This window comes from Nomascus leucogenys, chromosome 5, assembly GCF_006542625.1.
Source record: "Nomascus leucogenys isolate Asia chromosome 5, Asia_NLE_v1, whole genome shotgun sequence".
Classification (NCBI taxonomy): domain Eukaryota; kingdom Metazoa; phylum Chordata; class Mammalia; order Primates; family Hylobatidae; genus Nomascus; species Nomascus leucogenys.
Window position 1 is genome coordinate 65,952,170 of NC_044385.1, and position 144,179 is coordinate 66,096,348.

The following is a 144,179-nucleotide window of genomic DNA, read 5'->3' on the forward strand; positions in this document are numbered from 1 at the left end:
AACTGGGGAGGATGCTACTGGCATTTAGTAGATAGAGGCCAGCAATGCTGCTACACATCCTACAGTGAACAGAATAGTTCCCAACAACAACAACAAAATATGCAGCCCCAAATGTCAATGGTGCCAAAGTTACGAAATCCTGAATCCTAGAATAACTTAAATAACATTAGAATCAGTTTTTTTTTTTTTTAAATAAGGTCTCACTCTGTCAACCAGGCTGGTGTGCAGTGGCATGATCTCGGATCACTGCACCCTCCGCCTCCCAGGCTCAAGCAATCCTCCCACCTCAACCTCCTGAGTAGCTGAGACTACAAGAGCAAGTGATACCACGCTGGGCTAAATTTTTGTATTTTCATAGTGACAACTCCGTCTTGCCTAGGCTATTCTCAAACTCCTGGGCTCAAGCTATCTGCCTGCCTCAGCCTCCAAAAGTACTAGGATTAGAGGTGTGAGCCACCATGCCCAGCCCAAATATTTTCTTTCTTTTCTTCTCCTTTTCTTTCCTTCTTTTTTCTCTCCTGCTTTCTTTTTTCTTTTCTTTTCTTTTTTCTTTTCTTTTCTCCACACCCCACTCCAGCCCTCCCTCTCTTTCTTTCTTCTTGTTTTTTGGTGACAGATTCTCACTCTGTTACCCAGGCTGGAGTGCACTGGTGCAATCACAGCTCACTGCAGCCTCAACCTTCTGAGATCAAGTGATCCTCCCACTTTAGCCTCCCAAGTAGCTGGGATACAAACATGCACCATCACAACTGGCTAATTTTTAAAATTTTCTGTAGAGGTGGGATCTCTTGATGTTGCCCAGGCTAGTCTCATATTCCTGGGCTCAAGTGGTCCTCCTGCCCCTATCTCCCAAAGTGCTGGGATTACAGGTATAAACCACTGTGCCCAGCCTCTATATCTTTATCTTTTCTTCTTCTCTTTTTTTTTTTTTTAAAGAAGGGGTCTTGCTCTACCATCCAGGCTGGAGTGCGGTGGTGCAATCTTGGCTTACTGCAACCTCTGCCTCCCAGGTTCAAGCGATTCTCCTGCCTCAGCCTCCTGAGTAGCTGGGATTACAGGCATGAGCCACTGCACCTGGCTCCATATCTTTTTTAATTTTGGATTTTTAATCACCTTTACAGGCACTTCAATGGTAACTGATGAAGCAAGTCCTGACCAATGTAAAAACATATTTTTGCAATGAGGTGCTAAAGAGTCACACAACCTCTTTTGCAAGCTAGTTGAATTCCAAGATTCTGTCCTTTTTGGAGTTTTGGAAAACAATATGTGAAATAGGTTATTATTTTAATTCTAACACTTTTTCTATAGATCCTTCTGGATTATATAGGGACACAATTGCATCACCTATTAAAAAGTGTAAATTTTTAAAATTCTCTCTATTCTTTATGACTTTTTTCTTAGTTTATTATTCTGGTTTGAGCCTCTAGTGAAATATTGAATAGCAGTGATAGTGGATAGTTTTTATCTCATTCTTGATGTCAAGAAGAAAGTTTTAAATATTTCCTTAGGTGTGATGTTTGTCATAGGGTTTTTTTTTTTTTGTATATACTCTTAATCCAATTAAGGAAATCCCTTTCTATTCAAATTGCTAAGAGTTTGCTTGTTTCTTTAATCATGAATGGAAATTGGATTTTATCATCTGCTTTTTCTCAATCTATAGAAAAGCTCACATGGGAGAAAGAATAGTTGCAGCAAATGGTGTGGGAGACAACTGAATATCCATGTTTAAGACAATAAAACTGGATCCCTACCTAACATCCATACACAAAAATTAGCTCAAGGTACAAGATAGGCTTTAATAAAATAAGTGCTGAAACTATAAAATTTTATTAGGCCTGTGCAAAAGTAATTGCAATTTTTGCCATTACTTTCAATGGCAAAAACTGCAATTACTTTTGTGCCAATGTAATAGAAGAAAACACAGGAATAAATTTTTGTGATCTAGGTTGGGTAATAATTTCTTGAATAAGGCACCAAAAGCACAAATAATAAAAAAGGAAATTGGTAAGCTGTATCTCATCAAATTAAGATCAACTGTGCTTCAAAGGATGCCATTGAGAAAGTGAAAAGACAAGCAAATTAGGAAAAAATATTTTGCAATAAATTGTTAGGACTAGTATCCAGAATATATAAAGAATTCTTACAACTCAGTATCATTAGTCACTAGGAAATGGAAAGCCAAATCTCAATGAGATATCACATCACACTGAGTAGGATGGATAAGATAAAAAAGACAGACCATAACAAGTGCTATTCAGGTTGTGGAGAATACTGGAGCCCCTCATACAGTGCTGGTGGGAATGAAAAATGGGGCAGTCACTTCGGAAAACTATTTGACAGTTTCACAAAACATTAAACGTAGAGTTAACCATAAGAACAATCTACTCCTAGGTATCTTCCTAAGGAAAGTGAAAAAATATATCCACACAAAAACTCTCACATGAAAATTCATAGAGGCATTTTTCATAAAAGCCAAAAATTTGAAACTATCTAAATAGCCATCTGACAAATGAATGAATAAAATATGGGAGATCCATATAATGGATTATTATTTGGCAATAATAGGGAATGAATCACTGATACAAGCTACAAAATAGATGAACCTTGAAAAATTATGCTAAGTGAAAGAAGTCAGGCATGAAATGTTACATATTGTACAATTCTGTTTATATGAAATGTCCCAAACTGGCATATCTATAGAGACAGAGAGCAGATTTGTGGTTTCCTCGGGTGGTAGAGAGGGGAAAATGGGGAGTGCTAGTGGGTACAGTTTTCTTTTTAAAGTAATGAAAATCTCTTAAAATTAGATGATGGTGATATTTGCCAACTCTGTAAATGAACTAAAAGCTGTCATATTTTATACTTTTAACAGGTGAAGTTTATGGCCTGTAAATTATATCTCAATAAAGTTTTTAAAAACTAATATAAATTTGTATTTTTTATTACTTAAACATTTGGTCTATTTATCTCCAATTTACTTTTTAAAATAAACAGCTTTATTTTTTTTTTTTTCAATTTTAAGATAGGGCCTTGCTCTGTCACCCAGGCTAGAGTAGAGGGCAGTGGCATGATTATGACTTACCACAAGCTTGAGCTCAAGTGATACTCCCACCTCAACCTTCCAAGTAGCTGGGACCACAGGCATGCCACCACACTCGACTAGTTTTCGTATTTTTTTTTTTTTTTTTGTAGAGACAGGGTCTCGCTATGTTGCCCAGGCTGGTCTTTAACTCCTGAACTCAAGCGATCCCCCTGCCTAAGCCTCCCAAAGTGCTGGGAATACAGGTGTGAGCCACCACACCTGGCCTAAAAAACAGCTTTGAGATGAAACTTGCATGCCATCCAATTCATTCATTTAAAGTGTACAGTTCAGTGGTTTTTAGTATGTTTACAGAGTTGTGCAACCATCACCACAATTTAGCTTTAGAGTATTATCATCTCCCCAAAAACTAACCTGTACCATAAACTGATACTCCCCATTCCCTCTTCCCAACACTCCTCTTCCCAGAACCACTCATCTACTTTCTATCTCTATTGATTTACCTATTTGAGAGATTTCACATAAAGAAGTCATATAATATGTGGTATTTCATGACCACTCCTTACTTGGCATGTTATCATTGTCATTCCTTTTAATTGCACATATTTGCAAACTCTACATTATATTATTGCTTTGTATATATACAAATTCATTTGGATATATACACCTTAGGTAAACCTTTGATATTTTAATTTTGGTTACACTGAACTTAAATTTATCTGTGAGAGAGAAAAGACATCTTACAATATTGAGTCTTCCTGTTGAAGAGAACAATATATTTTTTCATTGATTTAACTTTTATGTTCTCCCAGTAGCACTTTAAAGTTTCTTCATCTAGGTTCTCTGTATTTTTTGTTGAATTCATCCCTAGATATTGTTGCTTTTGTATATTTTTTTCTTTTGGATAGTTGAGCCTTCTCTTCTTCATTAGAGTAGAGAAGAGTGGTTTTGTCAGTGCTTTATGTGACTTGTGTAACAGGTAATTTTCCCTTAAGTCTGATATACAATATAACTATGTACATAGACATATATGAAACAAGGAAAATTTATGACAAGAGCCAAATAGTGTTTCTGACAAATAATTCACAGAAGCCCAGCGATTTTATTTTGATCCAACTTTTAAAAACTGAGAAAAGGGTCGGGCGCGGTGGCTCACGCTTGTAATCCCAGCACTTTGGGAGGCTGAGGCGGGCGGATTACGAGGTCAGGAGATCGAGACCACGGTGAAACCCCGTCTTTACTAAAAATACAAAAAATTAGCCGGGCATGGTGGCGGGCGCCTGTAGTCCCAGCTACTCGGAGAGGCTGAGGCAGGAGAATGGCGTGAACCCGGGAGGCAGAGCTTGCAATGAGCCGAGATTGCGCCACTGCACTCCAGCCTGGGCGACAGAGCAAGACTTCGTCTCAAAAAAAAAATAAAAAAATAAAAAAAAAATAAAAAAAGCCAATGACATTTGTTTTCCAGAGTTTCCTGGGAAGTTTTCTCAACTTGTTAATTTCTTATCCATTACTTTACAGCTACATGGGCTCTGGTCCCTTTGTGTTGGGCCAAGTTCATCTTGTTTTGAGGCCTGTACACTTACACACTTTCTTCTGCCTGGGAATGATTTCTCCTCACATTCTGATTCTCCTTCAAATCTCAGTTTAAGTGTCAACTCCTCTCCAAACCTCCCTGAGTGAAGTGGGCCTTTTCCTCCATTTTCTTTCACTGTGCTACTTCAAGCCCTGAGCACTCATCACAACCTAATAACATCTGTACAGCTTTGTCTGTTTCAGACACACAATGTAGATTCTCCAGTGCCTACCAGAGTACCTGGCACATACTATGCCTTCAATAAATAATTTTCAAAAAAATGAATTCAGATAAGGCAAATTTAATTTAAACTTTCATTTAACTTACATTGAATGTATATGCCAGGCACAAGTCTTGGTATATTTTACATATTACATTTGATTGTCATCTAATTAGCTCAGAAGGTCGCAGATTCATAATTCCAAAGTCCTCTCTAATCCTATAAATTTTCTCCTCCTACCTGAGGGTCTCGTCCCGCCCCCCACATCTTCTCCACCCCTCACGCTTCTGGAAGCCCAAGCAGGGTTACCCGGCGGAGACTTCCGGGGCCGATACGCATGCGCGGCTGATCTGCACATGCGCAATACTCACGCTGCCGCCGCCGTCGCTGCCAGGCTGAGGTGGCAGCAGGGGGCAGGACGCGCAGCGCTATGGCCGAGGGCAGCGGGGAAGTGGTCGCAGTGTCTGCGGCCGGGGCTGCCAACGGCCTCAACAATGGGGCAGGCGGGATCTCGGCGACGACCAGCAACCCGCTGTCGCGCAAGCTGCATAAGATCCTGGAGACGCGACTGGACAACGATAAGGTAACCGGGGCTGGTGGGGCCGGAGTCACAGGTTCCCGCGGGGCAGAGCCGGGCCAGGGGCTGCGTCTGTCAGGGACCCACCGCGGTCTCCCTCGTCCCGGCAGCAGAAGGACCGCGAGTGACCCCAGACCTGCGGGTTCCGCTGCTCTGCGGGCGCCGGCGAGGGTGAGAAGGGGGAGCCCCAGCAACCTCCGGAAAAGCAAAGGGGTTTCCAGGGCGTTCTCTCCACCTGAAAAGGTGCCTTCAAGGCTCTCTGGATGGGATTGGTGAACGGTGGCGCCTCGAGAAGTGTCCTCCAAACACCCCCGGAGGCATTTGGCTGTGTGAGCTGGGAGAGAGGAGGAGAGCATAAGACTGGATAGGAAATAGATGCAGAAGAGCAGATTCCAAGATAAGGCAGCGCGAATGGGGGTCGGGAGACCAAGAGAGCAGTGGTAGGTAGGGATAAGGATGCGTTTCCACCGACAAGTGACAACAATTGCAATAATTTGCAGCGCGAAAAAACTACCTTTGCCCGTGGCTGAAATGAACTCATATGTACTAGTTTTTGTTATGAGCCAAGCGCTAAGATTTGTGGGCTCAGGCTGTATTTCTTTAGAAGATAAACTGACCGCATGCTCTCCCAAGTACCTCCTGAAACTTAAGTTGGACTTTACAGCTCCTCACATACCCAGCCATCTCTTCTGTCTCTGTGAGTCGCTAGGTAAATTGGTCATGGCAGTGTAACATAAAGAAGAACATATGTCAAAATTAGAGAGTTTTATAGGTGAATATGTAGGTAATTGAAAATAAGCTGTCGATAACAATTTGACTCCGATATGTAAAAAAATAACATTGCAATGTAATGAATAAGAAATTAGGGCTCTGGGGGCTACCACTTATTAGATAGAACCACTAAATGTGTGCATTATTATTTAAGTTCCTTCACTAATCTCAGCTTCTGTTTAGGAATTAGGAATACTGCTAGTAACTTTCTCATGGTTGTTATTTGAGGACTCAGTGAGAGACTCCAGGTAAAGTCCTTTGCAAAGAGCCTGGCACTTACTGTTTCTTAACAAATATTAATTTTATCATAAAATTTATGAAGTGTTTAATGTTTCTCATATTGATATTTATTGTATCATTTAAGACTGCTACTTGCTCTGATATAGATAACATGGCTTTTTTTTTTTTTTTTTTTTTTTTTTTTTTAGACAGAGTTTTGCTGTTGTTGCCCAGGCTGGAGTGCAATGGCGCAATCTCGGCTCACCGCAACCTCTGCCTCCCGGGTTCAAGCGATTCACCTGCCTCAGCCTCCCGAGTAGCTGGGATTACAGGCATGTGTCACCACGCCCGGCTAATTTTGTATGTTTAGTAGAGACGGGGTTTCTCCATGTTGGTCATGCTGGTCTCGAACTCCTGACCTCAGGTGATCTGCCCACCTCAGCCTCCCAAAGTGTTGCGGTTACAAGGCGTGAGCCACTGCGCCCGGCCACATGACCTTCTTTTTACCGTGAGGAAAATAAAGCATGGAGAGAGTGCAGCTAGGTTGTCATATAACTAGTAACTGGTGGAACTGTAATTTGCATCTGAGTCTGTGATTTTGTTTATTCAGCATTACTGATTACTTCTTTGAACCAGACCTTAGGACATTTCAAGGCTATAGTCAAAAGAAACTGCTTCACTTTATGGGTTTTTTTTTTTCTGTACGGTAAGTAAGTATTTATAGTTGTAAACATATTTTTGCTTCCTCCGAAATACTAAATTGAATTTATATAAATAGCTTTACTATTTTTGTCAATCCAGCCAATATTTCAAAATAACAAACAGAAACATGAAAGGGTAAGCCTACTAGAATATACAGTAGTGGAGGTGTAGAAATGTATGTCTGCAGAATTTAGGGTACTATGGGGATGTCCTGGGCTTGGTTCTCTGCTCTGTCTTCCATTCATGTTCTCTCTGTAAGAAAAATCATGTACTTTCATGGTTTTAAGTAGCAAAAAGCGTGATTACTCTCAAATTTATAACTCTGTTTCTGACATCTACTGAGCTCCAGATTTTAGTTGTCTATACTATACCTTCAGTTGGATACTGATTGATGTCATGGAACTTAACATGGGCGGAACTCTTGATTTTTCCCTAAACTGGTTCCACTCTCACTAAAGAACATCACCATTTACCCAGTCAAGCAAGAAGCATATGAATAATTTTGGATTCTTGTCAACTTTTTTTTTTTTTTTTTGCATCTCCTATCAAATCCACAAACATATCCTATAGGTTCTACTTTGAAAAATATTTTTGGAATATCTTTTTTTTTTTTTTTTTGAGACCAAGTCTTACTCTGTCGCCCAGGCTAGAGTCCAATGGAGAGAACACGGCCTTACTGTAGCCTTGATCTTGCTGGCTCAAGCGATCCTTCTGCCACAGCCTCCCAGGTAGCTGGGTCCGCAGGCACATGCCACCATACCTGGCTAATTTTTTAACTTTTTTGTAGAGATAGGGGTCTCACTATGTTACGCAGGTTGGTCTTGAACTGGCATCAAACTCTCCTCCCAACTTGACCTCCCAAACTGCTGGGATTACAGGTGTAAGCCACCGTGCCATGTTTTGGAATATCTCTTTTTCATTTTTGCTACTGCCATCTTGATCTAAGCCACTATCAAACCATACTTGGATTATTTTAGTTTTTTCTCTTACCTACCTCCTTTCTTGTATCCCTCTACCATTCATTTTCCTTACAAAGTTGGAATAAACTTTTATAAATATAAATCGTATTACATTACTCCCCTGCCTAAAATCGTAATGATTTCTCATAACTTCAGTCATAGTGGCCTTCCTTCTACCACTTTAGGGTCTTTGTACTCATTGTTTGCTCTGTCTGTGGAAGGCTTTGTCCCCATGACTGGCTGTTGCCTACCACTGAGGCCTCAGTTCAAAGTCACCTCAGAGAGGCCTTCCCCTTTAAGTTTCTCCAAGTTCTACTTCCAGTTATTCAGTTTCTAGCCTGGAGGATTCCAGTACTTATTCTTAAATAGATTGTCCCAGAGATAGTTAATGTGTACATTATATATGTGTCAACTAGGTATACACAAGTAAGTATGCATGTATATATTCCTTTTAAGTTTTTAACTGTTGGTATTATAACTGTTTCTATGCCTTGATGTTTCACTTAACATATCTCAAAGCTTATACTACGTAAGTGCATAAAGATTTTTTTTTGTAAATGGGTATATCATAATTTATTTAACCAATCCCTTTTAGATGGACATTTATATTATTTCTAGTCTTTGCAATTCCAAACAATTCTGCAGTGAATAATCTTGTATATATAACACTATACACAAGTAAGTATACCCTTATTGTGTTCTGGAAATAAGCATGCTTCAGTAATTTGAAGGTCATTCAATATTTTTTGGATTGTTTAATGAAAAATAATTTGAAAATTATTTCATTACATTTTGTCTTGAGATTAGGAAACCATTTAAAAATTAGTTCCAGTAACTGTCTTCTGTTACCAATTGTATAGGAGATGTTAGAAGCTCTCAAGGCACTTTCAACCTTTTTTGTTGAAAATAGTCTGCGGACTCGAAGAAATTTACGTGGAGATATTGAACGTAGAAGTTTAGCCATCAATGAAGAATTTGTAAGCATTTTCAAGGAAGTGAAGGAGGTATGTAAACTCTTTTCATTTAGCATATATTGAAAACTTACTATTATGCCTGGCTCTGTGCTAAGTATTTTTTTGAATTAGGTTGATATATTTGCTATTTGTATACTATGCCCAAATAGAAAGCTAATTTCTCTTGCTGCATCTGGGTCTTTATTTGTATTAATGTGATTTATGAATCTGTGACTTCCACAAATATTAATTCTTAGAAAGTTAACATTGTTCTAGAAGATTATCTTAGGAATTTTAGCTTTTTTAACAAAAAAATTAACATTTCCCTGAATGGCTTTCCAATAGAAATATCCCCTCATTGCATAAACCTCTCTTGGATAGCAACTTCTCTACTGGAGATTAATTAGAATTGAGTTACTTTTACTATATCCTAAAATATGAAAATTTCAGATTAAGATCAGTAACTTCAATGTATTAATAATGATTCATCATACTTGAGAGTGTAGTCCACTCTCCATAGAGTGAAAATAAATTTTATTTATATTATATCTTTATTATGTAATATTTTATTAACTGTTTTAATACATTGTAATATTAATATATTTCTATGTGAGTTATGGAAGTGTTGTACATGGTTTCAATGAATGTTCAATAAAAATAGGTTGTTTTTAACACCTTGATAGGTTTTTATTGACTGAAGACTAATAATTTGGAAAGGAATTAAAAAAAAAATTACATTACAGACGGAATCTTGCTATGTTGCCTAGGCTGGAGTGTAGTGGCTGTTCCCAGGCTTGATCATAGTACACTACAGCATCGAACTCCTGGGCTCATGCAATTCTCCCACCTCAGTCTCCCAAGTAACTGGGACTACAGGTGCGTGCCACCATGCCTGGCTCTTTTAAACAACATTTCCTACTAAAAGTAACAATCTTACCAGTATCAGAAAGCAAAGATGCTATCTGAGACTATTGGATACATGTCAAAAGGACTTTGGAGCTAATGTGAAGAGGATTCTTCTACTGGCCAAACATAGGACTATTTGAACATCAATAAGAATAACTGCAATTGAATAACACTAGCAATAAAGGGATACTCAGTTTTATAAAGCATTTGCCGTTTTCCTGCGGTCATATTCTCTAAAAGGAATGGACTATTTTCTTTACATTTTTTCTAACACTAGATATTATTCTTTTTAATCATTTCCAATTTTAAATATGGGATCTCTTGTCATGCCTTGACCAAAAAAATAAAAAATGATGTAACTAAAATAAGGATTTAGCTAAGAGAAGAGAATCTTCTTCTTACTGTATATATGATGTTTGATGTTACTTTTCTCCTTTTCAGGAACTTGAAAGCATAAGCGAAGATGTTCAAGCAATGAGCAACTGTTGTCAAGATATGACAAGTCGCCTACAGGTATTATATAATGGCTAGATTTTGGCATAGTTCCTGCTATAAACTTTCAAAAATTATTAGGTCAACAAAATGTGTAGATATCTAATCCATAATGCCCTGTAGGAAATTTGAGTATAAATATAATCCTTATTTTTAAAAATTGTAGCTATCTTTGTGTTTCTTTGGATATGATTTATTAATATTGTTCAATTAACTTCAGAGCGTTTATGTTTTGGTCTAGCCAATACAGAGCTAACTACGTAGAATTTTGATAAATCTTTCAATTCCGTAATATTCTAGAAATCTAGGAGTAATGATTTTTTTTAGTAAGAAGCCTTAGGAATAATTTCACACTAAAGCTGTGCCTGATAAAGACCCAGCTTAATTCTGATTTATGCATAACCTTAAAAAAATTCTGGGAAAATATGTATACTTTTAGGTCTTTGAATGAAAGCAATCCTAAACTTATAATTTGGCAGCAGAATCAGCATTTGACTTAATTACCCTCATTCATCTAATTTTGGAATAGTACATAGAACAGTTTCCTCCTAAGGGCCAATCATGATTATATCTACTACCTTCACATTTTAACAGCGAGCTTGTATCTCTAAGTGTCTCTTGGAACGATTGACATCAACAGTGATTCTAGGAAGAATCATTAATGGATATTCTACAGATTAATCACAGGCTACTTGCATCATCAGTTTGCAGGACTAGTTAATTTCTTGTTTCTCTAAAATTTTATCTTTTCTGGTCTTGTCTAAATTTTGATATTCTTACTAATCTATCAGATATTATTGGCATGTTTATTGTCTCTTAGTCCAATATTTAGATATTTGTTAATTTGACAATATTTAAATAATTATATAATATATACTAATTATTAATGGCCATTTCACATTTTTGGCATATATTTACTTTATTCCTTAGTGGTTGATTTTGTTTGACCCTTCTTTTTCTTTAACTTTATTTCTTTTTCTCCTCTTTTAACTTCCATGATGTAAGGGCTTTTCTCAAATTATACTTTATAAGGTTTTCTATATTGTACTTTTGTGTTTTTTAAGTAACATTATGCTTTGTTATATTGGACTACTGAGTTTCTGATTTTTAGTGGTAGTATCTCTTATTTTTTAATTTGTATCCTTAATTATGTTTTTATACTTTTCATCATAGAGAGTTTTAAATATAAAAAGATCATAGTATTTCTATTTGTGCTATTTTTCAAACAGTTTATAAATATTTTAAATTACAACCAAAGTGTCTCTTTCTGTTTTGTCCTTTGTATTTTTTTTTTTTTTTTTTTTTTGAGACAGAGTCTCGCTCTATCCTCAGTGGTGTGATCTCGGCTCACAGCAACTTCCACCTTCTGAGTTCAAGCAATTATGCCTCAGCCTCCCAAGTAGCTGGGATTACAGGCGCCTGACACTGTGCTGGCTAATTTTTGTGTTTTTAGTAGAGACAGGATTTCGCCATGTTGTCCAGGGTGGTCTGGAACTCCTGACCTCAAGTGATCCGCCTGCCTTGGCCTTCCGAAGTGCTGGGATTACAGACGTGAGCCACCATGCCCGGCCAGTCCTTTATATTTTCTTTGTACCCACCTCACATCCTATTTTTTCTTCTACAGTGGCATGGGCCTATTTTCTTTCTTTATTCAGATCAACTTTATTGAGGAATAATTTATGAACGGTAATAAACTGCATTCATTCAAAGTGTTCAAATTGATAGGCGTGACAGTTTTATATGCCTATGAAACAACAACTATAATCAAGATACAGAACATTTTTATCACATATAAAAGATTCCCTCATAGCTTTGTGATTGAATATTTAAAAATATTTGATACTGCCTGTTGTTTACATTTGTTTTTGATCCACATATCATTTCTAATAGTAGGAGGTCCATGATTTTGAAAGTTTTGTTTATTCCTTAAAATTTTGCTTAAAGCTAATTTATTTGGATATATCGCTATTGGAATTCTAATAGTATACATTCATAATATCAACTCTAATGCTTTTAAGTTATTCATAAAGAAAAGTGTTTCTTAGAGTATCCTCACTCTCCCATTTTCTTATAGAATGTTGTTATAATGATTCATTTAATTATTTAATATTTTCTGAAATGCTTTGACTATGTTACCTTTTAGAAATTATTAGAAAACATTTAAAAATGTAATCAGTCATTTTATATATGTTAATGTTTATTCCTTTGTGGTTTTCCTTGGATAAATTACATTTAGATGCATATGTGTATTAATTCAAAAATAGTCATCTTTAACATTTAAGAGGAATGGAGATTGAGGTTAGTCTTCATTAATATTATTAAATATTACTTTGGAATTCTTATCATAGTTTATAAATGAAAAAATCAGGAAATATGCAAAAAAATTTGCAAATTCTTATTATATAACATTGTGCTAAAGTATCATATTTCATTGATTAATAAATGGTGTTGATTGTAAGGTGCACCCTCAATAATGACTAGACTAAAAAGCTAGTAAATGTTTTTTGATGTTGATTTTGTGAAGCATTCTTTTTTTCAGAAATATTAAAATGTAAATATATCTTTGACTTGAGGGACATTATATTTTAAAAATTGCATAAGGCAAGACTGTACAAGGGTGGAAATGGAACTTTAGCATTTAAGAAGTATGAGCATTTGAAGAACTTATTGGCAGTCTAATAATTCTAAAAGAGTACCTTGGGAGCTATCATGTTGAGCTCCATTCCTTAAAAGTCAGTGAAATGGCTGGGCGTGGTGGCTCACACCTGTAATCTCAGCATTTTGGGAGGCCGAGGCAGAAGGATCCTTTGTGACCAGCCTGGGCAACATAGCAAGACCCCATGTCTACCAAAAACTTTTAATAAGTTAGCCAGGCGTGGTGGCACATGCCTATAGTCCCAGCTATTCTAGAGGCTTAGATGGGAGGATTGCTTGGGCCTAGGAGGTCAAGGCTGCAGTGACTCAGGATTGCACCACCATACTCCAGGCTGGGTGACAGAGTGAGACCCTGTGTCTTTAAAAAAATAAATAAATAAATAAGGGATATGCAGAATTATCTAGGTTCAAATCGTTTTCTTAAAAAATCTATTTCCTGCAAATCAAAACCACAATGAGATACCATCTTACACCAGTTAGAATGGCCATCATTAAAAAGTCAGGAAACAACAGGTGCTGGAGAGGATGTGGAGAAATAGGAACACTTTTACACTGTTGGTGGGACTGTAAACTAGTTCAACCATTGTGGAAGTCAGTGTGGCGATTCCTCAGGGATCTAGAACTAGAAATACCATTTGACCCAGCCATCCCATTACTGGGTATATACCCAAAGGACTATGAATCATGCTGCTATAAAGACACATGCACACATATGTTTATTGGCGGCACTATTCACAATAGCAAAGACTTGGAACCAACCCAAATGTCAGACAATGATAGACTGGATTAAGAAAATGTGGCACATATACACCATGGAATACTATGCAGCCATAAAAAATGATGAGTTCATGTCCTTTGTAGGGACATGGATGAAACTGGAAATCATCATTCTCAGTAAACTATCGCAAGGTCAAAAAACCAAACACCGCATGTTCTCACTCATAGGTGGGAATTGAACAATGAGAACACATGGACACAGGAAGGGGAACATCACCCTCCAGGGACTGTTGTGGGGTGTGGGGAGGGGGGAGGGATAGCATTAGGAGATACACCTAATGCTAAATGGCGAGTTAATGGGAGCAGCACAACAACATGGCACATGGATACATGTGTAACAAACCTGCACATTGTGCACATGTACCCTAAAACTTAAAGTACAATAATAAAAAAATAAAATAAAAAATAAAAACTACTAAGTGAGGCAGGACGACAATAATGTTCAAATCTTAAACTGATAAATCTCAGAGGACCCTCAGATATTATTTAACTGCTATTACAAACTTGATTAAATGTAGTTAAATGCATTAAAATTATTTGTCCTCCATTATGTGGCAGAAACTTATTAGGTGAATTCAGAAATCTAGCTTAGACATTATTAGCTATGTAATCTTGAGTTAGTCATTTATCTGTTCTAAAACTCTTTCACCATTAATAAACAATGTGAACAATGTCAAAAAAAATCTATTTCCTGGTAACATACACTCAAAATAGCTTCATTTGAGGTGGCAATCAGGCTCTGTTATTGACAGCATACTTGGAAAGCAGTAAGACAGAGAATTTCCCTCACAGTCTGAAAACTGAGTTTGTAGAGGATTAGGCCTCTAAGAACCCAGAACTGGAGGTGTCTAGGTCTAAGGCAGCTCTAGAAAGAAACCTCAGCAGCAGAAGCTTGACTCTTTATTGTGGTATTCCAACATGAAAATGACCCAGTGTCTTCAGGTGTTTGCTCTGGTATTTTCTCTTTAACAGACTGACTCACCTTTTATTTTATGTGTTTTTCTCTAGTTTACTAATGACTTAATTTATGCATCTTTCTGGCTCATTTAATATTTCTTCAAGGCACAGAGCCTATTTCTCTACGTGCCTCATGACTACTTGCTTCTCTTCTTATTGTTTATTGCCTTATTTTTGTAAATATTCCCTAGTTCAGATATTTGAGAGAGAATCTCATTGTCTTTTGTTTAAAGCCACTTCATGAATGTTTTCTAATCTTGGATAAAATGCTTTTTTAATTGACTTTTCACTCTTGATCCTTTCAACTCTGGCTTAGGGAAGGGAGAATTGCTTAGAATGAAAGTTGGTTAGGAACAGCCTTGTGTCCTTTAGATGGGGCTAGCTCTGATCCTCACCAAAAACTTATATGGCAGGTAGTTTGTATATTACAACTTTCAAACTTTTACTTCCATCTTATACATTTCTATTGAGCTCCGCACTAGCATTTCAGTGACTTAGTTAACAACCCCATGTAAAGGTCACATGGTATCTCACTTCAACATGTCCATACCTGAAGTCGTGTTCTTCGTTCTTAACTTGTTCTTCCAGTGCTTCTGTTGTACTGAAAAGCATCATGAACTATTAAGTTCCTTAGTCAGTATCTGGATACCTTTTTCTTTCTTGTAAGCCTTAGCATTATGTGTATATTAAGAACTGAATGTGTTCCTCCAGTGGATGAGCCTTGAAACATCTACGTATTTCATTTATTTGAGTTCCATAGAGTGATCTCATTTGTTTTAAGTCTAAATTTCAGTAAGTGGTAGTATTTGTTTTCTGAAATATAATAAAAGTGGAATTTACTTATGTTAGATATGTTTGTAATTTTAGGCAGCAAAGGAACAGACTCAAGATTTAATAGTAAAAACCACTAAGCTTCAATCTGAAAGGTAAGTTTTTCTTCATACAAGCACCTTTTCAATAATTTGGAGATTGGAGTCAAAGAAAATTAAATATAACTCCAAATCAAAATTAAAGCAGAATAATAAAAAACATGGTTCATAAGGTCCTAAACTATTATATTACCCAATAGTAACTTAAGCATAAAGACAGTAGTTTAGGAGCATTAAACTTGATATTGAGGTTGAGAGATTATTCCTTCTTTGGAAGAGAGGTGATGATGTATCATTATTGTTTGCTGTGGAGTTCAGGAATGATTGCTTTTTAAAATGTAAATGTTTTCAGATTTTTAATAGTTTTATTACTTTTTTTTTCCACAATCATTGTCTTTTATTTTTAAGCTATGATATATCCTCTCTGGTATAATTAAGAGTTAATTGTATAAATTCTCCTTGTAGTTTATACAATAGGTACACTATTGGTTGATTGAATGAATGAGTGAGTGAGTGAGTGAATAAAGGTGAATACAGTATGGATTTGTGTAATGTGTTGTGTTCAGTATTGCTAAAACTCATAGCAATTATGCTAAAACTCATTAACAATGCATTGCTCATGTGTGGAGTAGTACAGAGGGGGAGAAGCATTATATTATGATGCAGTATACTTGTCTCCTGCTCAGTAGTTGGGTACACACTTAAACCTTTTAGTATTCTAGGTATTTCATCAGTAATATGGAGATATTACCGCTTTAACTGCTGATTTTGGGGTAGGTCGGTGTACTATACTATAGACCACAGGTCATCAAACTACAGCCACAGGCCAAATCCAGCTCACCACCTGCTTTTGTAAATGCAGCTTTATTGGAACACAGCTATGGTTGTGTTTACATACTGTCTATGGCTGCTTTTACGCTACTGCAATAGTGTCGTGTGGTTACAACAGAGACCATGTGTGGCCTACAAAGCCTAAAATATGTACTATCAAGATTTTTACAGAAAAAGTGTGTGACTCCTGATCCAACTAGTATTTTTTTGTAGCTCAGGTCAAGATCAATGGGTTGTAAATTATGATTTATCAATCATTACTACTATTTAAGTTGATCATAGCTAGCCTTAAAAATAAATTAGAATAAAATAAAATAGAAAATAGTTTGGGTAGCTGGGCATGGTGGTGCACACCTGAAGTCCCAGCTATTCTGGAGGTTGAGATGGGAAGATCATTTGAGCCCAGGAGTTAAAGGTTGCAGTGAGCTATGATAGTGCCACTGCACTCCAGCCTGAGTGGACAGAAGGAGACCCTGTCTCTAAAAAATAAATAAGTAAAAATAGTTTGAGTGAATATTATTTTGTGAAGCCTTTCTTTCAGTTTCGGTAATGGTTTTAAGTGGTTTAATATTATGGGTCATAGTCAAGAGTTTGAAAAACACTGCCCTAGACCAAAAATGGCAAGTACATGACCCCCAACTCCTTAGTTTTACATCCACTGATCTTGATATTCTTTTATCTTGAGCCCTTAATCCTTCTTAACACGATTCTCTTCAGACTAAGATTGATGAATGGGAAATTATAAAGAGTGCAGAGGTGTAAAGTTACTAGTGTAAAAGGATATCATGGGTCTTAGGGCTACAAAGGACTCAGATCAACTGGAATGATCCGTTGCAGTTAAAATGGTAACCAATGTAACTTTTCTGTCTTACAAAAACGTGGAGAAAATGTGACAAAATTAGCAAAATAAAATATATGTACCAATATCATCTAAAAAATACTATCTTTAATAGCACAAAACAAAACATTTTCTTTACGCATGTAGGAAGTACATTATTGGATATTGGAACATGTACCTTATCTTAGACCTGTGGCTTTCAAACCATAGTTCATTGAACCTCAGGGTTTCTTTGCAAGATGTAGAAGGATAATGGAGTTTTAGTGGTCAGATTCTCTCACCATAATTTTAGTGAGAGCAATTTCACTTTTACTTGTTTAATATATTAGGATTCCATGTAAGATTTTATTTGAAAAAAGAGTTTGACAGCAGGAAAATATAAAAATATTGCACAATTTTAAGACTAGTTGAAAGGTAGAATACTATATAAAATAGTCTCTTGATTTTATTCCTCATGCTGGATAAAAATCTTAAAAAATACTAAGTATCACAGCTTTATAAAAGCTTAATCATAATTTCATGCATTTAATCCCCATTTTGTTTACTACCTTCTCTTTCACTAAAATCCACTTTTACCCATTTTGTGATTTCTACAAGCCAAAATGAGAGCAAGTTGATGTTGTCCTCAGATTTATAGAATTGCAAATTGCCTGTATAGAAATTAAATTTAGGAAGTCTGGCCTTAAATTCCCTTTTATCTTGTTGATATTGTCATTCTGTATTTTATAGCTGGATAAACGGTCATACCCCCCGCAGTGGTGGTTAATTACTTGATGTTGACCTATAAGTCAGTTTCTAGTACTTTTCAGAGCACCTTCAATCCAATCCTTTTGTGTTTAACATTTAATCAAAGACTTTAGTATATATATAGACAATTTACTTGGAAAATTGTGAATGACACAAAGTATGGAATGTTAAGTGTAAGGTATCAACAGAATCAAGTTTTTAAGAAAAAGTGAGGTTGGGCAAGAGGTGAATAGGATGATAAAGGGTCTCAAAAAATGATGGAGGGTTGAAAAAAACAGAATTGTTTATTTAGAAATATAAGTCTAAGAGGGACATGATGGCTGTCTTCAAATATTTGATGATCTTTTCTGTTTTAAAAAAGGCTAAATTTTATTATGTATTGCTGCTGAGTTTGGAACTGAGTTTTAAAGGAGAAATTTAGGCAAATTTTGACTTATGATAAGCAATAATTTTCTATCCCTTACAGTTTGAACAATGAATTCTTTAAAGCTTTTTTTTTAAATCACTGGGAATATTTAGTTTGATGTTAGGTGTCATTGGAGCCGTCTTTTATTTCAGTTTTCCTTTCTGGTCTTTTACATTATGATTCATGTATCCACACCTTATCACAGTAAACATAAGAACCACCAAGGAGCTTGATAAAATGGCAAGTTTAGGCCTCCATCCTCAGAGAATCTGACTGAAAAAAGTAAACAACTGTGTTTTTTTTTATTAATGACTCAGTCAATCTTGATTTGGGCTCAGGATTCGGCCCTTTTAACAATATCCCAGGTATTTTTATGGAGTGGTCCAAAGACTATAATTTGAAAGACTTGGCCTTAGACAAAATATTACTCATATTTTTAATTTTTTGTGGAATGTCCCTCTTCCCTACCTTAATTCTCTCATCTCCTAACTGGTAAACTTTGAAAAAACATTTTAACTTTTTAAATGTTAAACTTTATATTTTGAGATAATTACAGATTCACATGCAGTTGTAAGAAACAAGGCCGGGCGCGGTGGTTCACGCCTGTAATCCCAGCACTTTGAGAGGCTGAGGCGGGCGGATCACAAGGTCAGGAGATCGAGACCATCCTGGCTAATGGGGTGAAACCCCGTCTCTACTAAAAATACAAAAAAATTAGCCAGGCGTGGTGGCGGGTGCCTGTAGTCCCAGCTACTCAGGAGGCTGAGGCAGGAGAATGGCGTGAACCCAGGAGGCAGAGGTTGCAGTGAGCTGAGATTGCGCCACTGCACTCCAGCCTGGGTGACAGAGCGAGACTCCATCTCAAAAAAAAAAAAAAAAAAAAAGGAAAAGAAACAATACAGTGATCCAAGGTAGACCTTTACCTTGTCTCTGCCAAAGGTAACATTTTACAGAACTATAGTATGGTACCACAACTAGGATAATGACCTTGGTACTATCTACCTGTCTTATTCAGATTTTGCAGTTTTACTCATTGGTGTATTTATTTTTATACATTTTATCATTTGTAGATTCCTGAATGCGCCACCATAGTCACGATATAGTACAGTTCCATCACCACAAATAGTCTCCTATTGGTGGGTGGACAGTGGTGAGAAAAGTTGCAGACTAAGCCCATGTGAGAGATGGTTGACTCTGCAAAGCAGCCAGCTCTGTGAGGAAAGGCAGTGTTAAATTTCTTTATCAGAATTAAGCCTGTGCCTTCACCATAAAATTAGATTGCATTTTATAACAGTTCTTTTGAAAGAAAAGTTTCCTAGAAAAACACATTCCCTGTTAGAGACCTTGACGTTAATTTTTCTCTAAGTTAATGCTGAACACAAAAACAAGCATTACTTTAATTGAAAATTGTGACTAAAACTAAGAGGATAATAGATCGGTAATCCTGTATGCAAAGCCTATTTAAACTTTTCCTGTTCTCAGTTAAATCTTTTTGTTTTAATTTTTAGTGTAATATGTATTACAGTTGTTTGCAATTAATTGTTGATTTGATTGTCTCTTTTTCTCCTAAACTATGAGCTCCTTGAGAACAATGACAATTTCTTATTCTCCTTTTTGTATTTGCAGTGCCTGGTATTTTACAGATTCAATAAATAATTTTTGAGTAAATGAATATGGAAAGCAACTGTAATGTTAGGAAAGGAACATAAAGTGAAAACTGAAAAATAAGCATTGTATTGGAGCTTGTAATATGGGGCTCTAAATAATGTATATAGGAGACAATATTAGAACATTGTGCTTCTGTTCATGTATTCTCAAAACTATTTAAGCAAGGTTTATGTTTATTATTTTAGTAAGCCTATGGAAGTGTTTTGGCCTGATATGCTTTTGGGAAGTGAAAATTCATGACATTCTGGTATCCCAAGAGCTATAGGTATGATGTGCCAAGTGAACATTTGTGTGAATATATTTTAGGAAAATTGCAAGGCAGAAATTATGATAACGGGTCTCTGGGGGCTGGCAGGGAGTTGTTTTTTCATTTTAAAATATCTTTTTAACAAGAAACTTCATTAAATAAGCAGTTAGCTTTAGAAATAGAAATAATGTGGGATTATTTGAATAATATGATACTCTTATTCAGACAAATGTATAAATGATTTGAATATTTTTCCAAGTGAGTGAGAAGGAAGTCAGTCATCAGGACAGCTGAGATGCTCTAATAGATAAAGCTTAACGTAGAATTTTCTTCACAGGACTGCAGGTTAGCATTTTGCCTTAATACTTCATTGGTAGTCAGACGATGGGCTTCACTGGTAATCAGGAAAGACTATATGTACATGAACATACCTTTGTATTTTTTAAATACTACTGAAATCACTATTATATTTGTATTATCTCTTTAAAGGCCCACCAGCCAGATTTCTCTCTGGACTCAGAAAAATAATCTCTGAAGAATGTTTATGTGTGTGTATTTTTTTAAGTTCAGTATGTTAAAATGGAAAGAATATAGGATTTAAGACAAAAACCTGAATTTTAATCGAAACCTTGGGTGAGAGATTATTAGATTTTTGATTTTGTACAGTTATTTCTTAACCTCCCTTAACCTAAGTTTCTATGTCTGAAAGAAGGAAGGGAATAATATCTGTGTCATGGGGTATTTGAGATAACTAAATGATTTACGTAAGTTGCTGAACACACTGCATGACATACATTAAAGACTGTAGCCCCTCCCTACTCCTCGTCTTTTATTGGACAAAGAAATCTATGTCACGCATCTTATTTCTATTTTTGCTCTGGCATCTAGGAAGCGTAGAGTTATTTTGTGCTTAATTGCAATAGCTTTCCTCAGATGTATTATTTACTTTCTCAGCCTTTCCCTTTATTTCTTACTATTTTAGTTTTTAATAGTTTTAATTTATTTTTATTGCATTGTAAACTACTTTAACTCAGGTTTTGAAATTGGTAGCATAAAAATATAAAACTTTATCTTGCATAAATGGTTTTATATTGCATGTAAAAATATATTACAGAAGCATATGTGGCACATTTTCTCCTCATTACCTAATAAAAGGTTAGGGGAAAGCGGGGGAGCATCACATCTCCTTTCTTCTTTCTTCCTGTCTCATTTGTACATAGTAGCAACTATCCAAAAGAAAATATTGCCAGTGACATGCAGGGGCCTGACTCAGATAAGCTATAACAACTTTATTTCAGTCACACATATTGGACTGGAAATGAAAATTTGGGAGTAAGGCACAGTATGGCTTATCCATTTCTTGTGATTATGATGATCATGCTCTAAGGGAAATAGTATGAGGAAAAATTTGGAAATAATCTTTGGTTTAAGTATTTTAAAAGTTGGGTTTGGAGATGGTGTGGATTTTTTTAAATGAAAATTTTGTCTGATCAAATTTTCCCGACCAATAAAAAAGAGCTTTTTTCCCTAACATTTTTCCCCACCAATACAAAAGAGCTTTTTTTTTCTTCCTTTTTTTTTTGTGGGCATGCTTCATTTAAAGTGGCTATTGCTGTTTATTTCCTGATTTAACTACATTTATCAACCAGGTAGACTTTTTCTACATTCTTATTCATTCTACCTGGAATTCCGTTTCCCAAAATTAATTTGTTGAAAACTCATTTGTCCTTTGAGGTTCCCTGTTGTTTATGCCCATCATATATTTCAAAATATTTTACAAAACTTAAGAATTTTAGGCTATCGTGTGTATGTGTGTGTCACACATGCATGTACATGTTCCTTGAGAATGTATATATGTATGTACATATATATGTTTCAAAGAAAGTCTTGCTTACTTTAAAAAACTCTTCGGCTTATAGGAAATTTATTTCACCTTTGTACTTTACAGTTTTATTATATATTTTCCATGTTCAGCCAGGAACCTTTACTCAGTCACCAGAAAAAAAATTAATTAGTTCCTTCTTTGTATTCCCACAACACATTATTCTTCTAGCACTTATTTTCTGCCCTATAATTTCTAAACAGTTGCTGGACGTTGTGGTCTTTTGACTATTGTAACCAGATAGCAAAGGCAGTGTATTAATGCTCTTTGTACCCACTCCTTTCCACACAGAAAACTTATCAACTGAATATATCTACATGGTTACTTTAACATTTTAAATAGTTACTGCTGACATTGCCTGTTAATATTTGAGACTCTTATTTTATAAGAGTAATAGCAATTGTGCATATATACTTAACTAAATGTTATTAAGGAGTGGAAAGTATCAAGCTGGAAGAATGTATTAGATGCCTTTTAAGCTGTATTTTGTACAGTTATAATAATACATGTAATTGTAATTCAAAAGGTAGAATCTTTTTTGTTGTAAAAACATCTTTGTTGAGATATAATTCACATATCATAAAATTAAAGTATATAGTTTATTGGTTTTAGTATATTCAGAGTTGTGCAATCATCATTATGATCTGAGTTACAACATTTTCACCATCCCAGAAAGAAAACTCGTGACTATTAGTAGTCATCTAGCCTTAGTGAACCATTAATCTACTTTCTGCCTCTCTAGATTTGCCTATTCTGAATCTTTCATGCAAATAAGATCATACAATATGTGGCCCTTTTTGACTAGCTTTTTCCACGTAGCATAAATGCTTTTAAGATTCATCCATGTTACTTTAACTTTTTTTTATGGCTGAATAGTATTCCATTGTATAGCAACACCACATTTTGTTCACCCGCTCACGAGTTGATAGACATTTGGGTTATTTCCACTATTTGACTATTGCGAATAATGCTGGCTGTAAATATTTGTTTACAAGTTTTTGTGTGGGCATGTTTTATTCCTCTTAGGTATATATTTAGAGGTAGAATTGCTGAATCATATATAATAACTCTTTAAGTGTTTGAGGAACTGCCACACTGTTTTCCAAAGAAGCTGCACAGTTTTACATTTCCAAAAGCAACATATGAAGATTCCAATTTCTGTACATCTTTGTTTTTAATCTGTCATTTTGATGATAGCCATGCTACTGGGTGTGAAGTACTACTCATTGTGGTTTAGATTTGCATTTTCCTAATGACTAATGATGTCAAGCATCTTTTTATTGCTTATTGGTATTTGCGTATTTTCTTTGGAGAAATGTCTACGTCCTTTACCCATTTTTTATTTAGGTTATCTGTGTTTTTATTTATTGGTTGTAAAAGTTCTTTATATGTTCTGGATATAGGTTTGTTAGCAGATACATTATTTGCAACCATTTTCTCTCATTTTGTGGGTTATCTTCACTTTCATGATATCATTTATAGCACATTTTAAATTTTGATGTAGCTCAGTTTTATCTTTTTTGTCATTTGTATGTGCTTTATTTTTCAATATATTTTTGTATTGAAGTTATTTTATCTATTTGTTTTAAAATACTAAGATAAAAATTTAGAAATTTATCAGGTTTTAAAATCATGGCATGATACTGGAAATGCTGACAGGAAAACAACTTCATTACAGGATTTTATCTCTATTGAGTTTTAACCAGTCTTTCAAAAATGTTTAACTTTCAGTTTGATACTTTATAAAAACTTAAAGTGAAAAGTTTCTTCTTTTTTTCTATTTTAGAACCAAGAAAAATATTGTAGAAATACTTTTTCTTAAGGATTGTAATTGATGACCAGATTCTTTAAGATCCTGTCAAACAGGTTATTTCACTTATCTTTCCATCATATGAATTAGGTAAAAGGAATCTTTTAAGTGTAAAAAACTGCCTTTTCTTTCTTAAATTTTTTTGACATAATGTTAATATAAATCTATTGTATAAAATTTAAGGAAAACTAAAATCAGATATAACTCTACCACTCAGATAGAACCACAATTAATGTTTTGAAATATTTCCTTCCAGAGTGAGTACGTGTGTATGTTGTTAATATTTTACTTTTTTTGCTTAATATTTTATGTTCATTTTCCTATGATTTTTTATTTCAAGAGGATCATTTTTGGAAGTGTCCTGAAATATAATGCCTAAATTTTTCTCGAAAAAGGTTATAACAATTTCTACTTCCATTCTGCCTATTTTGTTAAACCCTTATCAGCATTAGATATCATCTTTAAAAACTTTGCCAATATAGATGAAAAATATTATCACACCGTTTTATTTTTTATTTTTATTTTTAATTTATTTTTTAAATTATACTTTAAGTTCTAGGCTACATGTGTACAACGTGCAGGTTTGTTACATATGTATACATGTGCCATGTTGGTGTGCTGCACCCATTAACTCGTCATTTACATTAGGTATATCTCCAAATGCTATCCCTCCCTCCTCCCCCTACCCCACGACAGGCCCCGGTATCACACCATTTTAATTTACATGTCATCAAATAGTGATGAATCGACATATTTCTCATTTTGTTTTGCCATTTATATTTCTTTACTTTTTTTATTTTGTTTATATCTTATGTCCATTTAAAAAATTATTTTGAAATTATTTGGTGTAAGTGAACCTAGAAGTAGAATTAAGATATGAGAGAGAGAAGTTTTCAAGAAAAAGAAAAGTACCCCAAGATTCATAAATCATGTTCTGGGCTGATTTGAAGGAATCATAAAAATTAAGTAGTCTGTTTATTTTAAATACTTAGGCAATATACGACTGGACATACTGAAAATTGATGTACATGTGTTTATATACAATAATTCCCAACCTTGTCTATGGTTTTGCTTTGTCTGGTTTCCATTACTCATGGTCAACTGCAGTCTGAAAGTAATAAATGGAAAATTTCAGAAATAAACAATTTGTAAGCTTTAAATTATGTACCATTTTGAGTAGCATGATGAAATCTCAAGTGGTTGGCTCCCACTTTGGTGAGACATGAATCATCCCTTTTTCTAGTGTGTGATGCTATATACACCACCACTCAGTAGTCACTTAGTAGCCGTCTCAGTTATCAGATTGAAAAACAGTACGTGTAGGGTTTGGTACCATCAGCAGTTTCAGGCATCCACTGGAGGGTCTTGGACTATATCCCCGGAGGATAAGGGGGGACAAATGTAATTACTTCTTAAAAATAAATGGGGATTCCTATAAATACTTTCTCGCAATTTTTTATACCTATAAAATGCCTTATGGATCATTTTATGTTAGTACGTATAGATCTACCTCAGTATTTTTCCATAGTATATATTTCACATATTATTTAACTTATTTATATAATATACAGTGATTGTACAAACATAATCCTATACTCTAGAAGTTATAATTTATATGTTTTATGTTAATATTTATCTCCTGTACTTTTTACTTAGACATTAAAAGCCCTCTAAAAGTTCCATATGTTGATGTAAAGTAAGGACAAGATCTGTGTCATAAGTGCCTTTTGTCATACTTGTCTCTGGCATAGGCCTTATACACTGTAAGTCTCCAATAATGTTATTTGAATGAGTGAATATTCCCAAACCAAATCACTGGACCATCTGACAATAACTTCCTGTCAGAGTGGTTGTGAAAATTTACCTGGAAAGAATACATGTGGTAAAACTAGAGTAATATGATAATAAAAAATATATTAGAATTTATTGTCACTACTTTTGTTTTTGAGAGAGTCTCACTTTGTCACCCAGGCTGGAGTGCAGTGGCTTGATCTCGGCCCACTGCAAGCTCCGCCTCCTGGGTTCACGCCATTCTCCTGCCTCAGCCTCCCAAGTAGCTGGGACTACAGGCGCCTGCCACCACACCTGGCTAATTTTTTGTATTTTTAGTAGAGACAGGGTTTCACCATGTTAGCCAGGATGGTCTCGATCTTCTGACCTCGTGATCCGCCCGCCTCGGCCTCCCAGAGTGCTGGGATTACAGGCGTGAGCCACCGCACCCGGCCTTATTGTCACTACTTTTAAGGTTGCCATTTTGATATATTAAACTCTTGTTTTAGTACTGTGCCCATTATAAAAATATTTTTTGCACCATCTCTTTTGTAGCTATATATAGAGCCTGTGTTTCAGTCTTTATCTCATGATCGATTTTTAGATCCACATTATTTGGAATGAATTGTAATGATTAAGGGGTATGATCAAGGTGGGTAACACTTGTTTTGGTTACAACAAAATGAAACTATAAACTAAAGAGACAAATTTTCCTTTGTGCCTAATAAATTGATTCTAAAGATAGATCCAAAAAAGCTCCCAAAAACATTTTATTTCACATGGTTAATTTGCATAGTCTCAAGGAATTTGATGAAATTTTATAATTACTTTAAATTCTTAATGGCAATGACTGGAACTTTTAAAAGTATAAAACAAAACCTGTTAAGGTAACTCTTTAAGCTTTTAAAAATTCATTTTTAATTTATAATTGACATATAATGATTATATATATTTATGGGGTACAATGTAATGTTTCAAGGTAATTACCATATCTATCACTTTAAACATTTATCATTTCTTTGTGGTGACAATATTCAAACTCTTCGCTATCTTGAAATACCACTGCATTGTTATTTGCTGTAGTCACGCTAGTTTGTAATAGAGCAGTAGAACTTACTCTTCCTAACTGTAACTTTGTACTCATTGACCAATCTCTTCCTATCCCCTTCTCCCCACTATCTTCCCCAACCTCTGATAACCATGATTGTACTCTCTACTTCTATGAAGTCAACTTTTTTAGGTTCCACATGTGATATGAGTAACTTTGTCTTTCTGTGCCTGGCTTACTTCACTTAACATGATGTCCTCCAGATTCATCCATGTTGCCACGGATGACAGGATTTCATTCTGTTTTATGGCAGTAAAATAGTATTCAGTTGTATGTGTACACACACACACGCACACACACACACACACACACACGTTCTTTATCCATTCTTCTGTACATGGGCATCTAGGTTGATTTCATATCTTGGCTATTGTGAATAGCACTGCTATAAACATGGAAGTGCAGATGTTTCTTCGACATACTGATATTATTCCCTTGCGTATATACCCAATAATGGTATTGCTGGATCATATGATAGGTTTTAGTTTTTTGAGGAACCCCCACACTGTTTTCCATAATGGCCGTACTAATTTATATTCCCACCAACAGTGTATAAGATTTCTTTTTTCTCTGCATTTTTGCCAGCATTTGTTGTTTTTTTGTCTTTCTGGTAAGTAATAGCCATTCTAATTGGGGAGAGGTGATACTGTGGTTTGATTTGCATTTCCCTGGTGATTAGTGATGTTGAGATTTTTTTCACATAACCATTGTCAATTGTATGTCTTCTTTTGAGAAATGTTTATTTAGGTCTTTTGCCCATTTTTAAATCAGATTTTTTTTGTTGTTATTGAGTTGAGTTTCTTATATATTCTGGATATTAGCTTCTTGCCAGATGCATAGTTTGCAAGTACTTCCCGTTTTGTAGGTTGTTTCATATATTTAAAATCCTAAAGACTCCACCGAAAATTTGTGCAACTGTATAAATATTAAAGGAATTTAGTAAAGTTGCAGGAAACAATATCGACATACAAAAGCAAGTAGTGTTTTCATACACCAACGGCAAATTATCTGAAAAAGAAATGAAGAAAGCAATTCCATTTATAATAACTACAAAAAATGATAAAATACTTAGGAATAAATTTAGGGGGTGAAAGATCTCTACCATGAAAATTATGAGAGTGATGAAAGAAATTGAAAAGGACACAAATAAATCGGCAGATAATCCTGTGTTCATGGATTAGAAGAATTAATGTGGTTAAAATGTCCTTAGTACCCAAAGCAATCTACAGATTCTATGCAATCCCTATTAAAATATTAGTGACATTCTTTACAGAAATAGAAAAAAAATCTTAAAATTCATATGGAAATGAAAAAGAACCTGGATAGTCAAAGCAAAAAGAAGAAAGCTGGAGGCATTATATACTACCTGACTTCAAAATATACTACAAAACAGCATGGTTCTGGTGTAAAAACACATAGACCAATGGAACAGACTAGAGAACCCAGAAATAAATTCATGCATTTTCAGCCAACTGATTTTCAACAAAGGCACCAAGAACACACGTTGGGGAAGAGACAGTGTCTTCAGTAAGTGGTGTTGGAAAAATTAGGTAGCTACATACAGAAGAATGAAACTAGACCCTTATCTCTCACCATATATAAAAATAAACTCTAAATGGATTAAAGAGTAAACTATACGACCACAAGTTATATAACTACCAGAAAAAAAATAGAATTGTTTCATGAAATTGGACTGGGCAAGGATTTTTTGAATAAGACCTCAAAAGCACAGGCAACAAAGCAAAAATAAGATAAATATTAAGATAACTTTTAGATATCAATAATAAGATGATTAAGAACATGACATTTAAATCTGTGTATACTCAATTAGGTGATTTATCATTTGAAATAAACAGATCTTTGCTGCCACCTGGAGGATTTTTGCTTGTAAATTTCTTTATTCAGTAGGAGTATTAGCATTCAACTTTGAATTTAAAACCTCCATCCCACAGGTCCAAATAAAACAGAGATGGCAGATGCATTGTACCATCTATACAAATAGTGTTTATGTTTATCTTTGTTCATTCTTATTTGAATTTTGTTTAATTGTGGAATATTACTATTCTCTGAATATTGCTAGTGAAATACTTTTATAACTTTATTTATATATTTTCAGTTCTGAGATACAGAAACCAGGAATGTTGAGTGTCTGTTCAAGTAGTTTCTGTTCCTAACTTGCCTGTGGGTATTGATTCTACTCAGTCCCATAGGTCCTTGAGTGTGCCTTTTTCCAACAGCTAGTTTAGATAGGTTGCATTCATATAATATAATTTAAAAGGTTGTTTTTATGACTATATTTTGTAGAAAAAGTGGAGAAGACCAAAGTGGATAAGTGACTAGCAATTTATGGAGAATTAATAAAGGAGTTCTCCTCTAACATAAAATAAACTAATAAATTTGATTTTTGATAGGTATGTCATGTGAAAACTTAAAAGGCTTAGGAATTGTTTTAGTGACTGAAAAGAAATTGGTTGAAAACAGGTACATATTTCTCTCTTATAAAATCATCTAGCAAACTGCAAGGTGAACTATTTAAGTACTTGTAAGTGGCTGCAAATTTGTAATGCAGGGACCATGCATGGACTTATTTTTTCTTTTGTGTAATGATCAACTCCATTTATTGTGTGCAAGTATCTGAAATAGAACAATATTAGCTAATTTTATCACCTACATGTCTGATAAAATTCTAATATTTGAGGCAGGAACAAGACCTTTGAAAATGTTGAGAACTTTTCATACCTTTGTTTTAAAAATTTATTATGTCTGAGATAGAACTTGTTTTAAAGCTATGCAACTGTATAAGATGCTTGATTTTTATTGCTTGTTTTGAAAATTACAGCCAAAAATTAGAGATAAGAGCACAAGTTGCAGATGCCTTCTTATCCAAGTTCCAACTAACTTCTGGTGAAATGAATCTTCTCCGAGGTACAAGAGAAGGACCCATTACTGAGGTATCCTGGCTTTCTGTTATAATCATTTAAAGTTTAGTAGTTAGAGATATTAGAGAGAAATTGCTTTTTTGAAGCTTTATTTTCCCATTAAAAAAAGTTTCATCTGGGAATACTTTTATGTTTGGAAATTTAAGATGTGTATTTTAATTATATTTTTCAAAGTAATACATGTACTTTTTAAAAAGTCAGAGTCAATAAAGTTATAAAAAGAAAATCTATGTCACCTATTTTACTCTTCCTCACCTTTAGGTCTTTTGTCAACCATTTTCAATGTTATTAATTGCTTCTTTTGTAAATTCTATATTCTAGATGTATAGTTAAAAAGAATATGCTTTGATTATCTATGTTAACTATTTTCTATTGATTCTCTATTGTGAAATGTGAGGATTTAGCCTTCTACCCACTCTGTCTCCTCCCCCAATACAGATAGTACACACATATGTTCTCTTTATCTCCTTCATATATCATAGTACAGTTAGACCACATTTTCTATTTTCTTTTCCTTTTGTTTTTGAGACAGGGTCTCGCTCTGTCGCCCTGGCTGGAGTGCAGTAGCACAAACACAGCTCACTGCAGCCTCAACCTCCCAGGCTCAAGTGATCCTCCCATCTCAGCCTCCCAGGTAGCTAGGGTATCCAAGCATGCACCACCACTCCTGTCTGATTTTTTAATTTTAATTTTTAGTAGAGATAGTGTCTCACTGTGTTGCCCAGGCTGGTCTTAAACTCCTGAGCTCAAGCGGTGTGCCTACCTCGGCCTCCCAAAGTGCTGGGACTACAGGTCTGAGCCATAGTACCTACCCACACATTTTTCATTTTCATTACAGTGACATTACAGTGATTGCGTGTTCTTTCTTTTATAACTTTGTGTCTTTCCATGGGTTAGAAATCACTTGTTTTTTCATCTAATTAATTTTTTAAGCTATTCCATTCTTTCCAAACTGGCTGACAGAATTATAAAACCTCTCAAAATGTTAAATAACAAGAAAAAGTTTCATTTCTTTTTTTTTCCTTAAAGACATTCAATTTTTCCAGAAAGGAATCTTTTGGTCTTCTAGCTGGGAAGAACTGTAAACTTAAGCCTATCGTCATCATTGTGGAATCAGAGGGCAAGAAGGGTTCTTGAGGTGGGGAAGGATTCTCGCTGAGTGTCTCTGAGTAGTTATCACTTTTACTGGCTTGGCTAAAATCGAACCAGTCATTTGGGTGTAGAGAGGTAAACAGGTGAGAGAATTAATAGAGATATTATGTATTAGTATGTACTGCCCTCATGTTTGGAGGAACTTTGCGCATTTGAAATATTTGACATATTATTTTTTCTCCCCTTGGTAGAAATTAGAAAATGAAGGTTATTATTATTATTATTTTAAGTTTTATTCATCAAAGAAAAATAACACATCCATTATTTTTCATGGGCGGAACACTATTTGTGGCACTCTGAAACCTGAGCCTCTAGTACATTTAAATATCAGTCAACAGTTTGGCATCTGTCACCTCCTATTTATTTAACTTTGCATTCTACTCTTGGACGAGGGAGCAAGAATGCGTATACAACAGATACATAAAACATCATCTTCAGCAATAAGAATGCCAGGCTTAAGTAATAAGATGTGTAATACACAGTACTTTTTTTAATGTAATTTTTAGTTTTGCATTTCTCACTAGACTACGTACACTTCTTGAGGACAGGGATTTTTGTCTTTATAAATTTTGTATTCCCGGCAACTGTCAACACTATTTGGCACATAGTAGGAACTGAATTAATATATTAATATGTCTTAAAATGTGAATAAATAACAGTTACACCGTCTATGAAAACTTAGAGAGAGTTGAGATCAGTATAGGAAGGCTTCATTAAAATAGGTGAAAGAGTTTGTTTGCCCTTGGTAGTGACCTTTCAGTTTTAAATAATGTAATTTTGCCTCAAGCATGGACATAAAGTCACATTCTTAATTTTAAAGGATTTTTTCAAGGCACTGGGAAGAGTAAAACAGATTCATAATGATGTCAAAGTTCTCTTGCGTACAAATCAACAAACGGCAGGGTGAGTAACTGCTCATTGAACTAATTGCATTGCTGCTTATGTTTCCAAAATTTTAAAGATATTCTAGATTGTTTGTGAAACTATATAGCATTTTGTGAAATAGAAGTTTAACCTTTATTTATCTTTAGAGAATGGTGAAGTTATACCCTGACAGGTTTAGGCTAAAATAGCAGTTGATAAATAAGTGATGGTTAAAATGTGACATTTATTTAATTGTAGAAAATTATTGAAAAATCATCCCATAAAATGATAAAAAGTTAATATGCTATAATATGTAATATGCAAACAAAATAATTAGGTGCTTAGATGTATCTGTTGACTAAAATTTAAATTATAATCATTAATTTCTTTTTTAGTTTAGAAATTATGGAACAGATGGCCTTACTTCAGGAAACGGCTTATGAAAGACTTTACCGATGGGCCCAAAGTAAGTGATTTCTTTTATGTTGTCTAGATTCATGAACATTTGTAGTTGTTTTTTAAAAGTTTACTTGGTCTTTATTTGATATATTTTGATTTTAGTAATCAAACTTTTTTTTAAATAAAAATAGTATTTGTATTTGATTTTTAAATTTTTACTTGGTCATTGATGCATTTTGATTTAGTAATCAAAAATATTTTAAAAAAGAAAAACAAACTTCACATTTGAGCACTCTGTTTTTGTGTTTGTATCATGAGCACCGGCTGTCAGCCAAGCAGTATGCTTAAATATGAGAATAAAACAATGAAGACAGTTTCTGCCCTAGATTATCTTAAAGCAGATTAGGTGTCTCTTGTTGTTTACATAACTGTAAAGTTGTAAGTGGTAAACTGATTTTCTGCTGTTGCTGTAACAAATTATTACAAACTGAGTGCCTTAAAACAACACATATTTGTTGCCTTACACCTCTGTGGGTCAGAAATCAGACCTGGTTCTCACTATGCTAAAATCTAAATGTTGGTAGACCTGCATTTGTTTCTGTAGGCTCTAAGGGATAATCTGTTTCCTTGCTCATTCAGTTAGTTGGCAGAATTCAGTTCCTTGTGTTTGCAGGACTGAGGTCTGTGTTTCCTTGCTGGCTGTCACTGAGGGTTTTTCCCAGTTTCTAGAGGCTGCCTGCATTCTTTGGCTTGCAGCCCCTTCCTCAATCTTCCAAGCCAGCAATGTCAGGTCATTTTCTCGTGTTGATTCTCCCCTGCCTCATCTTCCATCTCATATCTCTAACTTTTCTGCCAGCCACTTCCGTTGTGAGGCCTGTGTGATTACCTTGGACCCACTTGGGTAATCTGAGAAAATCTCTCCATTTTAAGGTCTACTACCTTAATTTCATTTACAAAGTCCCTTTTGCCATGTAAGGTAACATATTCACAGATTCCAGGGATTAGGATGTGGACATCTTTGGAGGGCCATTATTTTGCCTACCAGGAATGCTTTATTTGCTTTAGTTTTGTTTGAAAATGTTTCAATAGATATTTTGCAAAATAGCCTGTTAAAACCAGAGAAGATATTTAAAACAAGCAAGCATGGAACAGGAGCACATATTTTAATAGGTGTTACCAACCGACTATTGGAAGGGGTTGGAATTAAATTTGGTTAACCAGCTACTCCTGTACTATGCTGTGCAAATGGAATTCTCTGGTCTGGTTGGTTAAGTCTTTATCTCTAAAACATATTTGTTTTTCTACCTCTCTCCTTCTTTACATTGTTTGCTTCCATCTGGAGTGTTGTCTGCCTTTCTCTCATTGCATCTCAACGTATTTTTTTCATGCATGTCTTATCTCACTAGTTTTCTACTTCCTCAAAGGCATGGACATTGACTCAAATTTCTTTGTGCTTCCACAACATCTTACATAGAGGTTCCCTACCGTGGGCTCGGTCTTGTGGAGACTATGAAGTCATTTTAAGATGTCTTCAATTCTCTATGCATATTTTGTTTTCAGTCAGTGCATGCTAGAAAGTATACTGCTAGTGTGAAGTCCTTGTGTACCAAAGGTTGGGAATTTCTGAGAAGTTCTAAATTCTTTGAATGTTCTAGGCACTTGTGAGCATTTTATAGATAAAATTAGAATAATAAAAGTTGGTGTAGAAATTTTTAAGAGTTTAAAATTCAAACTCTTTTGAAATTATAATTGTATCACTATATATTAGTTAACCACATTAACAATTTTAGCAAACCGTTTAAAGATTGCTTCCCAGCGAAGGAACTGATCATATCTTTTTAGTACTCCTCCCTGCTTCCCTAATACTGTCATGTATATGGCAGTTATTAGGAAATACTTGTTCACTGGTTGGTTTCTTCAGGACTCTAGTGTTTTATAATAATAAAATACAGCTTTGGGGCATACCTGATAGCATATGTGGTCATTTAAAGTTATATAACTACTTAAGCTTAACTTTTTAGTTTGGTTGACAGCATAAATTCATTTTTGATTCGTGTATTCTCTAGGTTTTTCTGAGGATTTTTTTTATGGGGTGTTCGCCATGGAATTTAGACTCCTGGAATGCAACAGACATAATAAACATCTAAGCTGAATTTAACAAAAGTTATAATGTTAATTATTTTTCAGGTGAATGCAGAACATTGACACAAGAATCATGTGACGTATCTCCAGTATTGACACAGGCAATGGAAGCCCTGCAGGACAGACCTGTCTTATATAAGTTGGTGACTTTTTCTTAATTAAAAATGAAAGCCTACTTTTCTTTTGATAATTTACTTTAAATTTTAATATTATCAAAAGCATATATAATAGTTTGAGTAAAATTTATAATAATTTACAACAATATTGTTCACCTTAACTTGAATTTGTTTCATGAGGTATCAGCTTATTTGAATTTTACATACTACAGAATACAATATGGAAAGAGAAATCAAAGTGTCTCTGTATCTAGACTACCTCTTACTTATATAGAGGTTCAGTGACTTTTCCCCTGTTGTCTCATTAACTCCCTTAGAATTGTAAGTAACTAAAACTCCTGTATAAATACTTCCCTACAGAGACTGAAGTCATATCAGGACTGAGAAATATGGTATGCAGAGATGAAAAAAAGAATATTTATATCAGGGTTCTGTTAATAGGATTTAGGAGGAGAGGGCCTAGGTCTTTGATCCTGTAATTGATGCCAAACAAGAGCTATGTGGTAATGTTTTGGATAAGAATTTAATGCATTTTATATTTGTTGATATATTTTTTATTATTTTATATTTTAATTTTATTCTCTTAATTTTTATAAAATAAAAAAGTAAATACTTTAATGCCTGGAGTAGTATGAGCATAAGCTTTAGGTAGATGTAGGTTGAAGATATTAATAATTCTGAAAACAGGAAACGAGGGGACTCTTACCAAGGTAGTGCATCCTGCTTTGAATCATCCCTTTCAGATGCTGCTTATACTATTTTTAGAGGACCTCCCCATTACTTTCTAATTGGAACACTACTTATCCTATCATAATGTCACAGAACACAAATGCTGAACAGCTGTGTAAAATAATAACACCCCAGTGTTACTTACTGAGTACTATGTGTTAAGCACCATTTTAAATTCTAGAAACACAATGTCAGTAAAGCACTGCCCTCAAACTGCTTTATTTTATGGAACCAGAGATAAACAAATGCATTTTAATTGAATACACTAATTGCTAGTCTAGAAGTCATGTGCCAGATGCTGTGTGGTTCAAGTATTCTGGTGTAGGAGAAAGAGATGAGCATCAGTGAAAGTTTCCTAAGGAATTAGGTATAAAGTGAGTTCTGAAGGCTAAATAGGCATTTTCCTAGAAGTAAAGGAAGAATAGTTTGCAGGTTGAGGGAACAGTAATGCAAAGATATACATTGAGAGATCATGCACCTTTGGGAAATTAATTGTAAAGGCTTGCACTGGCTATTGAATTAGGAGCAACAGCTGGATCATAATAGCTCTGAATGTTGTGCATATACATAAGATAATGTTGACCATTGGTCAGCAGCTTAGCAGTTTATTCCTGCTTTAAAATTTCTTTCCCAACTTTTTCACTTTAACATATTGGCATTGATTATGAGTCTTTTAGCACTTAAAACTTTTGGTATTTGATTTTAACAACTGTTGCATTGTCTACAGATTAATATTTATTCACAAGGTTAATCTTTTATTAAAAAAAAAAAGCCTTTGTGTGTTTTGGGCACCTGAAAACAACAGCTGACTTCTGCCATGCAAATAAAGTTTCACTGATATAGTTCTTTATCAAAACTTGGAAAGGAGCAATATTAAATGGCTATAAGGTGGGCTCTTGAGTCAAATTTCTTTGAGAAGTCCTTGTACCTTTGTAAGCTTCAGTTTCCTTAGCTGTAAAATGAGGATGATAATAGTGCCTATTTTACAGGGTTGATGTGAAGATTAAGTTAGATTGTTCACTTAAGGCACTTAGTGTAATGCTTGGTACATCACTAAATTTTAGATATTATTTTTATTTTGAGAGGAGATGACTAGAAAGCTGTCAACTAAGGAGGGATGTATTTGAGGGCTACATGGCAATCTGGGAAAAAGCTTGAAAGATAAAGAATGGAACTATAATAGAGAGGCAAAGAAGGTTTATCTGTGAAGGGCATATACTAAGAAGCAGGGGGCAGTAATGGCAATTTGGAAGATTTTAAGAGACATTTAGAAGCTGAGTGGGAAAGTAAGTTTTTATTTTTCTTTTTTTTATTATTAATTTTTTTTTGCACACAAAAACAATAAACATTTTCTAAAAATACATACAAACAAAAAGATGCGTATCAATCATATTAGGAAGGTTGCACATGGGAAGTCGGGGAATAGAAATGGGGGGCGGGAATTAAAATAAATGAGAGAGGGACTTTATATGGATCAGTGATAATAACTCAATCCTCTATTTGACAAAGAAGAAGGAGAAGGAAAAGGAAGAAAAAGAAAGTGGGATAAAGGATCAGAAAGGGAGGAAAATAGAAAAAATTAGAGTATGACTCCAGGGTAGACCTGTTTTGTTGTCGCTGGGTTGGTTGGTTGGTCAGTTGTATTTTTCATATGTTTCGCCATGTTGGCCAGACTGGTCTCGAACTCCTAGCCCGAAGTGATCAACCTGCCTTGGCCCCCCAGAGTGCCGGGACCACAGGCGTGAGCCACCACATCCAGCCCCCACATTGCTTCTGGCCTCCATGGTAGACCTCCCAGACGGGGCGGTCGGGCAGAGGTGCTCCCCACATCCCAGACGGGGCGGCCGGGCAGAGGCGCTCCTCACTTCCCAGACGGGGTGGCCGGGCAGAGGCGCTCCTCACTTCCTAGACGGGGCGGCTGGGCAGAGGCACTCCTCACTTCTTCCCAGATGGGGCGGCCGGGCAGAGGCGCTCCTCACTTATTCCCAGACGGGGCGGCCGGGCAGAGGCGCTCCTCACTTCTTCCCAGACGGGGCGGCCGGGCAGAGGCGCTCCTCACTTCCCAGACGGTGGGTGGCCGGGCAGAGGTGCTCCTCACTTCCCAGACGGTGGGTGGCCGGGCAGAGGCGCTCCTCACTTGCCAGACGATGGGCGGCCGGGCAGAGGTGCTCCTCACTTCCCAGACGATGGGTGGCCGGGCAGAGGCGCTCCTCACTTCCCAGACGGGGCAGCCGGGCAGAGGCGCTCCTCACTTCTTCCCAGACGGGGCGGCCGGGCAGAGGCGCTCCTCACTTCTTCCCAGACGGGGCGGCCGGGCAGAGGCGCTCCTCACTTCCCAGATGGGGCGGCCGGGCAGAGGCGCTCCTCACTTCCCAGAGGGGGTGGCCGGGCAGAGGTGCTCCTCACTTCCCAGACGATGGGTGGCCGGGCAGAGGCGCTCCTCACTTCTTCCCAGACGGGGCGCCGGGCAGAGGCGCTCCTCACTTCTTCCCAGACGGGGCGGCCGGGCAGAGGCGCTCCTCACTTCCCAGATGGGGCGGCCGGGCAGAGGCGCTCCTCACTTCCCAGACGGGGTGGCTGGGCAGAGGCGCTCCTCACTTCTTCCCGGACGGGGCGGCCGGGCAGAGGCGCTCCTCACTTCCCGGACGGGGCGGCCGGGCAGAGGCGCTCCTCACTTCTTCCCAGACGGGGCGGCCGGGCAGAGGCGCTCCTCACTTCTTCCCAGACGGGGCGGCCGGGCAGAGGCGCTCCTCACTTCCCAGACGGGGCGGCCGGGCAGAGGCGCTCCTCACTTCCCAGACGGGGCGGCCGGGCAGAGGCGCTCCTCACTTCCCAGACGATGGGTGGCCGGGCAGAGGCGCTCCTCACTTTCCAGACGATGGGTGGCCGGGCAGAGGCGCTCCTCACTTCCCAGACGATGGGTGGCTGGGCAGAGGCGCTCCTCATTTCCCAGACGGGGCGGCCGGGCAGAGGCGCTCCTCACTTCCCAGACGCGGGGGCCGGGCAGAGGCGCTCCTCACTTCCCAGACGATGGGTGGCCGGGCAGAGGCGCTCCTCACTTCCCAGACGATGGTGGCCGGGCAGAGGCGCTCCTCACTTCCCAGACGATGGGTGGCCGGGCAGAGGCGCTCCTCACTTCCCAGACGATGGGTGGTCGGGCAGAGGCGCTCCTCACTTCCCAGACGATGGGTGGCCGGGCAGAGGCGCTCCTCACTTCCCAGACGATGGGTAGCCAGGCAGAGGCGCTCCTCACTTCTTCCCAGACGGGGCGGCCGGGCAGAGGCGCTCCTCACTTCCCAGACGGGGTGGCCGGGCAGAGGCGCTCCTCATTTCTTCCCGGACGGGGCGGCCGGGCAGAGGCGCTCCTCACTTCTTCCCGGATGGGGCGCCTGGGCAGAGGCGCTCCTCACTTCTTCCCGGACGGGGCGGCCGGGCAGAGGCGCTCCTCACTTCCCAGACAAGGCGGCCGGGCAGAGGTGCTCCTCACTTCCCAGATGGGGCGGCCGGGCAGAGGCGCTCCTCACTTCTTCCCAGACGGGGCGGCCGGGCAGAGGCGCTCCTCACTTCCCAGACGATGGGTGGCCAGGCAGAGGGGCTCCTCACTTCCCAGACGATGGGCGGCCGGGCAGAGGCGCTCCTCACTTCCCAGACGATGGGCGGCCGGGCAGAGACGCTCCTCACTTCCCAGACGATGGGTGGCCGGGCAGAGGCGCTCCTCACTTCCCAGACGATGGGTGGCCGGGCAGAGACGCTCCTCACTTCCCAGACGATGGGTGGCCGGGCAGAGGCGCTCCTCACTTCTTCCCAGACGGGGCGGCCAGGCAGAGGCGCTCCTCACTTCTTCCCGGACGGGCGGCCGGGCAGAGGCGCTCCTCACTTCCCAGACGAGGCAGCCGGACAGAGGCGCTCCTCACTTCCCAGAGGATGGGCGGCCGGGCAGAGGCGCTCCTCACTTCCCAGACAGGGCGGCCGGGCAGAGGCGCTCCTCACTTCCCAGACGATGGGTGGCCGGGCAGAGGCGCTCCTCACTTCCCAGACGATGGAAAGTAAGTTTTTAAGACCAGATGATTAGAACAAGATGAATGCTAAAAAAGAGAAAATTGGTCTTTCATTAAGTAATTATTTTCGAAGTGGTAGTTTCCTTACATTTAGGGAAAACTTAATAATGTATCATGTTAACCACCAGATGGCACTATATGAACTTAATAAGTAACGTATAAAAGCTTCACTGTGCATTATTGTGTCTCAAATAATGGAAGTATTATATGCAAGAAAAATGTCAATTATTGAAATCCCTGGGGAAAGTTGCCGTACTCAGTGTTTCTTATGTAGTGTATAACTAGAATACTAATGCATTATTGACTTTTAATAATAATAAATCATGTACAATTATAAATGGAAGTGAAAAAATTTGATAATTTCTTTTCTTTGGTAAGCCTTTAGAATATAAGTTATTTTAAAATGTAGTAATACATACAATGCTGACTTTTCTTCCTTCTTTATGTATTTGTTGTATTTCAAAGAGGCACTTCTATACTATTATCTTTTAATTTGCTTTTTGATAAAAATTTTTCTTCTTTTAATTTGCTTTTTGATCAGAATTTCTTTTACTGTAGCTAAACACAGTTTTTAAAATGAGACTTTTAATTTTAACTAGAGGTATTTGAGAGTATTTACATAATTTGAACATTCACTCTGAAAAAGCTCCATTTTGAATTTTGATTATTGTTGGAAGAATGTCTGATTTTGGTCAAAGACTTTTTCTTCTGTCTCTGGGAAGGATGTTTCATGTCTAAAGATATTGAAGGTTCACGTGGCTTATGCTGTTTTTGCTTTAAATTATCTTTGTTCTGTAGGAGGATTGACATTAATATTAATGTTTATTGATATTTTATAGTATTGAACAGATGAAATTCCAGTGTTTGCCAGGCTTGGTAATTTACCCCCTATTTAAAATACCAGTAGATTCACTGGATTCTGTTACAACTGTGGTCCCAGTGGACAGTCCTAGAAACAAATTATGCTGTTTATTTTTACTATAGTTAGTAGGGTCTTGGGAATGAGGATTAGCTTTATATACTTAAAAAGTTAAACGTTTGTGAATTTTGTTGTGTGATAAGCAGTCATAAGTTCATTATTTCAGAGAATCAGGTGATCATTTAAAAGAAGGCATTCTTCACACTAAATGGATTAATAATTTAAGAGCATGAGGGAAAAAATAGCAATGAGCATTTTGGTTCTAATTTGTTTAAAAAATAGAAAGTAAATGCAAGGCAATTATGCAATTTAGCAAAACTTAGCTGGATATTGCACTTTCCCTTTTCTGTACTAGTATGTCACCACAGGGAATCTCAAAACCATTTCTTTTTAACGGAAAACAAACCCACAAAGAACCATAGTCTAGTTAATAATAAACAGTCCTCAACAAAGGTTCATATTCCTAAATATTTATAGCTATTTGCCCGTTCTACAGACTTTCTCTTTGATTTGGAAATAAACCATCTTTCACATGTTTACCAAAATGTGGATTTTTCATCCAATTAACAGCATATGAAAGAAAGCTATGTAGCCTAAGATATTAATTATTTTGGGTATCTTGGGAAGTTTTGGTAATTTTTGTTTATATGTAGGTTATTGACATAATTCTTAAAATTTAGTATGATAGAATACTGTTTAGAGATTTAAAAGTCTAGAATCTGCTGACATCAAGACTGCTAAAATATATTTTTTCTTTATACTTTTAAAATGGAAAGAACTTTCAATTGAGGGATGGATGTCAGGAATGGTGGCGATAATAGGAAACAAGGCTGAGTTGAGTCAAAGAAATGGGCACTCCAGAGATCTCCAGGCCATTTTTATGATTTGAATCCCAAATTGTCCTATTCCCCAGTTAAAAGCTTTCCTTCCCTACCAGTTCCTTCACCTTAGAAAGCCTTTCCATGCATTTTCAATTATAATAGGTGACTTCTTAATACATGTTTTTTAAAAAGGTATTTGCTTGTATATGTGATTGGTCAGTAAATTTAAGGAACATCTATTATGTCTAATATCGGAGTCAAAATAAGCTTTTAAAAATGGATAGCAATTTTTGGAGCAAATTTTGGTGATAAATTGTGATAGTATGTGTAAAGAAGACTTTTTTAATGTAGAAGAGAAAAATCTCAATTTTAGGATTGCAGAATTCTTTTGTTTTTTCTGAGACAGGGTCTCGCTGTGTGGCTCAGCCTGGAGTATAGTGGAGCAGTCTCTGCCAACTGCAGCCTGAACCTCATAGGCTCAAGTGATCCCCCTACCTCAGCCTCCCGAGTAGCTGGGACTATAGGCATGCACCAACATGCCTGGCTATTTTTTTTTTTAATAATGAGAAAGGGTCTCATTATTTTTTCCAGGCTGGTCTCAAACTCCTGGGCTCCAATGACCACCTTCCTCGGCCTCCCAAAGTGCTAGGATTGCAGGTGTGAAACCACCGCACCCAGCCTTGGATTGCAGAGTTCTAATTATAATCGGTTTTTGAGAACTGTTATGGCTTTATGTAAAACAGTAGAGCATCATGTTTTAGACTGCAAATATATATACTGAAATATACTGAAACCTAGTATACTGAATATACTGAAACCTAAAAAGTTAAGTCTTCCCACCTTGGCTTGATTTTCCTAGTTTTACTAAGTCCATTGCTTTATCCCTTATTACTGCTGCCTCTGCTTTAGTTCCAATCCCAGCATTATTCTTAGGAGGAGTAAAAGTTTTTACTTTTTGATTGAATTTTCAATGTGCTGAAGTTATCTCTTAAATATTTTTTTCTTGTTTGAAAGCAATGTTGCTTGACCAAATGTCTAAAGGAGCTTTAAGTGCTTTTTAAGTACTTGCTTGTCTCAGAAATTGCATGAGTAGTCTGATATAGCCATTAGAAACAACCCCAACCATTTTTTATACAACTTGTTTCTTCTAGATATACCTTAGATGAATTTGGAACAGCCAGAAGAAGTACAGTTGTTCGTGGATTTATTGATGCGCTCACAAGAGGGGGCCCCGGAGGTACACCTAGACCAATTGAAATGCATTCTCATGACCCTTTGAGGTATAGTAATCAGACAGCAGAAGAGGAGTTGATGTTTTTCCAAAGGAAATCTTTATTAACATTTAGTTTTCATTAGGTATGTAGGAGATATGTTGGCTTGGCTCCATCAAGCTACTGCTTCTGAAAAGGAACACCTTGAAGCTCTCTTAAAGCATGTAACTACACAAGGTGGGTCCACCAATTGTATTGCTAATGCCTAAATATAGAAAATAACACAAGCATCTCTGTTTCTATTCTTGTTGCTATCTTCTTCACTTAGATAAACACCTTGATGGTACAATAAGCATCCTGATTACTCTTTCTCTTCTCTAGATTCTCCCTCATTCTGCTAATAGACTTTCTCTTCCATCACCTTTGTCCTGTCACTCAACTGTTCAGTTTTATAGTGAATCCTAATGACCTTTCATATCAAACCTAGACTCCTCTGTGGCACTTTTAAGAAATTTCTGGAATATTTAGCATACATTTTCTCAAATCCTCTGCATGACACTTCAAAGGTACAAGGTGATATTATCTTAATTTTATCTGTGTGTAAACAGGCTGAGTGACTTGTTTAAGGTCTTTAAGCTACTAATTCTTTCATTTCTGCTACCCAGCCTCTTTTTTCATTCTCGTGGCACTGTTCTAAAATTTTAAGACAATTATCATATCTGTTAGTATGTTTCTGCATTGCTATAAAGGAATACCTGAAGATTGGTAATCTATAAAGAGGTTTAATTTGACTCACGGTTCCGCAGGCAGTAGAGGAAGCATGATGCCAACATCTGCTTCTGGTGAAGGCCTCAGGAAGCATAGAGTCATGGTGGAAGGCGAAAGGAGAAGAGCCAGCATGTCACATGGTGATTGAGGGAGCAAGACAGAGAGATGGGGAGGTACCACACACTTTTAAGCAACACTGACTATTGTGAGGACAGCACCAAGCCATTCATGAGACATGCACTCCCATAACCCAAACATCTCCCAGAGGCCCCACCTCCGACATTGGGGATCACATTTCAGCTTGAATTTAGAGGGGACAAACATCCAAACTACATCACCATATGTACTAAATGTACTTAAAATTTTTGTCTTGATGTCAAGGAAGAAAAATAACTGTAGTTGAGAGTTGCTGATGTCTTGTTTACAGAATTCCAAGTCTTCTTAGTTGTGATTACCTAAAGAGGCCTGTTTTAGAGTTTGAGGGTTTAGTGTATGATTTTAAAATGTTCTATTTTTGGTAGGAAGTTAAGAGAGACACTGTGGCTTGGTATCACTTGACTATTTTACGTAGCTCAGCCACACATCTCTGTGGTTCACGTTATCTGCAAGGTGAGTCAGTGTTACAAATTGGTGGTAATACTAACCTCATAGCTTCTAACTCTTCAGTATCAAGATTAGACTTAGCATATATGTTAGATTGGCACAAAGTGTGCACCGTTAGGTTCTCTTTCTGTTATTATTCTCCTTACCCAGTTTAAATAAATGTGTTTCCTTAAAGATGTTTTAGAAAAGTATATATAAGGCAGTATTAAGGAAGAAAATAGATTGTAGTTAGTTGAAGTAGGTTATTCTACAGGAATGACTTCAATCTTCTGAGCCTCAGTTTTTCCGTCGGTAAAAATGAAGGTGGTTACATGCAGTAAATGTCAAATACCCAGTACAGAGCTTGATAAATAGTTGGTGTTTCAAAAATACCAGTTTTTCTATAAGATTTCAAGGTATATTTTTCATCTTTATACCCTCAGTGTATGTGCTAAGCAGCACTGCCTGGAACAAGATGTTTGTAAAACAAATGCTAATACATCTTGGCATCACTTCATTCAAGTAATACATTTCACACTCTTTTTTTCTTCCGTCTTATAACTTTAATCTTTTTCACAAAGAAATATTCATTTTATTAACTCAAAGACAAATGAATTAACAAGGCTTTCTAGACACACATTAGGTATTATCACAATTAATAATATGTTAACACAGTAATGTCCCAAGAGATATCAAACTTACTAAAATATTGTTATGGTTATTTTAAAAGTCATTAGTGCCATTAATTATATGTATTATATATTATTTGTTAGTTTTTTGAACTTATATGAAGCAAGATATAATATGGAAACAAATATTAATTATGTAGTAATTAATTTTAGGTGTTGAAGAAAATATTCAAGAAGTTGTTGGGCATATCACTGAAGGTGTGTGCAGGCCTCTAAAGGTAAAATATTTTGTTTTTACATATGCTATATGGTACCTGGTTAAATTATTACCTTATTTGTAGGAACTTAAGAAACTGATACCAGCTCAAATACAATCTATATTTTTTTCAAATTAGCACACTAATGTAGACTAGTAAGAAACATTTTAAAATAATAATTGCCAGTTTCCTGAGAAAGAAAATTGGAAATATTTGTAGTTTGCATATATTGACCTATTTTTTACAGATTATATTTCCTGTAGTAATTTTTCTTATTCAATTGAGAAAAAAATCTATTAAATTTAAACAGCGAATCTATAAACTCTTAACAGAGAGATTTACTAAGAATATTTTGTTTACTTGATTGCTTCAAGCATAGAAGAGTTTTTGCTTGTCATAGCAATAAGTAATGATTAATCCAAGGATAAAATAATATGTATTGGTATTATCATCAATACTGTTTATAGTACAAGGAACAGAATTTGGAATCAAATTTGAGTCAGAATTCCCATATTGCCACTTAATTGTGTTTACTTATTCCATCCGCTTAACTCTTCTGCACCTGAATTATGCTCCCGTGGAACCTGTATATTAAAACACCTATCATCCAGGGTTGTTGTGAGGATGACTGTGTAGATGAAGTACATAGTTTATGACACTAAGTATTTAGCAGATGGTAAATACCTTTATTTTCCTTTATTAATATTTAGAGAATACTTGGCAATTGTTGGTTTACTTTTCCTTGTAAACCAACTTCCTTGATTGACTTCAATTTCGTACATAGAAATTGAAATCCAGAAGTTTAATAATTAATTTTTCAAGAAATGAACTTTAAAATTAATTTTATTTTATTTCTAAGGTTTTTTTTTTGTGTGTGTGTGTATGTTTCAGGCAAGGAAATCTCAGATGACACACTTTGTGACAACTGATTATATTGACAAATTTAACTGTTACTCTAACTTGATCTCATAGGACCTAACTGTATATTCAGTAAATAAATGGCAGAGTATCTTGACATTATTTTACTTATTTCTCCCAAATGAAATATTTACTTGTCATAGTTTGATGTAGACATATATAACTTATATAAATGTTGTTTATTTTGTATACTGGCAGTTACTGGAAAGATAGAAGAAGAGGAGGAATAAAATGAAATTTATTTTGCTATGCTTTTATACCTTTTTATAACTTCATATAGTTAAATTAAACTCCTGGTCACTTTGATAAGTAAATTTTACTTTATCTGCCTTACCTTCCCCCCTTCCTTGCTTATGTAATTGTTTCTTTTTACAACTTTTCTTTCTTTTTTAAAAAAGTTTTTAATTTATAATTTTCATGGGTGCATAGTAGGTATATGCTTTTCCTTTTCTTTTTAAAAAGTAATTTTGTAAATATTATAATTTTAGAATCTAAGGGTTATAGTGGACTTTTCAGTTTCCTGTCCTGGTTTGAGTAAGAATTATTATATTAAAAATGTTTAAACTAATACCAGCCACTTGTATAAATACATTATATACTGAAGTCTGCCTTTGTTTTAAAATGTACTTAGAAATTCTCACTTCATCTTCCTTTAATGTACATACCCAGAAAGATCTTTATGACAATTGTAGGACATTATTGTGATCTGCTGGCAAATTTAAATGTAAGATGCCAAAAGTAAAGAAGACACTAGTAAGCAGACAAGTATCTTTTTGTTGTAAAATGAAGAAAAATTCCTTTTCTGAAATGGCAGAAACTTCAAATCTTTCCATATGATGATAATATGTATTGCATCCGGAGAATATTTAGCAGGTGTTCACAATAGGTACATATCAAATTAGCTTGATAGTGATATATAATCCAGCAACTCTCATACCTTCCCTTCCTTATATACTGATAGTGTTACACTATTTTAAGAATTTTTCTTCTGTATGAGATAGTGAAATAGTTGTTATCTCACTATCTGTATGAGATAGTGAGATAGTTGTTAGTTGAGGAAAAAAATTTCGACTTTAATATTTTCCTTTGCAATTATAATTCTAAATTTTTCTAGTGATCAATCTGCTTTTGTAATCCCACTCATACAAAATTTCTTCTTCCTAATTGATAAGCAACTAAACTTTTTCTAATGACATATAATATTGGATGTTATGGCTACTTTTCTGTCCATCATTCTTCTTTGTAGAAATGAATTTTTTTTAGAATAAGAGATTTTGATTTTTAGAAACATAAAGAAAAGGTTATAGTGGTAATGGGAGATAATCCTTGAGAAACTATATATTTGATTTATTCTACCTTGTTTAATATTTTCTTTGTCTTAGTAAAGTGAAACATTATAGGTAGTAGATTAAATATTTGTAACTGTGTGCATTAAGATAAGATCTGTAAACCTATTGCCAGTTTAAAGAATCGGTGCTCTAAGTTTAAGATTGCGTATGTTGTGTAGGGGGTGCCGTGGCTCATCAGCATCAACCCTGTTACTTTGTACATATCTTTATTCCAAAACTGTAGCTAGAAAGATCAGAACTAATATATTAATTTTTTTTCAAGCCCATGGGTATAAAATCCTTCTTTTCTGTGAATGTTTTAGATTGCTGAGAGATTACCAGCTATCATTTGAATTTTCTCTTTTAATAAAAACTTTAGTGTAGTGTACGCTACAGACCTTAGATTATGGTGGGTTCTATGAAAGCAGGTATGTGTAAAAGATCAATGACATGGAAAATAAAGCTGAATATTGTATACAATATAGTCATTGGGCCCTCAGATTGAGGTATACATAGGAACAGATGTCTACCCTGAGCAGCTGTCTGTGATACTAAGGTAAAGTAGGTTCGTCATCATCTTTTTTAGTCCTCCCTTCTATCCATGTCCTCTTTATGAACACAAACCCACTCTCTTTCTCTTGCTCTCACTTGTGCTCTAGCTCTCTCTCTGGCCTTGGAGAGGAGAGCCACTGTTCTGTCTTTTAGCTCTTCCCTACCTTCTCTGCTGTCAGGGTGCCTGAAGCTCATTTTGCTACTTTTAATATCAGCCTTTATGGTCGATGCTGCTTCTCGTAATGCAGTTAGGATTTATTGAGTGCTTATGATGTGCCAGGGTCTGTTCCAACATACTTTATATCTGAGCCATTATTCCCGTTGCTGCTTTCCAGCTCTGCTAATGATTTTTCCCTCCACTGTCATCACAGGGATAATTTCCAGCCAGTTGCTGCTACCACCAATTCTTTAAGTCTCTTTGACCTTTTTTTACTTTTTACTTTTTGTTTCTCTTGTCTTTTGTTGTTTCTCCTGTGACTGTTGGGTTTTGCTGAAAATGGTTACCCTCTTATATAGCTCTCATAAGACAGAGTGTTTATTTCTGTGTGGCAAACAAAGCATTCTTGGTGTATTATTTGCCAGTCTCCTGATTTTCCAGCCTTTCTCTGTTGTATTTTGTATTGTAGCTGTTGTATTCTTTATTGCCACTTTCCCTCAAAACCTTTATATTCATGGAGAGAGTTGGAAATTGTTTTTGTTTTTTCTTCCTTCCTCCCTCCCTTCCCTCTTTGCTTTTCCTTTCTTTCTTTCTCTCTCTCCCCTCTTTTCTCTCTTTCTTAAGGGAGTCAGAACTAAGAATATTTTCTTGATGCCTCAAAATTCTGGAAGGCGGGTGGCCAGATAGCTGAGATGGTGTTTAAAATCTGCTAGTAAAGAGCTGTTTGCCTACAATTAACATTTTTTATATTTTGCTGTAATAATTATATTAAAATTAAGAAAATATCACTTTTATTGATGTAACATATAATTTAAGTCACTGTTAAGGCCTTGATTTAAAAATAAATTATGGAAAAATATTTTTTAAGTTCAAATGCCATTCATGATCCATGGTATTGTGGTAATTAGATAGTCTATCACCTATACCAACAGATCAATCAATTTCATAAACATATTTATGTAAAGGTAAATTGATTTCTGTAATCTAAGAGGTTTTTGTATGCAGATATAAAATCTCATTTTAGCAAATCACATTTGTTTTATGACATATGCCAAAATCTAAATACAGAGAAAGTTCAATTTTTAAAAGCATTTATTAAACATCTGTTGTGCGTATACTGTTCTACCAGATGCTACAGACATGTAAAATAGGCAGAAGACGTAATGTCTATACTGTATTTGTATTTAGAGACTAGTTAGGAAAGCAAGAAGATAGAATGTAAGCAGTAGCTTAAGGACAGATACAGTATTTAAGTAAGCATTTATCAGTGTAGTTTAGATTGTATTCATTAATGAGAATATAAAAGAAGGATCAGTGAGGGATGGAATTTAATTAGAAAAGATTCATATTTGCTAAATCTTGAGGCAGATCAAGTTAATCTTGAACTAGATCTGATTTTTCCCTGGTAGTCATATAATTTGGCAAATACGTTGGTGCTAATTCAAGATTTGCCTAGTTTCCTATTCTTTGATTAATAGACAAACTTGATATAATAATTTATAGACTGGAATTTATTTTATTTTTTTCTTGAATATTTGGCAATAAAGCAGTATGTTTTCATTGATAATCTGTTTTAGGGATGTAGCAGTTGCCTTTGCAATTTCGTATTGAACCAAACTCCATTATATACTGGTGATAAATCTCAAATGATCTCAATGTATTGATATTTCTGGTAACAGCAGCCTTGAACCAAATTCTGCAAATAATGGGTCAGTTTTTTTGTAGAGTATATCTCTGTTAAAATGTTTGTTACTTTACCATCTTCTATCACTTACTATTCAGAAATTATTTAGGAGACATTTTGTGATCTCTGCGATAATAAAATTTTATCTTTGTTATGCTATTCATACCATAGGTTATTAATGAAAAAAAGTTTTACTTTAAGAAATGTTTACTTTCCTCTCACATATTTTAATAGGTTCGAATTGAGCAAGTAATAGTTGCTGAACCTGGGGCAGTTTTATTATATAAAATTTCTAATCTCCTCAAATTTTATCACCATACAATCAGGTAAGTAGAATGGCAAAATGTGCTTGCTAAATCCAGTGTGATATTTCTTTCAGTTAGAGCACAGTATAAGGTTCTTTTTATATTGTGTATGGTAATTATACACCAAGTATAGACTAAGCATAACTAGTAGGACTTCTACACCATGTAAATCATTATATGCATATTATACATGCTATGCCTTAAGGTCTATTATTTCCTTTCTTCCTTTTTCTTCAAGCTTAACTACACACACACACACACACACACACCCCTTATATAACAATATAAGTCTATAATGTAAGTCTTTATTGAGTCTTCCTGCATTAGTAAAAGACATCCAAGGCAACTAAAGCAACTATACCATATACTCACAATAGAGCATAGTGAATGAAATGTTCTATTCTGGATGTAAATAACCTAAATTCTTTAGCATTTAGTTTACTATAAGTGATAATATAGAACCATAGTTTTATCTTCTCTATGTAACAGCAACTTTATCTGATAAGGAACCTCTTGTCTTATATAAAATGTGATCTTTGACTCCAAAATATGCACTCATTTTTGCTTTACTTATGTGTTTTGGTGGTATACCCTTGAGTTTTATTATAACTGTCACTGTAAGACTGTTATATGTGTAGTTATGTTAAAACAATGTCTTTCCAAGCCATATTTTTGATAGTTTTTATAGTTTTCCATTAAATAATTATTTAAAAGTTATTTGTTATACAGTATGCCAGTATCAGGAATAGTAGGCCAACTGTTAAAAATCTAAGAAGAATATAACTAACATTACCAGGAAAGGTTCAGGGAGCCCTAGTTTACAGAGTACCAAAAAACTGTGGTAAGGTTATCACCTACCCCTTAGTGACAGAGAGTAGCTACCCAGAACTTAACAGCTAAGAAATGGATTTCACATCTTACTAGTAGATTTTCAAACAAAACTAACAAGTCGTAGTCTACAAAACTGATCAGAGATAGGATTTGGATTAGTTCCTTAATATTTTAGATAAAAACTTATTGTCATCATTCCCATAATTCAAAAGCAATGAATTAGTTTCAGTTGTAATATTGTAGCATCCTATAATAAGAGAATGATAAATACTTAGAAAACACAAGGGCACCTGAAAGCTAGACATAGCAAATGCTGTGTTATAAAAAGATGCCGGTAAAATAGTTTTTAAAATGTTTGTTTAATAATGTCCATGATGGGACTACATGAAATTTATTATTTAAAGATATTGATTTCTTAGTTTCTAATGTAGAAAATGCTAGAAATAAAATAATTCAGATTCTGAAGATGATAATAGGTTTTTTTAGGCTCTGAGAATTACAATTTTTCTATCTTTGAAAATGATATTGAAGATGACAAAATCTTTTTTTATTGATTTTTTGCATGTACTTTTTCTACTTGTTCACACATTTCCTCATTTAGTCAATTAAAAAGTTGACTGTATACTTGTCTTTCTTCTAGGTGGTAAGGAAACAGTAATTAACAAAACAGAGCTTAAACTTACATTCTAGTAGGGGAGACAAGCAAGTATAAAATAATAATTTTAGATAGTGATAAGGGTACTGAATATAAAGCAGGAAAAAGGAAGTAGAAAGTATAGGTAGTGATCATATATGAGTAGATATATGTGTGTGTGACTATTTTTGAGGCCATTCGATAGAGGTGATATTTGAATACAGATGTGAATAATATGAAGGAGTTGGGCATGAAAAGATCATGGAGAAGAGTGTCCAGGACAAAAATACACTCTGGTACTGAAGCTAGGAAAAGCTTGCATTTTGGAGGACTAGAAAGAAGACCAGGAATTGGAGTGTAGTGAATTGGAAGGAGTAGGGGGAGATGAAATCAGAAAGGTAGAGAGAGGCCAGCTCACACAGGATTTTGAAGGCAATAGTGGATATTTCGATTTTATACTGAGTGGATAAGATTGGGGAAAATGTGAGGGTTTTGAGTGACCTGAGCAGATTTGTGTTATAAGGTTACTCTGGATACTGTGTGAATCATGTAGTGTAGTGAGACAAAAGGGAAAATAAGGAAGATATTTAGAAAGCAGTTTGTGGTCCTGAGAAGAGATGATGATGAGTTTAGACTAGGGTGATGGTCTTAGAAATGGTAAACAGTAGTTGATTTTGGAGATAATTTATGTCACAGCCAATAGGACAGGTATACGTACTAGATAGAGTGAAGTGTGAGGGGTCAAGGATGAATTCTTGGCTTTTGGTTTGAACAGCTGGGTGAATGGTATTGTTTGCTGAGATGGGGAATGCTGGAAAGGAGCTGATTGATGGGAGTGGTGGGTAATGAAGAGTTCCGTTCAGTTTCGGCCTTGTCAGATTTGATGTATCTGTGAACATACAGGAGATTTTGAGTGAGCAAATAATACAGAGAGAAATCAGGGCTGAAGCTAAAAATGTCTTAGTTTTCAGAAAATAAATGACATGCGATTCCATGGAAGTAGGTAAGATCACTTAAGAAACGAGTATAGATAAAGAATGGTTGCTAAGGACTTAGTCCTGGGAAGCTCCAATATTTTGAAGTCAAGAAGAGGAGAAATCACAAAGAAAACTGGGAAGGAATAGCAGTGAAGTTGGGGAAGAAACAGGAAGCATGCAAGATCTCAAAAACTTTACCTCTCATACATTAAAACTCCCAACAAAAGGAAGATATAGAATCCAGGAAACAGGGACTCGATCATGCTTGGATTATATATCCTTTCCTGTAAAACTTTTCTCCCTGGAATTAATAAGCACTTGGCTTTTGTACTTGTTTACTTTCCTATGCCCTTATCGCTATTTTGGATCCAAGCTATTTAAGAGAACTCAACATTGCATTGTCTCACCATATAGTCCAACAAGTAATCCGCCTCTCTCCTGCCCCTGTCTGATACCCTTCTTGGAGCCCTCATTCCCCTCCAGTCTAGATGTGTTGCCCCTTAGGCCTACTGCAAGCTGCTTGGCTGTCACACTGGGATTTATCTTCTTCACTAGCCTGTTCATTGGCTTGTTTTGGGTATTCCTGATTCTTTGGTCAGCTCTGAATAGTATTTACATGAGTGTAATGATGTAAACATTGAATAGTTATTTACCAGAACTCTGTGCCCATGGCTATATTAGGAAGCCTGGGGAAGGTGAAGTTTGGGTGTGTTGTGGTGGAGGAGGAGAATTGTATAAGACAGTTTAACTCTCATCTTCTACATCAGGAAATTTGTAGATAATACCTAAAACTGAAAAATCAAGTAATAGTATAAGCATGTTGGATAGAAATATGGAATGAAATGTCAGAAGAAACATCTACAGTTACCTGTACCGGTTACTGGAACATAATGAGTGTTCAATAAACGTTAGTAAATTCTAGATCTGAATAACTGCAAAGTACAGCTGATAACTCCAAATTAAAAAAAAAAGAATGTAAATATATGCTGAGTTCTCTCCAAATTTTTCATTAAATTGTTTCTATTTGTTTTCATTTAATTTGCTTCCTCTGTTGCTTGATGTACACTTTTATTCAGAGAAATACTTGTTTTTATTGCATGTGCAGGCATGTGTGGGAATTCCATCCAGTTTATTTTAGTATTTGGCTTACAATATTTTTAACTGAAATACTTATTGTTTCTTTAAGATATAAGTATTATGGCTACTGGTTTAGTAATTTGCTGATATTTTGCTATTTGCTATATATATATGCACTTTACTAATAATTTGCATTGTTTTCATGAACTGTGTAAAAATTTACCTAATTTATTTTGGTTTCAGAATTGTACTGAAATATTACATTTGCAAATATTAGTATTTGCTTTTATAATATATCGTATGTGGTATATGGTTTATCAGTAAATTTGCTGTGTTTTAGCTTACTGTTTAGTAGTATTTAATGCCATTATATTCATCTTTAACAATCTAAAATTTTTTAGGCATGGAAGATGCTGTTATGCCTTTAGAAATTATAATTCCCTACTGGATTACAGCATATTTTCATAACCACAAGAAACTTTTCCCCTAGAAGGTTGTTAAAATCACTTTCAGTGTGTGAATTAGGAGAAAAAAAATGGGAATTGTTTTATATACATACTTGTCTTAGATCTTGGCAAAAATGAGAAACCTCCTTGAATGGGTCTAAGAAATAGCCTTATACAATAGCAAATTGAGGATTATGGAATGTACTAATGTAATTAGTTATTTCAAAATATTATCAGACTTTTCAATTAGTCTAAATATACTGCTCTGTAGGCAGCTGTATAAAAATTGAGAAACTCTAATTTATAGCTGTGTTATTGATATAGTATAACAGTTTTAATTAAAAGAATAACTCAGTATTTATACAATTTAAATATTTTATCAATAGAGCTGTTGATTCAGTACTCTTCTTAAAATTAAAATTAACTCTCTTAGATAATTGAGAAATATATTTACTCTAATAGAGGAAAAATAGAGGTAGGGTTTTATATATTACAAATATCTGTTCTGACCCACAGTTTTGCTAAAAGGGATTGTGAAATATTGAAAACATAGTAGTTTGTTTTTATTTTTTCATCACCTAACTCAAAAGAAAAACAAAAATCCTGATTTTTAAAATATAAAACTAGAGTATTTTTAATTCACAGGTTATATTTTACCTAAAAACTTTTATTTAAATCTAGATCTTTTTAAAGCATTCTACTCAGTTAAGGAACTGTTTTGTTTCAGTTTCTGTTTTGCAACCTGAAATATTCTTTGCTTTTAGTGGTATTGTTGGAAATAGTGCAACTACATTATTGACTACCATTGAAGAAATGCATTTGCTAAGCAAAAAAATATTCTTCAATAGCTTGAGTCTTCATGCAAGTAAATTAATGGACAAGGTATGTTTGAAAAATGTAATTATTAAATTATGTGAATGTTTCACATTAAAGATGTTTTAATGATTTTTGAATTGATTGATAACTTTTCCCATTACATTCTGTGTTCTTTTGAGTTCTTCCTGTCACCAACAACTTTCATTTTGAGATGGCTCACTGGACCTAAGTTTATAGTCTTTGTTCCTGAAACAGTATAACATTGAGTTATAATTGGAGATAGGGTCTCAGGCTCCAATTTTACTACCATTTTCTATCACAGAAGTTGTATAATTAAAGCAAACGCTGTATTTAGCTAGGGGCTAAGATGACATACAGATTGGAAAACCAGAACTCTTACAAAATATTTTTTCCAAACAGCTTATATTTTTACCCCTGATGTTGCAGTTTTGTCCAAATGTATGCTCCTCTGAGTTATATAATTATCTATGAAAACAAGCAAGGAAAAACATCCCACAAAAAAACAAACAACAAAAACCTCAAAGAGTCCTGTAAGATCTTAATATCTTAAATTGAGCAGGGTATTTTGGCAGGACCTTAAGGAATAGATTTACAATGATCAAATCCTTCTTTATTTTTGTTTCATTATTGAGAACATGAGTTTTTCAAGGATGTGTCACAATCACCATACTGGCTTTTTAATTGTACTACTCTATCTAATAGGCTAGCTATATTAGGCCCAGGTTTTGTAATATGGTATAAAATAGTCAGTAGCAATTTAGTCCAGAATACCTGGTCAATCTTCACTTTCCTAAGTTCAGTCTTCACTTTCCTGAGCCTTAATAGGAGTCTCCTTCCTGACCCACATGCATGACTCAGATTCATTTGGAAAAGCAACATGAATTTGTGGAGCTGGAATATCTACCTTAATTTTTCTTGCCTTATGTTATTTCTGTTTGCATCAACAGTTTACTAACAATCATTTCTGGTTATATTTGTTTTTATGAGTTCTTATTTAGACAGAACTCTTCTAAAATAATTTATACATGATACACAAACATTAAACATGAACAAATATGTGCTAGCTGTTGAGAGTACAAGGATGAACACTCAACATCTGTTGGCCTCATTAAGGTTGCTTCTCCTTTAGTGGAAAATGACCAAATAAGTCTGGTTATTATAGAATCCTGTGATTTATGAAAGACATGTGCCTAGGTTATATGCTAGCACCAAAGGAGGAGTATATTTAGCAAACTATCTGTACTCCTTTACAGAGAGGAAGCTTTCCATAGAGAGATGTAATAGAGTTGAACTTTGAAGGACAGGTAGGCTTTAGATAGGTGAAGAAAGGAGTGCATAGAGGTCATCTTAAATAGAAGAAACAAATAGAATATGCTAGAACATGAGTATGAGTTACCTATAAACAAATTTTTCATTTATTAAAAAATATCACTTGTAAAGTGATGTGTTTTATATATATAAATGGGGAGGCTAGGGTGGAAATAGGAAAATTAAAGGAGTATTGAAACTGTTTTTATTCATACATGATCTAAGGGAAGGACTCTGGGAATAGGCGAGAGGGGACAGATTCATGAAGGGTAAAGGTAAAATCTTCAAAACTTGATGACTGAATGTGGGTTAGTGAGAGGGAGTCATCTAGAATAATTCCTAGGCTAATCACAAATATCTAGAATGCAGAAAGAGGGTACAATTTGGGAGATAAAGATGGTATTGTCTAAATTAGATAAGTTGAGTTTGAGGTGCCTATGAGAGATCCCTCTGGAATTGGTCTAATCTAAAAGGGAGTGATACATTTGGATTTAGAGAGTTTTACATATAAGAGATAGTTGAATTCATGGGTTTGGATGAAGTCACTGGGAATAATTTTTTTTATAAGAGTAGAGTTACCAGGACAGTCTTGGGAAACTCTGACGTTTAAGAGAAGGAAAAAGAGTCAACAGTATGATGCTGAGAGAGGATGGCCAGAGAGGCAGGACAAAAATTAGGATAAGATTTTATCGGAAAAGCCAAGAGAAGACAGTTTCTAGAAGGAGGGCATGGTTAATCATGACAGATGCTTTTAAAGAGTTCTAGTAGGAGGCTTGTTATCTTTGGCAATATATATGTGATAGGTGACCTAAATGGGCAATTTTAGTCCTGTGGTGGAGATAGGAGCCAGATTGTAGTACGTAGAAAAGTTCATGGGTAAGCATATTACCCAAAGCTTTACCAATTAGAAAACATATGGGCGTCAAGGGCGTCAAGACTGAAAATAGATGCATTAGGCATTTGTATTAAGAAATTTGAAACAGAGCAATAAAATAAAGATATATGGGAAGGATGGAATTAAATTTCCGTGACCAATTAGAAAACAAAAGCAGAATTGAGTATTTGTTGAAAAGATAAACAAAATTGACAAACTTCTAACAAGTCTAATCAAGAAAAAAAGAAAATTAAGTTTTTAGAAATTAGAGACAATCCACAAATGAGAATTAAAACTTAGAGAGTACCATGTGCAGTTTTGTGCTAATCATCTGAAAATCAGAATAAGATGAATGCTTTTTAAGGTGACATAAATTGGTAAAATGTGAGTCAAAAGGAAGTGGAAAGTGTGAATATACCTAAGGAAGGAAGAAAAGTTATTAAAGAACGTGTTGCCAGGCCTAGTTCAGATTATATGGAGAACTTCATGGAAAGCTTCCCAGTTTGTTTTAGGTAGTATAACACCGACATAAAACCTTTTAAAGATAGTCAGTAGTGAAAACCATAGATTAGTCACTTTTTAAGTTTTAAAACTTCAAAATTCAGCATTTATATATTAAAACCAAGAATGGTTTATTACATGAATATAAGAATGTTTCAGTGTTAGGAAATATACTAAATGAGTATATAAAATAAATTTTATATTCTATTTGATCATGTTGGGGAAAATCTTAATAAATAAGTCATTGATGAATACTTCCTTAAGCATATAAAGAGAGAGAAAACAAACAGCCAACATCATAATTAATATTGACATACTAGTGGTTCTTCTATTTAAGTGAAGAACAAGAATGCTTGCCAACACTTTTAAATAATAACCACGGTAGAAAGACCAGATAAAGAAATGAATTGTAAATATTTTAAAGGAGGAGACATTAGATTATTTATGGATGTTATGATAGTCTATTTTGAAGACCTAGGAGAATCAACTAAAAAGCTGTACAACCAGAAAATGAATTCTAGTGAAGTCATTGGTGAAAAGATCAATGTACAAATGTAATTAATTTTCTTATATACCAGCTCATGAGGTGCTCAATAAATACTGGTAACATGAATGGTTCAGTTCATTTTCTGCTGGCCTATATTCCATCACTATGTTGCCATTAGCTTTAAATCTCTTGCACCCTTGCCATTTTACCACATTCACTTTGCAAAACCACCTTGAATTAATTCTATTTTTCAATTTTTCCTGAGCTCTGCTAAAGAAAATTACATCATACAGACAGGAGTCACTAAAAAATTGTCTCCAATGTCAGGAAAGCCCTCCAGGAGGTCCAGCAAATGCTGATTGTCCTTTGGCAGCCACTCACATTTACCTTACTTATTTTCACCCATTTCCTCAAATCTACCATACTACCTCCTACTGAAAAAGTGCCAACTCTTGCTAAAACTGGATAATGGACATTAAAAAAAAAATCTTTACCAACATGATGAGCAAAAGTGACATTTTGTTGTTTTTCTCATTTGGATTTCTGTGATTCTAGTGAGAATGAACATTTTAAGATATGTTTTTGGCTGTTTGTGAATTGCTTGTTCAAGTCCTTTGCCATTTTCCTATTGGGTTGTCTTGTTCGTTTCTGATATTCTTTATGCATTAAAAATATTAACTCCATCATATGTATTACAGACATTTTGTCCACGTTATCATTTGCCTTTAAAATTTGCCTGTAGTATTTTCTGACACATCAACTTAATTTTTTTATAGTTCAATAGAACTTTTTTTATAGTTTTTTTCCCTTGGGAGCATTCCATGCTTGAAAGTATTCCCACAAGAAAAAACATTTAGAATTTAATATATAATAAAGTTAGCATCTATTAGTGGGGAAATGATAGATTGTTTAATACATTTATTTAGATGTATTTTCTTAGGTGTTTCTATGTTTTCACTTTATTTTTTTAAGCGACAGGATCTTACTGTTGTTGCCCAGGATCGTAGTTCGCTGCAGCCTTGAACTCCTGGGCCCAAGCCATCCTTCTGCCTCAGCCTTCCAAGTAGCTGGGACTATAGGTGCATGCCACCATGCCCAGCTAGTTTAATTTTTTTTTTTTTTTTTGTAGAGACATGGTCTCACTATGTTGCCCAGGCTTGTCTCAAACTACTGGCGTCAGGCGATCCTCCTGCCTCAGCCTCCCAAAGTGCAGGAATTACAGGTCTGAGCCACCACACCTGGCCCTAGCCCTGGTTTCACTTTTGCAACAAATTTTTAATCTACTGAAGTTTATTATTGTTCAGACTGAAAAGTTAGTATCTTATTCTTTCCCAAGTGGTTATCCATTTATTTTGTTTTATTCCCAATAGTAAATTTCTATATATTTTATTAGTCATGTAAAAGTTAAAATGAAAGTTGCAACAAAACAGGAAAACATACAGTTGACTCCTGAACAACATGGGAGTTATGATGCTGACCCCTGTGAAGTTGAAAAAATCTGCGTGTGACTTTTGACTCTCAAAATGTAACTGCTAATTAGCTTACTATTGAATGGAAGCCTTGCTAATAACATAAGCAGTCAACACATTTTTTGTTGGATGTATTATATACTGTATTCTTATAATAAAGTAAGCTAGTGAAAAGAAAATGTTATTAAGAAAATCATAAGGGAGAGAAAATATATCTACTATTCATTAAATGGAAGTGAATCATCATAAAGGTCTTTATCCTCATTGTCTTCACATTGAGTAGGCTGAGGAGGAGGAAGAAGAGAGATTGGTCTTGCTGTCTCAGAGAGTAGCAGAGGGAGAAGACAATCTATGTAAATATGGACCTTTGTGGTTTAAACATGTGTTGTTTAAGCATCATCTGTAATGGATAGTAAAAGGCAACTGAAGGATGACATCTTCCAATTAAAACTTTGAACAGAATAAGATGAAAATGAGGGAAGAAAGTAATTGTAATCTGAATATATTAATTACCAATCAATATTGCAGCTTATGTGAGTTTATAGCAGTGAATGGGCTCTGATCATTATTGTTGTTGTTTTTGTTGTCATTATTACTAATTGAACCCTGGATGTTTTTCTCAGATATGAACTGGGCCATATTTAGAGTTAGTTTTACATTAGATTTTGACTGTATTATGATTCTCTTTACAACTCATATGTTGCTTTTATCTACAACCATTTCAGGTTTTTTGCAAGAATATCTTCCTTTCATCAAATTTTAATGTTCCACAATTTTATATTAGTTATATCTTTTACTTATTCTGCTTCTTGAAAATGATTTCACTTCCTCTAAAAACACTAGCTTTATGAAGAAAATAATATTTATTGTAGAATGTTCTTCATTAGCAAACCACCCAAGTGGAAATTTTTGTTAATAGAATTTTAAGGGGATAGTATAATTGTTAGAAATAATAGCTTTTAAAATAAAGGTATAGCCAGAGAGGAATTTTTAAAAATATGATTGCTTTTGTGCTTTTAAAAAGACATACTTGGGAGCTAATTCTTTATCCAGCATGAAAAAAAGAAAATTCGAGGACATAATTTTATTGAAAGATGTACCTTTTCCCTAACAAAGCAGTTGAAGCACTTGAGTATTCAAGTAGGCATACTCCCTTCCTTATGAAGCTCTCCTGAAATATTCATAACTGCAAATCTAGTGAAGTTTAAAGAGAATATGTATCTATACTGCAAAAGACACAATGTTGTATCAATTTAGGCTAGACTGACATTTTCTAAAATTATTTCTCACTATAGTAATAGTACAGTTCTAATTGCAAGGATATAGCCTGTCTTAAATGAAACCCATATCAAATTAATAGTAGTCAGGATTGATTTTCCCAGTCCTCTGGAGAAAAAAAAAAAAAAAAACCCCAAATGATTCTTTAAATAAATTGTCATTTAAATTCTAGGATGTGGTTACTGCTTTGAATCTCTTTTTACTACTCATAGCATAGTATGTGGATTAGCAGCTTGGGCATCATATGGGAACTTACTAGACATACAAATATCTCAGGTCCTGCTCCAGAGCTACTGAATCGAATTATGCATTTTAATAAGATTCCTAGGAGGTTCATGTGCTCATTAAAGTTTGAGAGGTGCTGTTCTGGTTGAATAGTTTGAGTTTTACATTATTCCTTACAGATGATTCTGCCAGGAAAAACAAACAAAAAACCAGATTTGTTTTTTTTCTGAAATGCTTTAACATTTAAAAAAATAAAAGTGTGTAAAATAAGTTGTAATTTGAAATTATTTCAAACATGTTAGTTTGTAGTCTTAAATTTATCTTGGACAATTTTATTGACTTAAAAACTTAAATTCCACATATTGTCAATTACTAGAATGTATGCATTTAGAGCAAAAGGAATGTATATATTTATATATATATATATACACACACCCACTTCTTTTTTATATATATAATATATATATACTCTTTTATATATATATATATTTTTAAATGGATATAGAGAGAGAATGAGGAAATTAGTTCAAAAATATGAAGACTTTGTGTTTGGTTGGCTAGTCTTTATTTTTTGAAAGCAAATGGGTGAAGGGCCTTCTAAGAAGCTACACAATAGAAAATTATAGGACCTTAAATGGAAGATAGCTGAAAGAATAAAACTAAAGTTGGTAGTGGGATGAAGTTGTAGGAACAGCTCTTGGAATTTTTATGGTGCAACCTTTTTATTTTTCTCTAGTAAAAGTCAGAGCACCTAAACTACAGAAGGGATAAAAAGTAAATAGTCACAAGAAGAACGAGGACTTTCGTGTATAGCTCTACATATTTAAAAAAAGAGAGGTTCTAATATATGGAATATGAAGTTTTCAGTAGCTTAAATGCTTTTTTTTTTAAATTTATTGATTGATTAATTGGTTGAGTCGGAGTCTGTTTCTGTCGTCCAGGCTGTAGTTCAGTGGTGTGATCTCGGCTCACTGCAACCTCCTCCTCCTGGGTTCAAGCGATTCTCCTGCCTCAGCCTCCCAAGTAGCTGGGATTACAGGCATCCACCACCATGTCCAACTAATTTTTGTGTTTTTAGTAGAGACAGGGTTTCACCATGTTGGCCAGACTGGCCTTGAATTCCTGGCCTCAAGCAACCCACCCACCTCAGCCTCCCAAAGTGCTGGTATTACAGGCACGAGCCACCATGCCTGGCCTTTAAATGCTATTAAATGTGAAATTTTTCTGTATACTTCAACTTTGTGACTTAGAAAATATTCAAATTTTGAAATAAGTATTTCATAATAATAAGACTTGATGTTTAGTATGTAGAATAATATAAAGAAGAAGAAGAACAAATGAGCTCACTTTTTTTTTTTTTTTTTTTTTTTTTGAGACAGTCTCGCTCTGTCACCAGGCTGGAGTGCAATGCACAATCTCTGCTCACTGCAAACTCTCCCTCCCGGGTTCAAGCGATTATCCTGCCTCAGCCTCCTGAGTAGCTGGGACTACAGACATGCATCACCACACCCAGCTAATTTTTTTATTTTTAGTAGAGACGGGGTTTCACCATGTTGGCCAGAATGGTCTCCATCTCTTGACCTCGTGATCTGCCCGCCTCAGCCTCCCAAAGTGCTGGGATTACAGGCATGAGCCACTGCACCCAGCTGAGCTTTATTTTTAACTTCAGATATAGTACCCAAGTCTAAAGTATACAGTTAGTTTAATGTTTGTATTTGCATATGCTCATTAACTATCACCCAGATAAGATATAAAACATTTCTAGCACCTCAGAAGGCATCCCTTTTCCCCTTCCCAGTCAATATCTAACCCCAGTGTAAACTGCTGTCTGACTACTGTCTCGTTTTCCCTGCTATTAACTTCGTGTAAATAGATTCATACAGTGTATACTTTTTTGGCCCTGACTTAATGTATCTGTAAGATTCGTATATTTTGCATGTTCAGTAGTTCATTTTTAAATTGTTGTGTAGTAATTTCTTTATATATATTCACCACAATTTACTCATTCTGTTACTGATGGACATTTGGGATGTTTCTAGTTCTTGGATATTGTAAATAAAGCTATTATTAATAGTCTTATACATGTGTTGGTGGACATAAGTTTTTATTTCTCTTGTATGTATGCCCAGAAATGGAATATCTGGATTATAAGATTGATTAGCTTTACTAGATATTGCTAAGTATTGGTGGACATAAGTTTTTATTTCTCTCGTATGTATGCCCAGAAATGGAATATCTGGATTATAAGATTGATTAGCTTTACTAGATGTTGCTAAGTATTTTTCCAAAGTAATTGTCCTAGATCACTTCACCAGAAGTGTGGAAGTTTCAGTTGTTCCACATTCTCTCCAGTATGTGATGTTGTTAGTCTTTTTAATTTTAGCCATTGTAAAAAGTGTGTGGTGGTATTTCATTTGTTTGTAGTTTGCATTTTTCTCAAGATGAATGGTGTTGAACAATTTTTCGTGTTTATTGGCTGCTGGATGTACTTTCTTGTGAAGTTTTCTTTTAAAGACTGTTGCAGAGAGTCCTTACTGGGTTGTTACCTTTTTCTTATTGACTTGTAAACGAGTATTCAAACATGTGTTTGGATACAAGTCCTTTATGGAATAATAAGCATCACAGATATTTTCTATCACTTTTTGAACTGTCTTCTCACTCTCTTAGTTGTGTCTTAGATCAACAGAAATTCTCAATTTTTAATTCAGTCTTGTACAACAAGCTGTTATTTCATGATTAGTTCCTTTTGTGTCCTGTTTAAGAAATCTTTGGCTATCCCAAGGTCATGAGGACATTCTTCTGTATTTTTCTCTAAGAAGCTTGATTATTTTAGCTTCCACATTTAGGCCTTCAATCCATCTCAAATTTTTGAGTGTGGTATGAAGGTAGGGGTCAAGTTTAATTGTGTGTGTGTGTTTTTTAAATTACTTTATTTTCCTTGCTTTCAATTTTTCTTGCCTTTGGCCTTGATCCATGTCATAATGTCTGCTAAAATATAACCAGATACCTAATACCATGTTCTCATAGTAGGTCTTCAACAGATGTTTGATAGATTGAAAAACTAGAAGAGCCTTAGAAGCTAATCTTCTCAGTCATCTTTGTCCTTAGCTACATATGTATTTCTTAGGTTACCTGAGACTTTTATGTTTTTTTCCAGTTAAGTTGATATTTAATAATTGATTGTCTTAGTACCAGTAGTGTAGTTGCAGGTGGTTTTTGTGCTGCGATACAGGTATAGCCTTTCTTACATTAAAGATTCAGTCTGAGTTTGTTGGGGATACTTATCTCAGGTGAGCAATTGATGGGGCTCCACATTAGAAAGGCAATATATGGCTCAAGGAGAAATCCTGGGCTTTGGAGTCTGATAGAGCTGTACTCAAATTCTAACTTTTCCAATCATTATGACTTTCAATAAGTTGTCACTATGTAATTGAGTTTTTACTAAATGTAAAACAAAGAATTATGGCACAGTCAACGTAGCTTAACCTGCCCTAGGTCACATAGTCACTAAGGGTGAATATATATCCAGGTCTGCCTAATTGCTAAGCCTGTGCCTACTTCCTGGTGGATGTTCCATACATAATAGTTCCTTTTAACATTTTCCTTTTATTTATTTTTAATTTTTATAAATTTATGAGATACTAATGCAGTCATGTTACATTTATATATTATGTAGTGGTGAAGTCTGGGCTTTTAGTGTAACCATCACCTGAGTACTCTATATTGCACCCAGTAGGTAATTTCTCATCCCCCATTCCCCTCCCACCCTTCCAACCTATCTGAGTCTCCAGTGTCTGTTATTCTACTCTGTGTCCATGTGTACACATTATTTAGCTCCCACTTACAAGAACATGCAATATTTGACTTTGTTTATTTCACCTAAGATAATGGCCTCAAGTTCCACTCATGTTGTTGCAAGAGAAATGATTTCATTCTTTTTCATGACTGAATAGTATTCCATGGTGTGGGTGTATGTGTATGTTTATGTATGTGTATATGTATGTGTGTATATGTGTGGTGTGTGTGTATATATGATATGTAACACATATATGTGTGTGTCCATAAATATAACATATATGTGTTATATGTACACACACACCACATTTTCTTTATCCAGTCATCTGTTGATGGGCACTTAGGTTGATTCCATATGTTCGCTATTGTGCATATTTTCATATGGATATACACTTGATCCAGCACCATTTATTGTAAAGGCCATCCATTCCCACTGCAGTGAAGTGGAAATGGTCATAAATCACATGACCATGTATGTGGATTTGTTTGGTAATTGTGTATTCCATTGATTTATTTTAGATTATTTATTCCATTGATTTTATTTTATTTAGAATCAACTTGTGCATTTTTAAAATAAAAAAGCTTTCTGAGGCTTTGATTAAATCTATAGATCAGTTGAGGAGAAATTAATATCTTAATGATACCAAGATTTCCAATATATGAATATCATATATCTCTCCATTTACTTAGGTCTTTAGTTTCTCTCACCTTCTATAGTGTTCAGGCCTTGCACATCTTTTGTTAGATTTATTCCCAGATATTGAATGGTTTTTTTGATGCTTTTGAAATTTATTTTTCTTTTTAAATTTTATTTTCCACATATGTGTTTCTAGTATAGAGTTGATTTTGATCATTGATTCTGTTTCCACATACCTTAAAGGCAGTTTGTTTTTGAGTGCAAGAGTAAGCCATTGAAGATTTGGTCTCACATCTTCATTTTTGAAAGCATTTTAAAAATATCATTGGGACTGCTGTATGGAGAATGGAAAGTGGGTATGGAGGAGCAAATTTGGAAGAAAGGAGACCACTTAGGAGACTCTTAGAGTAAACCTGGCAAAAGTGGCCTGCTATAGAGTAGTAGCATAGGATGGTTTGGAGCATTTGCATTTGGAATATATTTTAATGGTATAGAGATAATTCAGTAAATTAAATGAGGGAAATGAAGAAAAGGAAAAATCAACAAATACTTTTTGGTTGTTGATCTGATTAACTGGATAGCATTAATGCTTAAATACCCCCATTTAATGTTTGTAAAACAAAAAGTGATAACTATTGTTCCTACTCCCTTTTGTATTTCATACAAACTCTAAGTTCTTTAGAAGATTTTTCTTTTTTAAATAGGGCAGTGAAGACATTAGCTGGTTCTTTCTTTTTTTTGTTTTTGTTTTTGACATTAGCTTTTGTTTTTGACAAAAGAAAAATTTTAACCTTACCGTATAATGCTAATTTCTGTGTTTTAAAAAATCTTAACTTATAAAACAATATATCTAATTTTACTTGTGTTTAAGATTACATTGGAGCCCATGAGTGGGCTTCTATTAATCTATAATTGTTTCTGTAATTTTCCATGTTTATCTTTTTTTTTTTTGAAAAACAAATGGTAAACTCAATGATATTCTTAAAGATGTCTGCCTTCCTCCTCCACCTGTAACATGTAAGAATCACCAGTTTGAAAAGTTTAAAGCATATGAGTCACAAGCATATAAAATTAGCTAGCAAAATTTCAATGTAGCAAAACATTTAGGAAGAAAGGATGCTTTATGTAAACTTGAAGAAGGCCTCAAGAAGTCTCGCTCTGTGGCCCAGGCTGGAGTGCAGTGGTGCAATCTCACCTCACTACAACCTCCACCTCCTGGGTTCAAGCAATTCTCCTGCCTCAGCCTCCCGAGTAGCTGCAATTACAGGTATGTGCCACCATGCCCAGCTAATTTTTGTATTTTTAGTAGAGACGGGGTTTCGCCATATTGGCCAGGTTGGTCTCGAACTCCTGACCTCAGGTGATCTGCCCGCCTCGGCCTCCCAAAGTGCTGAGACTACAGGCATGAGCCACCATGCCCAGCCCTGATGTGTATCTTGCATTTTTCATTTAACATATTGGGGCTTAATAAAATGTTAATTCTTTTTTTTGGAAACATCTTTAATACTGTACTTATGGATCCCATTCTTCCACGCAGAAGCCAGTTTTAGATGAATTATTTTGGTTCATTTTCCCTATTAAATAGCATTTATAATGCCAAAACATTCCCTCATAGTACTGTTGGAACATGTTTATTGTCCAGAGGCTTACTAAGAAATGACTTACTGTTTAGTCCCTTGGTATTTCAAAACAATTGATTAAATATATAGTAGTATATGTATATGTTTTATGTTGTAACTATGCTGCAGGAACATAAATTGAATGTAAGTGACCATAGTCAACAGTTTTTATTGATATCCATTTTGCTTAAAACATTGTGAAAGATAGAGCAGTTAAGAAGATATGTGCCTGAAATAAGGAATCTAATCTATTTGAAGTAGACATTCTCACATGTCATTTTAGTAGTCTTGTACTTTGGATTTAAAAACAAGCAAAGATGTTTGCTTATTGTCCCTAAGGGAGTATGCTTTGAATATAACCAGTTATTTTGTATCCATTCATTCACATGAACGTGCTTAGGTTAGTGGTACATATCCATGATATAGGTATTTGGAAGTAATGTGGCCATGTTTACAACAAAGCTTACCTGCCTGAGCAAGTACTTGCATGCCTGCTGTAGATACTCAGCAAAGTGTCATGTGGCCAATGTCAGGTTACAACTCTAGTTAAGATTTTTGAGAGTTTAAGATCATGACAGAAATAGAGGGAAAAGTCAAACATACAGAATAAGAAAGAGGGAAATCTTTATTTGTAAGGCAAAAGTTCACATTTTCTTCAACTTTCTGTCAGTATGTAAGATTTCTATGAATAGCTCAAGTCCTGGCATAAGTAGCAGTGATAATATTAACACCTCTTTCTCCCAGTCATATCACTCTGAGTATGCATCTGCCACTCACTTACTGGTGCTGACTGGTTTCCAAGGAAGTGGAGTGTGAATAAACTTGGATTTTCTACACAGCTTAAAGCTTATAGGAATTTCTGTATTATGATTATTGTTTTACATGAAGTTCATAAATTGTTTTTTTCTAATGGTTGCTACTACTTGTTTTAGGCTCTCTAAATAACAAAGCCCACTTAATTCTAGTGTTTGGCCCCCACAGCCTTATATGGAGATATGAAAGACATAGTAAAGAGGGTCTCTTCCCTAAGGGAGATTATGGTTAGTATAAAGTAAGTGCAAGAATGCATTGGAGGGACTTCAAAAGAAATATAGACTTGGCAGGGTGCGGTGGCTCATGCCTGTAATCCCAGCACTTTGGGAGGCCGAGGCGGGTGGATCACGAGGTCAGGAGATCAAGACCATCCTGGCTAACAAGGTGAAACCCCGTCTCTACTAAAAATACAAAAAAATTAGCCGGGCATGGTGGCAGGCGCCTGTAGTCCCAGCTACTCGGGAGGCCGAGGCAGGAGAATGGCATGAACCCGGGAGGCGGAGCTTGCAGTGAGCCAAGATCATGCCACTGCACTCCAGCCTAGGCAACCGAGTGAGACTCCATCTCAAAAAAAAAAGAAATATAGACTTGTCTCTTACAAAATTTAACCATTAGGAATGAATTTTACAAAATTAAAGTGACAAAAGTGAGCTATTTCTCCTCCTTAGATTTTCTTTCTGTTATTCTGCTACAGGATTTTATGGTCACAAAGTTTGTTTATCTGAAAAACTGCCATAATTTTCACTTAGCCTTAGAAGTGTGGTTCTTACCTTGTTGCCGATCTAATGGATGTGTGTAAAAGCACCTCATAGAATGGCAGTTTGCTGAATGACTTGAGTTCAAGTAGCACTCACTTGCAATGATTTACCATCAACTCTAACTATGGCAAAGTGTGACTTTAGCCTTAAATTTAAACTCCTTAAAGACCTTATTTCAAGGGAGAAAAAAATTTCCTTTCAGCTTTCTCCCATCAGTGTGTAAGTTTTACATCATTGGTCTTCTGTTTTGTTTGGCAATTAAAAATCTCTTGTGTTAATTTTTGAAAGTTTTTTTTTTTTAAGATTTATTGCTTCCAAGTGCAACAAAAATAAAAATAAATAAATGGGACCTAATTAAACTAAAATGCTTCTGTATAGCCAAAGAAATAACCATCAGAGGAAACACACAACCCACAGAGAAAATACTTGCAAACTACGTATCTGAAAAAGGACTGATATCCAGAATACAAGGACCACAAACAAATCAGCAAGAAAAAATCAAATAATCCCATCAAAAAGTGGGCAAATGAGATGAACAGCCATTTCTCAAAAGAAGATATACAGATGGCTAACAAACATATGAAAAAATGCTCAACATCACTAATCAAGGAAATGCAAATTAAAACCACAGTGAGACACTACCTTACTCCTGTAAGAATGGCCATTACTAAAAAGTGAAACAAAAAAAAACATATTGGTGTGGACATGGTGAAAGGGAATGCTTATATACTGCTGGTGGGAATGTAAATTAGTACAACCTCTATGGAAAACAATAGGAAGATTTCTTAAATAACTAAAAGATCTACCATTCAATCCAGCAATCCCACTACTGGGTATCTACCCAAAGGAATAGAAGTCATTATATCAAAAAGACACTTGCACACATGTGTTTATTGCAGCACAGTTGCAGTTGTAAAGATATGGAACCACCCTAAGTGCCCATCAACCAATCAGTCGATAAAGAAATTGCAACAACTTGAATGGAGCAGGAGGCCATTATTCTAAGTGAAGCAACTCAGGAATAGGAAACGAAAAACTGTATGTTCTTACTTATAAGTGGGAGCTAAGCTATGGGTACACAAAGGCACACAGAGTGATATAATGTACTATGGAGACTCAGAAGGGGGAGAGGATGAGGAGTGAGGGATAAAAAATTACATATTGGGCACGATATACACTACTTGGATGATGGGTGCACTAAAATCTCAGACTTTCCCACAGTACAATCATCCATGTAACCAGAAACCACTTGTACACCAAAAGCTATTAAAATTAAAAAAAATTTTTTTTAAGATTTGTTGCTTCCAAAAGACACTATATATACTCTCTCTCTCTCTCTTTCTATATATATATATATACACACACACACACATACTATATATTATAGTTTATAACTCAGAAGAGAAAATTACACATTAAACATTTAGGTTCTTAATCATACAAGGTTTGTAGTTCTACTAGAGCTGTACTCCTCATCTAGGTTCCCTGGATGATTTGTTAATTTTTTTTTTTTTCTGTTTATGAAAGGTATTGGGAACTGAAACATAACGTGTTTGCTCTGGTTTCTATAGCTGTCTATTTCTATATTATAGCTATTAGAATGCTAGCAGATCTTTCTGATTTGTACTAAGCCAAAGATTCCATTGAAAAAATTTTTGAGTATCTTCTGTTCAGTTTATATTATGTATATGCATGCACGTATATAGAATAGCTTTATATTTAAATTTTTGGAATTATGAGTATGTTGATTTCTATTAAGTGTATATTTATTTTAAAAACAAATGGAAACACAAAGAAGAAAATAACACTCATCTACATCCTGTCACCCTGAATTAACTGTTATTAACTGCTTGGTAGTTGGTAGTTTCTTTTAGGGGGCAGAGATCACTCTATTAATTTTGTAAAACTGATATGCATATATTTATACATAATTTAAACCATGGAGAAGAGCACAAAGATGAAAATTTTTTAAAAACCCTCTTGGAAATAACATTAGTTAACTTTATTATAATCAGTTTAACAACAGTCTAGATATCATTTTAAGTAGGAACGATAAATAGAATACTTTTGTGAAGATAAGATCATATTCTGGAGGGCTTTTTTAAGTTCACATTTATTTGAATTTAATGAAAGAAAAGGAGACAAAACTGAAGAAACTGTGGAACTTGAAATATGTGTCTCTTCACCCAAGAAATATTTTCCTTCAATTTTGTAAGTTTTGGCTTTATGTGTTTTGGGGCTTTTTTGTTGGGTGCATATATGTTCATAATTATTTTATTTTCTTGATGGATTGACCTTTTTATCATTATCAGATATCCTTTATTTCTAGTAATAATTTTTGTTTTAAAGTCTGTTGTGTCTGATAATTAGTATATTAGTGTAGCTAATTTAATCTAGCTTTCTTTCAGTTATTGTTTGCAAGGTGTATCTTTTTATATCCTTTTACATCTAATTTATTTTTGTCTTAAAAGTATGTCTCTTGAAGTTGGCATATAGTTGGTACATGGTGTGGTTTTTCAAATTAATCTGCTAGTCTCTGCTTTTTGATTGTCATGTTTAATCCATTTACACTTAATTTAATTGAGGGTAGAGTAGGATTTATGTCTGCAATTTGCCCTTTTGTTTTCTGTATGTCTTAAATGATTTTTTTCTCTGTGTCCCTGTTACTTCTTTTACATTGAGTAGATATTTTCTAGTCTACTAATTTAATTCCCTTATTTAAACATATATGTATGTGGGTATAGGGTTAGTTATATTTCCTGAGTGGTGTCCTGGGAATTACAATTAGCATCTTAATTTATAACAACATACTTTGAATAGTATACAAAAACTTTGCTCCTGTATAGCTCCATTCTCCTCTTCCTTTATGCCATTATTAATACAGTTAAATCTTATTACATTGTATGCCCATCAACATAGACTTATAATTATTGCCTTATACAGTTTTCTTTTAAATTAGAGTTATGAACAAAAAATACATTAAAACTGTCTTTTATAGTTATCTTTGTTGGAGCCTTGACCAGTGCTCTATTTCTTTATGTGGATCAAGTTACTTTCTAGTGTCCAGTTTTCCTTAGTATTCTTGTAGGACAGGTATGCTAGTGAAGAATTTTTGCCTTTATTTGGAGTGTCTTAATTTCTCCTTTATTCTTGAAGAATAGTTTTGCTGAATTTGAAATACTTGGTTGACAGTTTATTTCAGCCTGTGAATATGTCATCCAATATGCAGGCTTCTGGCCTGCATGTTTTCTGATAAGAAATCAGCTATTGATCTTGTCATAAATCCTTGTTCATAGTGAGTTATTTCTTTCTAGTTGCTTTCAGGATTATCTGTCTTTTGACAGTTTGATTATGACGTGTGTTACTGTAGGTCTCTTGAGTTTATCCTTCTGGGGGGTCAGTTCGCTTCTTGGATGTTGATTAGTGTTTTTTAAAATCAAAATGGGTAAGCTTTCTGTCATTGTTTCTTCACTGCCTTTTTTTCTTTGTTCTTTCCTTCTGAGATTCCCCTTTATACTTACATTGTTAAATGGTGTCTTATCTCTGATGTTCTGTTCATTTTTTTAAATTCTTTTTCTTTCTGTTTCTCAGACTAATAATCTTTAAGTTCCTGTCTTTAAGTTCACTGATTATTTATTCCACCTGCTCAAATCTGCTGTAAGGCCAAGCACAGCAGTTCACACCTGTAATCATAGCATTTTGGGAGGCCAAGGCAAGAGGATCACTTGAGCCCTGGAGTTTGAGACCAGCCTGGGCAACATAGCAAGACTACCATCTCTACAAAAAAGAAAATTAGCCAGGCTTGGTGGCATGTGCCTGCAGTCCTAGCTGTTAATACTTGGGAGACTGAGGTGGGATGATCACTCGAGCATGGGAGGTCAAGGCTGCAGTGAGCTGTGATTGCACCACTGCACTTTATCCTGAGTGACAGAGAAAGACCCTGTCAAAAAACAAAAAACAGAAACAAACAAAAAAACCCTATAGTGAATTTTTCATTTCAGTTATGTACTTTTTGACTCCAGAATTTCTCTTTGGTTATATTTTATCATTCCTGTCTCTTTATTGATATTCTCCATTTGGTGAGACATTGTTTTCATACTTTAGTTCTTCAGACACGATTTTCTTCAGTCTTTGAACATATCTAAAATAGCTTGTTTAAAGTCTTTGTCTAGTAAATCTAACATCTGGACTTCAGAGAATGTTTCTATTGAGGTGTTTTGCTGTGCATGCTGTGCATGGACTATATTTTCTTGTTTGTTTGCATGTTTTATGATTTTTTTGTTCTTGTTGTTTTTATGAAGGAGAGAGTACTTTTGGACATGCTTACTTTGCTATTCCTGGTGATGTCACTTATGTATTAACTTTCTACATGAAACAATCTTATAATAAATGCCGATATTTGAAAATTCTTACACCTTTCTGCCTACCTGCCACTAGGATATAGTCTCTTACGTTGTCTTCTAAGTGCCATTTTTTAAAAATTTACAAAATGTTACTTTATTAACATTGTAAGTATTCTGAGAACATTTTTAAAGAAATTCATAGGCACTTCTTTTTATGTATCATGGTGCCACCAAATAAGGATAGTGAACTTGGCATACCTTCTATTTAGTAAGTGCAAGGCATGTTACTCAGCCATGCAACAATCTCATTTAATATTTACAGAGTCCCTCTGAACCTCTGAAAAGTTAAGTAACTTGCTGAAGATTACACAACTAGTAAGTGATAGATCCAAGATTTGAACTTAATGTGTTTAACTCTAGAGCCCAAGATATTAATGGTAATGTTATACTGTTTCTGTGAAGTGATTTTCAAAATGTGGGACCCATGGGTTACCTTCTTGAGAGACTCCTAGGGTGCTTGTTGAACTGTCAATTCCTGAACCCCTAACCTATGACGTTTCTCAATTATATTATAGTTGGGATAGTGCTGGTCTATGGACTGCTTTTTTCTTATGATTTGGGCTAAAAAATAAAACAGTAGGCCATTTTAAATCCATATTAAAATACAATTCTACAATTCAATTGAACACTAACTTTTCAAATTAATTTTTTGAATTTTAGAGTACAAGGTGACATATTCTGAGATAAGCTGACAAAAAACTTTTCTCTCACTTTGTGTGCTGTTAATATAGTTCACAGTAAGCTATTGATAAATTATAGGTTTCTAATGTGTGAGTCTGTGCTTTATAACTTTTATTTTTTTTTTACTATGAACTTATATTTATACATTAAAATTTAGTGGAAAAAGTATAAGGAGTGGGTAAATCATCTCTTATTTTAGGTTGAACTCCCACCACCTGATCTTGGACCAAGTTCTGCACTAAATCAGACACTCATGTTGCTGCGTGAAGTTTTAGCATCTCACGATTCTTCAGTTGTACCATTAGATGCTCGTCAAGCTGATTTTGTGCAGGTATGTTATAAATTCATTTTTAATGATTGTTTTTTGCTCTTCTATTGTACACTCTGTTTCAGTTCTGGAATTTTGTAATTCATATACTTTGACAGTCCCTTTCTTACTGTTGATTTTCCATCAAATATTAAACCAGTTCTCATAACTTAAAAAGCATTGATTTATGTTTAATCTTTTCCTATGTGCTTCTATAAATTGGCTTCCTTCCAATTAGTTTGGCATTAAGTATCATTAACCCAAAACCATATCAGTGAATGAGAAATAAAGAATTCATTTTATTTTTCATTTGTAGGTTTTATCATGTGTCTTGGATCCTCTCCTACAGATGTGTACTGTATCAGCCAGCAATTTAGGCACAGCTGACATGGCCACTTTCATGGTCAATTCACTATATATGATGAAGACAACATTAGCTCTATTTGAATTCACTGACAGACGTCTGGAAATGCTACAGTTTCAGGTAAATTTTTCTATAAAATAACTATTTACTATGATTGAATCTTTTTCTCTATGTGATAGCTTTAAGTTATTGGTTTAACTAATTTTAATGACCTAATTCCTATAGATCCCTTGATATCATCTGATGAAAGGACACACACGCACATACGCAACACACACACACACACACAAATTCAGTATTTCAGTTTTCAGCTTTAGAGGAACCAGAATGTGTAGTGTTTAAAATACTTGATTCATAGCATAGTATGTGATAGTAGATTGAAGCTTTTCTGATTAATTTAAACAGTTATTCTGTATGCGGATTTTAGTTTCTGAACTGTGAATAATATGCTACATTTTTCAAGCTGCATAGTTAATGCAAAATGTGTTACAGAGGACAGATATATTTTTATCTATGTGTAAACCAGTGTTAGGCAAAACATTACAAATTGCTATACCAATCACTTGAGTTCTTGAGTCCTATAAAGCAAATGGTTATCACTTAAGAGTGTATATGATGACTAAAACAAAGCCAGTTGTAAAATTTAGTAGATAGTTGGATTCCAATTTTAAGCAGTGATTATTGGTAAATATACTGTTCTTTGAAAAAACAACTCTGAATGTTCTGTGCTATCACACATATATCAATAGTTTGACAGTGGGTATAGGAATAAGTTTTGATATATCTAAATTTATATTTTCTAATTTTTAGTTTTTTCTTTTAAAATAAATATATCAGAATTTTCCATATTTGTGGTTTAAGTTCAAATAATTCTACAGAACTTCTTATGAAAAGCCACCAGTGTACCATCCTCTCCACCCTGAACATCTCTTTCTCATTTCTCCCTCAAAAGCACAATTTCTTTCAGTTTTTATAGTTGCTTCTTTTGGTATTTATATTTGTAATTCTAAACAGTTATGTGTATTTCTACTTATAGATTTTTTTAGTTTTATATCTAATGTATTAAATTAGATATAATCTAATACATTGTGAAATAAATGAACAATGAAAATTTAGTTATCTACTGCTACTCCCCCAACTCCCCTGGATAAGAATATGGTCATACTTAGAGTTTTCTCATCCTCCCAATGTAGCTATATTATAAATTTTGGTTAGATCAATGTTTTGTTAAATTATTATTACTATGTAAACATTATTGGTGACTGAGCCATGTAATGAAGAATGGTTAATTTACCTTTCTTGGATAACTTTTTCATTTTCTGTGGAATTAATAACATTTTTATTTAAGAAATGTCACATTTTTCTGTATTTGTCACTAAGTCAAGCCCAAATCCCTGCCATTTATCTAAATCTTAAGATGTTAAGATATGTCAGGTGTTTATCAATTTGCTTTATCACCAATTATCTGTGTTTCTTATGTGTTCCATAGCTATTTTATGCATGGTAAAATTCTTCTTGGTCTGTGTGCTAAATTGAGCTTATTAGTTTATTCACGTTATCTATGTCCTTGTTTATTTTTGCCACCTTTGGATGTGTCAACTGGACTTTTACATGTGTTTCAACATCCTCCAGAAATCTCTTGAGCCGGATCTTTGTTAGTCCTGGCAGCATTTTCAGTAATTGTTCTGTCAGCAGATAATTCAGGTTCCCCTTTCTCCAGACTCCACTAGCAATTTTCCCAGTGCCCTTTCAGACCCCACTGGCAGACCCCTTGAGTGGGTATTCTAAGTGGACAAATCACAGTGTGGAAGTGCTTATTGGCCTATTCTTGCATTATGCTTGTCAGTGTGCTGTCAGCCAAGACTGGCCACATAGAACAGCCTGGATTCAGTGTGATAGAGGACAATACAAGGGTGTGGATGTGTGGAGGTGTGGTTTATCACATTTCTCCAAAGTAACAATTTTACCTCGTTGGGTAAAGGATTCTTGATTTTAGGACGTTTACTACCAATAACCTATTATTTTTTTCCCACTCTTATATAGCTTCTTCCAGTGTTTCAAGCAAGGAGTCCAGGCTAGTCCAATTCTTTTGTTTTTAGTAATCTAGTCCCTTCATCTGGAAACTTACAGGGATTCTTTCCTTTGAGTTGATATGTTTTCCCAGAGTATTTTTGGTATGTCTCTTTTTAAAAATTATTTGCATCTTGGACTTTGGAGAACCATTTCAATGTAAAGATTCAAACCTTTCTTTTGCTTAGTAAAGAGTTCTATTTCTTTAATCGTCACTTTTCTATGTGTTACTTTTTATATTTTTAAGCCCCTGTCCTTGGTTGGTTTTATCTTATGGATCTGCCCTCTTAATTTCTTTTTAAATCTCTTTACTTTGATCTATTTCTTTGATATTTGCTCTGTATTACTTTCCTTCCATTTTTCTTTCAGATCGCTGATTTGATGCTTAGCAGTAACTCTTTTTCACCTTCATTAAGTGTTTACCTTTGCACACTTTGTTTTTCTTTGGTTTCTAGTAAATCCCACAAGTAAGGGCTCTAATTGTACTTCCTTGAGCATTTGTACTTTATGTCTTTCAGTAGTGTTGCCTCAGGAAAGAAACCATACTTGTTCTGATTATTCACAAGGGCTTTCTTTTAGCTTCCTCACCTCTTTTAAATCACTTCTAAGTTTTTTAGGGGAAAGAGCAGAGCTACTGGAGTTGCTTTGAAAATGGCAATCATTTAGATGGTAACAGATATCGTAGTTCACAGTGTACTGTGTCATTAGCAAGCAAACTGGTAAAATCTGGGGGAACATTCTGGTGAGGAATAGAAGGAAGACCTCTAGACTCAGGATTGTACTGGCAAAAAAAAAAAGAAGAGCAAGCTTTTTCTCACCAGGGAATGTTTCAACCCATCAAGGTAGTTCTCTTCTGTGGTTTTTATCTCCATTAGCATTAGTTGGAGTCCCCCAAAATAGCACAAAGCTAGGGAGCCCATACTACTCACATCTGTTAGCTGCATCTTCTTAGGCAGTTCCTGAACCTGAAATCTTTAGTTAAGTTTCTACTGGGCCCTCAGCTCTTCCCTGCTTGTCACAGACCTGCCTTATCCTCAGGAGAATTTACTACCTGAGCTGTAATGGGATTTCCTCTAGGCTTCTCTAGATGGTATATTTGATTTGTTAAGTCAGTCTAGAAAGTTGGGAGCATGAGGAGGACAGGAGGTCAGGAACATCAGGCCCTCATCTCGCAATTCTTCCTATTTTATTTTATACTGTTGTTGTTTACTAGTGTTTTTTGTTTGTGTTTTGTTTATTACCAGCTTTTAAAAGAGCTGAGAAACGACCCAAATTTTGTGACTGGAGGATAGTCCTAGAATCTTCCTTGTTTATAATTTTTAAAGTAAGACTTTTTCCCCCTTTCATAGAAAGACTTACTGTTTGGGGAAAGAAAGAGGCTTTGTTACAGAGGTGATCCCTGTGCCTCATCATCAGTGCCAATGCAAGGCACTGCATCTACTCTCGTCAGTGTCATTCTTCTTGTAAAATGTTTTCTTTGTGTTTTATTTTAGATCGAAGCACATTTGGACACACTTATAAATGAGCAAGCCTCTTATGTTTTAACTAGGGTAGGCTTGAGTTACATCTATAACACTGTACAGCAACATAAACCTGAACAGGTAAGTGCATAGATGTTCCTTCCTAATTCTAAGAACATGCCAGTTTAGAGTATGGCTTCTAGAGCTGCACTCTGGATTCTTGGCTCTACCACATATTAGCTATGTTTTCCTGGGAAAGTGACTTATTTTTCTGTATCTGTTTCCTTACCTGTGGATTGGGGGTAATAATAGTATCTGTGTCATAGGGCTGTTCTTAAGACATAATACATGCATAGTTCTTAGATGACTTCCTAAAATATGGTAGAGTGCCCCATAGTATTAACAATCCTTTTTATTAAAAATAGTTTTTGTTAAAAGTAATGAAAATATACAAAAATTAGTATTATAAAATGTCTAAAGAATATTCATACTAGTAAATTTTTCAGATTCCTATATCACTATTAGTTAATTGAATGCACAGATTACTGTATAAATAGCAGTCATCTTCTTTTTAATTTAGCAAATTGTTGCCCATTACTTTGAGAAGGTAGTCACTTCTGGGGCCAGCATATGATCTTGTTAAATTATAGAACCCTAGTAGAAATAAAGGAGTGGTGGGAACCTCAGAAAACCATGTAAGCCATCTTTCTTAAGAAAGCAAAGAACTCATTCAAATGGCATTAACATGAAGACTATGTTATGGCCCAGAAACTCTTAAATGAAGCTCTTAAAACACAACTTTTCAATTTTTTCTTTGCCGAAGTAGTAAGCAAATTCTACCAGTAGGAACCAATTTTGCTGCCTTTCTGTACTTTCTAAAAGTATCAAAGTGAAACTGTTCAAGCCTCCACGTGTCACTGGCATCTTCCAGTGCTTCATTGCCTTCATTTTCTTGCGTATGAGTAAACTTAAAGTATCATGATATTTCTGTTGTTAATAAACTTGAGCACCTCTTGCTCCCTCCAACAAATCATAGTCCCTGATCTTATTGAGATTGAAGAAATTACACTTGAGTTCTTTGGAAATAAGCTAAATGATTTTCCAAATTTGGGCAGTGCACTAATGGACTATATTCAGTAAGTGAAATGAAATGTATATCTCCTTTTTTACGTATTGGATCTGCTTTTTTTTTTTTTTTTTTAAATAGGGCTGTTTAGCTAATATGCCCAACCTAGATTCTGTGACACTGAAGGCTGCAATGGTAAGTGTATAATAAAACATTTTAATTTAGATTTCCTTATGGATCAATAGTCTTCATTTTTTGCTGTGTGATAATTTCATTCTGGGTGACACTTTTTATCTCTTGATATGCTGTATTAACATTGGGTCCAATAATAATGACTGAGCCTGTATTCCTTTAATTGAGCAGTTCTGGCCAAGTCTTACATTCATAGTAGTGTTCCACTATGCTCTGATAGTCTCATCGTTACTGTTTAGGATTACTGTTTACTCTTTATTTTTAGAGTTTTATTCCTAATTTAAGTGAGAAACAGGAATGACAGATATGAAGAAATTAGGCTGTATATCATTATAAACTTGTTACTACCTTGATCCTTCGTTTAAAGTTCCTGACATGAAAATCGAAATTAGATTTCACTCTTAAAACAGTATGTTACTCTTTAGTTTGAGACTCACTGAATTTCCACTTTATTACCTTCCTTCTTTTCAGGTGAAGATCTTGTACCTTCCTTTTTGCATGATCACTACTTTTTGTAGTGTGTTTCTGTGTCTTAAATATATATACTTTCCTCATATGCATAGTATTCATATGCATAGCCATTCATTGTATGATATTTAAGTCATATAGCTCTATCCCTCATAGGAATGATCCCTTTTGGAAGTTTTATGATAGTACTACTAGTAATAGTAATAATAATAACAAAGAACAACAACAGCCATTAACATTAGCATAGCAAGTGCTTTTCATGTATTAACTCTTTAATCCTCATGACATCCCCATTCAATCCAGGAAGTTGGCCTACAGAGCTTGTGGGTTTAACTACTGTACTAAACTAGTGATCCTAAGTATTTAAAATACTCACATATACTCACTACCACAATGGCCTGACTTTCATAGATAGTCCTCTAGGAAGGTTTATAAATTTTCCAACAATTTTTGATGCGAAGGCTTTCCTATATATTATCTTCCAGAACTCAATTTAACTGAAAACAAAAGGATAGGCCCATAAGATACCTAACAAATGCAAAGAAGAAGGTAGAGCTATCTATATGATTATTAGATAAAGTAGAATTTAAAAAGACTGAATGCGACAAATAAGAAACATTATGTCGTGATAAAAGACACTATATAGAAGCAACAGTTATAACTTCTATATATAAAACAAAAACATAGCAAAAATTAGAAATGCAAAGAAAATTCGATATTAAAAAGTTTAAATAAAAATAGATGAAAGTGAATTTTAGATTCATTAAAAGATATAAGTTTTTTAGGAAGTTATATATACACTCACCATACTATCCAGTACAATTCCACTTCAAGGTATTAACCCCCCAAAAATGAAGATCTATGCTCACACTTAGATCTGTAACATTAGTTAGTACCAAATGTGTGTTCCCTTCCTCTGTTTCTCCTTCTCTCTTGACACATATCCAGTCTGTAATACAACTCATAAAATATTTGAAATGCCATTAAAAATTCTTCATGTTCCTGGTGTTAATTTTCAAAACAATTAAAGTGAATATGAATATACGATGTCTCTAAAGAAACAAATCTTGCTTGAGTTTTGTATTTAATACGTGATTATATACAACCATTTGTTGTCTCCGTTTAGGGGTTCCTAGGGCACTTCAATTCAGCATGTCCAAAACTAACTCTGCGCATTCCACCCTAAACCTAAGTCCTCTTCCAGGCATTATTAACTCAGAAAATTGTAAGACCTTCTATCCATTTATCATTTAAATAGTTATTAACCGAGTTTCTGCTATTTTCTAGGCATCATACTAAGAATTGGGATGAAAACAGATACGATCTAGTAAGGGGTGCAGCTACTACACAAATAAATGAATGAAGATTACAGTTATGTGTTATGATAATATGGTGAATTAATTTATACATATCCAAAATCTGGGAGTCCATCCCTTTATTCTATCAGTAACCAAGTCCTGATGGTCCTCAAATATCTTTACTTCTTTCACCTTGATTGCCCCTATAGTCTAAAAATGCTGCAGTAGGTACCTAAGGTACCTAATTGGTGTCTTTGCATCTATTATTGCAGTCTTCCATTCTGTCTTCCTATGGCCAGATTTAGCTACTTAAAACTTAAATCAGATTTCTCCCTTACTTAAATTCAATGGTTTACTAGTGCTTTTAAAATAATTAAAATCCTTAAATAAGCATACCAGTCCTACATGATCTCTACTTAACTGTTGTCCTTCCCACCTCAAGTCTTCATGCTGTCTCCTCTCTCTCAACTCCCCACCCATCAATCCACTTACTTAATGTATATTCATCTTTAAGGTTTCACTTCAAATGTCCTTCCCTGAGAGATGCTTTTGCCAAATCCACAGACTAGGTCCTTGATTTATGCTTTATAGTACCTTGTTTTGTTCCTTAATAGCATTTAACAAAGTTTGTAATTATATATTTATTTATATTATTATGTTTAACACCTCTCTTGCTAGGCCATAAGCTCTGTGAAGCTAGGGACTATCCTTTTTTCGCTCATTTTTATACTTCCATTACTTAGTATAGTACCTTTTCAATGGTAGGTATTAGTTGAACTAATGAATGCATTAATGAACAAATATAGTAAAATCAAGAAACAGGTAGACCTGAAACCTGATGACTTTATTTCTTGTTAATATTATTACTTAAAAGCTTTGTGAGGAAGACTAAAATGAATGGTTTGGATTCAGGATTTTAAAAGTAAGTATTGCTAATATTGACTATATTACAGATTTGACAGTTTTAGGGAGTTTTAGTTAGAATGTTTAGGAAATACACAATTTGAACACTCTAGTTATTTAGAGTATGGAATTTTTCTCAAGTATTTAATTCTTAAAAGAGATGTTTATATTTGAGATGTTTGTTAGCACATATATGTACTTTATATTTTGTATTTCTCTGTTTCATTTAGGTTCAGTTTGATCGTTATCTGTCAGCCCCAGACAACCTATTAATACCACAGCTGAACTTTCTTCTAAGTGCCACAGTGAAGTAAGTATTTTTGGTCCCAAGTAGTTGGTAAAGATTCACATATTTTTAAATATCAAGTACATTTTTTGGAAAAAAATTATTTTTAAGAATAGACAATTTACCATTGAAAATCTATAGTTCTCAACCTTCCTTCTGCCTTGGCATGCCAAAGGATGAGATCTGAACATGTCTGTACTTATTCCATGTCTATATGTCACTCCAAAATAATTAGCACATGATTGTTAAAATTACTTTGAATATAATTGAAGCTATATTAGCTGTAATACCAAATTCCCTTATGTTAACAAACATGTCAGAATAATGTTGAATATGTTATGGAAAATCAATAATATATTCATTATGCAATGCAGATGAACTGATTTATAGACTATTTTGAATCTAAGGTAGTTTTCTGTAGATATAAAATTACTCAATATCATTTATCAGGAATGTATTCAGGACACCGAATCCTACATTAAAATATTAGAATATAACAATTAGAAGAAACAGAGAGATTATATGATCTTTCTTGATTTTAAGAAAAATATTGGCAAAATTGTCTATAGGTAAGAAATTAGGCAACATTATCTACACATTTTTTTTTCTTTCTATTCAAACAGCAGTGCAGTAAGTGTTTTCTACATAACAGGCACTAGGAGTTAAGGCTTAAAAGACATTTGCACTGTTTTCATGGAGCTTATAACCTAACAGGTCAGTTAAACATGCAAACAAATATTTACATTGAAATGTACAGTAAGGAAAGAACTATTGAAGAAAACATTTCAGATATCTAAAAGAATGTAATGTTATAGAGGTGATATACTTTTTTTCTGTTCTTGAGCATAGAACTACAGCAGAAAATAGAGCAAAGAAGCAGCTTTTTAATTCACCATGCAGAATTTGGTATCAATTAGAATTGGCTGGAAATCGATGGACCATTTTTTTTTTCTCAGACACAGAGTTAGGAAAGTTCCTTTTTAGGTGAGTGACTAGAGTAAATGAATTTAATGTTTTTTTGTGACCTTTATGTTGTATTATCCTAAAAGATATTATACTATTTACATAACCAGAATTCTAAAGACTTAAGAGATTACCAAAGAAACTGTTATGCTGTGACTCAGGTTGTTTGTATGTGCTTCTTTTTTTTTTTTTTTTTTTTTTTTTTTTTGAGACGGAGTCTTGCTCTGTCACCCAGGCTAGAGTGCAGTGATCTTGGCTCAGTGCAATCTCTGCCTCCCGGGTTCAAGCGATTCTCCTGCCTCAACCTCCCGAGTAACTGGGAGTACAAGCGCCCACCTCCACACCTGGCTAATTTTTGTATTTTTAGTAGAGATAGGGGTGTCACCATATTGGCCAGGCTGTTCTTGAACTCCTGACCTCGTGATCCACCCGCCTCAGCCTCCCAAAGTGCGGGGATTACAGGCGTGAGCCACTGTGCCCGGCCAATGTGCTTCTTAAATTATTAAATTTTTAACTGAATACCTGTAATTCTTTTTAACTTAACCGTGTCTCAGTACATAATATTTGAATGTTGTTAGCCGTGTCACTACATGTGAAATATACTGTTATTCTTTTCATAATATAATGATTGAAGAGAGATTTTAATGTACTTTAAAAGATGACATGTAGCTCAGATGCTGTGAAGCAGGTGTCCCCAACCCCGGGCCAGGGACCCCGGTCTGGCCTGTTGGGAGCACGAACCCTACTGTGAACTGTGCCTGGAAGGATCTAGGTTGTGTGCTCCTTATGAGATGGAAGAGTTTCATCCCAAAACCATCCCCCAACTTCTTGTCCACGGAAAAATTGTCTTCCCCAAAACCAGTCCCTGCTGCCAAAAACACTGGGAACTGCTGCTGTAAAGGAAACAGATGGACAGATTTGGCTCTGTAACATTTTAAGGTTTTTACAGAAAAAGATAATATAAACTAAGTTAAAATATAAACAATAATATGGAAAAATATTTGCAAAATATGTAACAAATTATTCTTAATATATTATCCTTAATATATAGTAAGATCCTATAAATTCATACAAATTGTAGAAAAACAGGCACTGAATATTTGAACAACTCACAGAAGTAATGGAAATGGCAAGTAAATATGTGAGGAAATAGTAATTATCAAATAATGCAAACTGAAACAACAATGAGAACTTTTATCTATCAGACTGCTGACAATAAAACATTGATTACATACTAATGGAACAGGTCTGAGAAAATGGGCATTTTCACACTTTTTTGAATGAGAGTATAAATTAGTACAATCTTTTCAAAGAGGAGTTTGGCAGCATTCCACAAAATTTCAAAATTATACATTCTTAGGCTCTTCTAAAATTTTATTTTTCTTTCTTAGTCTTGGTAATAGTTTAAAAAAGCTGTTGAACCAGCAGTGGGATTGAGTATTGTATATAGATCTGTTTGAGTCCGTTGCCTCAGAAACTTGTCAAATTTCCCAAGCTTAAATCATTTTTGAAATTAAATGTTTGTCTTCCATTATTGAAGAGAATATTTTAGTTTCTCATTTACTTTTATTGTCCTATTGTCCAACGGTAACAATGCAAACTTTATTTTATTATCAGACAAATGAACAAGTTTTGGTACTTTTTTTTAAATGTGAATTTTTAATTTAGTTTTTTAAATTATTTTTTGATATGTGCCTAACATCCTATTATGAATTCTTACTATTTATAATGACATTTAAAATTGAGATATGCATATTATTTATATAAGTATTAATACTACAAACAAGAATTTGAAATTTCTTAGTACCTATTTACCTCTATTTTCATTCAGAAATGTTTTTAAATGTTATTTGCAAAGTATTCGAAAATTAAATGTGATCTGCAACATGATTTTCAATATTTGTTTAGATGAACAGAAATCATGGTATAAATTTAGCTACTTATTTTCAAATCAGGATTGCTTTGAAAATATAGGGCATTTTACACATTTAAGATTTAACATCAGGCCAGGTGTGGTGGTTCACTGAACGCCTGTAATCCCAGCACTTTGGGAGGTCGAGGCAGGCAGATCATGAAGTCAGGAGTTCAAGACCATCCTGGCCAATATGGTGAAACTCTGTCTCTACTAAAAATACAAAAATTAGCTTGGTGTGGTGGTGCATGCCTGTAGTCCCAGCTACTTAGGAGGCTGAGGCAGGAGAATCACTTGAACCCAGGAGGTGGAGGTTGCAGTGAGCCAAGATCATGCCACTGCACTCCAGCCTGGGTGACAGAGCAAGAATCCATCTCAAAAAAACAAAAGATTTTAACATTAAAGGAGATTTTCTTATTTTTATTTTTTTGAGACAGAGTCTGGCACTGTCACCCAGGTTGGAGTGCAGTGGCGTGATCTTGGCTCACTACAGCCTCCATCTCCTGGGTTCCAGTGATTCTCCTGCTTTAGCTTCCTGAGTAGTTGGGACTACAGGTGCATGTCACCACGCCTGGCTGATTTTTGTATTTTTAGTAGAGATGGGGCCTCACCATGTTGGCCAGGCTGGTCTCGAACTCCTGACGTCAAATTATCCGCCTGCCTTGACCTCCCAAAGTGCTGGGGTTACAGGCTTGATAGCACTCCCGGCCTAAAGCAAATTTTTAAATTGCGCGCCTACTATCTGTTTTTGGTTTTTTCATATTCTCTTCTCCTGAACTTTATCTTCATAGTTGCAATACCTTTGGGACACCTATAACCCATGTCTCCCTTTTTCTTGTCTTGTCTTAGTTTGATTGACTTTCAAAGGAGATTTTGATTTAGCACGTCAGCCTTGGAATAAGCTATTGAATATATTTAAATAGCTAGGAAACAAGGTGGTATAGGTAATAGGGAAAAGAATAGAGAAAGAAAATGGTTTTAAAGAATTCTTCCCTTTGGAGTGAATTTGAAGCTTCTTGTTCTATTTTCAATGCAAAATCTCCAATATTCACCTTATAGCAATACAAAAATAGAGTTTGGACTACAGAAACCACAGTTGTGCACATATAAAATGTTCTCAACAAATCTTTGCTTATTGAGTCACAGTTACTTCCATAATAACTTAAGAAATAAAGAGAATGCAGATGCTTCGTAAAGTGAGCATTATGGGAAAATGAGTAAGTTTTGATAACTCTTTTATTTAAGGTTTTTCCTCCATTATAGAAATAATATGCTAGAAATAAAGCATGTACCTATAATGGAGTAATTTTTTTTAAAGAAATTGAATATATTTTTTTCTTTTAACTACCTTCTTTTATTCACCTGTACTATCAGGAATATCCATATAGACAAAAATAAAGCAAGTTTGGGGTAAAATTTTAAAAAAATACTACCAGGAAAAGAACTACTGGACAGCTGTGAACTGAATGCTTTAGAGACCTCAGAAAGTCCAAACCTTAAAAGCAGGGTTAATCTCCAAAGACTGGAGAACCTGGAATTCTTATGTCAAGGGAAAGAAAAGAAAGAGTATCTTAGCTGCAGGAGAGAAAAAGAGCAATTTGCTGTTCCTCTGCCTTTTTGTTCCATTCAGGCCTTCAGCTGATTGGATGGAGCCCGCCCCATTGATGGTGAATATTCTTCACTCAGTCTTCCAACTTACATGCCAATCTGCTGTGGAAACACCCTCACAGACACACCCGGAAATTATGCTTTATCAACTAACTAGGTATCCCTTATCCAGTCAAGTTAACCCTTAAAATTAACTATCAGAGCTACTTTAGATTCATACTAATTAAGCTTAAAATCAAGCCTCTAAATTATCAACTTGATCTGTAATTAAATTAACTGCCTTCCGGAACAAAACATAACATACTTAAAGATGACAGTTACAGACAATCAACAGTGTTAACATCAATAATGCTAAGCATGTGATAAAATGCTATTGCAGTGAGGAAGCAGGAAAATATGAGCCAAACCTAGAAAAAAAAATCAGTCAGTAGAAACATACTTACAAATGGTAAAGTTTACAGAATTAGCAGATAAGGTGTTTTAAAAAGCTGTTAAAAATATGTTCAAGAATTTAAAGGAAAACATGACCCTGAGAGGATAGGGGATTTTACAAAATTAGAATTTTAGAACTCAGAGATGCGGTATATAAAATGAAAAATTCACTGGATTGGCTTATAGGCCAGTTGAACACTCCAGAGGGAAAGATCAGTTAACTTGAAGAGAGGACAATAGAAACTGAAGCACAGATAGAAAAAAAATTAAAAGGCTGGAAAATAGATGGAGTCTTAGAGGATTGTGTGATAATACTAAGCAGTCTAACCTGTATAATTAGATATCACAGTGTAATTGAAGCAGAAAAATTTGAATAAAAGGGGAATTTTTTCTAAATGTTATGGCAAATAAGGACCCTCAGACCCAAGAAATTAAATACCAAAGCATAACATAATCAAATTATTGAAAACCAGTGATAAAGAGAAAAATTTTTAAAGACATTTGCAGGGAACAATGGCATTACTGACTTCTTGTTAGAAACAGCGCAGACCAGAACACAGTAGAATATCATCACCTTTAAAAAGCTAAGTATAGAAACGTCAACTTTAAATGATCGATCAAAAAAAAAAAGTGTCTTTCAAACTGAAAGTGAAATAAATGTTTTGAAATAAACGAAAGTAGAGAAGGTTTATCCCCAGCATAATGCACGTAAGAAATGGGTACAAAAAGAAAGAATTCTTTTTTTTTTTTTTTTTTTTTGAGACGGAATCTTGCTGTGTCACCCAGGCTGGAGTGGAGTGGCACGATCTTGGCTCACTACAACCTCTGCGCCCTGGGTTCAAGCAACTCTTCTGCCTCAGCCTCCTGAGTAGGTGGGAATATGGACACCTGCCAATGTGCCTGGCTAATTTTTGTATTTTTAGTAGAGACGGGGTTTCACCATGTTGGCCCGGCTGATCTCAAACTCCTGACCTTGTGATCCACCCACCTCGTCCTACCAAAGTGCTGGGATTACAGGTGTGAGCCACTGTGCCTGGCCAAAAAGGAAGAATTCTTTAAAATCATTTTCTATGCTTTTCTCTATTATTTTGAGAATTTTTACATCAATGCTCATCAGGGATATTGGCCTGTATTTTTGTTGTACTTTTTTTTTTTTCTTAATCTGTCTTTGGTTTTGATATCAGGGTTAATTTAAATACTGGCCTCATAGAATGAATGTGGAAGTATTCCCTTCTCCTCTATTTCTTGGAATAGTTTAAGTAGAATTAGCATTAGTTCTTCTTTAACCATTTGGTAAAATTCAGAAGTGAAGCCATCAGTTCCTGGCTTTTTGTTTGCCGAGAGACTTTTTATTATGGCTTTGATCTCATTACTTGTTAATTGGTCTCTTCAGGTTTTGAATTTCTTCATGGTTCAGTCTTGGCAGATTGCATGTGTCTAGGAATTTATTCATTTCTTCTAAGCTTATAGTTGCTCTTAGTAGCCTGTAATGAGCCTTTGAATTTCTGGGGTATTGGCTGTGATGTCTCCTTTTTCATCTCTGATTTTATTTATTTGGATCTTCTGGTTCTTTTCTTAGTCTGGCTAAAGGTTTGTCAATTTTGTCTATTCAAAAAATCACCTTTTGTTTCATCACTCTTTTGTACTTTTGTTTCAATTTCATATATTTCCGCTCTGATCTTTATTTTCTTCTACTAATTTTGGGTTTGGTTTCTTCTTGCTTTTCTAGTTCTTTAAAATATATCATTAGGTTGTTTATTTGAAGCTTTTCTACTTTTTTTGTAGGCACTTACAGCTACAAACTTTCCTTTTAGTACTGCTTTTGCTGTATCCCATTGGTTTTGGTATGTTGTTTCCATTTTCAGTTGTTTCAATAAATTTTTTAATTTCCTTCTTAATTTCTTCATTGGCCCACTGGTTATTCAGGAACATATTGTTTAATTTCCATGTGTTTGTATAGTTTCTAAAATGATTCTTGTTATTGATTTGTAGTTTTATTCCATTGTGGTCAGAGAAGATACTTGATATAATTTCGTTTTAAAAAAATTTTATGGACTTTTATTGTGTCCTAACATATGGTCTGTCCTTGAGAATGATCTATGTGCTGAAGTGAAAATGTTTATTCTGCAGCCACTGGATGAAATACTCTACAAATATTGATTAGGTGCATTTGGTCTGTAGTGTAGATTAAGTCCAACATTTCTTTTTTAATTTTCTCTCTGGGAAGTCTGTCCAGTGCTGAAAGTAGAGGGTTGAAGCCTCCAGCTATTATTGTTTTGGGGTCTGTCTCTCTCATTATCTCTAATAATGCTTGCTTTGTATATCTGGGTGCTCCAATGTTGGGTGCATATATATTTACAATTGTTATATCCTCTTGCTGAATTTACCCCTTTATCATTATATACTGAACTTGTCTCTTTTTATGTTTGCCTTCAAATCTATTTTTTCTGATATAAATAAGTATAGCTACTCCTATTTTTTTGTTTGTTTCCACTGGCATAGAGTATCTTTTTCTATCTCTCTTTTTTTCAGTCTATGTCTGCTTTTGTAATGAAGTATTTTTTTTGTAGGCAACAGATCTTTGGGTCTTGTTTTTTTAATCCATTCAACCACTCTGTGACTTTGGATTGGAGACCATAGTCCATTTACATTGTGTTATTACTGATAAGGACTTACACTGCCATTTAAAAATTTGCTTTCTTGTTGTTCTGTGATTTTCACTTCCTTCTTTCCTTCCTTCCTGTCTCTTTTTTAGTGAAGGTGATTTTCTCTGGTGGTATATTTTAATTTCTTTTTATTTTTTGTATATCTGTTGTATGTTTTTTGACTTGTGGTTACCATGAAGCTTCCAAATAATATCTTATACTGCATTATTTTAAACTGACAACAACTTAACATTGATTGTGTAAACAAACAAGCCAAGAGAAAACTAATAAAAACTCTTTACCCTTCAACTTCATCGCCCTGCTTTCAAATATTTGTTTTTTCTACTTTATATTTATTATACTGTCTGTCACTTGAAATGTTACTGTAGTTATTTTTGATAGGTTCATCTTTTTATTCTATCTACTCAAGATATGAGTAGTTTACACACCATGGTTACAGTTTACAATATTCTGTGTTTTTCTGTGTACCTAGTATTACCAGTGTGTTTAGTTCCTTCAGATGATTTCTTTTTTTTTTTTTTTTTTTTTTTTTTTTTTTTTTTTTTTTTCTTGAGACGGAGTCTCGCTCTGCCGCCCAGGCTGGAGTGCAATGGCGCAATCTCGGCTCACTGCAAGCTCCGCCTCCCGGGTTCACGCCATTCTCCTGCCTCAGCCTCTCCGAGTAGCTGGGACTACAGGCGCCCGCCACCATGCCCGGCTAATTTTTTGTATTTTTAGTAGAGACGGGGTTTCACTGTGGTCTCGATCTCCTGACCTCGTGATTCGCCCAGATGATTTCTTATTGCTCATTAATGTCCTTTTCTTTCAGATTGAAGAGCTCTCTTTAGCATTTCTTGTAGGATAGATGTAGTGTTGATGAAGTCCTTTTTTTTTTTTTTTTGGTCTGGGAAAGCCTTTATTTGTCCTTCATGTTTATAAGATCTTTTCACTGGATTTGGTATTCTAAGATAAAAGTTTTTTTTTTCCTTCAGCACTTTAAATGTGTCATGCCACTCTCTCTTGGCCTGTAAGGTTTCCACTGAAAAGTCTGCTGCCAGAAGTATTGGAGCTCCTTTGTAAGTTGTTTCTTTTCTCTTGCTGCTTTTACATTCTTTTTCTTTGGCCTTTGGGAGTTTAATTATTAAAGGTCTTGAGGTAGCCTTATTTGGATTACATCTGTTTGGTGGTCTGTAACCTTCTTGTACTTGAATATTGATATCTTTCTCTAGGTTCAGGAAGTTCTCTGTTATCCCATCAAATAGACTTTCTACACTAATCTCTCTCTGCCTCCTCTGTAAGGCCAGCAACTCTTGGATTTGCTTCTTGGAGGCTATTTTCTAGATCTTGTATATGTGCTTCATTTTTTTTTATTCCTTTTTCTTTTGTCTCCTCTCACTGTGTATTTTCAAATATCCTGTCTTCAAGCTCAGTAGTTCTTTCTTCTGTTTGATTAATTCTGCAGCTAAGAGACTCTGATGCATTCTTTAGCATGTCACTTGTATTTTTCAGCTTTGGACTTTCTGCTTGATTCTTTTTGATTATTTCAAGCTCTTTGTTAAAGTTATCTGATAAGGTTCTGAATTTTGGCCGGGCACAGTGGCTCATGCCTGTAATCCCAGCACTTTGGGAGGCCGAGACAGTTGGATCACCTGAGGTCAGGAGTTCAAGACCAGCCTAGCCAACATGGAGAAACCTTGTGTCTACTAAAAATACAAAATTAGCCAGGCGTGGTGGTGCATGCCTGTAATCCCAGCTACTTGGGAGACTGAGGCAGGAGAATCGCTTGAACCTGGGAGGCGGAGGTTACGGTGAGCCACGATCTTGCCATTGCACTCCAGCTTGGGCAACAAGAGCAAAACTCCATTTCAAAAAAACAAAAAACAAGATTCTGAATTTCTTCCTTGTGTTATCTTGAATTTCTTTGCACTTCCTCGGCACAACTATTATGATTTCTCTGTCTGAAAGGTCACATATGTCTGTCACTCTGGGGTTGGTCACTGGTGCCTTGTTTAATTTGTTTGGGGAAGTCATGTTTTCCTGGATGGTGTTGATGTTTGTAGATGTTCATCAGTGTCTGGGCATTGAAGAGGTGGGTGTTATAGTCTTCATAGTCTGGGCCTTATACCTGCCCTTCTTATGAAGGCTTTCCAAGTATTCAAGGGGACTTGTGAATTAAGTCTTTGGTCACTGCAGCCATATCTACATTAGGGAGCACCTCAAGCCCTGTGGCTCTTGCAGACTCAATGAGGGTACTATATTGGTGGTCTTGGGTGAGATCCAGGAGAACTTCCTGGATTACCAGGCGTAGACTCTTGTTCTCTTCCCTTACTTTCCCCCAAGCAAATAGTCTTCCTCTCTGTACTGAGCTGCCTTGGAGCTGGGGGAGTGGTGATACATGCCTCTTTGTGGCACCACCACTGGTACTGTGCTGGGTGAGATCCAAAGCAAGCATAGCACTGGGTCTTGCCCGAGGCCCACAGGGATCACTGCATGACTACTGCCTATGTTCCCTCAAGGTCCAAGGGCTGTGCAGTCCGCAGGTGATGAATCAGTGAGGCTTATGTCCTTCCCTTCAGGGCAGTGAGTTTCCCTTGTCTCCGAGTGGGTCCAGAGAAGCTGTCTGGTATGCAGGGCCTTGAGTCAGGAACCTTAGGAATCTATTATATGTGGTGTTCTGTTCTGAGATGGCTGAGCTGGCATCCAAGATACAAAACAAAGTCCTTCCCATGCTTTTCTCTCAAGCAGAAGGACGGAGTCTTACCCGGAGCTACGAGCTGCATCACTTGGGGTTGTGGGAGGAGTGATGCAAGTACTCCCTTGGCTGCCCTAGCTGGTGTCTCATCAGGTCACGTGCACCCCAAGTCCACTGGCTCTAAGCCCAGCAAAGCACAGAAGCTTGCCTAGGAATTAGAGCCCTTATGGCGCAAAACTTGCCCTTCAGTTTATTTCAGATCCCAGAGCACCTTATCCCATGGTGGTGGGGCTTGCCAGAACTCTGGTTCTGACCACTGGGATGGAGGCTTCCCTTCTGACTAGTGCTGGTCTGAATGCTCCCTCTGTGGATGCTGGCTGAGTTCTGCCTGGTGTTGCTTTCTGCTGTGACAGGGAAGCACTAAATTCCAGTGCTAAGTCCCACAATCACTCTTTTCTCTGCCTTCCACAAGCACATAAATTCTCTCCCGTGCCATGCTGCCAGTGCCAGGGATTAGGGGAAGGATAGTGTAGGCAATTCAAGACTATCTTTCTTATCTTCTTTAGTGCCTCTTTCCTTAATATGATGTTAAAACCAAGTACTATGATTGCTCACCTGATTTTTGGTTCTTAGGAAAGTGATTTTTTTTGTGGATAGTTGTTCAATTTGGCGTTCCTGCTTGGGGGACGATCGCTGGAGGCTTCTATTTGCTCATCTTTCTCCTAATTGTGGAATTTTAAACACATAAAATGTATGACAACAAAAGTGCAAAAGATGCAGTGGGAGGGAAGTGGAAGTTTGGTGTTGTAATATTGTAAGGATATTAAGTTATCCATGAAATATATAATATTGATTGGAGGTAGATTGTAAACCTTCCCACAACCATTGAAACAAACAAAGTTATTTAGCATACCAATAGATAAGAACAAATAGAATTTTTAAAAAGTAATTGTATCAAAAGAAGGTGAAAAAGGAGGGTAAAAGAACAAATGAGACAAGTATGAAACAAATAGCAGGAAGATAGACTTAACTGCAGCCTAATAAGTAACTGTACTAAATGTGAAAGTACTACACATTCGAAAAGACGAAATTGTTAGACTGGATGAAAAAGCTTGGTACAACTATCTGCTATCTATAAAAAAGTCCATTTTAAATATAAAGGTGGAGATAGTTTAAAAGGATGACAAAAGATATACCATGTAAGCACTAATCATAAAGCTGGAGTAGCTATATAAGAAAAATTAGATTACAGACAGATAATAATACCAGAGATAAAGAGCGACATTTTATAATATAATAGGATTAATACATGAAGAAAATATAGTAGTATATATGTTCATTTAATAGCAGAGCTGCAAATAACATGAAATATAAGCTTGCAGAATTGATGAGGAATAGCTGTATCAAGAAATACAGTTAGATATTTCTACATACTCCTCTCAGTAATTGATACAAAAAAATAGGAAATTAACACGATGCTTCATAGTTGAACAGTACTACCAATCTTTACCTAATAGAAATATTTAAAATACTACACACAAACTATAGAAAATACACATTCTTTTTAAGTACAGATAAAACATTCACGAAACTAATGTAAGAATGAGCAAAAAAGGAAATAAGAAATCCTAAGTAGATGAACATAAGAAAAACTAGATGTTTCTAGTTCTAGAAAGTTCATAGCAAGAACTAGAAAAGTCATAGCAAGTTTTTCTTTATAAATTCCAAGCTAAATCAGTTTTTACAATGAATGTGGATAACTTAAGTTACCCTATTTTAACATACAAGAGTGTCAGTTTAGATTTAAAAAAAAAACACAGTTCACCTATATGCCCTTTACAAGAGACCATTTACAACAAAGTGGCATACAAAGAAAGAAGGAGTTGCAATATTAACAGGCAAAATTGAATTCAGGGTGTAAGTCAATAAAAGGTCAAAGGGGAATGTTTTATATTGATAAAAGTCATGCTTAAGTAGGTCTTAGATAAAAAGCCTGCAAGATATAAAAAATCATTTAAAAAAATCAAACATTCCATTGCATCAAGAGAGGAAACACCATAGCCAAAGCATACAAAGAAAAATCTTACTTGAATTTACTACATAAACCAGTTAGAGAAGAGTACCATGACACTATGTTGGAATATTGAAAATCTACAGCAAACATAATACTTGATGAAACATTAGAAACCTTTTCATTAAAGTTCAAAACAAGATATGCATACTTACTGTCACATCTGTTTACCTTGGAGCTTCTAGCCATTGTAATGAATTGAGTCATAAATATTGAAAAGAATTAATAAAACTTATTAATTTTAAATGTCTGTACCAAAAACAAAAAAGGCAAACAATTAACAAACTAATAGAACTAAAATAGAGTTGTTACTTGGCCAGATTCAAAATTAATATACAAAAATTAGTACCTTTTCTGTATACCAGCAATATCTAATTATAACAACGAAAAGTAAAAGACTTTATTGTAATAGTCACAGGATTGTTTCCTAGGAATAAATTTGATAATATACATGGAAAATTATATAATGAAACTTATAAAAATTTATTGAAAATTCTAAAAGATCTGACTAAATAGACATACTCTCTTCATAGACTGAGAAATTCACTAGTGTAACAGGTTAATCTGTAAATAACTCCAACTTTAATCAAAATTCTCATGGAATCATTTCATTAAATATTTATCTAAGAAGTATATGAGAGAGGACTCATACTTCTGAACATCTCCACAATTAGCACTCTGGCCCAAGGTGGCATCATCTGTGCCTGGTTTATCACATTAACCTCTGAACTTTTCCATTTTCACACTTGCCCTCTCCACCACCATCCACCCAAGCCCACAGCCTGAACTGAACACTGAGAGTGATCCTTTAATAGATTACTTAGTTCAATTCTTTCGATCAATTTAAAAGAGGATATTGTTTAGAAAGATTAAATAATTGTATCAAGGTCAAAAAATTTGTAAGAAGTAGAGCCATGATTTGAATCCAACATTTCTGATTCTAGACCCTATTCTCTTCAACACTAGACTATACTGTATTTTATTAGCTCTTTCTGTGTTGAGGTTATTTTATTATTTTTAAAGAATGCTCATAGACGTCTGGCATATATGATAATAGATGACACTTATGTGAAATATGTAGCTTGGCCTCATAAAAAATATGCTTTAATTTCATTTATAGACAGATAGCTGACCTAGGATGAAAAATTGTCTTGACCCATTGTGACATTTCTTATATTTATATGGTGATGAAGAAAAATCAAAATTTTAACTAATCTGTTATTCCTAAGAATATTATCGTCTTTTCTTCTTGGGCTTTTAGGCTTAACGCCTTTTTTTCTCCTGTGGCACATTTGATTGCACTCTTAACTGTGGTGCTAAAATAAAACTCAATTTTAGTGATCACAGAACCTGATGTTGAAATAATCTATTTCTGGAAATGCTGGTTTATGGTAATGATGAAAGTTGTATCATGTTGTTATGGAAACCAAAATCCTAAAGTACAGATTAATGACAAGCTCACTGATTTTTGGAAGTAAGCAGTTCATTTCTTATCTCAGTTCAGTTTTAAATAATTATTTAGAATACAGTAAATTTCTTTGAACATATTTTAAAATGAGAATAATATCTCCATTTAGTTATATATCTAGAGAGCCTCTTCTCCTCCAAAGGATTGCAGCTCTTCACCAGCAACGGAACAAAGCTGGATAGAGAATGACTTTGACAAGCTGACAGAAGTAGGCTTCAGAAAGTCGATAATAACAAACTTCTCTGAGCTAAAGGAGGATGTTCAAACCCATTGCAAGGAAGCTAAAAACCTTGAAAAAAGATTAGATGAATGGCTAACTAGAATAAACAGTGTAGAGAAGACCTTAAATGACCTGATGGAGCTGAAAACCATGGCATGAGAACTATGTGATGCATGCACAAGCTTCAATAGTCAATTTGATCAAGTGGAAGAAAGGGTATCAGTGATTGAATATCAAATTAATGAAATAAAGCAAGAAGAGAAGTTTAGAGAAAAAGGAGTAAAAAGAAAGCCTCCAAGAAATATGGGACTATGTGAAAAGACCAAATCTACGTTTGATTGGTGTACCTGAAAGTGACAGGGAGAATTGAACCAAGTTGGAAAACACTCTTCAGGATGTTATCCAGGAGAACTTCCCCAACCTAGCAAGGCAGGCCAACATTCAAATTCAGGAAATGCAAAGAACACCACCAAGATACTCCTTGAGAAAAGCAACCCCAAGACATATAATTGTCAGATTCACCAAGGTTGAAATGAAGGAAAAAATGTTAAGAGCAGCCAGAGAGAAAGGTCAGGTTACCCACAAAGGGAAGCCCATCATACTAACAGCATATCTCTCAGCAGAAACTCTACAAGCCAGAAGAGAGTGGGGCCAATATTCAACATTCTTAAAGAAAAGAATTTTCAACCTAGAATTTCATATCCAGACAAACTAAGCTTCATAAGTGAAGGAGAAATAAAATCCTTTACAGACAAGCAAATGCTGAGAGATTTTGTTACTACCAGGCCTGCCTTATAAGAGCTCCTGAAGGAAGCACTAAACATGGAAAGGAACAACTGGTACCAGCCACTGCAAAAACATACCAAATTGTAAAGACCATTGATGCTGAGAAGAAACCACATCAACGAATGGGCAAAATAACCAGCTAACATCATAATGACAGGATCAAATTCACACATAACAATATTAACCTTAAATGTAAATGGGCTAAATGCCCCAATTAAAAGACACAGACTGGTAAATTGGATAAAGAGTCAAGACACATCAGTGTGCTGTATTCAGGAAACCCATCTCACATGCAGAGACACACATAGGCTCAAAATAAAGGGATGGAGGAAGATCTACCAAGCAAATGGAAAACAAAAAAAGGCAGGGATTGCAATCCTAGTCTCTCATAAAACAGACTTTAAACCAACAAAGATCAAAAGAGACAAAGAAGGCCATTACATAATGGTAAAGGGATCAATTCAACAAGAAGAGCTAACTATCCTAAATATATATGCACCCAATATAGGAGCACCCAGATTCATAAAGCAAGTCCTTAGAGACCTACAAAGAGACTTAGACTCCCACACAATAATAATGGGAGATTTTAACACCACACTGTCAACATTAGACAGATCAATGAGACAGAAAGTTAACAAGGATACCCAGGACTTGAACTCAGCTCTGCAGCAAGCAGACCTAATAGACATCTACAGAACTCTCCACCCCAAATCAACAGAATATACATTCTTCTCAGCACCACATCACACTTATTCCAAAATTGACCACATAGTTGGAAGTAAAGCACTCCTCAGCAAATAGAACAGAAATCACAACAAACTGTCTCTCAGACCACAGTGCAATCAAACTAGAACTCAGGATTAAGAAACTCACTCAAAACGCACAACTACATGGAAACTGAACAACCTGCTCCTGAATGACTACTGGGTACATAACGAAATGAAGGCAGAAATAAAGATGTTCTTTGAAACTAATGAGAACAAAGACACAACATACCAGAATCTCTGGGACACATTTAAAGCAGTGTGTGAGGGAAATTTGTAGCACTAAATGCCCAAAAGAGAAAGCAGGAAAGATCTAAAATCGACACCTTAACATCACAATTAAAAGAACTGGAGAAGCAAGAGCAAACAAATTGAAAAGCTAGCAGAAGGCAAGAAGTACCTAAGATCAGAGCAGAACCGAAGGAAATAGAGACACAAAAAACCCCTCAAAAAATCAATGAATCCAGCAGCTGGTTTTTTGAAAAGATCAACAAAATTGATAGACCGCTAGCAAGACTAATAAAGAAGAAAAGAGAGAAGAATCAAATAGATGCAATAAAAAATGATAAAGGGAATATCACCAGTGATCCCACAGAAATACAAACTACCATCAGAGAATACTATAAACACCTCTATGCAAACAATCTAGAAAACCTAGAAGAAATGGATAAATTCCTCGACACATAAACCCTCCCGAGACTAAACCAAGAAGAAGTTGAATCTCTGAATAGACCAATAACAGACTCTGAAATCAAGGCAATAATTAATAGCCTACCAACCAAAAAAAGTCCAGGATCAGATGGATTCACAGCTGAATTCTACCAGAGGTACAAAGAGGAGCTGGTACCATCCTTTCTGAAACTATTCCAATCAATAGAAAAAGAGGGAATCCTCCCTAACTCGTTTTATAAGGCCAGCATCATCCTGATACCAAAGCCTGGCAGAGACACAACAAAAAAAGAGAATTTTAGACCGATATCCCTGATGAATATCGATGCGAAAATCCTCAGTAAAATACTGGCAAACCGAATCCAGCAGCACATCAAAAAGCTTACCCACCAAGATGAAGTTGGCTTCATCCCTGGGATGCAAGGCTGGTTCAACCTATGCAAATCAATAAACATAACCTATCACATAGGCAGAACCAATGACAAAAACCATGTGATTATCTCAATAGATGCAGAAAGGGCCTTTGACAAAATTCAACAGCCCTTCATGCTAAAAACTCTCAATAAACTAGGTATTGATGGAACATATCTTAAAATAATAAGAGCTATTTATGACAAACCCACAGCCAATATCATACTGAATGGGCAAAAACTGGAAGCATTCCCTTTGAAAACTGGCACATGAGAGTGATGCCCTCTCTCACCACTCCTATTCAACATAGTGTTGGAAGTTCTGGCCAGGGCAATCAGGCAAGTGAAAGAAATAAAGGATATTCAGTTAGGAAAAGAGGAAGTCAAATCGTCCCTGTTTGCAGATGACATGATTGTATATTTAGAAAACCCCATTGTCTCAGCCCAAAATCTCCTTATGCTAACAAGCAACTTCAGCAAAGTCTCAGGATACAAAATCAATGTGCAAAAATCACAAGCATTCCTATACACCAATAACAAACAAACAGAGAGCCAAATCATGAGTGAACTCCCATTCACAATTGCTACAAAGAGAATAAAATAACCTAGGAATCCAACTTACAAGGGATATGAAGGACCTCTTCAAGGAGAACTACAAACCACTGCTCAACAAAATAAAAGAGGACACAAACAAATGGAAGAACATTTCATGCTCATAGATAGGAAGAATCAATATTGTGAAAATGGCCATACTGCCCAAGATAATTTGGAGATTCAATGCCATCCCCATCAAGGTACCAATGACTTTCTTCACAGAATTGGAAAAAACTACTTTAAAGTTCATACGGAACCAAAAAAGAGCCCACATTGCCAAGACAATCCTAAGCCAAAAGAGCAAAGCTGGAGGCATCACGCTACCTGACTTCAAACTATATATACTACAAGACTACAGTAACCAAAACATCATGGTACTGGTACCAAAACAGAGATATAGACCAATGGAACAGAACAGAGTCCTCAGAAATAACACCACACATCTACAACCATCTGATCTTTGACAAACCTGACAAGGGGTAAGGATTCCCTATTTAATAAATGGTACTGGGAAAACTGGCTAGCCAAATGTAGAAAGCTGAAACTGGATCCCTTCCTTACACCTTATACAAAAATTAATTCAAGATGGATTAAAGACTTAAATGGTAGACCTAAAACCATAAAAACCCTAGAAGAAAACCTAGGCAATACTATTCAGGGCATAGGCATGGGCAAGGACTTCATGACGAAAACACCAAAAGCAATGGCAACAAAAGCCAAAGTAGGAAAATGGGATCTAATTAAACTAAAGAGCTTCTGCACAGCAAAAGAAACTACCATCAGAGTGAATAGGCAAACTACAGAATGGGAAAAAATTTTTGCAATCTATCCATCTGACAAAGGGCTAATATGCAGAATCTTCAAAGAACTTAAATTTATAAGAAAAAAAACCATCAAAAAGTGGGCAAAGCATATGAACAGACACTTCTCAAAAGAAGACATTTATGCAGCCAACAGACACATGAAAAAATGCTCATCATCACTCACTGGTCGTCAGAGAAATGCAAATCAAAACCACAATGAGATACTATCTCACGCCAGTTAGAATAGTGATCATTAAAAAGTCAGGAAACAACGGATGCTTGAGAGGATGTGGAGAAATAGGAATGCTTTTACACTGTTGATGGGAGTGTAAACTATTTCAAGCATTGTGGAAGACAGTGTGGCAAGTCCTCAAGGATCTAGAACTAGTTTTTTGACCTAGTGATCCCATTACTGGGTATATACCCAAAGAATTATAAATCATGCTACTGTAAAGATACATGCACGTATGTTTATTGAGGCACTATTCACAATAACAAAGACTTGGAACCAACCCAAATGTCCATCAATGATAGACTGGATTAAGAAAATGTGGCACATATACACAATAGAATACTATGCAGCCATAAAAAAGGATGAGTTCGTGTCCTTTGTAGGGACATGGATACAGCTGGAAACCATCATTCTAAGCACACTATCCCAATGACAGAAAACCAAACACCGCATGGTCTCACTCATAGGTGGGAATTGAACAATGAGAATACTTGAACACAGGGCGGGGAACATCACACCCCGGGGCCTGTCATGGGATGGGGGGTAGCGGAGGGATAGCATTAGGAGAAATACCTAATGTAAATGATGAGTAAATGGGGTGCAGCAAACCAACATGGCACGTGTATACCTATGTAACAAACCTGCATGTTGTGCACATGTACCCTAGAACTTAAAGTATAATTAAAAAAATAAAGTTACTTCCCCCATTCAACTGGTCTTTTTGCATATCTTTTGGTATTGTGAAAAGCAAGAGGACAGAAACAGTCCTGAAAGTACTCCCTGTCAGCTATGGGCTAGGCTGTGATTGATCAAAATAGTAAGTAAGTAAAATCAAGTGCATGCCCATGCTAGAACCAGTATTCAGCATGCACTGCTAACAACAACAACAAAAAAATTCACTGTTTTCTCTGCCTGTACATAAGGTGTTTAGTTGATAAGGACATTCCCAACTTTCAGAAGCATACGACTGAACTGAGATGATTTGTTGGTCATTTTGGATTTAGTCATAGAATCCTTGAAACTTTGGACATTGATTATTTGTTACTATAATGATTCATTATTGTTTGATACTGTGTATTTCATATGTGATATTAGTAATTAGTGAATAATTTGGGCTAAGACTGGGCAGGCTGGCAGAGTATAGATAGATCAGTTGATTGATAGATACTTAATATGCTTTTTAAGATAAAGGATGAATTTACATAGTAATTATTACTGTAAATAAAAATATAGTAAACTGGCAAGAGAATAAAATGGTTTTAGCACTATAGAAACATTCATTTATATACAAATAACTGATATGCTTTTACAAATCATATTTTGGGAAACAGTTCTCTAAAATAATGTATGTGTATGTATATGTGATGTATTTATTCATGTAGGTAGTTCTTTTAAAACAATAACTCATTAAAATACTCTTACCTCTCAATGGAATAATATAGCTTAAAAGCTCAAAGTACCTTATAAAGATTAACTAGTTCAATATTTGGTTTATAGTGGAGAAAGAAGTCTTGGAGAGGTTAAATTACTTGTTCAAGGCAACAATAAGTGGCAGAGCTTCAATTAGAATGTAAGCCTTCTAACAGTAATTTACTCCTCTATACCATTTTATCTCTACTGTACCATATAGAACTGATTAGAAAATACTTAATAAAAGTGAGTGTAGGAAACTGTTGCTTTGGTAGTGATAAATGACCTCATATTTGTTCAGAAATGTGGAATCACACTGTCAGCCAGAGTTCGTGGTCTTTATAATTTTTTTGACTCAGAGTCACTTTAGAGAGTCTCCCTTTTCTTTTTATTTCTATCCTGTTAGCTTTAGCAGGCAGTTAGCAGGCCAGGAGGAGCAGTTCCTTATTCTTTGCTTTTTTTCCTTCCTCCCTTCATGTAATACATGAAGATTTCTTTTTATCCACCGGCTTTGCTTTCTTCATCCTCTCCACCTTATGCATATTCTTTTTTTAACCCCCTTCCATATCTCGGTGGCTTTTTAAGCTGAGGAGCAGATTGAAGACATATTATACCATCTAACACCAAAATTTAAAATGAATTTTGAACACTTGTTTAGTTTTAACTGGCTTGATTTTATTTAATTATCTGTGTTTATGTGGTACTGCTTTATTTTATCTATTGCAAACTTACAATGGATTTTCAGCTGTATTGTTACAGACATTTGTGAGCTAATAGAAACGTGTCAAGTTACAACTAAATTTCAGCAAATTTTAAATTTTTTATGACTGTTACTTGAAAATGAAATTTAAATTTCACTACTTCAGAAGTTTCAACAATATTACATTTACAAGTTACTCTGAACTTTTAAAAATCATATTCAATATTTATAATTGTACATTATTCTTATTTTATACTTTTTATGAGAAGGAATAGCCTTATTTTTGCATACTCCTTATATACAATCAAATATATGCTGTATTGAGATTGAGTATAGACTTGAGTATGAGGCATGAGTAATGAATGCTTTACACACTTCTCAGAAATCTATGTTATTGCGCTTAGAAAAGAACTAAGAACACTATTTCTAAAATCCAGTATCTGACTTGTTGCAAAAGTGGATATCAAATGTATATCTAACAAAGTTTTAAAATACTAGTTTCTAGTAGTTTTTAATGAAAAATAATTTTTGCATTATTTCGTTACATTCATTGTCAAGCAAATTTAATTACAGGAAAGATCACCAATCAATAGATCAACAAATATCTCCAGGCTGGGCACAATGGCTCATGCCTGTAATCCCAGCACTTTGGGAGTCCAAAGTGGGTGGATCACCTGAGGTCAGGATTTTGAGACCAGCCTGGTCAACATGATGAAACCCCGTCTCTACTAAAAATATAAAAATTAGGCAGGCATGGTGGTGCATGCCTGTAATCCCAGCTACTCGGGAGGCTGAGGCAGGAGAATCACTTGAACCGGGGAGGCAGAGGTTGCAGTGAGCCAAGATCATGCCACTGCACTCCAGCCTGGGTGACAAAGTGAGACTGTCTCAAAAAAGAAAAAAAAAAAAAAAATCTCCAAGCCTCATTTAGTTAAGCAGTTTTCTAAACCGGTTTCTACCATCATCCCTTTCCTTTCAGCAGAAAGGTAGTACAACCAGTAAGCACCAGTCTACTCTGCTCAGAAAATTTACTCAGCATGTCTTTCTTCTACTCACTGTCATTTTGCAAGCTTTAGCAATTTTTGGAAAATGTCAAGTTACTCCAACTCACCAAGAGTTTGGACCCCATTAGAACAGTGTACAGATGTTCCAAGATCTTAAGTGGACTTCTTTCCTTATTCCATCCAACTATTTTCTTTTCTAGACCACAGATGCATATATTTCCACAGATAGTCTTAGAAATGTATTATTCTATCCATTATTATCTAAAAAAAACATAATTCCTAGAAAAAGAATGTGTTCTGTTGATGGTGACTTCATGACATTGACCTGTGTGACAACTTAACACAATATTACTATTACTGCTATAACTATTACGTTAATCTAGCTAGTCACAATCATGTACTCCTGACTATGTGAAGAAACAGTTTTCCTGAAATAGCCACTGATTCAGCATTTATGGAAAACAGCGGTGGCTCAAGAGCCCAGAAAAGGACTCTGTAAATAAGGAAAAAGTTATTTTTCTCCATCAAGCATTCAGTGAACATGTATTTATTGAGCATCTATCATATTCAAAATATACTGGGTTTTAAGGGACATGTGAACATAAACAGTGTCAAGTTAGTTGAAATTTTGTAGGACAGGTAAGACATGAACAACATGTATTTCTGTAATTCTAAACAATTTTTAAAGTACATTTTGGAAATTGGGTTATATTCCCGTCATATCCATTTGATGCAGAACTAACCCCTTCCTAATACAAAGCTTTTGGGATCTGGACATCAAGAAAATGTAGAAGCTTTATTGTAAGTTAGGAGTGGTAAAAGCTATATGAAAGGAACAGAAAAAGTGCCATGGACATTCCACAAAGGAAGTAATTATTTCTAGCTCTAAAGATCAGACAAGACTTCATGGATAAGAGAGAACATTTTTGCTGAACATTAAGAGCATTTAAAAGTGGTGAAAGAGGCATTCTAGGAAAATGAAGTAGGAGCAAAGGAACTGAGATCAGCAAACCAGAGCCCAGAGGACAGTCAAGGGTTGCACTGGAATTAGAGTAGTGATAGGGAAAGCGTTAGATAATTTTTGAATGGTAGAAGGAATTTGGGCTTCTCTGAAACCAAAAGAGGCCATTGAAGCTCTTTGAAAGCCCCAGGTAAGAGAGAGATGTGATAGAAAGTATGCCTCAGCAAGAGTAATCTAACAACAGTGCCTAGGATGGATTGAATATTGAAGAGACTGAAAGAGGGAAGAATAGATAGGAGTTTGTGTGTACTCCAGGCAAGAGGTCATTTTAGAACCTGAGCTGAAGTGATACAACATTGTTATGCCATTAACAGAAGTAGGAAACTACAAGAAAAGGAGGTTTGGAAGCAAAGCTTTAAACACACATTTTTATTTTAGTTTTTGTAAAAATCAGAAAATTAGTACCATGAGAACCATGAGTACCATTAGTACCATCTTCTCATGGTGATGCATGAATAGTATGAGTAGCTGGGGATGACAGGAAGTTAATGTCGTGGAACTATGCAGAGAGTTGTTGCACATTTAATGAACCAATACTGTTTTTTCTAGCTGGATAATTTTGTAAACATTTGCAGGACTCATTCTTTATGTGCTTTTGTAGAAATGTATATTTGTGAGAAAGCTGTGATTTGCTGCAAGCAAGTGTCACATTTTAGCTTGGGGTGATATAGAGAGATGAAGAGAAAGCTAGGAGATGTGGTTGTTAGTGTAAAAGCTATAGGTGAAAGAGCAGTTTAAGTTTTCTGAGAGATAAAAGTGTTGATAAGTTGGAACAATTGTAAGCATCTTTAATGTGTTACCAGTTTTGCAAAGTCAATACACTGACACTGGGTCACAGTTTTTGTTTCTTATTTAACAGTCCTGTATATCAGGCACAAATATATAGCAGTCCAGTATATATCAGGAACAAAACAAAGTCCATGCCCTCTGCAACCTATATAGTAATGGAGAAAGATTTAATAAATAATAAATACAAAATTATATTTTATCCCAAAATCAGGATTAACTGTGTAGCCATATAGTGATTCTTAAATAATGTATGTGTGATGATAATGAAAATGAAATGTATTGATTGAAGTGTCAAGCTGTCTTACAATTCGTAGTAAATATATTTTTTTCAAATGATGTGTTTACATTTTGTTTGCTTATCAATAGAGAGCAGATCATAAAACAATCTACAGAATTAGTTTGCAGAGCCTATCGAGAATTGTATGCAGCTGTGATGAATCCAATCAATGAATACAAAGATCCAGAGAACATTCTTCACCGATCTCCGCAGCAAGTGCAGACGCTTCTTTCCTGATTATCTTATTTCATTGCGTTAGCAAAATATGACCTCCCTAAAACACATAAGGTTATTTTTTATTCTTTGAATTTTTACTTTATAATTTGATAGTTACAGTTTTCTTTGTATCATAAGATTGTAAGTCCCGATAATTTTTTTTTTTTTTTTGGTCTCAGTAACAGGGAAGTAAGTAACATGTTGACCTGAGCTAGTATTGCTGTGTATCTATTCTAAATGAGATGATATATTTTTTTGCTAGCCATCTCTCCAGCTCTGCAGTTTTCACTGTATTCAGGAAGCATAAAGTAGTATGAAAGGTTTGAAGAATTTTTTTTTACAAGACTAGTTCTAAATTAACAGCATATAAAAAATTTGTCAAAATTTAAGAATTAGTATAAGGATATGACCTAATAAATGTCTCCTTACCTAAAGATTCATTTGCTTTCTTATTAATATGAGTAGGCATACTTAGTTTTTTTGAACCTAGCCTATGTCTCTGTCCCCAAAATAGCTGCCCTTAAAGAGTTGTTAGAAGAGAGAAAAATAACAGTGAATTCTGCTCCTGGTGTATATGGCAGTGAATCTCCTTTCTGTTCTACTTTGGCATACTATATGTATTTGACTGTGTACATTTTTATGCAATTTTAAATATACACTCAGCAATAATTAGAAAAAAAGGGAAGAGAAAAGTGATTTAAACAGGGTAGATTCCACTCTGTGGGAGCCTTTGATGGAACTCAAGGTGGAGCTCAGCCTTTCCAATGAGCTGTAAGCATGTAGATAGCCTGAGCTGTGTCTAAGTCTGATGTTTAAAGATGGGTATTTGTCATACAATATGGGTCCTAAATCCAACCAACTACACATTTTATCTGGTGTTCAAACCAAAGAAACAATGATCTACTCAAACATTGGAGAAAAAAACTGCCAGAGGAGGAGTTGCCAATTGGCAGTGTGTCTTATCTCCATGTTGTAACTGGACTCTGATTTTAGACCATTACCTATTAGGAAGATTCAAAATGACTGTATTTTTAAAGGAATAAATCCCAGTGTGCCTGATTTTACATTCTTGTCAGCAAAAAAAACTTAATTTCCAGTAAATCTATAAAAACAGGTAAGTCCCTAAATTACAAATGAGAAAATTGAAGCACAAGGAAAAAAATAACTAGTTTGAAATATTTTGAAAAGTAATAACATAAAACTAGTATTTGTAGAAGATTGTGTGTTGTATATAACAAATTAGTATTTATAGAATATGACCTATTTATCTGAAGTTTATAATTGTTTATACCTAATACAATTCTTTTTGGAGTAAGAATGATTATATAATCATTATCCATTTGGGTATAAATCTGTGTTTTTAGTTTTTTCCCTTCGATTAGTATGTGTTATATATAAAAGACAAAAAATAAAGTATAAATCAAGAGCTTAAATTTTGTATAATTTATTTCTACAGTGAAAGAAGATTGATACCTTGCTATGAATGAATTCCTTTGTTTTATAGGGAAAAATTTATTGTGCTTTTTACCTGGTTTTTTCAAATAAAATATTAAAATATTTCTAGAGCAGCAATTATTGCAGCTGTCCTGTAGATATATATCCTATTGATGTGTTTTTAGAAAATGCACTAATGGAAAAGGAAATACAACATAGGGAAAAACTGAGGTAATCAGTGAAAGACTCACAGGCAAAATGTGGTATATATGATCTTGAGTGCTAAGGCAAAATAAAACATTGTAAGTAATAATCCATTAATATAACACCTAAATTTGCTATTACTCCATAGTTTGCATTTTGAACTATTTTCATTTGGCATACGTATAACCTAGAAAAGGCATGTCTGCCCTTCTTTCAGAGAGGAAAGGTGTTTGAATGGCAAAACCCTTATGGGGTTGAACTTTTCCATTTCTTTCTCTGTGCCTTCATTTGAGCAGGTGGATATTACCTGAGGAAAAAATGACACAAATGGACTAATTGACTTTACTCGAAATTCATGATTACAGTGTTCAAATGGGCACTGCTGTAGTTAGAATGTTTATGTTTCCCCAAATTCATGTTGAAATCCTCACCCCTCAGGGGATGGTATTAGGAGGTGGGTCCTTTGAGAGGTGATTAGGTTGTCAGGATGAAGTCCTCATTAATGGAATTAGTACCCTTACTCAAGAGGCTCAAGAGATCCCTGTCCCTTCTACCATGTGATGTTACAGTGAGAAGACAGCCATCAATGAGGAAGCGGGCCCTTACTAGACACATCTTTTGGTGCCTTGATTTTGGGCTTTGCAGCCTCCAGAACTGGGAGAAATAAATGTCTGTTGTTTTTATAAGCCACCTAGTTTATGGTATTTTGGTATAGCAGTCTAAATGAACTAAGACAGACATTCAATATTGCTTTGTAATTCTACTCTTAACTTTCCATGTTTCCAGAGGACTTTTTCACCCACATTCTCAGTTAATATCCTTCATAATTCACCAAGAATAGAAACTATTAGATTAATCTTCCTCATTTTCCTATTCTCAAACATCACACCCATCTCCTCTCCTTCCTCGTTTTGCACTTGAGATGTTATCTCTCTTTCTATGACAGGATATTCCCTCCATTATGCTCTGGCTCGCATCTCTCATCTTCTTATTAGATCCTTCTCTCTCTGGGTTATCCCTTTATTTTGCTTCAGCAACAACTGGCCTCTCTGTAGGATTATTCTCAATGTCATACATAATGTTGTAATGTTCATAATATTTTTAAAAACTCTCTACTCAGATCCTAACACCATTTCTCTACTTCCTTTCCTGGTTTAGACATGCTGTCGTCTACTTCCTTATTTCTCATCTGTCTTTAAAGTATCCCAATATAGTTTCAGTCTCTCACCACTACAACGAAACTAACCTGATAAGCTTTTCATCAGTGCTATATGTTGTCAGATCTAGCAGATTCTTCTGTATCTCTGTTTGTTGAACTCTCAGTGTTACTCTACACATTTCTGTTTGAAATTCTATCCTTTCCAGTCTTCCATGGCACTGCCTTCTCCTAATTTTCCTCCTGTTTCATTAGCCCAACCCCTTTTGACCTTCTTCCCTGGCTCTTTTGCCTCTATATGATTTCTAAAAGTTGGCATACTGTAGGGCTTGATCCGGGATACTTTTTTTTTTAATCCTTCCTTTAGGGATTTGTTACTTCAACCTATTCTATCCAGAATAATGTTAGCTTAAATGTCTTTAGATATATCCATATGATGGAGTACAGCAGTGAGAAAATGAATGGTTTTCAAGTACATAATGTTGAGAAAGAAATCAGAATAATATAATACTCATTTTATAGAATGTTTAATAAAGTATAAAAAATATACATAGATATACATGTGGTAAAGGTGTAAGGAAAATATAGGAAATGATTAATACAATTTAAGATTATGGAGAGGGAAACACAGGATGTGTTGAAGTTACTGATAATGCTTTGTTCTTATGCTAGGTTGTTAGTACTGTTAAATATTCTTTAAAATTTTTCATATATGTTACATAAACTTTTGTTCATATATTTTACAATTTTAAAAAATAGTTTAGAAATGTGCTTGGCATAGGGCCTGGGCTAAAATTAGAACTCAGTATATGAGAGCTATTTTTTTCATTAGTCTTGTTATTAAACGCATTTCTTAAGTACCTACTAGGTAGTAGGCTTTGTGATAAGCATTTAAAAATATAACCAAATTATGTGTTTCCCATTGAGGAATTCCCTTTCTTGCACAGAGATAGTTACATGTATTGTAAATAAACATCATGAAATTTGGTAGAGTGCTTGTGCATGTTGGCAAGAAGAAAAAATGAACTAATATCATCCTTTATAATTCAGCCGGATGTCCTTGGTATAAGAGGTTGAGAGCACAGAAAACAAAGTTTCAAACCACAACTGTACATTGTTCAGTCTGAGATTATCATAATGATTGGGTTCTATTAACTATTTGGTTAAGATGTAAAATTATGTAATAGAGTGGTAAGAGCAAAAATGGTGGATTAAGGAATTTTAAAATTTTGTCCCTTCATAAAGGTAGCAATAAAACTGGCCTTCAAAAAATGATCAAAGTCAACTTTTTCAGGACTCTAGAAACAAATCAGAAAATCACAGTAACCTGAGTTACTTAAAAAAGTAAAAAAAAAAAGCCAGATGTTAGTAATAACAGCAAGCATTTTGGTGCTTTAACTTATGCTATTTCCATACTTTGCTCCCTAGTTCAGCAGTAGTCTTGAAAAGAACATGCCACATTCATGGTATGGGAAAGAGCAGAATGGACGTTATTTGCAGATTGTCCTTATTTCATCTGTCTGATAGCTCCCAGGAAAACCCATTTAAAAAACCGGCCTTTATCTTGCCTGTTATGGAACTCACCCTCTACTGGGATAGGGGTGGGGAATTTATTTAAAATATTTACCTGTTATTGCTACATCAAGCAATGGGTAAGAGTTGGAGCAAACAATAAACTAACCAGAAAGCTTTGGAAGGAAGATTGGGAATGAGATATTCATAAGGACTTTGAAAAACTCTTACGTATTTCTGGGAATCTAGAAGGCTCTGTGCACGTTTAGGACTGTGTGCATGTTCACGAACGAACAGAGAGACCCTAATCTCTCACCTCCGCCTGATGTTGAGGACCTGAGCAAGCAGGGAATGAAGGCAGAAGCAAAGTTAGAAGCTGCCTAGCTGAGTGTCCAAGACATGTCCCAACAGACGCACAGAGTCCTTCAGCAAAGACTGAGCAATTTTTTGGTTTTAGGCATTCAAGGAACTCTTCATCTAATTTTATTAGCTGACAGTTAAGCTAATGAATCAGACACATAAGTGGTCACACATGACAAAGAATATAGATTTTACAGAATGAGTTCATGAAAGTTACTAAAATATAATCACAGCTATAAAAGTCAGCAACAACAAATGGGGTGGGGCAAGAGAATCAGATTTCCAACAGATAGCCCAGATATTGAACTTACTAGACAAAGATTTTAACTATTTTAAATATGCTCAAGGATTTAAGGAAGCCAAGTCTGAAGAACTAAAGTATGAGAAGAGTGTCTCACCAAATACAGAATATAATAAAGAGATACAATTATAAAAAGGAAGTTTTTAATAAATTTATAATTTTAAAAGTTATAATTTAAAGTTATACTTTACAAAAATTATGAAAAACTTATTTGGGCATGAGAATTAGTACACAAAATAAACAATACATTATAGGGGATAAAAGCAATTTTGAGCAGGCAGAAGAAGAAACTCAGAAAACTTGAAGTTGGGTCAATTGAGATGTTCCAGTTTGAGGAAAAGGAAGAAAAAAAAATGAATGAAAGAAAATAGCCTCAGAGGCCTGTGGAGCACCATCAACAATATACAGACAATAGGAGTCTCAGAGAAAAAGAGAAAGAGTCTGAAAGAATATTTGAAGAAATATTGTCAGGATACTAGAAATTTGGTGTAAAACATTACACATCCAAGAAGTTCACTGAGCTCCAAGTCAGATGAACTAAAAATATGTACACTGGGACACGTCACAATCAAACTGTTATAAGCCAAATGCTAAGAGGGAATCTTGAAAACACCGAGAGAGGTAATTCATCGTGTACAAGTGATCTGCCATAAGATTAATACCTAATTTCTCATCAGAAACTAGAAACCAAAAGGCATTAGCTGGTATATTCAAAGAGCTCTGGGTGGGGCGGGGGGCGGCAGTGGTGGGGGAACATATCTGTATCTGGCAAAACTGTGAAAACATAGGAGAAATTAAGACATTCTCAGATGAACAAAAACTGAGAATTCATTGTTGGCCAACCTGCCCTAAGTGATTGCTCAGCGGAGTACTTGGAGCTGAAATGAAAGGACGCTAGACAAAAAAAATCAACAAAAGACTTAAAGAATAACAAGAAAATCGAACACTCAGTAACTATTCTAAATCAGCTAGATCCAATAGACATCAGTGGAACAATCCACCCAACAACAACAGAATACACATTCCTCTCAAATACACAGGGAACACTCTCCAAGATAGACCATATGTTAGGCCACAGTACAAGTCTCAATAAATTTTAAAATGTTGAAATTATACTAAGTATGTTTTCAACCACAATGACGTTGTAAATTAATAACAAAAGGAAATTTTTTAAATATACTAATGTGGAAATTAAACAAGATGCTCTTAACCCAGTGGACCAAGGAAGAAATCACAAAGGAAACTAGAAAATACTCTGAGATGACAGTTTATAATGAAACACCATACCAAATCTTACGAGATGCAGCAAAAATAGTTCTGAGAGAAATTTATAGCCTACCTTAAAGAAAAGGAAATAAATTAATCAATAACCTTAAGAAACATAAAAGAAGAGCAAACTAAACCAATGCAAGAGAAAAGGAAATAATAAAGATTATAACAGAGACAAAATAGAGACTAGAAAAATGATATAGAAGATTAATAAAACCAAAAGTTAATTCTTTGAAAGGATAGAAACATTAACTAATCTTTAGCTGACTGAACAATAAAAAAAGAAGACTGAAATTACTAAGGTATGAAATGGGACATTACTGAACTTACAGAAATAAGGATAACAGAATTCTATTAATAATTATATGCAAACAAGTGAAAGTGGACAAATGAAAAACACAAAGTACCAAAATCGACTCAAGAAGAAATATAAAATCTGAATAGACCTATGGCAACAAGATGGAGTCAGTAATCAAAAAACTCCCAACAAGAACAAAGCCCACTGAACTGCTTCCCTGGTGAATTCACTGGTGGTTTCACATCCATGTATAAGTGGACCCACACAGTTCAAACCCGTATTGCTCAAGGATTGGCTGTGTATCCAAAATAAACTCTTGCAATTCAACAATACAAAGACAACCAAGGGCTGGCACAGTGGCTCACGCCTGTAATCCCAACACATTGGGAGGCCGAGGCAGGCGGATCATGAGGTCAAGAGATTGAGACCACATATACACCATGGAATACTATGCAGCCATAAAAAATGATGAGTTCATGTCCTTTGTAGGGACATGGATGAAATCGGAAAACATCATTCTCAGTAAACTATCGCAAGGACAAAAAACCAAACACCGCATGTTCTCACTCATAGGTGGGAATTGAACAATGAGAACTCATGGACACAGGAAGGGGAACATCACACTCCGGGGACTGTTGTGGGGTTGGGGGAGGGGGGAGGGAGGACAGCATTAGGGGATATACCTAATGCTAAATGATGAGTTAATGGGTGCAGGAAATCAACGTGGCACATGGATACATATGTAACAAACCTGCACATTGTGCACATGTACCCTAAAACCTAAAGTATAATAATAAAAAAAAAAGATATAGGTATTACAGGGAAAACATATTACTTATAAGCATGACCTGAATCTATTCAGCATTTATACTTATTGGCTGTGTTTTATTGAGCAAGTCATTTAACCATTGGACATTTAAAACTGAGCTTCTATTTGTAAAATATAGAATATAAATGTGGAAATCTGTGCATAAAAATGAGAATATGCTTAAAATTTAGCTACTGTAAATATGGCAGTGAATGTGATGTTGATAATGAAGATGATGATGAGGGTGCATGTTACCCTGAACTAGTGAAATCTGAGAAAAATATGTTAGAAATAAAGCACATACAATTGTTCCTGCTAGCACAAATGAAATGCATGGAATATCTATATAGTGTATTCAGTCATAGATTTGGAAATGAGAATACATTAAAATATCTTGGAAAGCAAAAAAAAAAAAAAAAAGAGATCGAGACCATCCTGTCCAACATGGTGAAACCCTGTCTCTACTAAAAATACAAAAATTAGCCAGGCGTGGTGGTGGGCACTTGTAGTCCCAGCTACTCGGGAGGCTGAGGCAGGAGAATCACTTGAACCCGGGAGGTGGAGGTTTTGGTGAGTCGAGATTGTGCCACTGCACTTCAGCCTGGCAACAGAGTGAGATGCCTTCTCAAAAAATAAAAATAAAAAATAAGACGAGCTGGACGCGGTGGCTCATGCCTGTGATCCCAGCACTAGGTGAGAAGATTGCTGGAGGCCAGGAATTCAAGAGCAGCCTGACCCCATCTCTACAAAATAATAATAATAATAATTTTGGGGCATCAAGTTCTTCCTTGAAAAGCAAAACAAAAAACAACTAAATTTTAAAGTGTGCGAAGTATTTGAATAGGTAAAGAAGATACACAGATAGTTAACCCTAACCCTAACATGAAAAAATGATCAACATCATTAGTCATTAGGGAAATGCAAGTCAGAATCACAATGAGATTCTACTTTGCACATACTAAGGTGGCTATAATGTTAGTAATTTTAGAAGCTGGTATGATGTGGAGAAATTGGAACTCCCATATGTTGCTGGTGGGGATATAAAGTGGTACAGCTGATGTGGAAAACAGTTTAACAATTTCTCAAAAGAGTTATGATATGACCTAGCAATTCTATGCCTAGGCTTTTACCCAAGATAATTGAAAATTTATGTCTACCAAGACTTTTACCTGAATATTCGTGGCAGCATTTATAATAACTGAAAATTAGAAACAACTGAAATATCCATCAGCTAATGAATGGATAAACAAAATGTGATATATCCATACAATGAAATATTATTCATTTATAAAATGGATTGGACTACTGAAACATGCTACAACATGGATGAATCTTGAAAACATTATTCTAATTAGAAGCCAAGCACAAAAGGCTATGTATCATTTGATTCGATTTTAATGAAATCTCCAGAATAGGCAAATCCACAGAGACATATAAGTAGATTAGCAGTTTACAGGGGACAGGGAAAGGAACTATCAGGAAGAGACAGCTAACAGGTACTTTTTGGAGTGATAGAAACACCCTGGAATTACACAGTGATGATGATTGCACAGCATTGAATATACTAAAAGCCGCTGGATTGTGCTCTTTTTAAAATGGTAAATTTTATGTTATATGAACTTTTTCTTAAAGTAAATTGCAAATAGAGCTGAATTGGGGAAATTGTTGATAAGGCCACAAGTATTAATATGTTATACTTGCTTGCTTTGAGGGTATGTAGCATCTTTTGGCAAAGTGTTACATTATTGTGAGTTTAACAGTGAAAGTTTAAGCCAGTCTAGGATTTCAAAGTTTATAACTTTACTACCAGGAAATTAATTTACTTAAATATGTTCTTTGTTTCCATCAATGTCAACATCTGAAATTCCACTGGAGAAGTATTAGCTTTGGCCTACTAAAAGCAAAATGACAAGAAGCAAGAATGCAAGCCAGCATCAAAAGTTGGGTCTCCTGTTTTGAGATTGCCCTGAGTCTTTCTGGGGGTATCATTTATATAAGTCTAATTTTCAGGATTAAGGCAAGAGCTGGCCACTGTCATGCTAGCTGGGCCTCCAGTGGAATGTAAAATGATAATGAAGACTGAACTGAGGTAGAAAAATGAATTTACCTTAGAAAGGACACCAAAGATTTGATTAGTATTCCACATAGTTGCCATACATATTTCATTGCAGACTAGGAATTTTTCTTGCTTTAAACTATTAGATTCTTTTACAGACAAAGATATAAGCAAGCCAAGCATTAAAAAGCCAAAAAGGTGCTGCTAAAAAAGAAAAGAAACCACAAAAACAGAAAGAACATCTCAATGTACCCTGCCTTTATTCTAAATCTTACAAAAAAGAAAATAATTTCTCCACTGAGCTGAGTATTAATAGGTTAATATAATGAATCATATAATAACAAACCATAATAGAATTTGCATTAACCAAAAAATGTGCGAACACACTACTATGATTTACCAAAAGACTCTCTGCAAGTAGTAAATCATTAGCTCTGGTGTTGCTCTTTGTAACCTCAGGTCTTTGGGGAATGGTGCAGAATTAGTATTGCTTCCTTCTTTCTGTGTGTGATAATGGTAGGGGAAGGCTAGTACCATCTCTGTCATACATCAAATTCCCATATGTGAATAAATTTATGTATTTTTACTGCACTCTTTTTATAGGTTTATTCATTCCTGCACCAACAACGAATGTCATTATTATAACTTTATAGAAAGTCTCAATATATGGCACAGTGCTTCATTTTCTTTTCTTCATCTAGAGTGCCTTAGCCATTCTTGGCTTTCTGCCGTTCCACAAATAGCAATGTAAATTTGTCAGTATAATAGAGAATCCACTTATATTTCTTCAACAGCTATTAGGAATATGGTTGGGATTACTTCAACTCTATGTATCAATTTGAGGAGAATTGATATCTTTGTAAGATTAATCCAAATCACAGCATGTCAAAATTTCCTTATTAGGGTAGTTTTAATGTCCTTCAAAAACACTGTAATTTTCTTCATATAGATCTAAGAAAACTTTGGTGTTTATTCCTAAGAAACTTACAGTTCTTGTTAAGAATGTAAATGATATCTAAAGTTACACTTAAACTTATTTGTTGCTGTATATAGAAATGGAATTGACTTCTATGTACAGCAGTTGCAAACTGATATTCATATGCAGAAAGTGAAACTAGACGCCTAATGGATAAAAGACTTAAATGTAAGACCTCAAAGTATGAAACTACTAGAAGAAAACATGTGGGAAACACTTCAGTACCCTGGCCTGGTGAAGATTTTATGGAGAAAACCTCAAAAGCATAGGCAACAAAAGCAAAAATGGACAAATAGGATTATATCAAACTAAAAAGATTTAGCACAGTAAAAGAAATAATCAATAGAGTGAAGAGACAACCTTCAGAAGATATTTGCAAACTATTCATCTGGCAAGGGATTAATATTTAGAACATACAAGGACCTCAAACAACTGAGCAACAACAACAAAAATATCCAATTTTAAAAATGGGCAAAAGAGCCAAATAAACATCTCTGAAAACCAGACGCAAGTATCCAGCAGGTATATGAAAAAAAAAAAATGCTGAACACCACTAATCATTAGGGAAATGCAAACCAATACCACAATGAGAGATTATCTCATTTTGGCTATTATCAAAAAGAGAAAAAATAACAAATGTTGACAAGAATGCACAGAAATGGGAATGCATATGCTGTTGTAAATTAGTCCAGCCACTATGGAAAACAGTGTAGAGATTCCTCTAAAACCTAAAAATAGAACTACCATATGATCCAGCAATCTCACTACTGGGTATATATCTAAAGGAAATTATGGATATGTTGAAGAGATATTTTATTTTTACTCCCATGTTTATTGCAGCACTATTCACAGTAGCCAAGATATGGAATCAACTTGTGTCCTTTAACAGATGAGTAGATAAAGAAAATGTGGCATATATACACAGTGGAATACTATTTGGCCATAAAAAAATAACAAAATTATCTAATTTGTGCCAACATGGATAAGCTTGGAGGACATTGTATAATTAGTGAAATAAGCCAGGCATAGAAATATAAATACTGCATGTTCTCACTCAGGTGGAAGATAAAAACGTTGATTTCATAGAAGTAGAAAGTAGAATAGTTGATACTGGAGGCAAGGACATGTAAGGAGATGGAAGTGGGGATAGTCAGAGGTTGGTTAATGGACACAAAAGTACAGCTAAATAGTAGAAATAAGTTCTAGTGTTCTATAGCACTGCAGGGTGACTATAATGAACAACAATCTATTGTATATTTTCAAATAGCTAGAAGAGAAGATTTTGAATGTGTCTTACAGAAATGATAAACATTTGAGGTGATGGATATGCTGATTACCCTGTTAGATCATTACACATGGATACATGTATCAAAATATCACACTGTACCCCATAAATATGTACAATTAAAAAATAAGTGGAATTGATTTTATATGTTGATTATAATAGATCCAGGCACCTTCGTAATATTATTTTCAGTGATTTTTCTTTGAGTTTTCTCTATATAGATCTATTTGAGATAAAATAAGGGTTTCATTTTTTTTTCTTTGAAGCCTATGTACCCTTTATTTTATTTTTCTTTTCTTTTATGCTGGCTAGACCCTCCAGCAGAATGTTAACTAATAGCAATGATAATGGTTACTTTTCTTAATTCAGATTTCAGTATCTCACCATAAAGAATTATACTTGCTGTAATTTTTCAGCAGATAATCTTTATCAGAGAGGAAGTTATTTTGTATTCTTACATGCTGTTATTAATTATGAATGGATGTTGAATTTTATTAAATGACTTTCAGAATCTATTGAGATGATCATTTGGCTTTTCTCCTTTATTTGTTAATGTGATATATTTATAATTTTCCTGGCGTTAAATCACTCTTGCATTCCCAAAATAAGCCTAAGTTGATCATATTATTTTCCCTTTCTGTATAAATTCACTGGATTTAGTTTTGTATGTTGTTGTATATTTAGTAGCGACCTTGCTAAATTTACTTATTAATTGTAAACGTTATTTGTGTATTATTTTGTATTTTCTAAATTGACAAGCACACAATCTATAATTAGTGACAGTTTTCTTTCTACCTTTTTATCCGTTTCTTGCTGTGTGGCACTACATAATGTTTAACCATTTATAATGTTACAAAGTTGAATAGAAATGGTAATTGTGGTCACCCTTGTCTTTTTCCAAAATGTGGGGAAGGAGAGGAAGCTTTCAATTGTTTGTTAGGTATTTTGTAGATAAGCTTTATCAAATTAAGAAAGTTCCTTTCTGTTCCTGGTGTGTCATGATTATTTTAAATAACAAGTATTGAATTTTATCAGTTTTTTTTTCTGTATCTATTTAGAGATCAATACAGAAAAATAATAGAGAATCCACTTATATTTCTTCAACAACTGTTGGGAATATGGTTGGGATTACTTTGACTCTATGTATCAATTTGGGGAGAATTGATATCTGTGCCTCCCCCCTTTTATTTACTTAATATGGAGAATTTCAAACATCAGCCTTGCATTTCTGAAATAAACCCAGTGGTCATAATGTACTATCCTTTTTATGTACCTTTTTATTTTATATGATAACACTTCATTTAGGATTTTTGCATCTTTGTTCATGAGAAAGATTGCCCTGTAATTTTCCTTTATTTAAAGGTCTTTGTCAGGTTTTGATAACGGGATAATACTGGCCTCATAAAACAAATTGGTACATATTCTCTCTTTCTGTTATCTGGAAGAATGTAAGATTGTTATTCTTTCTTAAATGTTTAGAAGAGTTTCAAGTAGAGCCAACTAAACCTGGAGATGCCTTTGTGGGAAGGTTTTTAATTAAAAATCCCATTTTCTAAATAGATGTAAAACTTTGGTTGTTCTATTTCTTCTTGTGTCAGTTTTGGTAAATTTTATTTTGCAAGGTATATGTCCATTTTGTCTAAACGTTTTTGTCATAATGTTCTATCATTTTACTTTTTTAAGGTCTGTAGACCTAATATTGGTAATTTGTGTGTTTTTTTTTTTTCCTTGGTTAGTCTTGGAAGAATTACGGATTTTATTTATCCTTTCAAAGAACCCATTTTTGACTTGGTTGATTTTTTTTTATTGTATATTTGTTTTCTATTTCATTTATTTTTGATCTATATTTTTCCTTCGTTTTACTTTCTTGGTATTTTATTTTCTCCTCTTTTTCTTTTCTTGAAATGGAAGCTTATATTATTGATTTTCAGACCTTTTTCTGTTGTAATATATTCATTTAAATGTATTTAATGTGTTCATCTGTGTTTCCATCTAAGCACAGGTTTAGCTATATCCATAAGCTTTTATATGTCATATTTGCGTTACCTTTTACTTCAGAAGTATTTGCTAATTTCCATTGTGATTTATTATTTGACTCATAGATTACTTAGAAATATATTTTCAAACATATGAATATTTTCTGGTTATTTTTATATTACTAATTTCAAGTTCAATTCCACTATAACCAGAAAATATATTCTGTGTATCAACCTTTTTATATTTATTCGTACGTACTTTATGGTCCAACATATGATTTGTTTTAGTAAATCTTTCTAGATTTAGAAATGTTTTCTGTAGTATTGGGTGCAGTGCTCTGCATATGGTAAAAGGATAAATTTTGTTAATCTTGTTTAAATCATCTATAGCCTTTCTGACTTTTAATCTGCATAGTATATCAGCTACTGAGAGATACTTGTTAAATACTTTAACTATGATTGTGGATTTTTCTGTATTTTTAGTTTTGTCAGTTTTTGCTTTATATGTTTTTACGCTATTTCTAGATATATAAATTCTATCTATTATGATTTCTTCTTTGAACTATGTGTTACTTAGAAGTATGTTATTTGCATTTTTGCAAATTAAAGTTTTTAGCAAGGAAATAAGGCAATCAAATTTGTTCCTTAAAAAAGAATCGCTAAGAGACTTCCTTCTGCCATGCCCTCTGATATCTCTCTCTTTCTGTCTCCTATTCCACAGTTTATAAAAATAAACTGTAGACTTACCAATTAAGCCAATCACAGATATATGAATTACTGGCAGTTCCAATTGTTTTGATCCCATGGTAAACTAAGCAAATCCTCACAGCATATTGAGACCCTATTCATATTGTTCACTTATCCTTCTCTCCCAAACCCTGGATTGGGTGAGTTGGATTCTGTTGGTTCTGGCTGATTTTTTAATCCTAGCATATGACTTTAATTTCTGAAAGATCTAGATATCTCATATACTAGAAATAATCTTATTTCACTCACTGAAATGACCTTAATCCCAAAATGTGTTATGGTACTCAATCACATTAACAAGTATAAGCAAGTATGTCAGATTGATTTCCAGCTCTCGGTGTTTGAAGATAAAATGTGAATCCTTTTTTTAACTGTATGTTGCAACTTTCCTTCTAGGTGGTTTCTTGAAAAAAATAAAGCAGTTTTCTTACTGGGTAGACATCCTGCTTTAAAAATTATTCATAATCTGGAGTCTAAACTTAATGTAAAACTCTGAGTTTGGTTTATATCCAATAGCCTAAGGTTTCATAGAATTTTGGTGGTCGGCAAAGGAATTACTGGAATAAAAATATCACAGCTTCTGTGCTGTGTGCAGATACTTACTGAGTGTGATGAAGGAATTACTCTCTAACCGAGCACATATTCTGAGCAATTAGGCCAAGTGCCAAAACCATTAAGGCTCAAATGCCAAGTGCCTGTAGGGAGGGTTCTGTTACAGGATTTAGCAACCAACCCTTGGCTCACTTACCAGAGGGTGGCACTCCAGGCTTCCTGATAACTGTGCCAGCCTGGCTGAGACTCAGCAGCTGCCACCCAGCCACTTCTGGCTTCTGGACCCTCTCCCCAATACTGCCTCTGTCTCCATCCTTCTTGCCCATCTGCCCTCCATCTGCCTGTCAGTTGAGCAGTGGCTACACAGCTGGGGACACCTTACATGTTGAGTCATGACTCCCAGCTAAAACATTGCATTAACCTTCCCTGTTCCTCCACCACCTACCAACACTTCTCCCACTTGGCAACTTGAAAGGAAAGGGTTGCCAATTTCTGTTTCATAACATTTGAGGGGCTTCCATTCAGAGGCTTCTGGAGTATCCTGGCACTAAGGAAACTGGGCATGGAGGTGGAGTAGGGAGAGCCACTCAGAGGATTCTGGGCATCCAGTCACCCCTGGCCCATTCCCAAAAAAACCTGGGGGAACAAGAGTAGCCTTTGTAACTCCAAATTTCATGAAGATGAGCTGAAATCTGGTTCTGTCATTTCCCCATCCTACCCCATCCCATACTACTCCCTCCTAACCCCATCCCAAAACCAGAGCAGTGGAATATCTTAACAATTTGACTTTTATCCAGAACTGAGGCTCTTTATTTGTTAGAACTAAGCATTTGGTCCAAGATTTTCTAATTCTTTCTGTGGGAACTTGAATCAGCACCCCCTCCCCAAGCTCCCACAGAAGAAGCAGATGGGGATCTTGGCAAGGTTTGGAAGTCCAGGACTTGGACAAGTTGAGAGTTCTATTTGCCAGGCTGAATTGCTTGTAATTAAAAAGCTCATCCTCCTACTTTTTTGCACTTCTGAACTTATCTGAAGAATCAACAGAGTATTTAATCATGCATAGAAACAAATCTGTGCATATAAGTGAAAATCTGCATTTAAAGGCAGGTGCTTACCAGCAGAGATGAGTCACATAAGCTGGTTAGGGTGAAGTTAAGCCCTCTCATGTTGACTTGACATTTCTTGTTTTAAAGGGTGGTGGGGTATGATCAGTGTTTTGTGTACAGGTTAGGGCTGGGGTACGGAACTCTACCCCCTTCCTTCTCTATTTGCTTCCTTCATCTCCTTGCCTAAGAAGTGCCTACAGTAAGCACTCTGCATATTTTGGGTCTTGTTAGTGACACTTACTGACACCAGATTGTTAACGTTTATCTGCCTTCTACAACAGAAAATAACTCATTAGTCTTGACATTTTAATGTGTGAGGGTTTTGAGACAAAAATTAATTTTGCTCCTTCCGGACTAAGTTGTGCTAATTGCCAGATTGTACTCATGTTAGGAAATTGAGAACAAAGTGAAGCATGACCACTTGAGGCTCTTGGGATAATGAGAGTTTTAGGTTATTGTCAGAAATTACTGATTTTTTCTTGAAAATATTTTAAAGGAGGTGAGTAGGTGACATTTTTCCCCCTTCAGGAGTTCTTATTGGGGGCATTGATGATTTTCGGAGTGGAAGTGGAGGTGGCAATGGCAGGAAACATTGTAGTGTATGTACCACATGTTAGCAAATAAGGGCATTCTCTTTGTGTGTGTTAGTGGTGGGAGCATTTACTAAATCTAACCAAAGCCTGATTGTGTACAAACTTTCAGGGAAGGAGCAGAAGATGTTACTTGTATGGGCTCCCTTACAGGGTGATAAAGACTTGTGTGGCTGCTTGGAAGTATTTCACCCCTGCAGTCATGTTCCTGTCACTCAGGCCAACAGCCTCAACTCCAGCTCTGAATCTGCCATGAAGGCAACTAGACATGAAAAGTCCCAATTTTACAGCTTGCTCTGGTAGCCATGCCAAGGTGAACTAGAGACAGCAAAGGGATAGAAAAGCATTCCTAAACTGGAGCTTTGATTTTAAAAATGGAGACCTGCTGGCAAAAGTTGAGACTTGGTTACATTTAGTTGGTCCCAACTCTGAGCTGTCATTGCACAAGAGCAGCCATAAGCCGGGGATTTCCACACGCTGTCCATTAGGAACCAGGGTCTCTTCTATCTAGGTGGCACTGCCAGGCACTCTCAGATCTTATCCGCTCACATTCATTTATGTAACTTCTCTTTCTTGCAGTTTAACACACATGTCTGTCTATCTCTTTCACACTCACACACAATGAGATTTAGTAACCCATTTTAATGAGGCAATTATATTTTAACTCTATTATGTGCAATTATGCACTCTTTTAAATTGCCTCAGCTGGAGTGCCCTGGTGTTGATATCTCACTGGCACTTACTTGCTGGTCCCTGGGGACCAGCTGGGCAGCTGAGCCCCCAACACTGCCACTCCTCCTGGCCCCTACTGCCACTCCACAGGTGGCTTAGCACTGCCACAGGGTGGGACAATTGCAATTTCCTGGCCCACCCAGTGGAGCTCTTGATTGTTGTGTGGGTGGCCTAGATCTTTCTCATCTGCTTTGCTGTACCGGCAGGATTGTTTATCCAGGGCTCAGAGCCCCAGGTAGTCCTCTAGCTTGGAGGGGCCAAAAAAACAAACCTGGATAATCATAGCCATGCCCTTAATCTGATGTTTTTTCTTTTTACTCATCTAGGCTCTAGGTTCCTGGGGGTGGGAGTGAGAAGCAGAGACTCCTAATACACTCATCTTCATACTACCTTTGCAGTCAAGGCTCAGTGGTAACTTTTAATAAGAAAGTTGTAATTATGTGATATCTGCTTCATTTAAAATAATATATGATACTATTATATTTTAGTCACAAAGCAGGCACCTATAGACTTCTCTACTCAACTTAATAACTGGAATGTTTCAAATACTCTTGCATCTACCTGTGCATATGTATCCCACCCCCCGCCTACCATCAGAGCGAAGCATTTGCTTGAATTTTTCCCGGACCTTTCACTTGATTTTTTTAAGGTTTTATCACATATGTATATATCCCTATTCATTATTTTTTAGTTTTGCATATTAAGGTAAAATTATTCTGTAGGTAGCCTTCTGTAATGTTTTTTCCCCACTTAACATAATGTTAAGATTCATCTCTGCACCTCTATGGAGTTGTAGTTCATTTATCTTCATTGCTGTATAATCCACCGTGACAAGTTAGTCACCCTCCTGTCAACAGAATGTCTGAGCTTTTCTAAAGTCTTTTGTTTCTTTAGCATTGTGAACAATGCTTCCATAACATTCCTGTGTACACATACTAGTATTATGCATGAGAATTTCCCTACCTTGGAGTGAAATTTCTAGGTTACAGAATATGAGAATGTTCAAAATTATAAGAGAGTGCCAAATTGTTTTTCAGAGTGGTTGAACCAACTTATACTTTCTCCAGCCAGGCAGTTGCAATTTTCCAGATTACCACCATGTTCTGTGTCCAATGCGATATTAAGAGTACATTTAGAAATGAATTCCAGCTGTTGGCTGTGGGACCTTGGAAAGATTACTTGCCCTCTCTAAGCCTGTTTTCTCATCTGCAAAGTAGGAATTATAAATTGCATTAAGGTATAGGTTTATTGTGAGAACTAAAATAATCTGTGCAAAGCCAGGTAATCTAGTACAGAGCTAGATACACAATAGTGTCCAACAATTATTGGAAATTATTATTTTATGTTAAAACTGAAGTTAAGAGTAGAGGGAAATAGTTGAATGCAGTACTGCTATAGTCTGAAAGTTTCTGTCCCCCCTGAAATTCATATGTTGAAACCTAACCCCCAAGGTAATGGTATTAAGAGAGCAAGGCCTTTGGTTGGTGATTAGGTCATGTGGCTGGATCCCTCATGAAAGGGTTTTGTGCCCTTATAAAATAGGCATGAGAGAGCTTGTTTGCCTCTTCCACCATGTGGAAGGTCCCGTCTTTGAAGCAGAGAACAAGCCCTCACCAGACTCTGAATCTGCTGATGCCTTTGATCTTGGACTTCCCAGCTCCTAGAACTGTGAGCAGTACATTTCTGTTTATAAATTACCCAGTCTAAGATATTTTGTTAAGCAGCCTGAACTAACTAAAACAAGTAGCTAACATCTAGCAGTCATGCTGTTGAACTCTTTACCTTATAGTACCACACAGAATTTAAATCTGTCCTGCAAAGAAAATTAGAAATCAATATCGGAAAGTAAAAATATTCTCTGGTTCATATCACAAGTGGCAGGCAGTTTGGTAATTTATCTAATTAACACCCACGACTACTACTATTGTCTTACACATATTAGTTGGGTTTTCTTTTTGGGCTGCAGTGGAATGCCACTGACCTCAGCACTCCAGAAGACAACACTTACCACACAAAGACTCCCTCACATTGACAGAGGTGTCTTTAGAGACAGCTAACAGGGATGCTAAGAGCAGCCAACATTTCCACAGGGCTTTCACAAAGCACATTCATGTATGGCCTCTCATTAGCCTCCTCACTGAAGTCCTCAAAGTTACATGTTATTTTTCATTCAATTTTTACAGATTAAGCAGCAACAGTAAGAGACAATTAAGTGATTTGTCTTATGTGACAGAAGCTTGACTGAAGCCCAGGTCTTCTGTCACTGAATCCAATATTTTTTTCCACTGCCTCACCCTGCCTCCTGTATTATGCTCCATAGTACGTGTTTATCGTGTTTATTCATTTTTCCTTTCAATGCTATTTAATTTAATCCATTTGATTAAAAGGAGAAAGAAATCCATTTGTGTCTCCAGAGGTGGCTATAGCCATTAGTCAGAATACTGAACAAAGTTCACTGTCAAATTTGTTTAAAGAGGAATGGTGCAAGAATTAATTGTGAAAGGCTCGTTTGAAATGAAAAAGGCCTAAGATCACGGGCTTTCATTTCTCCCAATCAAGTTTTAATTACTGAAAAGTTTAGTAACAGCTGAAGCGTGTAGTTACCGCACTCTTTATTGCCAAGAGGTTTTTCCAAAAGAACTTCCACCGCCTCATTACCTTCTCTTCTTGTTTCTACAAGACCTCACTTGATAACATTAATTGTCTTTTTAGTTCACTTTCATTAAAGAAAATCCTACATTCTCTGGGGCTCAAGCATTAGCTGCTCCTCATTAGCTGCTCATCATGTCATATAAGTAGCTGCAGATCAGGTCCATGCAGACACGTGTGGCACTGCTGAGCACTGCCACCCCCTCCCACATCAGCAGGAAGAAAACCTGCCACTGCTTAGGGTCATTCCACACAAGGTTGATGGGCAGGGCCACCAATTCCCAACAACTTAGGGCCTGTCCTCTGCGTATCACTCAGCAGGTAACAGATCCAACCATTTTTCTGGCTTGTTTCCCGCAGGTACTGAAAGGCATTTGCTGTGTTTAAGTCATCCTGTAAGATTTCCAAGCACTTCTTCGTCCATCATCTCCACACTGGACAAGAATAGCCAGGTGTGTGTCCCAGAGACACCTGGATGGAGTTATAGTGAGGGGTAACTGGTGGCTCACCCGCTGCCCAGGGCTCCCCAGGGAGACCCGGCCCTGCTGCTCAGTCCTGCCACTTGGTCTTCACAGTAAGCTTTGTGACTGGACCCTGGAGTCAGAGTCAAGGAAGTGCACTGGCACAGGAGGACGGTCCTGTGCAGGAGGACAGCCTTGGTTCCATCTCTCATTTGGGCTGCTGCCTTGGCAAAGTACATTTAACTCCACTGGCCTTTTCTTACTTGCCTGAGGAAGATAATACAAATATATAGTCTACCCACCTCACCAAATTGTTTTGAGCATCCCTGAAAGTAATAACTTGAAGGCTTAATCGTAAAAAGTAACAAAAGCACATATGATCTTACGGTTATTAAAAATAGCCACGGACCCTTCTCATCTCATCCCCCTGCCTGATTCACTTTTTCATTTATCCATTCAACACCTTTTTCTAATGCCTGCCAGGTTCCTGGCACTATACTTGGTGCTGGGGGAAAAAGCACTGAGCAAGATACATACCTTCCAAGGGTGCAAGGTAGGGGTGAGAAGGCCGAAGCCTGGCACAGAGTAGAAATAAAACTACCGCTGTCTCATTCAAAAACTGCCTCCCAAATTAAGTACAAAGGCCTTGGCCTCCTTTCCAGGTCTTCCCCAGCAAGGCCCTGTCCTGCTGGTCCAGTTCTGGTGCTGGTCTTCACAGCAAGGTTGGTGTGATTAGAACCCAGAGCATGTATCGGAAGATATGTGTTCTCTGAACACATCTTGTTTCACCTCTGCTCACATTGTTTCCTGAAATGTCTTCCCTTGCCCCAATTTTGCTTAACGTCTTACAGTAGTTTGTCAAACTTTTCCTGATTTCCTCTCCGGACTCACTGATGCCTCTCCTACCTCTGAGCCTCCAGAATATATTGTACCTGCTTCACATCATAATTTTTTGCATATTTTATTCAGTAAACATCTCTTGAGTCCTATCATGTGCCAGGCATTTGGCTCAGCACTAAGCATTCTATTTTAAGCCAAACAGACATGATTCCTGCCCTCAGGGAGCTTGTAGTCTTTATTTCTTCAGCTCTCCATTGTTTGAGGGTTGAGGGCTGGATCTTTCTCATCTTCGTGTTCTTTATAGGACACCAGCCTCTGAACATCAGTTGAATTGGTCTTTTAAAATTAGAGGAGCTGTCAATAAACACCTGACATAGGCTTTCCTAAAGTTCCCTGGCACCATGGAGTCACATCACTTATCATCTGTTTCCTGGCCTAGGGGCTCTTCTCAGACTCACTGTGCTGGCCTGAGAACCTCTTAAGGATGGTCCAGGTAGCCAAGTACTTGATTTTCCTTATGGTCTCTTTAGGAAACAGACATCCTTCTTCCAATTACCTTGGGCTCTCTTGTCCCCATTGAGGAACTGAAGGCTTTTACAGAGCCTCCAAATGTTCCAGCCAGAGGCTCCAGTTGCAAAACTGTTGCTAGCTGGTGAAGACCTGCCCTCCTGCCACTGTCTCTGGGGACTATCTTCTTTCGGAACATTTGCCATTTTGGATCACCAATTTGGGGCCAGGAGCTTTGTATATTTTATGTCTCCTCCTAACATCAAACTGACAAGGTAGACCTGGGTCTGTCTGTTTATTAGTTGAGAATCAGAAGGGCCTTAGAGATGGAGGGACTTGCCCCAGTGGCACAGCAAGATCAAAGCCATTTCTATCCACCCCCTGCTCCTCTTACCTCTCCACCTTCCCTCCATCCTAATACCAGGAAGGGAAAAATAGCCCATCTGTCTTCAAGGCAGCCAGAGGGAGGAGATGACTTCCAAGGGTGCAGGTCATTTGGGATATTTACAAACACTTATTTCTTAGGAAGAGGCTTAGGCCTAAATGGAAGCCACAATAGGCACTTTCCAAATCAATTTCCATGGCAGTGTGAGGGGAAAGATCTTTACATGATCTTAAGCACTGGAGATTGTCTATTTCTGAGACTCTTGACAAAGAGATAATTTATGCCATTTTTACATTTTTCCACTAACAACCAAACAGGCAGGGACACCATAATTCTCAATTATTAGAAGCTGATTATGTTTTACCTCTGCTTCAGTTAGAACAAGAGGAAAACAAAAGCCCTCAACTGAAGAGTGAATGATTTTAGATTGGCAGCACCCATTTAGTAAAAGAGCTGGGCCACTATCACTTAGGAGTTACTCTATTTAGAGAGAATAATCACCGGAATGTAGAAACTCTGTTCCGGCCTGATTCCAATCAGGATTCTTTTAAAGCTAGTAGTTTTGAGGAAATAGGTTAATTATTTTTTATGACTTAAGTTCTGTCCACCTCATAATCAGCTACTTATTGCTTAAAAGTCAATGCATTCCTTAGAATAAGAAATGTTTTGGATAGCACATGTAAAACCTATCATGGTGTACTCTAATTGGTCCAGATGGAAATGGAAATTACAAACCTATTGACATTTTTGCTTTTTTTTTTTTTACCCAATCATGTCTAAATACTGACTGAAATAAACCTAGAAATTAATCATACAAGGGAATGTGAAGGTTGGCAGACGTTTGGTTAGAAATCCATAGGAGTATGTGGTGTGGGCTGACTGTACAGGCTTTGAAACTGCCCCACAGTCACAGATCAGGATGGTCAAATTGCAGGAAATGACCGGCTGACTGCTTCCCTCACTATGTTTAAGGGGCAAATGAGAGCATGCTATTTATAGGATGCTCATCAATAAGCTCCAAGTTCATAGCTGCCAAAGGAAACCTTAGTCTTGACTTTCAAAGTCTTCCACATTATTCTTTCCCAAACCGCATATGATTTTAAAACTTTATGAAGGTAATATACATTTTGAAGGCTTCTTTTTGCCAGTGAAAAATCATTTTTCCCCAAATTGTTAGGCCAGTTGTTTCTGGTATTTACAGAAGAATATAAGATATTTATTAAACGTTGTTTTAAAAAACAAATTTGAGAACTATATTTAGTATTTGGTAGAACTGATGCTCAAAAACTCTTTGGTGGTGTTGGATATTTAAAAATTTCTTTTCACTTCTATAGACTTTTATGCTAGTTCTTTTGTAAGTCTTTTTGTTTATAATTTTATCAGTGGTTTGGAGCAGAATTTTAAATATTTTTACATCTATGAAGTTCACAAAGATGCAAAAAAATTTCTTTTTTCTTTTTTTTTTTTTGAGACCGAGTCTCGCTCTGTCACCCAGGCTGGAGTGCAGTGGTGCCATCTCGGTTCACTGCAACCTCCACCTCCCGGGTTCAAGCAATTCTTCTGCCTCAGCCTCCCGAGTAGCCGGGACTGCAGGTGCATGCCACCACGCCCAGGTAATTTTTGTATTTTTAGTAGAGACAGGGTTTCACCATATTGGCCAGGCAGGTCTCAAAATCCTGACCTCATGATCTGCCCACCTCAGCCTTCCAAAGTGCTGGGATTACAGGTGTGAGCCACCATGCCTGGCTGGAAAAAAATTTCAAAGTTTATATTTTCACACCATTGCAAAATCAGTGTGATTGTATTCAGAAAATTCTGAGAGATTGCAAATTTATTATTAATAGCTACATTAAAAGAGGCTATAAAAATGCAAAGCTACAAAAATGACAATGAAATATCAACACTCAGGCAGGGGAATGGGCATTTCCATTGCTCATTGCTCTCCCAGCCTTGGAGGAAGTTCTGCTTTTGCTGGGAGGCCATCAGGCATCGTGGGTGGGTGTGCCTGCTCTGGAGCCAGGCCTGGCCTGGAGGTTCCATTTCGTTTGTCATCTGTTACCCAAGGTGAGTTACTCTGGGAAAGTAACATAACCTATTTTGTCTCAGTTTCCTCATTGGTCAGATGAGGGTAATGATGTTGTGACTCAAATAAGTTAAGACAGGTAAAAAGTGTAGAACAGTGGAGGGCACAAAATCAGCATTCACTGGATGTTAGCTGTTCTTACTTGCATTATAGTTATGCTTCTAGGATTAGATTTGAGAAAAAGAAAAAGTATACAACAGCTCAGTTTTCTCCACACACTCTACCCACTTGGTATAATGGGAAAAGTTCTAGATGAAGAATGAGGACATCTGGGATCCAGTCCTGACTTTGACTTTCACTAGCCTTTGACCTTACTATACATCCTGGGTTTTGGTTTCCTCATCACTAAAACTGAGGGGGGTTGTACAGGAGGCTCCCTGCTCCCATTCACCCCTCACATCCTGTGACCTTGCTTGAGTGGCTCACAAAGCCATAATAATGTAGTTCTTTTTCATGTAGTTTTACATTTTAATATAATACCAAAACAAATTAAAGCATCCGGAATCCAGCTACAGTAAAAGCTGGGAATATCCTAAAATAATCTTTCAGAGATAAATCTGAATTTTTTTTTTTTTTTTTTGAGACGGAGTTTTGCTCTTGTTGCCTAGGCTGGAGTGCAGTGGTGCGATCTCGGCTCACCGCGAACTCTGCCTCCCGGGTTCAAGTGATTCTCCTGCCTCAGCCTCCCAAGTAGCTGGGATTACAGGCATGCGCCACCACGCCTGGCTAATTTCATATTTTTAGTAGAGATGGGGTTTCTCCATGTTGGTCAGGCTGGTCTCAAACTCCCCACCTCAGGTAATCCGCCCGCCTTGGTCTCCTAAAGTGCTGGGATTATAGGTGTGAGCCACCACACCCGGTTGAAAGTTTTGTTTGAGGCAAAATTCAGATCAACAAAAAGCCGGAAAAACATAACTATATTTTAAAAGATAAAGAAAACAACTACAAAAGAATAGTAGTATCAGCACTTTCCTTCCAGTGTTTGGCTTTGTTTCTAGGAACTCTGAGGTGAAAAAAAAGAGGCAGAGGAGGGAGGAAGAATAGGCAGAAGGGGACCAAGAGAAACTACAGCTTGTGTGCTATGTGTGGTTGTTATTTTAAGGAAGCTTATTCTGACCAATTTTATCCAAAGAATAAATCAACAAACACCCAGAAGCAATCTGCCCTAAGTTTTTTATTTCCAATGTAGACCTAATCAGAATAATCAGGTTTTGTCAAAAAAGTTTCCAGGAAAATGGCTGTCTCTGTCTTCTCCATTGTTATTGTTAGATATTAGCCCTTCTGATCTTGCACAGTCCCCTTGCCTGGTAACGTTAACTAGGTAAATATTAATACTGTACACTTTTCCTTTGGAAAATGAAGGAGAACAAATGGGAAAATATGTAACAAATGTTTTGCAGCCCTGTTATAAATATTTTATGAATGAATCAGAGAAATTGAAGATGAAAAAAGCCCACTAATTCAGCCAGTACTCTGGTGTCTACTGCTGTATTCTTTCAAGCGGTTTGTCTGGTCTGGTCTTTAGTGAATCAGGTTATAGGGAATTTACCACTTCTGTCGAAGCTGCTTTCGTAGTGGGTTCTATCTAGCTGCTAGGAAAGTTTGTCAAATTCCCCTTGCTTTTGTTTAGTTTTCTCATTAGTCTCATTTGACTTTGTTTATTTAATTGCTTATTTTTAGTGTCTTTAGATTCTTAATTGATTTCTACGTGTCTTTTCTATTTCTTTCTTTTTTGTTCATTCAGCTTTTCTCTCTTTAGTTGTTACCAGGAAGAAACCAAAACAGCTTTTTGGCTTGTAGATAGGTGAGAAGTAACAATTGTTTCCATCACCAAATTAACAACAACACTTGCTACATCAAGTGTTAGGCTAACTACTTTGCATACGTTATCTAATTTATTAAGCACCTTCTTTTTGCCAGACACTGAGAAGGCAAAGTTAAATATGACCCTGCCACTGTTGGCAGGGGCTTATAATGTAGTAGGGGAGATAAGCATTCAAACAGATAGTGTCAACACAGCATATTCAGTGTGTGGGGCTATTTTCTGAGTAATCCTGGAGTACAGAGGGTGGGGGTCCACTCCAGCAGTGAAGAGCAAGGAACGAGGGCAGAGGTCAGGTGGCGTGGGAGATAGATACCCCAGGTGAGTTGACCTATAATCTGATTCCTGTAAGAATAAGAGTTAATTAGGTTAGAAGGGGGTGTGGAGCTGGAGAGGATAGCTACTTGGGAAACTACATAAAGTTTAATGTTATTAGGTTGAAAAATGTGAGAATTGTTGGAAGATGAGGTAGGCCAGGAGCAGAAACCGGCCAGGTTTGTATTACCTGGTGGAAAACTTGAACTTTGCTTTGGATTTTAAGAACAGAAATAAGGCTGCTGTGTGAAGAACACACAGGAGGGGCAGCAGAGAGACTGGCATCTGTCCTGGTGAGGGATCACCAGTGTTGCAATCCCAGAGTCAGGTTAGCTTTTCTTGGTTGGAGTATCTTTAAGGCCATCTGGTCTGGCTCTAAGTGACTAGGAGATTACTCATCATGTGCCTTCAAACTCTCTGAGCAGATATTTCCATTTCCTTGATACTGAAAAAAGGGTAGTAGGGAATGTATGTTTGCTGGAGCCAGTGGGGTTATGTCAAATAATGGTTACTTAGTGACAGAAGTCTAACAATTTCTGGGAAGACTAATGTGCTCCCAACTGCATATGTGGGAGAGAAACAAGAACTACCCATTTACTGAATATCCACTCTGTGCAAAGCCCAGTGCCATGGGCATTAACATTCATGGTATCAGCAAGGTGGCAGCAAAGAGTCAATCTTCTGAGAGTTAAGCAGTCCTAATCAACACATTATAGGAAATAACTATGTGCAGAAGTTATCCTAAGAGATGAGTTGCTTATATTTTCCTCCCAGCCTAAAAGGAATAGTTTATAAAAAATTAGTTAATACTTGAGGTTGATAGATTTAATACATATCCAATTTGGGTAAGGCGACTGTGGTGTATTCTCAGGACAGGAAGGACCCTAAAGGATGCTATAATCTGACTAATTATACTTGTAACAGGCTTCTCTGAAGTAATGTGTAGTGGAAAGATAGTGTCTGCCTAGAGCCTAGAAAAGGCAGCGTAGGGCAAAAGGCCTTGACCAGCATTAATTCATAACAACCAATGAAAGAAGTGACTATGTAGCTCATGTGCATTATTGATTTCTAAGTGTCTAAAAACACATCAGAATTTGCTGCAGCTTAGATAAAACATTTACTGAACATGTATTGCCAGAATCTGAGCTTATTGATAATCTCCTTAGTATCAGGAGAGGATATAGCAGTAAAGTGTAGACTCTGCCTTCAGACCCCCTTGGATTGGTATCTTGACTTTGCCACTTAGAAGCTGTATTAGTTATCTATGAATACAGAACAAATTATTAAAAGTTATTTAAAACAATATTATTTCACAGTTTCTCTAGGTCAGAGATTCAGAAGTGGCATAGTTGGGCAGTTTTGCCTCAGGGGCTATCATGGTTGTTGTCATCTGAAGGCTTGACTGGGGCAGGAGGGGAGCCACTGCCAGGGTGGCTCATCCACATGGCTGACACGTTGGTCTGGTTTTGGTCCTCCCCTTGTGGGCCTCCAGACAGGCTGCCTGAGAGTCTTCATCACATGATGCCTGGCTTCCTTGAAAGTGAGAAATCCATGAGAATGCCAGGTAGAAGGGGTAGTGTCTTACATCCTAGCCTAAGAAGCACATGCCCTCACTTCCACCATATGCTTTTTATTAGAATTGAGTCTCTAAGTCTGGTTCAAATCAAGGGAGAAGGAAAATTATACTCCACTTTTTGAAGAGAGGAGTGTCAAAAAATTGCATGCTGCTGTAAACTGTCACACTGTGTGACCTTGAGCAATCTATTTAAAAGCTTTATGCTCCAATTTTTTCACTAGTAAAATAGAAATGACATTAGTATCTGCTTTATAGAGTTGTAAGAATAAAATAAATCAATGTAAAGAGCTTAAAACAGTGCAGGGTATATGGTAAGTGCTTTCAGTAAGTATTAGCAATGATGCTGATTACTAATTCTATTCTGAGTCTGTTTGACCTGTGATAGAGCTCATCCAGAGACAAGAACAAAAGATGCTGGCATCAGTCATATGTGTCCCTTAAATCGATCATTCCTATAAGCAACGGTGTTATCTCCACATCATCCTATTGGGCTTTGCAGAACCTGGATACTGTTTTGGGTAGGCTGCGGATCCAGGACAGGCAGCATGCATTCTTCTGTGTCACAAAGCCTTGTTTTTCTTTTCTCATCAGAGGAAGTGGTCTGGAAAAGTGCCAGCCAGGCTATGTGACTTCTCAGGTTCAACATCATGGAGATGAGAAAGACCAAATGGCACCCAGGGTCCTGCTGAAATCAGAGGCATAAATCTCAGCTGGAGCCATGAGGAGCAATTCAGGAACCCTTGAATAGATCCTTTCAGATTTTTAGTGTGGCTTCATTGAACAAAGACCTCTCCAGAGTTCTGTCCTAAAGTCACCTCAGAAAGCTGTGTCTCTGACATCACAGGAAGGGGACTCAGGGCCAGAAATCACTTCAGAATCATTCACCTCAATTTCACCTCTGAGAATTGAGCTATCGTGAACAAACATTACAAGAATGCTCAAGAATCTGGCTACCAAATAGTCCATAGAGATATTATCCTAGATTAAATAAAATTAAGAAACATTTATTAGGTACCTACTCTAGGCAAGTCACAGTATTTCTTAAATTGGAAGAAACTTGCTGATGGATGAAGAATGAATAGAATTTTAACCCATGCAGGACTTAAAGAAAATAATTGCTATCTGCTCCAGTCAAAGTCCACAGTGACATTCCAAGAACATGTGTCAGGAAATTGATTGAGAAGAGAGTTTTGAATTTTTGACTTACAAATGCATTGAGTTCAAACTAGAAACCAAAATCTACTTTTTTGCCTACTTTTCTCAAGTACAGCCATCACACCAACAAGCTTGCTTTCAAAAAGAGAAAAGAAGATGTTTGATAGGATCAGAATATCCCAACTCCTGATATCTGACCAAATTAAATTTAAATGTTCAGAACTTTGCTTTTGAATATATAAAGCAACATGATGGCTGGCACCAAGGAAGGCAAGACCACCAGTAGTCTAAATGTTACCCTCAGGCATGCATGCCCTGGCAGCTGACCCTTCCCTGAAAGAAATGTCCCTTCTATTCAAAGGCAATGTCTGGGGTGAAGTAATTTATTAATTTCCTAATACAAGAAGTAAAAAATACTATTTTTGGCCCAATATCCATATTAATATGGAAGAAACGAGAAAAGAAACGCCATGGGTTCTCAATGTATTACACTTTCAGCTAACTTAATAGAAGACTTGGCTTTAGGATAAATGCTTGGATGTTTTATAAACACTCTATTATTTAGGGAGGTCTGAGGGCATCTGGACATAGAATATTTTCAAGTTATAGCACATAATTTTTCAGGCAAAACTTACCCTTCAGAATGGAATATGAGCCATTTAATTTCCCCTTGTGTTTAGTCATATGAAAAAATGCCGCACAAGGAACCGGGCAGAGAAACAAAGATAAGAGCTAGTCTTTTCCTTGCACAAAAATCTGCACGAGGAAAGGCAATGGCTCTTGTTACTGTGCACAGATGCATGGCTGTGAACCGCATAGCTTTCTTTTCTTCTTGGAAAATGGCCTCAAATTAGTCTAGGACATTGGATGAACTGTTGCTAACTAAGTAAAAAGTTCATTACTCTGCAACAGTGAATGCCATTGAGTTATATCAACGATTCTGAATTCTTTTTTCTCCAAGAGCCCCATTTGGCCTCTAAATCTCTTTCACAACTCCTCTCCCCTTCTTAAAGATGTTTCCTATTCACTGTGAGACTCTCATCCAAGGAAAATAAATGGAGGTGAAGGGCCTGGGGGTGGGGACAAGGATGCAGAGGGGAGCTGTTTCAGAGAAGAGAAGGGGAGGTGAGAGCTGCTACCCACATAATACATGGGTGCTTATTAGAGGGCTGGAGGACTCTTTTTTGGCAAACATCAAATTAGGGCCAAGCATTCATCCCAATTCACTGGAACGTGCAAAATCAGTTGACAGGTTAGACAAGACAGGTTTTTAAAATTTAACATTTGTTTTTCCCCTGAAAATATGAAATGACTGTGGGCTGCAGAAAAAAGTAGGAGCAAATGCGGAGGGTTTTTTTTTTTTTTTTTTAGTATGAGAAACTAAATGGCTGGGATAGAACTATTTCATATTTTAGATGCAGGCTGTGATGGCTGAATAACCCTTCTTATTTTGACTCACAGCTTGATACAATGCAGGCTTTCATTGCATGAAGAGCCACAGCAAAGAGTTTTGGGCCATTTTCTCTTTTTATTCATTTTCTAAGCCCCATCCCTCTCCCACCCCAATTCCCCCATTTCCTCTGTCTGGGTTTGAATAGCTGAAGTGTGCCCACAATATGTATGCACTAGACACATTGTTACCTCCCTTTTACCAAAAGCACCTGGCAGGGTCACCAGTCCCAAGTCTCCCCATGGAGCCTGGCTTAACTCTTTGAGTGACAAACATCCAAATATATTTTTCAAATAATTTTAACAAATATTAGAAATAATCTAACATGATTTTAATTAATACTTTATGGGAAGAAAATTAAACCTGTTATATTTGGTTGTTTTATAATTTTCTTTCTAATTTCCTCTCTTCTCAAACCCTTTTCCCTTGGGTTCTTAGCTTACAATGTAAACTTGTTCTTTCCCAGCTGAATCAGTGGGAGATGATATCGTTCATTGATTTAAAATCTAAATCTGAAAATATCTACAGACTCTGGTCACAGAACAAGCAACCACACATATTGGGTAAAGGGGAAAACATTACCCATTGTACAGAAAAGCCTAGGAATCATCAGATGCTTTGTATTTCTAGAAACCTTGCTCTTTTCAAGAGGCCAGAGGGCTGTCAGAACATAACTCTTCAGCTTTCTACTTCCAGCCAATATGAAGTAACAGGGACTAGAGGTACCCTTCTGTCTGAAACAACCAAAAATCTGAAAAAACTGTGAAATAATCATTTCAAGGCACTGGACAACAGGAAGCTTAAGATAACCTAAAGCAGATGCAGATCTGTTTTAGTTAGAAGTTGTAGTTTGGGCAATAAGCAAAAGAGTTTAATTTCTTCCTTGGTGGAGGTGTAGAATGTTGGACATGCTGCTTGTAGTAACCTGTGGGTGGCCCCACTCTCGTCCAGGTCAGACAGGAGTCCTCCCTAAATACTGTGTGCCATGGATCTTCAAGAAGTGCACCAGAAATGGGTTTTGATGAGTAGAAAACCTCAGTCTCTCCTCATTTTCATCCAGAGTGAGGATGAAGTGAAAATGAGGGCTACACCTGTCCTTGAACATGAGCACAAGCTGATTGTGTTTGGAGCCACAGTAGAACACAGGAGCCGTAGGAAGTCAGGGGCTGCCTCCCCCCATCACAACAGGGGCTAGCAATGGCCTTCTTAGGGGCAGCACCTAGACCACAGTGCTCAGGGGGGAACAGCATGTCTGGAGTCTGTGGCTCACCTGCCCATAAGATGCCTTTTTCCCATGGGATGTGACTGGTGGATAGGTTAAAAACTAGGACTTTGAATCCTGATTTGAAAAGTAAGTGTGATTCTTGAGGGAGCTTCTAGGGTGCTGCGAATGTCCTGTTCATTGATCTGGATGATGGTTAGACAAGTATGTTTATTTTGTGATCATTCATCAAGCTGTATATTGATGACTGTGAACTTTTCTATACATATATTATAGTTCAGCAAAAAGTTAAACAAGCATAATGGTTCACATTAATTATGTCTTTTTTTTTTTTTTTTTGAGATGAAGTCTCGCTCTGTCACCCAGGCTGGAGTGCAGTGGCGCAATCTCGGCTCACTGCAAGCTCCGCCTCCCGGGTTCACGCCATTCTCCTGCCTCAGCCTCTCCGAGTAGCTGGGACTACAGGCGCCCACCACCACGCCCGGCTAATTTTTTTTGTATTTTTAGTAGAGACGGGGTTTCACCATGGTCTCGATCTTCTGACCTTGTGATCCGCCCGCCTCGGCCTCCCAAAGTGCTGGGATTACAAGCGTGAGCCACCGCACCCAGCCTAATTATGTCTTTTTTAAACTGACCGTGTTTTGATCCAATTACTTCATTATAGAAGAATGTATTAGTAAAGCTCAAGTATTGATTTCACCTCATATTTTTAATGATGATCTTAGAGGTCTTACATATTTTCAAATAACAAATAAGAATTCATTCTCTTTATTCCTGCAGGTGGAGACAAAGCTATATCATTCAATCCTATGCCCTTTGTTAGGAAATATTTACTTTTTAAATGGAAATAAATATTGTCATTGACAAGAGTGTGGCAGCCATTGGGCAAGTAGGATGGTATTATTTAGAAACTTGCGATGCTCAACAACACAAAAGCCTGGATTTTTTAGTTACCAGATGACTAATATTTGTTTGTTCATTTTTGTTCTGTTTTGTTTTCTTTTTTCCATTCCTAATGTCATAAATAAACACAATGCCTTATTTTAAAATTGTTCTATTCTCTTCTGTTTGATGTTAAATTCTTAGAGTCAAGCACTGTATCTTTTTTATTTTAAAATGATGGTACAGTTGGCAATATTACTAATGTGCTTGTGAGATTGAAAAGGACAGTACTTCCCAGAGGCCTGTTAGACTATACACCAATCCAAACTAACCTTAAGTGACCAGATATTCAATATTATAAAATACAGTCACTAATTTGGACTCTGACCCCAAACCAACAAATGACCCAGAATCTGTCTCAGTTTATCTCAGCACACCTGAACATCATTTATCTATAGGCGGCTCCTCAAGCTAAGTGGTCATCCAAATACAACTGTAACACAATTTTCATATAGAAGTCCAACTTGAGTTTACCGAGGGCATTTTCCATTCCTCTTTTGTTGGAGGTCTTCTGATAAACATATAACCTGAAGGCAAGTGAGATCATTTTTCATTCTAGCCTACAGGAAGTGGAAGCTGGGCTGGAAGTGGCCCCAAACAGCATGAATTCTGGGGAGAGAAAGTGTGGTGAGAAGGGAAGCCAGCTGGTTGCTGCAAAGTTTGACACAGGGCTGGCTCCATCTGGTCACATAACACGGTCCACTCCACACAGCCCATTTAATACATTAAGAAGGGGTAATGAGAAGGCTGTGCCTGGAAAAGCTGTCATCACGTTCATTGATGAGCCAAGAGCTTCTATTCATGGAACACTTAGAATATACCTATTTGTCAGAGTACAGCACACCTGACCTCACCTGCAAAGAATAGCTCAGGTGCAGGACCCGTCAGGAGAACATCCTATGAGGGTAATGGCACGGCCTAGAATAGCTGTGAGCAATGAGTGGTGGAATCCAGATTAGTTGGGAAACTCCAGCAGAGACTTGGAGGAGACCACCACTACCTAGAAGAGGCAGGAGGCCTCTGGGCTTCAGATCCATCCAACTAGTATTTGCCGAACACTGTTCTGCACCAGGGGCAGTAAGCATTGGATATAGAAGTCAAAGAGACCTGAAGTTCACAGGAGTTCATAGTTTAGAACACAGTAGACAGTTCGCTGAGTTGGAATTTGTAGAAACTGTAAATAACCAGAGCTTTTAGTTTACTGTAAAGGAGTGAATAATTCATGTGGCAATTGTCCAGATGTCTACAAGGAGATTTCCAGCTCCTGTTCTCTTAGATTCAAAGTTAAGGAAACCTGTTTTGATGAAGATAATATCCTTAACTAAGGCCCAGGAACAGGGGAGAACAGTGAAATCCTTCAAATAAATTTTTCAAGAGAATAGAAAGAGGAACCTCTGGGCTCCCACTCTGAAAGCTGGTGGTTCTGGAGCTCCCAGAGTATGGGTGCTGAGACGAGCATGCATCCTGGGGACAGTCTGGTAGCCTGAAAAAAATGTGTCTGAGGGCTAACATGTTCAACTCAGTGTCATTTGGTTGTGAGAACTCCTAAATGAGCAATGTATTAGGGAAGAGCAAGTCTAACAATGAACTACCAGGGACTAGGCAGGAATTGGAGTGAAGGCCCAGTCTCAGGTCCTTGGCCTTGATCATGACCAACCACAATATGCTTCAGCCTTGTGGCTATGGCATAGTCAACAGAGAACCTTTTTGAACGCCTGGAATTCAGCTAGCTCTACCTTTGGAAGAAGGATACTTGCTTTGAAACAGCAATGAACGTCATCAAAAGAGGTGCGTCTGAGTCCCTGCTCCAGAAATAAAGCTGGAAACCTGAGAATTCCTTGAAATTCTAGTAAACTCCTTGGCATTCTGGGCTATATCAGGGTATATAGTGAGGATGTCAGAAAACTGAAGCTAGTAAGGCAGGGATTAAAGGGGTTGGATTTCTTGTTATCTGGCCATGTGAGAAATTAAGTATTTTGCTTTGGGTCTTCGCTGGTAAATATTATTTTCTCAGATTTATTTAGTTTTTCTAGCCAGTCAAATTTAGCAGTCGGGGGTTTTATACCAACTTTAGTGACACTAATGTTAATAAATGATGATAACCCACTACCATCAGACCAGCCCTTCTCAGATTGAAAATTAACTTACGTCTATGGTCATTTTCTAGTTACTATTCAGGAGTTCTCTCATATACACAATTCATCCTTTAAATTGTTAACAGTGTCTACTTACCCTCCTCCATCAGAAACAAAAAGGATCAGAGAATTTACCCTAACAGGTATTTCTGCTAATCCTTTTATTTTTGAATTATTTAATATTTTTGATAGGGCACTCAGAAGAGATCTCAGCTGGAAGACTACACCTCATACAACATTTTGCTTTTCTAGTTATTTATCTTGTATTTAAACTAAATCCTTCGATGAGGAATGAAGCAGAAGGACCACTCCCAAATCAAAACGGAGAGAGTAGGGGTTAAGTGTCCTTGGAGGATGGAAGATTTTCCACTTTGTTCAGCTTCGGGGAGTGAAGGAAATGATATGTCAAAGTAGGGACAGAACTCAATGCCCTGAGATACAAATGTGATGTATTGTACAGAGAGTAGGATGATCTCTATGAGGTGCAGTCAGGATAGAGCCCAGCAGTGCCTCAACCGTATACATCCCTGGCTCAGGAAATCCTGCACTCCAACAGCAGGAAACATAGGAGCACTCTGAAATCCTAGGGCTTAGAAGAAACTCCTCACTGGTGGAGAAGGGTTAGCAGGCTAGCAAAGGAAGCTATATGAACCCTAGTGAGAAGAGAGGAGGAAATCAGTTACCCAAAACAACCAGGCTTGGGAGGCCAGGCTAAAGGGAGAAATTTCCCTCTCCAGGAGATTTCAGGAAGCTGGTCCAGACCTCTGCAGCAGCATGAATAGGCAGAGGAAGGAATGGGGAGGCAGATAAAGAAGGTGGCTGAACACTGGCTCGGCCCGTTTTAATCCAGCTGACAGTGAGTGGAAGGAGAATAGTGGATGCCCAGACAAGGGCATGTGGTTCTAGGTGATTGTGGGATCCTGCAGAATTTGTTGTCAATGGGCAGGGAGTGGAGAGGAGAGGCACAGTTGTTAGGACTGGACAGTTTGGAAATCACATTTCAAGAAAATGACAACCCCAGTAGGGTAAGTGATATTGAAACAAGTTTTGCAGAGAGAAAATGGTACTCACTTATATTTGCACTTTTAAGATTCGACTTTACAACGGTGGCATTTCAGACAAATATGAAATTGATAATCATTTTTTACAGGGCTCCCAGGAAGAGCCACTCTGTGATGTGAATTCTATCTAGCCTTGCTGATTTGAGGTCTCTGGATTCCAGAGGGGACACTTGGATTTGACCCATGGCAACCCTATTAATTCATTGCTGAAATGAAGCAAAACTTTTACTTGTTGATTGACTGATTGATTCGTGTAAGCTCCCTCAGATTCTAGCATGCATGAGAAGAGAAAGAACCTGATCAAACTGTCTCCCATCCATAATGCAATAACTGTACATTATTAAGAAAGATTTGCATCTGAAATGCTCAAGACAACTGAGACACTTAATACTATTAATCACATTATGAGCCCTAAGAGATTGCTTACTGGAAGGGATTTTGAGAAATTTACAGATGGGAAATGGAAGGCACCACAAGTCTGCTGGTTCTCTGCCCATTTTTTTTCTCAAAGGTAGGAAATGTCCCTCTTCATTGTGAGATTGGCTCATCATGCTGTGAACTATAATGAACAGACTGGGTCAAGGGTCAGGGGAGTGGAGTGAAAAAGAGAGTGTGGGTGGTCACTGCACAAAAAGCCAGTTCCAGGCAAGATGGTCAAATTTAGTTTCAGCAAAGTATTCTTGCACTGCCTGCCAAGAAGATGGGGTTAATTGGTAGGAAAGTGTGGGAGGAAACTGATGTTAGTGGAACATTTAACTGCATGCTTTAGCATTTAACTGGATTCTGTATCAAGTGATGTGTGTGTGCGTGTGGTGTGTGTGGTGTATGTGTGTATTAACTCACCCTACAACCCTAAGAAATGAGAATTAGTTTCACCATTTTACAGATGAGAAACAGATTAACTAATCTTGCCTGGCTGCATAGAGTTACTAAGAGGCATAGTAAGGCTTAGAACAAATAAATGACTGAATCCTATGTGTTTGCTGTTTTAATATGATTCACCTTATTTGTTAAGTGTTAACTATATATATATTTATGCACATACACACATATACATATATACACATACAACACACACACACAATCAGTTCTCTATTTGTGCAGGTTCTGCATTCACAGATTCAACCAACAGCTAGTTGAAAATATTTGGGAAAAAAACAACAATACAACATTAAAACATTTTTTAAAATACAGCATAACAACTAAGCACATTGTATTAGGTATTGTAAGTAATCTAGAGATTATTTAAAGTATTTGGGAAGATGTTTGTAGGTTATATACAAATACTACACCATTTTATATCAGTGACTTGGGCATCTGTGGATTTTGGTATCTGTGGGGATCCTGGAACAAATCCCCCATGGATAGTGAGGGAAAACTGTATATATTTCATTTTATTTTCATTTTAAAAAGTTGCAGTTGGCAGGCAGAAGGCAACTATGCTTCCTTCCTATGGAATTTCAGCCACTTAGGATAGAGGTGTGGAGCAATTATATTTTGGAATGGAATTTTCTCAAAATGCCATGCTTAGAGCTTTTCCTGTGTGACAACTGTTACCACTATAAAATAATCAACGGTAAGCAGAGTGCTTAATTGCCCTTTCCATCTTCACAAGTCCTCCACCACATGGTAATCAGTGTATGGTCCTGGATGAATCTTTATTTCAGCCCTCCCTGTGAATATGCAGGAATGTGAGGTATTCAAAGCAGGAAATTGCACCATCAGCAACATTGTCTTTGAATGTTGACATTTGCTCACAGGCGTCCACTCCAAGGCCCATCATCATCTTGTAACCAGTGCAGGACCTTGTGCTTCTGGAGCCATTCCAGTTGTGGGAGGTGATGTCTCAGAAAACTCTGCCTTGGGGACTGGGTATAGAAATGTGGCCAGATGGCTTTGTCATCTTCCCCTGTCTATTCTGTGACTCTTCATTTGGTGGAAATGCTGTGAGGGATGAACCAAATGGAAACTCAGATTTACTCTTCAGAATAATGTGGATAATAATATGCACACACACAGTGCACACACACAGCATGTAGAGTTGCTGTGTGGCTTAAATAAGTAAATGTATGCAAAGCACTAAAATGGTGTCCGTCTAAGTGTAAACACCAATTGTGTTGGCTTTATCACTATTGTTGTTCTTATCTCAAATATGTGTTACTTTCTAAGTAACTTTAATGTTCATAGATTGTTAAAAGACAAGATGACATGAAGAAAAGTAAGCCATAAAAATCCATTATTAATTTTTTTGTCCACCACCCTTTTCTTCTAAACTTCACTATTTTTTGTGTTTTCACAAAAGTTGCTTACTTCACCTGGCAGAGATAGCATTATGCAGGGGATGATTAAAATATCCTCACTTGTACTTGTTGGTTTTAAATTTTATTATTTACAAATAGGTAATAGCATGTACACTGTAAAAATCTCAAAAGGCACAAAAGGATACACAGTAAACATTAAGTTCCTCTTACCCTGGACCTTAGCCATCAAGTTCTCTTCCCCAGAGGCAATCCCTGTTTTCTAATTTCCAATTCCCGTGCATACTTTAAAGATCATCTGTGCATCTGCACTCAGACCACTCACACGTCTAAAACAAATGATAGCACACTACACACAATATTCTGTTCCTTTTTATGCTCAATGATAAGTTTTGCATCACATTTCCCTGCTGTATAAATAATGCTGCCTCGATTTTTAAAATAACTGAACAGTAACACACAGTATGAATTTACTCCAATTTATAATCCAATCCTTAGTTAATGGATATTTTGATTTTGTTGTTAAAAATCATGCAGCAATTATATACCTGTTAGATATGAGTTCTAAATTTCTCTTCGAAGAATCAATACATTAGTATGTTCAATTCTTTGCCTTCTACTTTTAAACTTCACTTCCTCATAAAGCAACCTTTTGCAATCACATGCTCCACCCTGACACATTCAAATCACCTGCTCCAC

The 144,179-nt window shown here is 36.1% G+C and overlaps 1 protein-coding gene across 3 annotated transcripts; it reads left to right on the top strand.

The window, feature by feature from the left end:
* Positions 1–5,163: 5,163 nt before the first annotated feature.
* On the top strand, positions 5,164–106,816 carry COG6 (component of oligomeric golgi complex 6). Of its 3 annotated transcripts, none has more exons than XM_003270010.2 (19): positions 5,164–5,416; positions 8,922–9,065; positions 10,362–10,433; positions 15,669–15,727; positions 29,817–29,928; positions 31,889–31,971; positions 32,328–32,398; positions 34,519–34,612; positions 42,268–42,396; positions 42,473–42,564; positions 44,520–44,584; positions 49,437–49,528; positions 54,237–54,354; positions 73,357–73,488; positions 73,781–73,948; positions 77,392–77,499; positions 78,566–78,619; positions 81,516–81,595; positions 105,131–106,816. In XM_003270010.2, exons 1-19 carry the CDS (start codon positions 5,264–5,266, stop codon positions 105,276–105,278), a joined length of 1,974 nt encoding a protein of 657 aa, XP_003270058.1. In that variant the 5' UTR covers positions 5,164–5,263; the 3' UTR covers positions 105,279–106,816. The 3 variants fall into 3 exon arrangements, with proteins under 3 accessions (XP_003270058.1, XP_030669165.1, XP_030669166.1); XM_030813305.1 differs by lacking the exon at positions 105,131–106,816 and adding an exon at positions 86,077–87,224; XM_030813306.1 differs by lacking the exons at positions 5,164–5,416; positions 105,131–106,816 and adding exons at positions 9,698–9,890; positions 86,077–87,224 and having other exon boundaries at positions 8,986–9,065.
* Positions 106,817–144,179: the final 37,363 nt, after the last annotated feature.

What these genes read in the sequence shown, in the direction of transcription:
- COG6 (XM_030813305.1), top strand. Translation starts at nt 5,264, where the DNA reads ATGGCCGAGGGCAGCGGGGAAGTGGTCGCAGTGTCTGCGGCCGGGGCT. An exon ending in TTTTCAAGGAAGTGAAGGAG is followed by an intron (nt 9,066 to 10,361) that starts GTATGTAAACTC and finishes TCTCCTTTTCAG; the next exon opens with GAACTTGAAAGCATAAGCGA. An exon ending in AGCAACATAAACCTGAACAG is followed by an intron (nt 77,500 to 78,565) that starts GTAAGTGCATAG and finishes TTTTTTAAATAG; the next exon opens with GGCTGTTTAGCTAATATGCC.